The 126,915-nt window shown below is 45.0% G+C and overlaps 10 protein-coding genes across 32 annotated transcripts; 4 read left to right on the top strand and 6 right to left on the bottom strand.

Moving 5' to 3' along the window:
- The first annotated feature begins 40,723 nt into the window (after window positions 1-40,723).
- Window positions 40,724-42,443, top strand: LOC100282122 (uncharacterized). Of its 2 annotated transcripts, none has more exons than XM_008663690.2 (5): window positions 40,724-40,838; window positions 40,926-41,172; window positions 41,260-41,340; window positions 41,536-41,730; window positions 41,843-42,443. In XM_008663690.2, exons 1-5 carry the CDS (start codon window positions 40,804-40,806, stop codon window positions 42,221-42,223), a joined length of 939 nt encoding a protein of 312 aa, XP_008661912.1. In that variant the 5' UTR covers window positions 40,724-40,803; the 3' UTR covers window positions 42,224-42,443. The 2 variants fall into 2 exon arrangements, with proteins under 2 accessions (XP_008661912.1, NP_001278579.1); NM_001291650.1 differs by having other exon boundaries at window positions 40,782-40,838; window positions 40,929-41,172.
- A 4,153-nt stretch (window positions 42,444-46,596) lies between these two features.
- LOC100282055 (uncharacterized) lies at window positions 46,597-49,332 on the bottom strand. The gene is made up of 5 exons (NM_001371818.1): window positions 49,167-49,332; window positions 48,830-49,076; window positions 48,299-48,364; window positions 47,744-47,938; window positions 46,597-47,266 (listed from the first exon to the last, which is right to left on the bottom strand). Exons 1-5 carry the CDS (start codon window positions 49,214-49,216, stop codon window positions 46,883-46,885), a joined length of 942 nt encoding a protein of 313 aa, NP_001358747.1. The 5' UTR covers window positions 49,217-49,332; the 3' UTR covers window positions 46,597-46,882.
- A 2,927-nt stretch (window positions 49,333-52,259) lies between these two features.
- LOC103641871 (uncharacterized) lies at window positions 52,260-54,773 on the bottom strand. Its single transcript, NM_001346723.1, has one exon. The coding sequence runs from the start codon at window positions 54,475-54,477 to the stop codon at window positions 52,441-52,443; it is 2,037 nt and encodes a 678-aa protein (NP_001333652.1). The 5' UTR covers window positions 54,478-54,773; the 3' UTR covers window positions 52,260-52,440.
- A 2,173-nt stretch (window positions 54,774-56,946) lies between these two features.
- On the top strand, window positions 56,947-59,438 carry LOC103641872 (L-type lectin-domain containing receptor kinase SIT2). Its single transcript, XM_008665188.4, has one exon. It carries the CDS (start codon window positions 57,148-57,150, stop codon window positions 59,155-59,157), a length of 2,010 nt encoding a protein of 669 aa, XP_008663410.1. The 5' UTR covers window positions 56,947-57,147; the 3' UTR covers window positions 59,158-59,438.
- An 84-nt stretch (window positions 59,439-59,522) lies between these two features.
- LOC100193915 (uncharacterized) lies at window positions 59,523-67,774 on the bottom strand. Of its 17 annotated transcripts, none has more exons than XM_035962917.1 (13): window positions 67,456-67,714; window positions 66,629-66,734; window positions 66,040-66,178; window positions 65,765-65,873; window positions 65,555-65,691; window positions 65,227-65,363; window positions 64,789-64,895; window positions 64,337-64,464; window positions 63,774-63,864; window positions 62,698-63,454; window positions 62,531-62,599; window positions 61,131-61,263; window positions 59,523-59,998 (listed from the first exon to the last, which is right to left on the bottom strand). In XM_035962917.1, the coding sequence occupies exons 1-9, from the start codon at window positions 67,498-67,500 to the stop codon at window positions 63,810-63,812; spliced, it is 963 nt and encodes a 320-aa protein (XP_035818810.1). In that variant the 5' UTR covers window positions 67,501-67,714; the 3' UTR covers window positions 59,523-59,998; window positions 61,131-61,263; window positions 62,531-62,599; window positions 62,698-63,454; window positions 63,774-63,809. The 17 variants fall into 17 exon arrangements, with proteins under 17 accessions (XP_035818810.1, XP_035818809.1, XP_035818819.1 ...); XM_035962919.1 differs by lacking the exon at window positions 59,523-59,998 and having other exon boundaries at window positions 60,973-61,263; window positions 62,698-63,318; window positions 63,385-63,454; XM_035962921.1 differs by lacking the exon at window positions 59,523-59,998 and having other exon boundaries at window positions 60,973-61,263; window positions 62,698-62,873; window positions 63,385-63,454.
- Window positions 67,775-68,547: 773 nt separating this feature from the next.
- On the top strand, window positions 68,548-69,309 carry LOC109943111 (uncharacterized). The gene has a single exon (XM_020545941.3). It carries the CDS (start codon window positions 68,657-68,659, stop codon window positions 68,972-68,974), a length of 318 nt encoding a protein of 105 aa, XP_020401530.1. The 5' UTR covers window positions 68,548-68,656; the 3' UTR covers window positions 68,975-69,309.
- Window positions 69,310-74,895: 5,586 nt separating this feature from the next.
- On the bottom strand, window positions 74,896-77,191 carry LOC103641870 (probable galacturonosyltransferase-like 3). The gene has a single exon (XM_008665186.3). The coding sequence runs from the start codon at window positions 76,553-76,555 to the stop codon at window positions 75,524-75,526; it is 1,032 nt and encodes a 343-aa protein (XP_008663408.1). The 5' UTR covers window positions 76,556-77,191; the 3' UTR covers window positions 74,896-75,523.
- A 9,502-nt stretch (window positions 77,192-86,693) lies between these two features.
- Window positions 86,694-90,333, top strand: LOC100286356 (uncharacterized). Of its 4 annotated transcripts, none has more exons than XM_020545119.3 (3): window positions 86,694-87,002; window positions 88,362-88,451; window positions 89,146-90,333. In XM_020545119.3, exons 2-3 carry the CDS (start codon window positions 88,435-88,437, stop codon window positions 89,981-89,983), a joined length of 855 nt encoding a protein of 284 aa, XP_020400708.1. In that variant the 5' UTR covers window positions 86,694-87,002; window positions 88,362-88,434; the 3' UTR covers window positions 89,984-90,333. The 4 variants fall into 4 exon arrangements, with proteins under 4 accessions (XP_020400708.1, XP_008662077.1, NP_001152715.1 ...); XM_008663855.4 differs by having other exon boundaries at window positions 88,342-88,451; NM_001159243.1 differs by lacking the exon at window positions 88,362-88,451 and having other exon boundaries at window positions 86,748-87,002; window positions 89,146-90,123.
- A 601-nt stretch (window positions 90,334-90,934) lies between these two features.
- Window positions 90,935-94,174, bottom strand: LOC100280225 (Syntaxin 81). The gene is made up of 7 exons (NM_001153155.2): window positions 93,817-94,174; window positions 93,643-93,726; window positions 93,359-93,463; window positions 92,580-92,729; window positions 91,720-91,974; window positions 91,491-91,622; window positions 90,935-91,249 (listed from the first exon to the last, which is right to left on the bottom strand). The coding sequence occupies exons 1-7, from the start codon at window positions 93,892-93,894 to the stop codon at window positions 91,103-91,105; spliced, it is 951 nt and encodes a 316-aa protein (NP_001146627.1). The 5' UTR covers window positions 93,895-94,174; the 3' UTR covers window positions 90,935-91,102.
- Window positions 94,175-94,679: 505 nt separating this feature from the next.
- LOC118473601 (protein LURP-one-related 6) lies at window positions 94,680-98,339 on the bottom strand. 3 transcript variants are annotated; one of them, XM_035963507.1, is made up of 6 exons: window positions 97,696-98,338; window positions 97,325-97,442; window positions 97,204-97,250; window positions 95,831-96,872; window positions 95,346-95,384; window positions 94,680-95,266 (listed from the first exon to the last, which is right to left on the bottom strand). In XM_035963507.1, exons 1-4 carry the CDS (start codon window positions 97,768-97,770, stop codon window positions 96,666-96,668), a joined length of 447 nt encoding a protein of 148 aa, XP_035819400.1. In that variant the 5' UTR covers window positions 97,771-98,338; the 3' UTR covers window positions 94,680-95,266; window positions 95,346-95,384; window positions 95,831-96,665. The 3 variants fall into 3 exon arrangements, with proteins under 3 accessions (XP_035819400.1, XP_035819402.1, XP_035819401.1); XM_035963509.1 differs by having other exon boundaries at window positions 94,683-95,960; window positions 96,287-96,322; window positions 96,618-96,872; window positions 97,696-98,339; XM_035963508.1 differs by having other exon boundaries at window positions 94,683-95,960; window positions 96,287-96,363; window positions 96,618-96,872.
- Window positions 98,340-126,915: the final 28,576 nt, after the last annotated feature.

Genomic DNA, 126,915 nt, shown 5'->3' with positions numbered 1-126,915 from the left:
CCTAGCGCCGACACATTCTTCGTGCGTGGCATCCTGACCTGACGACTGCAAATGAGAGAGAGAAGCTAAGCACAAGAAGATAACAGTCGATAGAATGACAAAAGAGCGAAGAGCTACCTGGAAATCTCACACGAGAGGGAGAGAATCCAGGCAAGACAGGAGATGGCTCACAGGCAGGCAAGATCACTGAAATGATAGAAGAGGTGAGCACGTATTAGTCACATAGTCATAAGTATATGAAATGTGAATAAATACATACACAGAGTGTTGTGGCACAGAAATCGAGAATTATGGCGATCGAGAGGTCAAACGACGCGAAAACGGCGTTTGAACGTGAAATTGTGCCATAGGAGGTTTGAAATTCGAATTGAGGCATGAAATGATTTGGAATTGAGCCGATACTTCATGAATAGGTTTATATGGGTAAATATGAGTGAAGTGTGTGCTTGGTTTGATTTTAGGCGAAGAAAATGGAATTTGGGCACTCGGCTCGGAATTGATCGCTAGAAACGGGGAATTGTGTGAAATTGAAGCCTAGTATATCGGATTGGCGTGAAATTTGGTGAATATGTTACTGGAGGTATTGTGAAGGTGCCTGAAAAGTTTTGGGTTCAATCGGAGCAATTTTGACTGGTTTGGGCATTTCGCCGAGCACGTGGCGTGCGGTGTTTTAGGGTTGCGGGGAAATGGTTGATTTAAGAATTGAAGCCCTCCCAAAGGGAGCTAGGAACCTGCAGGGGATTCAATGGGACACAAAGGAACCTACCATGCACTGGGATTCACACATTTTGACAAGAATTGGAAATGAGAGCAATCAGAGGGTGAAGAGGAGGTGAGGCTTCACTGGGCTTAGAACTGAGAGAGAAGAAGAGAGAGAGTAGATGAGGAGCTCACCAGAGAGGAGTGAAGAGCTCAATCGAGGGAGATCACTGGAGGATCGCCGGAGGGGAGCTGCTATCGCCGGCGGTGAGAAGGAGACGCTAGAGGAGCAGAGACAGTGCCAGAGCAGAGGAGTAAATGAGGCCTGGCCGCGGGCTCGGGTAGGAGAAGCTTTTTTAAAAACCGATTATGAGCGCACTAGACAGTCTACAGTGCCTGTCCGGTGCACACCGGACAGCGCACAGTAGCTGTCCGGTGAACCACCAGACAGCACATAGGAGAAGAGGATCTACGCGCGCGGCTGCCGGTCTATGCACTGTCCGGTGCACACCGGACTGTTCGGTGAGCCCAGACAGAGGGAATTTTGATTTTTTTTTTCAAATTTTCTATCTAGTTTTCAACCAAACCAAATCCCAACTTATAATCACACAAAATAACACTTGTTGGGACAGGTATTGGCACCCTCATATATTTTCTCATAATTTTCAAAAATATTTTGCCATAAGCTAGATAATTTTTAGAGAAAATATGCAAATGGTGAGATTTGCATTTTGGCCTTGCATTAGGGATTTTCATGAATGTTTTGAGTTCTGAATACTCCCCCTAAGTGTAGTACCTCATGCATATCTCAAGAATCAACAATTGCATAGTAAGTAAGAATTTAAGTACTAAAAGCTTAAAACTAAGACTTGTCACGTTTGAGCCCGAGTTAAGCTTTTTCACTCGCTTTGTTGGCAGTTATCTTAACTAGGTTAGACAAGCCCTAGATGCAATACAAGAAATTTAAATATGCAATGCAAGCTTGACAACACCATTTAACATCTTAAATAAAATTTCTGAGATCAAGTATATTTAATTCATTCCTCAACATGCAAAAGCGGGTTTTATCAAGTGGCTGAGTGAAAATATCCGCTAATTGATCTTCTGACCTCACTCCTTCTAAAATGATATCTCCTTTTGCAACATTATCTCTAAGGAAGTGATGACGGATATCAATGTGCTTGGTGCGAGAGTGTTGAACAGGGTTATTAGCAATTTTAACAACACTCTCATTGTCACACAACAAAGGTACCTTTTCTAGAACTACGACATAGTCTAGAAGAGTTTGTTTCATATATAAAATTTGTGTGCAACAAGCACCCGCGGCAATGTATTTCGCTTCGGCAGTTGACAAGGCAACACTATTTTGCTTTTTGGATGTCCATGATACTAGTGATCTCCCAAGCAAATGGCACCCCCCAGAAGTACTTTTTCTATCAATTTTGCAACCAGCATAATCCAAATCGGAATAGCCAATTAAGTCAAAAGTAGCTCCTTTGGGATACCACAGACCAATGCTTGGGGTGTGCCTGAGATACCTAAGAATTCTTTTAACAGCGTGAAGATGAGCTTCCTTAGGATTAGATTGAAATCTAGCACACATGCAGACACTAAACATGATATCGGGCCTAGATGCGGTAAGATATAATAAACTACCAATCATAGAACGGTAGAGAGTTTGATTAACCGGGTTACCTCCCTCATCTAGATCAAGATGTTCATTTGTTGGCATAGGTGTCTTGATTGGTTTGCACTTCTCCTTGTTGAACCTTTTCAACAAGTCTTTGGTATACTTCTCTTGTGAGAGGAAGTTACCATCTTTCATTTGCTTGACTTGAAAGCCGAGGAAGTACGTCAGCTCACCAATCATTGACATCTCGAACTCCTTTGACATCAACTCACCAAATTCCTTGCAATGATAGTCATTTGTCGAGCCAAAGATTATGTCATCAACATATACTTGACAAATGAAAATATCACCGTTATATTTCTTTGTGAATAGAGTTGTGTCGACGGTCCCGATCTTGAAGCCCTTTTCGATGACGAAGTCGCGAAGACGCTCATACCAAGCCCTTGGAGCTTGCTTTAGCCCATATAGCGCCTTGGACAACCTGTAAGCATGGTTAGGATATCTAGGGTCTTCAAATCCAGGTGGTTGCTCAACATATACAAGTTCATTTATGAAGCCATTTAAAAATGCACTTTTTACATCCATTTGATAAAGCTTTATATCATAGCATGATGCATATGCGAGTAGGATACAGATGGCTTCCAGTCGAGCAACCGGTGCAAAGGTCTCTCCAAAATCTAAGCCTTCAACTTGAGAGAATCCCTTTGCAACAAGTCTTGCCTTGTTCCTTACAATCACGTCTTGATCATCTTGTTTGTTTCTTAACACCCACTTTGTTCCAATGATTCTTGCATCTTGTGGGGGCTTCTCCAGGGTCCAAACTTAGTTACGGGTGAAGTTGTTAAGTTCTTCATGCATGGCGTTCACCCAGTCCGGATCCTGTAGTGCCTCATCTATACATGTAGGCTCAACACAAGAAACAAAGGAGTGATGTTCAATAAAAGAAGCATGTCTATGTGATCGAGTAATAACCCCTTGTGAAGGACTCCCAATGATTTGGTTTTGAGGGTGTGCTTGAAGTAGTGATGAGTTTCTCCTGTCAACCACTTGGGAAGAAGATCATGGAGCATCAACATCTTCGGCTTGTACCCTTGCTTGTTCATGAGAGACAAATGTATCTTCATTTGCATGCCTCTCATCTTTTTCATCATCTTGTGGTACATTTGATGAAGAAGGCCTGTCAATGTTTTGCACCTCTTCTTCATCTTATTTTGGTTTGATAGCTCCAATTGGCATGTTCTTCATTGCTTCCCTAAGTGGCTCATCACCTACATCATCAAGATTTTCAAGTGCTCCTTGGGAGCCATTAGTCTCATCAAATTCCACATCATATGTTTCTTCTACCACGCTAGTGGCATGATTGAGTACTCGATATGCTTTGGACTTTAATGAATAACCCAATAGAAAACCAATATCACAACGTCTTTGAAACTTCCCTAGGTGATGGCATTTCTTGTAAATGTAGCATTTGCATCCAAACACCCGGAAGAAGGAGACGTCTGGCTTTTTCCCATTTAGCAGTTCATAGGGAGTCTTCGCAAGTAGCCAGTGAGGGAATAGCCTGTTTGATGCATAACATGCAGTTTTGACAGCTTCGGCCCAAAACCTCTCCGGTGTGTTATACTCATCAATCATTATTCTTGCAAGTGTGATCGAGGTCCTATTTTTCCTTTCAACAACTCTATTTTGTTGAGGTGCATAGGTTGCAGATACTTCATGCTTGATCCCAATCTCATCACAGTATTCATGAATGTTGGTGTTCTCAAATTCTTTACCATTATCACTTCTAATCTTCTTGATCTTGCAATCAAATTCATTTTGAGCTTTCTTGGCAAACTTCTTGAATATAGATGCAACTTCAGATTTGTCATGGAGAAAGAACACCCAAGTGTATCTTGAGAAATCATCAACTATCACTAGACAGTAGAGGTTGCCACCAGCACTTACATAATTTGTTGGTCCAAATAAATCCATATGAAGTAGTTCCAGTGGCCTTGATGTTGACATGAAAGCTTTTGTAGGATGTGTGTTAGAAACTTGCTTCCCAGCTTGACATGCACTACAAGGCTTGTTCTTCTCAAATACAACATCCTTTAATCCTATAACAATGTCCTTCTTTAATACCTTCTTGAGTGTGCTCATCCCAACATGTGCAAGCCTCCTATGCCAAAGCCATCCAAGTGATGCTTTGGTGAAGAGGCAAGTTCTTAAGTCTGCATCTTCTGAGGTGAAATCCACTAAGTAGAGATTGTTGTATCTAAATCCTTTGAACACCATTGATTCATCATCCATTTTTGATACAATAACCTCTGTTGGAGTGAATAAGCATTGAACTCCAAGATCACAGAGTTGACCCACTAATAATAAGTTGAAGCTCAAAGGTGCAACCAAGAGAACATTTGAAATTGCCACCTTGCCAAGTCCTTGAACTTTCCCTTTTGAATTATCCCCAAATGTGATTTTGTCTTATCCATCAATATTCTCATCAAGTGAGGTGAACATCCGTGGGTTGCCTATCATATGTTGTGTGCATCCACTGTCAATAACCCAATGGCTCCCACCGGTCTTGTAGTTCACCTACATCCATAGACAAATCAAGCTTGAGTTTTGAGGGCCCTATATTGCATAGGACTAGTGACTCTCTCAATCAAGGACTTTGCAACCCAAATTTGTCTAGGTCTACTCTTGCTTGGTAGACCTAGGAATGTAACTTTGACCTTTCCATTTGCTACTTTTCTTAGAACATAATGAGCATTGAAAGCAAATGGTCTTGAGTGCTTAGGCAAGAGAGTTGGTGGTTTGACTTTGCAATTGTGGGCAAAATGACCTTCTTTTCCACACTCAAAGCATTTGATAGGCTTATGAGTCTGCTTTAGCTTGTATTGAGTAGTAGCTTTCTTTTGCACAAAAGCATTGTATCCAATACCACTCTTGTTGTTTTTCATGACAGTGTTCATGAGCAATTCATTTTGGAGGTATTGGCCCTTGTTGAACTTTTGCACACTTGTTGCAAGATGTTCATTTTCACTCTTAAGTTTCTTGACCTCATTTTTAAGCCTTTCATTATCCACTGCCAACTCATTGTTGAAATCATTGTTCTCAATGGCAACCTTTCCTCTAGTAGTTGCATCAGTCAAGTATCTCTTCAATTTTTGGTTGTCTAAAGTCAAGACTTCAACTTTTTCGGTCAATTTATCATGTAGACTAGTTTGATCTCCTTGACTCAAATCATCACATGAGGTTGCTACATCAATCTTAACAACAGGGTTAATAGCCTCATGTGTATTGCAAGATAAAAGTTCATTTTCAACAAGAAGATTATCATGATCAAATTTAATCTTAGTATAGTCTTCCTTGATTTTCACTAGTCTATCTTTCAACTCCCTATTAGCTTCATTTAACCTATCACATTTATCCTTAGCATCTTTTAGGGAGGATGTAAGCTCATTTACAGTGAATGACATAGTTTTGTTTTCTTCTTGTATTTCATCACTAGCTTTCATAACTATGTCATATTTGGCTTTCAAAGATCCATTTTCATTTTTCAACTTATCACATTTAGCTTTTGACTTCCTAATGATTTGAGTGTATTCTTTAAGCAAGTCAGCTAGTTCATCATAGGAAGGTGAAGCAAATTCCTCATCACTATCACTATCACTATCATCAGTAATATCATTATCATTTTGTACCTTCCGTTCACCTCTAGCCATGAGGCATAGGTGATAAGTCGATGATGGCGATGGTGGTGGTGAAGAGAAGTCCCCAGCGATGGCGGCAACTTTTTCATCATTTTCTTCTTCACTTGAAGAAGATCCACTTGACGACTCAATGTCAGTGAGCCAGTCACCAACAATATATGCCTTTCCATTTTTCTTTGTATGGAACCTCTTGTGCTTCCCATCCTTCCTCTTGAAGAATCTCTTTTCCTTTTTCTCATCGTCGCTGTCATCTTCTTTCTTGCCCTTGAACTTGTTCTTCTTGGGCTTGTTACATTGATGAGCAAGATGACCAAGCTCTCCATAGTTGTAGCAATCCATTTCAGAAATGGGCTTTCTTTTGCTGGAAAAGAATTTCTTCTTTCTTGAATCAAATTTGATGCCTTCTCTGTTGAGCTTCTTTAACATCTTGGTGGTCTTCCTCACCATCAAGGCAATGTTAGTATCAAGATCATCATCACTTGAGGATTCTTCCTCAATTTGTACTTTAGCTTTTCCTTTTCTTTCTTGATTTGCCTTGAGAGCCAAATCCTTCCTCTTGGAGGATGACTCATCCTTGTCATTGATGTGCATGTACATCTCATGAGCATTGATCTTCCCTAATATCTGTGTAGGTGTGGTAACTGAAAGATCCATTTGATGCAACACAGTGACAATGTGTCCATATTTATCAATTGGGAGGACACTGAGAATCTTCCTCACAACATCCGGTTATGAGATTTGTGTAAGCCCCAAGCCATTTACTTCCTCTACAAGAATATTAAGACATGGGTACATAGCATTGGCATTTTCATTAGCAAGCATTTCAAAAGAATTTAATTTTCTCATAGCAATGTGATATCTCTCCTCATGCTCACTTCTAGTTCCTTCATGTAGAGCACAAATGTCCATCGATAAATCATGAGCATTTTTATGATTTCTAACTCTATTAAACACATCTTTGCAAAGGCTTCTAAAAAGGGTGTTTTTGGCCTTAGCATTCCATTTCTCATAATTAAACTCTTCACCTACAAGATTTGTGGGATCTCTAGGTTTGGGGAATCCTTATGTGGCGGCTTTGTAGACACCAATGTCTATAGCCTCTAAATATGCTTCCATACGAATTTCCCAATATGGAAAAACATCACCATCAAAAACGGGAGGAGGTTCATCCCCACCAGACATCGTTACTCTAGCGGTTAAGCTAATCTAAGAGCAACAAGGCTCTGATACCAATTGAAAGGATCACGATGCCCAAGAGGGGGAGTGAATTGGGCTTTTCAATAAATCAACACTAATTAAAAACCTAAGCAAGAGCCCAACTTCACCCCAACAACTAGCACTAAGAGAATAATACTAGAAATACAACAATGCTAAGACAATACTTCAAATACTTGCTAAACAAATACACAATGTAAAATGCTTAAATTAAGTGCGGAATGTAAAGCAAGGTTTAGAAGACTCCTCCAATTTTTCCCGAGGTATCGAAGAGTCGGCACTCTCCACTAGTCCTCGTTGGAGCACCCGCGCAAGGGTATCGCTCCCCCTTGGTCCTCGCAAGAACCAAGTGCTCACTACGAGATGATCCTTTGCCACTCGGGCGTGGTGGATCCCTCACGACCACTTACAAACTTGAGTCGAGTTACCAACAAGATCTCCACGGTGATCACCGAGCTCCCAACGCCACCAAGCCGTCTAGGTGATGCCGATCACCAAGAGTAACAAGCCGTAGACTTTCGCTTGACCAAGAGAAGCCTAATGCAAGTGGTGTGTGCTCTAGGTGGCTCTTGCTAGCGCTAATGACGTCCAAATGCGGGATTAAGATTCTCTAATCACCTCACTAGGCTTTTGGTGCTTGCAATGCTATACCAATGTGCAGGAATTAATGTGGGCAGCAAGACATTGAATATGGTGGGTGGAGGGGGTATAAATAGCCCTCACCCACCAACTAGCCGTTATGAGCACTGTTCTGCGCATGGACGCACCGGACAGTCCAGTGCGCCAACGGTGCACCACCAGTGCGCCAACGGTCGACTCCAACGGCTAGTTCTGACAGCTAGCCGTTGGGCAGATGGCACACCGGATAGTGAACAGTCACTGTTCGGTGCACACCGAATGGTCCGGTGCGATGTCCGGTGCGCCACTAAAATTCATCTTGTGAACTTTGCACTCTCGGGTTTCTGCGCGCTGGGAAACCCTTCCCCGGGCCATCTGGCCCCACCTGGTAGAGGGCGCACCGGATAGTCCGGTGCCCCAAAGTCAGAACCCCTATTTTCTATTTTCTTTTGTTTTTCAAATCAGTTTTCGTTCTTACTTGTGAGTATGTTCTAGAGTGACACCTAGCACTATATGTGAGTGTGAATATGCACCAACACTACACTAGAACTCTCTTGGTCAAACTGCTCATCGACAACCCCTCTTTATAGTACGACTAAAGTAAAATAAAAGACCTAACTAAATCACGAGTGTCCGCAACTCCTTGACACTCGGACTACGTAGACCTTCACCTTTTGTTTCGTCGCTTAAGCCGTCGCTTCGAGTTCTCATTGCCGGGATTGTTTTCATCGTTGTAGTACTTCTACCTGTAATGCGACCTAACTTATCATTTGTCTCTGCAAAACATACGTTAGTCACATATAACATTACGTTGTCATTAATCACTAAAACCAACCAGGGGCCTAGATGCTTTCAAAGACATCATACGAACTCCTCACCGGTAAAAAGCCCAATGTTTCATATTTTAGAGTCTTTGGTAGCAAATGCTTTATTCTTATTAAAAGAGGTAGAAAATCTAAATTTGCTCCTAAGGCTGTAGAAGGCTTTTTTCTAGGATATGACTCAAACACCAGGGTATATAGAGTCTTCAATAAATCCACTGGATTAGTTGAGGTTTCTTGTGACATTGTGTTTGATGAGACTAATGGATCCCAAGTGGAGCAAGTTGATCTTGATGAACTAGATGATAAAGAGGCTCCGTGCGTCACGCTAAGGAACATGTCCATTGGGGATGTGTGTCCTAAGGAATTCGAAGAGCCCACATAAGCACAAGATCAATCGTCATCTTCCATACAAGCATCTCCACCAACTCAAGATGAAGAACAGGCTCAAAGATGATGAGCCACCTCAAGAAGAAGACAATGATCAAGGGGGAGATGAAGAAAATGAAGACAAGGAAGATGATCAAGAAATTTAGGGTCAAAGATAGCCACACCCAAGAGTCCACCAAGCAATTCAACGAGATCACCCTGTGAACTCCATTCTCGGTGACATTCATAAGGGGGTAACTACTAGATCTCGAGTTGCACATTTCTGTGAACATTACTCCTTTGTGTCCTCTATTGAGCCATACAAGGTGGAGGATGCACTAAGAGATTCGGATTGGGTGCTGGCTATGCAAGAGGAGCTCAACAACTTCACGAGGAATGAGGTATGTCATTTAGTTCCACGTCCTAACCAAAATGTTGTAGGTACCAAGTGGGTATTCCGCAACAAGCAAGATGAGCATGGTGTGGTGACAAGAAACAAAGCCCGACTTGTGGCCAAGGGTTATTCACAAGTCGAAGGTTTGGATTTTGATGAAACTTATGCACCCATAGCTAGGATTGAGTCAATTCGCATATTACTTGCCTATGCTACCTACCATGGCTTTAAGCTTTATCAAATGGACGTGAAAAGTGCCTTTCTCAATGGACCAATCAAGGAAGAGGTCTATGTTGAGCAACCTCCCAGCTTTAAAGATAGCGAGTACCCTAACCATGTTTATAAACTCTCAAAGGCGCTTTATGGGCTCAAGCAAGCCCCAAGAGCATGGTATGAATGCCTGTGAGATTTCCTTATCACTAATGGCTTCAAAGTCGGAAAAGCCGATCCTACACTCTTTACTAAAACTATTGCAAAAGATTTGTTTGTATGCCAAATTTTATGTTGATGATATCATATTTGGGTCTACTAACAAATCTACTTGTGAAGAGTTTAGTAGGATCATGATACAAAAATTCGAGATGTCTATGATGGTGGAGTTGAAGTATTTCCTAGGATTTCAAGTCAAGCAACTCCAAGAGGGCACCTTCATCAGCCAAACAAAGTACATTCAAGACATACTTAACAAGTTTGGAATGAAGGATGTCAAGCCCATCAAGACACCCATGGGAACCAATGGGCATCTCGACCTCGACACGCGAGGTAAGTCCGTAGATCAAAAGGTATACCGGTCGATGATAGGATCTTTACTCTACTTATGTGCATCTCGACTGGATATTATGCTTTCTGTAAGCATGTGTGCAAGGTTCCAAGCCGATCCTAAGGAAGTTCACCTTAGGACCGTGAAAGGAATCATGAGATATTTAATTTACACTCCTAAGTTTGGACTTTGGTACCCCAAGGGATCCACTTTTGATCTATTAGGTTATTCCGATGCCGATTGGGCAGGGTGTAAAGTTGATAGGAAGAGCACATCAGGGACTTGTTAGTTTCTGGGGAGATCCCTGGTGTCTTGGGCTTCAAAGAAACAAAACTCAGTAACTCTTTCCACCGCCGAAGCCGAGTATATTGTCGCAAGCCATTGTTGTGCACAATTACTTTGGATGAGGCAAACCCTTAGGGATTATGGCTACAAATTGAGCAAAGTCCCTCTCCTATCTGATAATGAGAGTGCAATCCCCATGGTGGATAATCCCATTGAACACAGCCGCACTAAGCACATAGACATTCGGTATCACTTTCTGAGGGATCACCAACAAAGGGGGATATCCAAATTGCTTATGTTAGCATCAAAGAACAATTAGCCGATATCTTTACCAAGCCTTTAGACGAGAAAACCTTTAGCAAACTTAGGAATGAGCTAAACATTCTTGTTTCTTAGAATTTTGATTGAAACTTTGCACACATAGCTCATTTATATACCTTTGATCATATCTCTTTCATGACTACGACTAATGTGTTTTCAAGTGTATTTCTATGCTAAGTCATAGATTGAAAGGGAAATGGAGTACTCGACAAAGAAAAGGCATCCACTTCACTCTACCGGTATCTTTTATCCTTCGTCGTCACTCCACCCCACTCGTCGATTGGTATAACCTTTTCACTCATATTTACTTGTACCAATGGGGGAGAAAGTAAAAAGGGCTCTCAACGTCTCCGTTTTTTGCAATTAATGCCAAAAGGGGAGAAGATATTAAGCCCAAAGCAAAAGGACCGCACCACCAACTTCAAAAAAATTTGAAATGAAGATTTATTTGGTTATCACAAAAGTTTGTTTTTCAATTGGTATCTTGTGATAAGAAATTTCTTCAATTAGGTATATTTTCAAAATTTGTATCTATTAAAACCCTCTTGAAAATTAAGAGAAGAATTTCATTCAGGGGGAGTTTTGTTTAAGTCAAAGGAAAAGCATTTGAAATAGGGGGAGAAATTTCAAATCTTGAAAATGCTTCTTGCAATCTTATTCATATACCTTTGACTATTTGCAAAAGACCTTGAAAAGATTTTCCAAACGAATTTGCAAAAACAAAACAAGTGGTGCAAATGTGGTCCAAAATGTTTAATATAAGAAAGCAATCCATGCATATCTAGTGAAATTATTAATTGGTTTAATTCCAAGTAACCTATGCACTTACATTATGCAAACTAGTTCATTTCTGCACTTATATATTTGCTTTGGTTTGTGTTGGCATCAATCGACAAAAAGGGGGAGATTGAAAGGGAAATAGGGTTAACCTTTTCTCAATATTAATTTTGGTGGTTGAATGCCCAACACAAAATATTGGACTAACTAGTTTGCTCTAGGTTAAATGTTCTATAGGTGCATAAAGGTTCAACACAAACCAATAAAAGATTGAAGTTAGGGTTCAAATACAAAGGAGCAAAGAAACCAAGTGTGCTCTGGTCTGGCGCACCGGACTGTCCGGTGTGCCACCGGACTGTTCGGTGCACCAGCGGAGTAACGGCTATCCAGCGCAACGGTCGACTGCAATGGCTCACTGTAGCGCTACAGTGCGCAACAGTTCGCGGCAGAGCCAGAGCGAACCGGACAATGAACAGTACCTGTCCGATGCCACTAGAAGACAAAGCCTCCAACGGTGAAAAGCTCCAAAACTCTAACTGTTGGGTGACGTGGCTGGCGCACCGGACAGTGTCCAGTGGCGCACCGGACTGTCCGGTGCGCCCATCGACAGCAGCCACCCCCAACGACTTGTTGGTGGTTGAGGGCTATAAATACCCCCCAACAACCACCACTCCAAGCACCCAAGCATACTGAATAGTGCATTCAATACAAGAGCAATACACTTCACTCCAAAGACATAATTGTTGGAACTTGCTCTCCTGTGCAAGTTGATCCAACGGGAGAGTGGAAAGAGTGCTAGCAAAGTTTGACGCGGGATGGCAAAAGCTCTGTTAATCTGGCCTCTCAAGGGCACTGTACGGGGGTATTTATAGGCACCCGAGTGACCACCGTCCTTTGGCAAGGACGTTTATGCCCTCAAGTACCAGGACTATCCCTAGATTATTCTCACAAGAGGAGGTTACAGTCCGTCATTACAGAAAAGGCATAATACAGACGCGGCCCGTAATATGCTTATCCGCGCAGGGCCCTTTACAGTGGGCCGAATCCCACTTGGGCCTCCCGACGCGATGAGGACACGGGACTAGCAGACTTAGACGGAGCCTTCGTCTTGCAACGGAGAGGACGAAGGGCGACCACGCCGGTCCTCATCCAACCGGCGCCCTCGACTCACTTGGGCGTGCTCCGTGGGCGTGGTCTTCATTGGTGAGCGATGCGATGAAGGCATCGAGCGAAGGGTAGCGTCTTCGCCTTCGCCCCAACATTTGCCCTCCGAGGGACTAGTTCGACTAAGTCATATGGTGCCGAAGACGTCGCTAGATGGTGGAGACGCTGCCCTCGCTCGAAGTGGTCCCACGGGGGTTTTTAAGATGTGACCGTTGATGGACGTGGAACTGTTGGACTGCGTGTTTCCTGAAGCGCCGCGTCCTATCTATAAAAAGGCAGGCGTGGCCAGGGCTGTTTCTTACCCTTGCGTGCGCCGGAAAACCCTAACTTTTTCAAACCGCTCGCCCGCTCGCCTGCCCTCCTTGTTCTTCTGCTTCGGAGATCTGGCCCGCGTCAAGCAGACCACGCGCCGCCGCCGACGGTACATAGTAATGTCTTCTTCCTCATCTGCTGCGAGTGCTTCATCGGCCAATCCGTCGTCCGAGGATACCTTGAGTGATTTGGTGGCGACAAAGTTACAGCCGGGCCACACGGTGGAGTTCGGCACCTTGAGGATTTCCTCGGTTCACGTGCAGGAGATGCAGCAGCTTGGGTACTTTGGTGACGGTGACGGGCGCATTCCGGGCGCTGAGGAGATTCCTGAGCCTGAGGGCGAAATGGTTGTGTTCGAGGCATTTTTCATCAAACTTGTGTGAGGATCCCTTGTGTTCCTAGTTGTTCTTGTTTGCTTGGCTTGGCTTGGCTTTCTTTTCTTTTCATTTGTCACTCTCAAGTGCTTTGTAAGCAAGGCAAGAGACACCAATTGTGTGGTGGTCCTTGCAGGGTCTAAGTGTTCCATGAGAAGTAAGAAGAAAGCTTACTCAGTCTAGGTGACCGTTTGAGAGAGGGAAAGGGTTGAAAGAGACCCAGTCTTTGTGACCACCTCAACGAGGACTAGGTTCTTTAGAACCGAACCTCGGTAAAACAAATCACCGTGTTCATCCACTTTATTTCTTGGTTGATTTGTTTTTCCCCTCTCTCTCGGACTTGATATTTGTTCTAACGCTAACCCCGACTTGTCGTGTGTGTTTAAAGTTGTAAATTTCAGATTCTGCCTATTCACCCCCTCTAGGCGACTTTCAGACTGGCGTCGAGTCTTGACTAAGGGACTAAATAAGTCGTGTGACGAACCGTGATGGCACGTACCTGAGGATGCTGACACACGCGGGCGAGGACGTGACAGAGCGGATCATATCGCTGCGGTTGTGGACCGGCGGGACACGTGTTTTTGTGACACATAAGGAGTACGATATCCATAGTGGTTTTGGTGGTTGAGCCTCAAAACCACCAAGTGCGACAGTTCGCGGGTTTCGTGGGGTTTAGACCTCAAAATCTAGCGGCACAGTTCTAAAGGGAATCAGAGGCGTCTCGTGGTGTCATTGCGACGGATGTGTCAAGGCGAAACTACTTTTGTGAAGAGGGTGTGGCTGTCAAATCACCATATCAAGAGTTGGTCCATTTTGCCCCCGACTAAGTGAATATGCTCTATGTATTTGGAGGTAGTTTAGGAAAAAGGAATAACCCTCTATAAATAGGAGGGATAGCTGAATCATTCGGTCAACTCTTTTAGTATTCTATTTCCCTCTTTAGCTTGTAGTCTTTATTTCACTTTATATTTTATTAGGAAATCCTTAGATGCTTTGAACCTTGACATGTAACTTAATGTGATTTTGAGGAACCACACGTTGTCCTTTGGGTTTGATATTTGCTTTTGAGTTGTTTCTTCTACTCCCAACCCCGCTTCTTTTAGTTCTTTGAGTTGATCTTTGCCTTCACAAGTTTGGAGAGTATTTTAGGGTTTATCTTTGGTTTAAAAATTGTTTTGGATTCATTGCAACCTCGGGTATGAGTTGATCAAGCTCATGGACGTGTTTTCTAATAGATTTACTCTTTTGACAAAACCCCAAGTCAAGTTTGAGTTTCCTGATCTGCTATTGAAATTTAGATCCATTTGAGCTCAAGTTTTGTGGACACCTTAGTAAATCACTTATAAAGTTATGTGCATAATTTCAGCTCAATCAGAATCTGTTTAGATCATTTTTTTGCATTCAAAAACTGTAATTCAAGATGCTAAGAACAGCTTGAGATAGTGACACGGTTTTGGATCGTTTTGGATTTTTAGGGGAAAATTGTAGGGTGGTCCTCTATAGTATAATTTTATTTAAGATATGTAAACGATTGTACAAAAACAGAAAAGGGGTAAACAAGAAAGGAAGGAAAAATGAAAGAAAAGGGATAAGGGAAAAAAAGGGAAAGACAATCCATATTACAAAGCCAAGAACCAACTAGATATAAGGAGATTAAGATCCGGGCTCAATCTAATCAGATACAATTTCAGCGTGTCATTGAAGCAAGCCTTCCAAGAAGGGCAATGACTGTTATGCAAGCAGTCCTTCTGTGCAAGCGTGCAAGCAAACCATCTGATCCATTAGATTACGATCCAACCACAGATACAACCATGGTTTGTTAGGGGTTTTTTTTATAAAGATTATTGAGCTGGTGGTGGAAGGGTTTAAGTGTTAAATGTGACCTACGGTTGGATCATGATCTAATGGATCAGATGGTTTGCTTGCACGCTTGCACAGAAGGACTGCTTGCATAGCAGTCGTTGCCTCCAAGAAGATAGAGATGGGTCATCATTCCCGAATAATGCAAAGTTTCGTTGTTTCCATATTTCCCACGCCGTGATTGCCAAAATCTTCATGAAGAATTTCTTTCTAAATGAATGATCCCAATGAATCCAGACATAGTCTCGGCCATCAGACAATACTAAAAGAGTAGTCAAACAGTAGATGATAGGTGGTCTCTTCACTATTAAGATCACATATCACACAATTGTAGTCATTTGTTATGGACTATACACCTTTTTAAGCAGGTTTCGGGTGTTGATTTTGTTTGTTAAGACAAGCCAAATGAATACTTTGATTTTCTTGAGAACCTTTGGTTTCCAAATCCACTTGAACGAGGCAGGTGAGCAGATGAGCTGAAAGTTTAAAGAGTAGACTTTGCTCGAACAAAAATTGTTATTGCCCCAAGAGTAGATCCATTTGTCCTTTCCCTAGACTGTCCCCTGAACTGCAATGATTGTGTGTTGAAAGGTGTTGTATTCCATATAAGCTTCACTAGACATCAAAATATGAAAATTGTCTAGGAAATTAGTGCATTGCAGGAATTGGGCAAGAGAGCCATTCTTCCTTTTTGCAAAATAATAAAGACATGGAAACCATGTTTTAAGTAGCATGTTGCCCAAAAAACCTTACCAGATAGCAAAAGAAATATCATCCCCGGCCGTTGGCATAGCAATGCCCTTATAATAAATAAATAGGCTTAGGAAATCTTTCCACCAAAAGGACCCTTGTTCGGAGGAGCAGTGAGCAATCTTTCTAGAACTGTAATGGGTCTTCCAAACTAGTTACACCCATGGGGTGTCAATTCTGCCATTGGATTTCTGCAAATGTTTCATGAGTAGTGCTTGATTGTGCATTTTGAGATTTATAACCCCAAGACCACATCTTTCTTTGGGGTGTAATTACCTTGTCCCATGAGATCATTGGTTTACGATTTGCATTAACATCATTGTCGTTCCATAGACAATTTCTCCTTGCCTGATCGATGGAGTTGATAATAGATATAGGAAGCTTCACCGTACAAATGGTATAAGTTGGTAATGGAGATAGAGTGGAATTCATAAGAGTCAGCCTTCTGGCCATTGAGAACCAAACACTAAACATACTTGGCCTTCTTTCAATTTTGTTCATAAGGGAAAGAAATCTCTAACTTTAGGTTTAGTGAGCCCCATAGGTATACCAAGGTAAGTGAAGGGAAATGAGTCAGCCTGACAACCGAATACTCTAACAAGCTGAGTAGCTTTGGAAGCATCCAAATTGATTGGAAGGAGGCAAGATTTTTTGTAATTCACCTTCAGCCCAATGGAAGTAGTGAAAGAGTGAAGAATTCCTAAGGCAAAACAAGTCATGTTGTGATGCTCTTATGACCAAAAGTGTGCCATCTGCATATTGAACTATTGAAAATTGTATTTGCCAATCATGGTCTAGAGGTTATGAAATCACCCCGATTTGAGCAGTTTTGTTGACAATGTATTGTAGCAGCTCGTCTGCAAGCACAAAAGGCAGGGGACAGAGGATACCCTTGACGGACACCCCTTTAACACAAGAACAACTTCCTAGGAACTCTATTTAAGAGAACATTATATGACCCAGAGTTGAGGACGAGGATGACACACATGATTCATTTGTCAAGGAAACCAAGTTAGGTTAACATTGCAAGAATGACATGTTGCTCCAACATATCAAATGTTTTCTCAAAATCAAGCTTAAGTACCACAACTTCCTTTTTTGAGTGATGACATTGATGCAGATACTCAAATGACCAAACTATACAATCTTGAATGGACTTGTTTTTTATGAAACCATACTGGTTCTTGTGAACAATACATTGAATGAATAGTTACATCCTATTTTCCATCAATTTAGTTATCAACTTAATTGGTGTGTTTAGCAACGAAATGGGTCTAAAATCATTTACCTTGACAGGGTTATTGACTTTGGGGATCAGTGCTATGAAGGTGTTAATGATTACATCAAGAACAATGTCGCCCTCGTGAAAATCATGACAAAGCCTATGTAAGTCATGTTTGCTAATATGCCATCATGTCTTAAGAAATTAGCCATTGAAATCATTAGATCGATTTAGGTGCTTTATTGAGAGGCAGACTATAGACAAAATTATCAATTTCTTCACGAATGAAAGGTTCGATCAAACATTCCAAATTCTATACTGGTTGAATAAGATATGCCAGGTCAAAGAGCATTTGTGGCTCATTGGAAATCCCCATTCTGTGCTTGAAATTGTTCCCGACATGACAGCAGCCATTTCATCATGTCCAGATAAAGAAACCCCTTCATCATTGGAAAGGAGAGTAATGTTATTGTGCCTATATCTGTTAGTTGTTGGTACATGAAAAATTTTTGTGCACTTGTCACCCAATCTAGTCCAACATTCAGTTCACATCTACCTCCAAAAAAGTGTTTTTATATTTAGCAATCTACCAATCTAGGTTTAATTATGTCCCTCAAATTTTTTTCCTGGATGAATAAGGACATTTTCTCTTCCAACATATCTAAGATTTCCTTAATTTGGCAACAATAGTGGCAGGGCTAGAGTACTGGTTCACTTCCATATCTTAGGTATCCATTTTATGATCCGTTTGTTTTGTTGGACTCGTGCATCCTAAAAACTTTTCCACATCTCTTGTGTGCTATTTGGAGTTTTGGAGGTTAGGATGTGACATTAAAAAGCAAGACAAAACTAACTGAGCGTAAAGATTTTTATTGGTTCTTATTGATCGCTCGATTGGATCCTTCATTTCGTATGCTAATGATAAAATAAAAAAAATCTAAAGTTGAAAGGTAACTAATTTCTGTAGTGCTTGAACTTTTCACTGTCTTTTTCATTGCGTCCGTACACATGGATAGTCATCAACCATTCCAATCATGCATGCCGTGCCAAACCAAGTACCAATTTTTACTATTCCAAGCAGTGACGTGACGTCGTGCCGCAAACGGTACCCAATTCATTTCCCATTACGACAAGAAACGCTTGAATTGGTTGGCAATTAGATAAACCTGTTTTTTAATGTGCTTAGTTTTTCTAATGTCCTTAATTTTACCCTTAGTAGTGTTTTTCTCGGTTTTGCAGTTATGCTCTATGGTACTGGAATGACAAAACTGAGCAAAAAACACGATTAAGGTTAAAATAAGGACACCAGAAAAACTAAGGCACCACATTAAAAAACTGATTAAACATTTAGGCTAGTTTGGGAGTCCAAAAATCGGAGGGGGTTGGAGGGGCTAAAATCCACTCCTTATTTAGTTTTGAATAAGGAAGGAGATTTTAGCCCCTCCAATCCTAAGGAGTGGATTTTAGCCCGTCTAATCCCCTCCGGTTTTATGACTCTCTGAAAGTCGCCTAAAGGGGGTGAATAGGCAAATCTGAAATTTATAAACTTTAGGCACAATCTACAAGCCGAGTTAGCGTTAGAAATAAAAGCGAGTCTGAAAGAGAGGGCAAAAATAAATCACAAGCAAATGAAGAGTGTGACACGGTGATTTATTTTACCGAGGTTCGGTTCTTGCAAACCTACTCCCCGTTGAGGTGGTCAGAAAGACCGGGTCTCTTTTTTCAACCCTTTCCCTCTCTCAAACGGTCACCTAGACCGAGTGAGCTTTTCTCCTCAATCAAATGGGTCAATTAAACCACACAAGGACCACCACAACTTGGTGTCTCTTGCTTTGATTACAAAGGTGTTGAGAACAAGAAATGGGGAAGAAGAAAAGCGATCCAAGAACAAGAGCTCAAAGAACACGAGCAAAAACTCTCTCTCTAGTCACTATTTGCTTAGAGTGGAAATGAGACTTGGAGAGGCTTTGATTCTATTTGATTTGTGTCTTGTATTGATTGCACTAGCTCTTGTATTGAATGTGAAGTCTGAAAACTTGGATGCCTTGAAGTGTGGTGGTTGGGGGGTATTTATAGCCCCAACCACCAAAGTGGCCGTTGGGGAGGCTGTCTGTCGATGGGCGCACCGGACAGTCCGGTGCGCCACCAGACACTGTCCGGTGCACCAGCCACGTCACCCAACCGTTTGGGTTTGATCGTTGGAGCTCTGACAGATGGGGCCACCGGACAGTCCGGTGGTGCACCGGACAGGTACTGTTCACTGTCCGGTGCGCCTTCTGGCTCCTGCTTTGACTCTGCGCGCACTGTAGCGCTTTTACAGGTTTCCGTTGGAGTCGACCGTTGCGCTGTAGCCGTTGTTCCGCTGGCACACCGGATAGTCCGGTGCCACACCGGACAGTCCGATGAATTATACCAGAGTGGCTTTCCAAAAACCCGAAGCTGAGCAGTTCAGAGTTGATCTCCCTGGTGCACCGGACACTGTCCGGTGCGCCAGACCATGGGAGCGTTCACTTGGTTTTGCTCCTTTCTTTTTGAACCATATCTTGGACTTTTTATTGGTTTGTGTTGAACCTTTGGCACTTGTAGAACTTATAATCTAGAGCAAACTAGTTAGTCCAATTATTTGTGTTGGGCAATTCAACCACCAAAATCATTTAGGAAAAGGTTTGACCCTATTTCCCTTTCAATCTCCCCCTTATTGGTGATTGATGCCAACACAAACCAAAGCAAATATATAAGTGCAGAATTGAACTAGTTTGCATATGGTAAGTGCAAAGGTTGTTTGGAATTAAACCAATTTAAACTTTCATAAGATATGCATGGATTGCTTTCTTTCTTTTAACATTTTGGACCACGCTTGCACCACTTGTTTTGTTTTCGCAAATTCTTTTGGAAAATCTTTTTAAAGTTCTTTTGCAAATAGTCAAAGGTATATGAATAAGATTTTGAGAAGCATTTTCAAGATTTGAAATTTTCTCCCCATGTTTCAAATGCTTTTCCTTTGACTAAACAAAACTCCCCCTTTATGAAATTCTCCTCTTAGTGTTCAAGAGGGTTTTTACAAATTGAAAGAATGTAAAATATTTTAGATACCAAATTTTGAAAAACTCCTCTTTAAAAATATAGATATCAAATGAGATAGAACTTCTTAGAGGAATACCAATTGAAGAACATTTTAAAAAAAACTTAAACTTGTTTCGAAAAATTTTGAAATTGGCATGGTGGTGCGGTCCTTTGCTTTGGACTAATACTCTCTCCCCCTTTGGCATGAATCGCCAAAAATGGAGTCTTTAGAGCCCTTTTTAAATTCTCTCCCCCTTTGGCAAACAAAATATGAGTGAAGGTTTATACCAATGTGGAGAGCGATGCGGAGTGACGGCGAAGGGGTAAATGATACCGATAGAGTGGAGTGGAAGCCTTGTCTTCGCCGAAGACTCCATTTCCCTTTCAATCTATGACTTAGCATGAAATACACTTGAACAACACATTAGTCATATCACATGAAGGAAATATGATCAAAGGTACATAAATGAGCTATGTGTGCAAAATATCAATCAAAATTCCGAGAATCAAGAATGTTTAGTTCATTCCTAAGTTTGGTAAAGGTTTTCTTATCTAGTGGTTTGGTAAAGATATCGGCTAATTATTCTTTGGTGCGAACATAGGTAATCTCGATATCCCCCCTTTGTTGGTGATCCCTCAAAAAGTGATACCGAATGGTTATGTGCTTAGTGCGGCTGTGCTCAACGGGATTATCCGCCATGCGGATTGCACTCTCATTATCACATAGGAGAGGGACTTTGGTTAATTTGTAACCATAGTCCCTAAGGGTTTGCCTCATCCAAAGAAATTGCGCGCAACAATGGACGGTGGCAATGTACTCGGCTTCGGCGGTAGAAAGAGCTACTGAATTTTGTTTCTTTGAAGCCCAAGACACCAGGGATCTTCCCAAGAACTGACAAGTCCCTGATGTGCTCTTTCTATCAATTTTACACCCTGCCCAATCAGCATCTGAATATCCTATCAAATCAAAAGTGGATCCCTTGGGGTACCAAAGACCAAACTTAGGTGTATGAACTAAATATCTAAAGATTCTTTTTACGGCCCTAGGGTGAACTTCCTTAGGATCGGCTTGGAATCTTGCACACATGCATACGGAAAGCAAAATATCCAATCGAGATGCACATAAATAGAGTAGAGATCCTATCATCGACCGGTATATCTTTTGATCTACGAATTTACCTCCCATGTCGAGGTCAAGATGCCCATTGGTTCCCATGGGTGTCTTGATTGGCTTGACATCCTTCATTCCAAACTTGGTGAGTATGTGAGAGCACCTAGAGGGGGGTGAATAGGTGATCCTGTAAAATTCAACACTAATAGTCACAAAACTTTGTTATGTAAGTTAGAACGGCTAAGTAGCTTGAAACGAGAGTTCTTGTGAACACAGATAATCAAGGTAAAGCACACAAGAGACACGTGACTTTTATCCCGTGGTTCGGCCAAGTAACACTTGCCTACTTCCACGTTGTGGCGTCCCAATGGACGAGGGTTGCACTCAACCCCTTTCAAGTGATCAGATGATCAACTTGAATACCACGGTTTTTCCTTTCTTTGTCTTTCTCCCGTTTGCGAGGAATCTCCACAACTTGGAGCCTCTCGCCCTTAAAATGAAGATCACAAAAGATGTACGGAAGTAAGGGAGGGGAGAGCAACACGCACAAGACTCGAAACACAGCACAATTACGCACACAAGTCACAACTTGAGCTCAAAACACAACTCTCGGAGTTCACAACTCAAATGGAGCTCAAGTCACTATCTCAAAGAATCAAATGCGCGAAGTTGGAGTCTTGGAGGCTTAGAATGTTTCTTGAATGCTTGGTGACTCCTCCATGCGCCTAGGGGTCCCTTTTATAGCCCCAAGGCAGCTAGGAGTCGTTGGAGGCCAACAAGGAAGGCTATCTCGTCTTTTGTTGGGTGGCGCACCGGACAGTCCGGTGCACCACCGGACAGCCACTGTTCATGTCCGGTGTGCGATCTCCTTCCTATTCTGGCGCAGACGACAGTTGTAGATTCGTGGCGGTTGGCGCACCGGACACTGTCCGGTGCACACCAGACAGTCTGGTGCCCCCTGCCGACCGTTGGCGCGGGCCACGCGTCGCCCGTGGATTGCGCGGTCGTTGGCTCACTGGACAGTCCGGTGCACCACCGGACAGTCCGATGAATTATAGTCGTACGCCGCCAAATTCTTCCGAGAGCGGCCTGTTCACCGGAGTTCAGCTTGGCGCACCGGACAGTCCGGTGTGCCAAGCCGAGCTGGACTTTGGCTGTAACAAGCCAAGTCTTTTGCATCTCTTTTCTTTTCTTCGTTTCTCTATTTCTAGCACTTAGACAATATGTGTTAGTACTCAAAACAATGTACTAAGTCTAGAAACTTACCTTGTTACATGATTTGCACCTTTTGCTTGTTTGGCACAATAATATCTCACTCACTATGTGTTGGACACTTAATCACCAAAATATTGTAGAAATGGCCCAAGGGCACATTTCCCTTTCAATCTCCCCCTTTTTGGTGATTTATGCCAACACATCAAAAAGCAACGCAAAACATGCAACATCGATTGAAATTGAAGACCAAATTGTTTTTTATTCTAATTTGGCATATTTGGATCATTCTTTGCCACCACTTGATTTGTTTTTGCAAATCAAACTTATTTTCCTATCTCTAAGTCAAACACATTTGTTTAGGCACAAAGAGAGATATTCCAATGAAAAAATTGATCAAGATCCAAAAACTCCCCCTTTTTCCCATAATCATAAATTCTCCCCACAAGAGACCAAATTTTGCAATAAGAGTATTTTGGCAAACCAAAAATTCTAACTCTACTATTTTCAAAATTCTCAATTGGTAGCTGATCCATTTTCTTTGGCCTTAATTTCTCCCCCTTTGGCATTAAGCACCAAAACGGGATCATTTGTGGCCCTTTAACCCCATTGCCTCACCAAAATTGTCAATTAAGAGCAAAAGGCAATAAGAGCACAAGAACGAACTTGGAGGTGAGTATACTAATACCGGAGTGCAGTGGAAGTCTTTGCATGGTCCAAGTTCACCTTTCCCTTTCAAGTCACCTTTGAGACTACATCAAATACACTCAAACACAAAGGTTAGTCTCAAAGGATCAAGTTGTAGCACTTCTCCCCCTAAATATGTGCATCATTCACACATGGACTTGTGAGGTCCTGGGATCCCTTGCATAACTTGAGCACCGTAAATAAGCAATAAATTTCATAAATGCATAAAGTAACTTGATCAAAGGCATAAAACACATGTATGCTATAAATCAATCCAAGTTACGCGAATCTAAGACATTTTGCTCACTATGCAGCCTGCAAAAGGTTTTCTCATCTAATGGCTTGGTAAAGATATCGGCTAGCTGGTTCTCGATGCTAATATGAAAAATCTCGATATCTCCCTTTTGCTGGTGGTCTCTCAGAAAGTGATGCTAGATGTCTATGTGCTTAGTGCGGCTGTGTTCAACAGGATTATCGCCATGCGGATTGCACTCTCATTGTCACATAGGAGTGGGACTTTGCTCAGATTGTAGCCAAAGTCTCGGAGGGTTTGCCTCATCCAAAGTAGTTGCGCGCAACACTGTCCTGCGGCAACATACTCGGCCTCAGCGGTGGATAGGGCAACGGAGGTTTGTTTCTTTGAACTCCAAGACACCAGGGACCTTCCTAGGAATTGGCACGTCACTGATGTACTCTTCCTATCAACCTTGCACCCAGCATAATCGGAGTCTGAATATCCAATTAAGTCAAAGGTAGACCCCTTTGGATACCAGATCCCGAAGCAAGGCGTAGAAACTAAATATCTAAGAATCCGCTTAACGGACACAAGGTGACATTTCCTTGGGTCGGATTGAAATCTAGCACACATGCATACGCTTAGCATAATATCCAGTCTACTAGCACATAAATAAAGTAATGACCCTATCATAGACCGGTATACCTTTTGATCAACGGACTTACCTCCTTTGTTGAGGTCGACATGTCCGTCGGTTCCCATAGGTGTTTTTGCGGGCTTGGCGTCTTTCATCCCAAACCGCTTGAGAAGATCTTGAGTGTACTTTGTTTGGGAGATGAAGGTGCCGTCCTTGAGTTGCTTCACTTGGAACCCAAGGAAGTAGTTCAACTTGCCCATCATTGACATCTCAAACTTTTGAGTCATCACCCTGCTAAACTCCTCACAAGACTTTTGGTTAGTAGAACCAAATATTATGTCATCGACATAAATTTGGCACACAAAAAGATCACCGTTACAAGTCTTAGTGAAAAGATGGGATCGGCTTTCCCAACCTTGAAAGAATTAGCAATTAAGAAATCTCTAAGGCATTCATACCATGCTCTTGGGGCTTGCTTAAGTCCATAGAGCGCCTTAGAGAGCTTACACACATGGTCGGAGTACCTGTCATCCTCAAAGCCAGGGGGTTGTTCCATGTACACCTCCTCCTTTATTGGCCCATTGAGGAAAGCGCTCTTCACATCCATTTGAAACAACCTGAAAGAGTGGTGAGCGGCATAGGCTAATAATATTCTAATAGACTCTAGCCTAGCTACAGGAGCAAAAGTCTCCTCGAAATCCAAACCTGTGACTTGGGCATAACCTTTTGCCACAAGTCGAGCCTTGTTTCTTGTCACCACCTCGTGCTCGTCTTGCTTGTTGCGGAACACCCACTTGGTTCCCACAACATTTTACTTTGGACGTGGCACCAGGCTCCAAACTTCATTCCTTTTGAAGTTGTTGAGCTCTTCCTGCATGGCCAACACCCAATCCGGATCTTGCAAGGCCTCTTCTACCCTAAAAGGCTCAATAGAAGAGACAAACGAGTAATGCTCACAGAAATTGGCTAATCTTGAGCGAGTAGTTACTCCCTTGCTTATGTCACCCAGAATCTGTTCGATGGGGTGATTTCTTTGAATCGTCGCTCAGACTTGAGTTGGAGGGGCCGGTGGTGCTTCTTCCTCCATAGCTTGTTCTTCTTGTGCTCCCCCTTGATCACACGCCTCTTCTTGATGAACCTGTTCATCATCTTGAGTTGGGGATGCACCATTGTTGAGGAAGAAGGTTGATCTTGCTCTTGTTGTTCCTGTGGTTTCACATCTCCAATTGCCATGGTGCGTATTGCGGCCGTCGGATCATCATCTTCATCTATATCATCAAGATCAACTTGCTCTCTTGGAGAGCCATTAGTCTCATCAAATACAACATCGCTAGAGACTTCAACCAAACCCAATGATTTGTTGAAGACTCTTTATGCCTTTGTATTTGAGTCATATCCTAGTAAAAACCCTTCTACAGCTTTGGGAGCAAATTTGGAATGTCTACCTTTCTTCACCAGAATGTAGCATTTGCTCCCAAATACACGAAAGTAAGATATATTGGGTTTGTTACCGGTAAGGAGTTCGTAGGAGGTCTTCTTGAGGAGACGATGTAGATAGAGCCGGTTTATGGCATGGCAAGCTGTGTTCATAGCTTCCGACCAAAACCGCTCGGGCGTCTTGAACTCTCCAAGCATCGTCCTCGCCGTGTCGATAAGCGTCCTGTTCTTCCTCTCTACCACACCATTTTGCTATGGTGTGTAGGGAGCGGAGAACTCATGCTTGACACCTTCCTCCTCAAGATACTCCTCAACTTGTAAGTTCTTGAACTCGGACCCGTTGTCGCTCCTTATCTTTTTCACCTTGAGCTCAAATTCATTTTGAGCCCTCCTTAGAAAGCGCTTTAGGGTCCCTTGGGTTTCTGATTTATTCTGCAAAAAGAACACCCAAGTGAAGCGGGAAAAGTCATCTACAATTACAAGACCATACTTACTTCCCCTGATGCTAAGGTAGGCGACGGGTCCGAAGAGGTCCATGTGGAGAAGCTCCAGTGGTCTTGAAGTTGTCATCACATTCTTGCTGTGATGAGTGCTTCCCACCTATTTCCCTGCCTGACAAGCTGCACAAGGTCTGTCTTTCTCGAAACAAACATTTGTTGGTCCTAACACATGTTCTCCCTTTAGAAGTTTATGAAGGTTCTTCATCCCAACATGTGCTAGACGGCGATGCCACAACCAGCCCATACTAGTCTTAGCTATTAAGCATGCATCTAGATCGGCCCCCTCTTTTGAAAAGTCAACTAAGTAGAGTTTGCCGTCTAATACACCCTTAAAAGCTAATGAACCATCACTCCTTCTAAAGACAGAAACATCAACATTTGTAAACAAACAATTGTAGCCCATGTGGCACAATTGACTTACAGACAGGAGATTATACCCTAATGACTCTACTAAGAATACATTTGAAATAGAGTGCTCGCTTGTGATGGCTATCTTTCCCAAACCTTTAACCTTGCCTTGGTTCCCATCTCCAAAAATAATCGTATCGTCGGAATCCTTGTTCTTGACGTAGGAGGTGAACATCTTCTTCTCCCCCGTCATGTGGTTTGTGCATCCGCTATCGATAATCCAGCTTGAGCCCCTGGATGCATAAACCTGCAAGGCAATTTACACTTGGGTTTTAGGTACCCAACTCTTGTTGGGTCCTACAAGGTTAGTCACAATGGCCTTTGGAACCCAAATGCATGTCTTGTCTCCCTTGCATTTGGATCCCAATTTCCTAGTCACTACTTTTGCATTCTTACACAAAAACACAAATGAAGTATTGCAAGCATGATAAATGGTAGAAGGTTCATTACATACTCTCCTAGGCACATAATGCACAACATTACTTTTCCTATGCCTACCATGCACAAAAGTAGAGCTAGAGGCAAACATAGCATGTGAATCACGATCATAACTCCTATGAGCATTCTTGTAATATCTTCTATCATTATAAATGAAAGCATGATTCCTTTGAGTACTACTAGCCATAGGAGCCTTCCCTTTCTCCTTGTTGAGAACGGGAGCCTTTTGGATTGTTAAGTTCTTGGTTTCCTTTTGAAAACCAAGTCCATCCTTAATAGGGGGTGTCTACCCACGGTGTAGGCATTCCTAGCAAATTTTAATTGATCAAAATTAATTTTGCAAGTCTTAAGTTGAGCATTAAGACTTGCCACCTCATCATTTAATTTGGTAATAGACATAAGGTGTTCATCACAAGCATTAACATCAAAATCCTTACATCTATTACAAATACTAACATGCTCTACACATGAACTAGATTTGTTTGCTTCTTCTAGCTTAGCATTTAAATCATCATTAATACTCTTTAAACTAGACACAGTTTCATGGCAAGCAGATAATTCAGAAGATAGCATTTCATTTCTCTTAATTTCTAGAGCAAGAGATTTTTGAACACTAATAAACTTATCATGCTCTTCATACAAAATATCCTCTTGCTTTTCTAAAAGTCTATCATTTTCATTTAAAGCATCAATTAGTTCATTAATCTTCTATACTTTAGCTCTATCTAATCCTTTAAATAAGCTAGAGTAATATACTTCATCATCACTAGAATCATCATCGCTAGAAGAAGTGTATTTGGGGGATTCACGAACACTTACCTTCTTTTCCTTGGCCATGAGGCAGGTGTGTCGTTCGTTGGGGAAGAGCGAAGACTTGTTGAAGGCCGAGGCTGCCAGTCCTTCATCGTCGGAGTCGGATGAAGAGCTGTCTGAATCCCACTCTTTGCTAAGGTGTGCCTCGCCCTTCGCCTTCTTGTAAACCTTCTTCTTCTCCCTCTTCCCATGCTTTTCTTGTTCCTGGTCATCATCATTATCGGGGCATTGTGCTATGAAATGACCAATCTTACCGCATTTGAAGTAGGAGCGCTTTCCCCTTGCTTTGTTCTTGTTGGGGTACTCCTTGCGTCCTTTCAATGCGGTCTTGAAGCGCTTGATGATAAGCGTTATCTCATCTTCGTTGAGGCCAGCGGCCTCCACTTGTGCCACCTTGCTTGGCAGCGTCTACCTGCTGCTGGTTGCTTTCAGGGCAACGGTTTGAGGCTCGTGGACGGGTAGTGGACCGTTTAGAGCATCGTCCACATATCGAGCCTCCTTCACCATCATGCGCCCGCTCACGAACTTCCCAAGAATCTCCTCGGCCGTCATCTTGGTGTACCTGGGATTCTCACGAATAAGGTTGACAAGATGGGGGTCAATTACCGTGAATGACCTTAGCATAATCGGACGACGTCATGGTCCATCCATCTTGTGCTTCCATAGCTCCTAATCTTGTTGACCAGAGTTTTGAGCCTGTTGTATGTTTGTGTTGGCTCCTCTCCCTTGATCATCACGAACCTTCCCAGCTCGCCTTCCACCAACTCCATTTTGGTTATCATGGTGGCGTCGTTTCTCTCATGTGATATCTTAAGGGTATCCCAAATTTGCTTGGCATTGTCCAAGCCGCTCACCTTGTTGTATTCATCCCTGCACAAAGATGCTAACAGAACAGTGCTAGCTTGTGCATTTTTATGAATTTGCTCATTAATAAACACCGGGTTATCCGTACTATCGAAATGCATTCCATTTTCAACTATCTCCCAAATACTAGGATGGAGAGAGAATAAGTGACTACGCATTTTGTGACTCCAAAAAGAGTAGTTCTCTCCATCAAAGTGTGGAGGTTTACCAAGTGAAATTGAAAGCAAATGAGCATTGGAATTGAACGGGATACGAGAATAATCAAATGAATAATTTTGATTAACCGTTTTCTTCTTTGAAGAGGAGTCGTCATCGTTGTGTGGTGAAGAAGACGAGGCATCACTGTCGTAGTAGATGATCTTCTTGATGCGCCTCTTCTTCTTTCCATCTCTTTTCTTATGACTCGAGCCTGAGTTGGTTGGCTTGTCATCTCTAGGCTTGTTGAGGAAACACTCCTCCTTGCCGTTGACCACCATCCCCTTTCCCTTAGGATCCATCTCTTCAGGCGATTAGTCCCTTACGTGAAGAGAACGGCTCTGATACCAATTAAGAGCACCTAGAGGGGGGTGAATAGGTGATCCTGTAAAATTCAACAATAATAGCCACAAAACTTTGTTATGTAAGTTAGAATGGCTAAGTAGCTTGAAACGAGAGTTCTTGTGAACACAGATAATCAAGGTAAAGCACACAAGAGACACGCGATTTTTATCCCATGGTTCGGCCAAGTAACACTTGCCTACTTCCACATTGTGGCGTCCCAATGGACGAGGGTTGCACTCAACCCCTTTCAAGTGATCCGATGATCAACTTGAATACCACGGTTTTTCCTTTCTTTGTCTTTCTCCCATTTGCGAGGAATCTCCACAACTTGGAGCCTCTCGCCCTTACAATGAAGATCACAAAAGATGTACGGAAGTAAGGGAGGGGAGAGAAACACACACAAGACTCGAAACACAGCACAATCACGCACACAAGTCACAACTTGAGCTCAAAACACAACTCTCGGAGTTCACAACTCAAATGGAGCTCAAGTCACTATCTCAAAGAATCAAATGCGCGAAGTTGGAGTCTTGGAGGCTTAGAATGTTTCTTGAATGCTTGGGTGACTCCTCCATACGGCTAGGGGCCCCTTTTATAGCCCTAAGGCAGCTAGGAGTCGTTGGAGGCCAACAAGGAAGGCTATCCTTGCCTTCTGTCGAATGACGCACTGGACAGTCCGGTGCACCACCGGACAACCACTGTTCATGTCCGGTGCGTGATCTCCTTCCTATTCTGGCACAGACGACCGTTGCTGATTCGTGGCGCTTGGCGCACCAGACACTATCCGGTGCACACCGGACAGTCCGGTGCCCCCTGCCGACCGTTGGCGCGGGCCACGCGTCGCCCACGGATTGCACGGCCGACCGTTGCGCTGGCGGCCGTTGGCTCACTGAACAGTCCGGTGCACCACCGGACAGTCCGGTGAATTATAGTCGTACGCCGCCAAATTCTCCCGAGAGCGGCCTGTTCACCTGAGTTCAGCCTGGCGCACCGGACACTGTCCGGTGCACCACCGGACAGTCCGGTGTGCCAAGCCGAGCTGGACTTTGGTTGTACCAAGCCAAGTCTTTTGCATCTCTTTTCTTTTCTTCGTTTCTCTGTTTCTAGCACTTAGACAATATGTGTTAGTACTCAAAACAATGTACTAAGTCTAGAAACGTACCTTGTTACATGATTTGCACCTTTTGCTTGTTTGGCACAATAATATCTCACTCACTATGTGTTGGACACTTAATCACCAAAATATTGTAGAAATGGCCCAGGGGCACATCTCCCTTTCAGTATGTCTTGAATATACTTCGTTTGGCTGATGAAGGTGCCCTCTTGGAGTTGCCTGACTTGAAATCCTAAGAAATACTTCAACTCCTCCATCATAGACATCTCGAATTTTTGAATCATAATTCTACTAAACTCTTCACAAGTAGATTTGTTAGTAGACCCAAATATGATATCATCAACATAAATTTGGCATACAAACAAATCATTTGCAATAGTTTTAGTAAAGAGAGTAGGATCGGCTTTGCCGACTTTGAAGCCATTAGTGATAAGAAAATCTCTTAGGCATTCATACCATGCTCTTGGGGCTTGCTTGAGCCCATAAAGCGCCTTAGAGAGTTTATACACATGGTTCGGGTACTCACTATCTTCAAAGCCAGGAGGTTGCTCAACATAGACCTCTTCCTAGATTGGTCCATTGAGGAAGGCACTTTTCACGTCCATTTGGTAAAGCTTAAAGCCATGGTAAGTAGCATAGGCAAGTAATATACGAATTGATTCAAGCCTAGCTACGGGTGCATAGGTTTCACCGAAATCCAAACCTTCGACTTGTGAATATCCCTTGGCCACAAGTCGGGCTTTGTTCCTTGTCACCACACCATGCTCATCTTGCTTGTTGCGGAAGACCCACTTGGTTCCTACAACATTTTGATTAGGACGTGGAACTAAATGCCATACCTCATTCCTTGTGAAGTTGTTGAGTTCCTCTTGCATTGCCAATACCCAATCCGAATCCCTTAATGCGTCTTCCACCCTGTATGGCTTAATAGAAGACACAAAGGAGTAATGTTCACAAAAATGAGCGACACGAGATCGAGTGGTTACCCCCTTATGAATATCGCCGAGGATGGAGTTTACTGGGTGATCTCGTTGTATCGCTTGGTGGACTCTTGGGTGAGGCGGTCTTGGACCCTCATCATCTTCCTTGTCTTGATCATTGGCATCTCCCCATTGATCATTGTCCTCCTCTTGAGGTGGCTCTTCTTGATCTTCATCTTCATCATGTTGAGCTTGATCCTCATCTTGGGTTGGTGGAGATGCTTGCATGGAATATGACGGTTGATCTTGTGCTTGTGGAGGCTCTTCGGATTCCTTAGGACACACATCCCTAATGGACATGTTCCTTAGCGCGACGCATGGAGCCTCTTCATCATCTAGCTCATCAAGATCAACTTGCTCTACTTGAGAGCCATTAGTCTCATCAAACACAATGTCACAAGAAACTTCAACTAGTCCGGTGGAATTGTTTAAGACTCTATATGCCCTTGTGTTTGAATCATATCCTAGTAAAAAGCCTTCTACAGTCTTAGGAGCAAATTTAGATTTTCTACCTCTTTTAACAAGAATAAAACATTTGCTACCAAAGACTCTAAAATATGAAACATTGGGCTTTTTACCGGTGAGGAGTTCATAGGATGTCTTGAGGATTCGGTGAAGGTAGAGACGGTTGATGGCATAGAAAGCGGTGTTGATTGCTTCCGCCCAAACCTGTCCAAAGTCTTGTACTCATCAAGCATGGTCCTCGCCATGTCAAGTAGAGTTCTATTCTTCCTCTCCACTACACCATTTTGTTGTGGTGTGTAGGGAGAAGAGAACTCATGCTTGATGTCCTCGTCCTCAAGAAAGCCTTCTATTTTAGAGTTCTTGAACTCCGTCCCATTGTCACTTCTTATCTTCTTGATCCTCAAGCCGAACTCATTTTGAGCCCGTCTCAAGAATCCCTTTAAGGTCTCTTGGGTTTGTGATTTTCCCTGCAAAAAGAACACCCAAGTGAAGCGAGAATAATAATCCACAATAACTAGACAGTACTTACTCCCACCGATGCTTATGTAAGCTATCGGGCCGAATAGGTCCATGGGGAGTAGCTCAAGTGGCCTATAGGTCGTCATGATGTTCTTGTGTGGATGATGAACACCAACTTGCTTACCTGCTTGACATGCGCTACAAACCCTGTCTTTCTCAAAATGAACATTGGTTAGTCCCAAAATGTGCTCTCCCTTTAGAAGCTTGTGAAGATTCTTCATCCCAACATGGGCTAGTCGGCGATGCCAGAGCCAACCCATATTAGTCTTAGCGATTAAACAAGTATCGAGTTCATCTCTATTAAAATCAACTAAGTATAGTTGACCCTCTAATACTCCCTTAAATGCTACTAAATCATCACTTCTTCTAAAGATAGTAACACCTATATCCATAAAAAGACAGTTGTAACCCATTTTACATAATTGCGAAACTAAAAGCAAGTTGTAATCTAAAGAATCTACAAGAAAAACATTGGAAATAGAATGGTCAGGTGATATAGCAATTTTACCAAGTCCTTTGACCAAACCTTGATTTCCATCCCCGAATGTGATAGCTCTTTGGGGATCTTCATTTTTCTCGTAGGAGGAGAACATCCTTTTCTCCCCAGTCATGTGGTTTGTGCACCCGCTATCAATTATCCAACTTGAGCCCCCGGATGCATAAACCTACAAAACAAGTTTAGGCCTTGTTCTTAGGTACCCAAACGGTTTTGGGTCCTTTGACATTAGAAACAAGCACCTTGGGTACCCAAACACAAGTCTTTGACCCCTTGTGTTTGCCCCCAACATATTTGGCAACTACTTTGCCTAATTTGTTAGTCAAAACATAAGAAGCATCAAAAGTATTAAATGAAACATTAGGTTCATTTGATGCAATAGGAGATTTCTTTTTAGGCAATTTAACATGAGTGGATTGCCTAGAACTAGATGCCTCACTCTTATACATAAAAGCATGATGAGAGCCAGAGTGAGACTTCCTAGAATGAATTCTCCTAATCTTATGTTCGGGATAACCAGCAGGATATAAAATATAGCCCTCGTTATCCTGAATCATGGGAGCTTTGCCCTTAACAAAGTTAGACAATTTCTTAGGGGCATTAAGCTTGACATTGTCTCCTTGTTGGAAGCCAATGCCATCCTTAATGCCAGGGCGTCTCCCACTATAGAGCATACTTCTAGCAAATTTAAATTTTTCATTTTCTAAGCCATGCTCATTAATTTTAGCACTAAGTTGAGCTATGTGATCATTTTGTTGTTTAATTAAGGCTAGGTGATCATGGATAGCATCAACATTAATGTCTCTACATCTAGTACAAATGGAAACATGATCAACAGTAGATGTAGAGGGTTTGCATGCATTTAATTCATTAATCTTAGCATGTAAAATAGTATTCTCATTTCTAAGATTGGAAATAGAAACATTGCAAACATTTAAATCTTTAGCCTTAGACATTAATTTATCATTCTCAATCTTAAGGCTAGAAAGTGATCCATTCAACTTGTCAATTTTAGCAATCAAACTAGCATTATCATTTTTAAGTTTGACAAGAGAATCATCACACACATTTAATTTCTCAACCTTAGCAATTAACTTAGCATTCTCATTTCTAAGGTTGGAGATAGTGTCATGGCAAATGCTAAGCTCACTAGTCAATTTTTCACATTTTTCTACCTCCTGAGCATAAGCATTTTTAACCTTAACATGCTTCTTGTTTTCTTTAATAAGGAAGTCCTCTTGGCTATCCAAGAGTTCATCCTTCTCATGAATAGCACTAATTAATTCATTCAATTTTTCCTTTTGTTGCATGTTTAGGTTTGCCAAAAGAGTGAGCAAGTCATCCTCATCATCACTAGAGCTAGCCTCATCACTAGATGTTGCATATTTAGTGGAAGCTCTAGATTTTATCTTCTTCTTTTTGCCGTCCTTTGCCATGAGGCACTTGTGGCTGACGTTGGGGAAGAGAAGACCCTTGTTGACGGCGATGTTTGCGGCATCCTCGTCGCAGGAGGAGTCGGTGGAGCTCTCATCAGAGTCCCACTCCCGACATACATGGGCATCGCCGCCCTTCTTCTTGTAGTTTCTCTTCTTCTCCTTCTTCTTTCCCCTCTTGTCGTCGCCCCTGTCACTATCACTTGATAATGGACATTTATCAATAAAGTGACCGGGCTTACCACACTTGTAGCAAACCTTCTTGGAACGGGGTTTGTAGTCTCTCCCCTTCCTTTGCTTGAGGATTTGGTGAAAGCTTTTGATGATTAGCGCCATCTCCTCATTGTCGAGCTTGGAGGCATCGATGGGGAGCCTACTTGACGTAGACTCTTCTTTCTTCTCCTCCGTTGCTTTGAAGGCAATGGGTTGCACCTCGGGTGTGGAGGTGGTGCCTCGCTCGATGATTTGTTTGGAGCCTTTGATCATCAATTCAAAGCTCACAAACTTTCCTATCACTTCCTCAGGAGACATTAGCTTATATCTAGTATCACCACGAATTAATTGAACTTGTGTAGGGTTAAGAAAAATGAGTGATCTTAGAATAACCTTGACCATTTCATGGTCATCCCATTTTGTGCTCCCGAGGTTGTGCACTTGGTTCACCAAGGTCTTGAGCCAGTTGTACATGGCTTGTGGCTCCTCTCCTTGGTTGAGCATAAATCGACCGAGCTCCCCTTCGATTGTTTCTCGCTTGGTGATCTTGGTCACTTCGTCTCCTTCGTGCGCGGTCTTGAGCATGTCCCAAATCTCTTTGACACTTTTGAGAGCACCTAGAGGGGGGGGTGAATAGGTGATCCTGTGAAACTTGAAAACTTAAGCCACAAAACACAGTTAATCGTTAGCACAATAATTGCCAAGTGGCTAAAGAGATGTCTTAGCAAAACACAATAACCACAAGAGAACAATCACAGAGATGACACAGTGGTTTATCCCGTGGTTCGGCCAAGACCAATGCTTGCCTACTCCACGTTGTGGCGTCCCAACGGACGAGAGTTGCACTCAACTCCTCTCAAGTGATCCAATGATCAACTTGAATACCACGGTGTTTTGCTTTCCTTTTCTTATCCCGTTCGCGAGGAATCTCCACAACTTGGAGCCTCTCGCCCTTACACTTTTGATGTTCACAAAGAATCACGGAGTAAGGGAGGGATGAGCAACTCACACAAGACTCACAAATCAGAGCAACAACACGCACACAAGTCGCAACAAGAGCTCGCAACACAACCCAATGAGTTCACAACTCCACAAGAGCTCTATATGCTATCACAAAGAAACAAATGCGCGGAATCGATGACTTGGTGCTTAGGAATGTTGTAAGTATGCTTGGTGTACTCCTCCATGCGCCTAGGGGTCCCTTTTATAGCCCCAAGGCAGCTAGGAGCCGTTGAGAGCAATCTAGGAAGGCTGATCTTGCCTTCTGTCGACTGGCGCACCGGACAGTCCGGTGCCCGATTTCTTTCCATAACTGGCGCAGTCGACCGTTGACAGCCAGAGAGCCGTTGGCGCACCGGACATGTCCGGTGCACACCGGACAGTCCGGTGCCTTCTTCTAGCCGTTGGCTCGGCCACGTGTCCCGCGCAGATTGCGCGGCCGACCGTTGGCCCGGCCGACCGTTGGCTTACCGGACAGTCCGGTGCACACCGGACAGTCCGGTGAATTATAGTCGTACGTCGCCGGTGGATTCCCGAGAGCGGCCAGTTCGCTCAAGCCAGCCTGGCGCACCGGACAGTCCGGTGCTCCAGACTGAGCTGAAACTTGTCTGCTCGAGCCAAGGCATTTTCAATTGGCTTTTTCCTGTTTCCAACACTTAGACACAATACATTAGTCACTAAAACAATGTACTAAGTCTGAGAAACATACCTTTGACCTTGGTTTGTACTTTGTCCACCATTTTACATTTAAGCACTTGTGTTAGACACTAAATCACCAAAATACTTAGAAATGGCCCAAGGGCACATTTCCCTTTCAACTTTTCAACCCTTGCACCTTATTATACTCCTCTCGACTTAGAGAGGCGAGGAGTATAGTAGTGGCTTGAGAGTTGAAGTGCCGGATTTGGTCAACCTCCTCTGAATCATAGTCTTTGTCCCCTTTCTTCGGTACCTGCGCTCCATACTCAACAATATCCCATATGCTTTTGTGGAGTGAGGTTAGGTGATGCCTCATTTTATCACTCCACATAGAATAGTCTTCACCTTCAAAAACTGGTGGTTTGCCTAATGGGACGAAAAGTAATGGAGTGTGTTTTGAAATACGAGGATAGCAAAGGGGCATCTTACTATACTTTTTGCGCTCATGGCGCTTAGAAGTGGCGAATGTCGATTCCGAACCGGAGGTGGAGGGTGACGAAGAGTCGGTCTCGTATTAGACCACCTTCTTCATCTTCTTCTTCTTGTCACCTCTCCGTTGTGACTTGATGGAGGAAGAGGATTCCTCCTTGTGCTTGTGGGCGGACTCCCTCGAATGGGTTCTCCCCGAGCTTGCGGACTTGTCGTCGCCGGTCCCGATCTCCCTCTTGGCGGATGCTCCCGACATCACTTCGAGTGGTTAGACTCTAATGAAGCATCGGGCTCTGATACCAATTGAAAGTCTCCTAGAGGGGGGTGAATAGGCAAATCTGAAATTTATAAACTTTAGGCACAATCTACAAGCCGAGTTAGCGTTAGAAATAAAAGCGAGTCCAAAAGAGAGGGCGAAAACAAATCACAAGCAAATGAAGAGTGTGACACGGTGATTTGTTTTACCGAGGTTCGGTTCTTGCAAACCTACTCCCCGTTGAGGTGGTCACAAAGACCGGGTCTCTTTCAACCCTTTCCCTCTCTCAAACGGTCACCTAAACCGAGTGAGCTTTTCTCCTCAATCAAATGGGTCACTTAGACCACACAAGGACCACCACAACTTGGTGTCTCTTGCTTTGATTACAAAGGTGTTGAGAACAAGAAATGGGGAAGAAGAAAAGCGATCCAAGAACAAGAGCTCAAAGAACACGAGCAAAAACTCTCTCTCTAGTCACTATTTGCTTAGAGTGGAAATGGGACTTGGAGAGGCTTTGATTCTATTTGATTTATGTCTTGTATTGATTGCACTAGCTCTTATATTGAATGTGAAGTCTGAAAACTTGGATGCCTTGAAGTGTGGTGGTTGGGGGGTATTTATAGCCCCAACCACCAAAGTGGCCGTTGGAGAGGCTGTCTGTCGATGGGCGCACCGGACAGTCCGGTGCGCCAGCCACGTCACCCAACCGTTAGGGTTCGACCGTTGGAGCTCTGACAGATGGGGCCACTGGACAGTCCTGTGGTGCACCGGACAGGTACTGTTCACTGTTCGGTGCGCCTTCTGGCGCCTGCTCTGACTCTGCGCGCACTGTCCGTGCATTGTAGCGCTTTTACAGGTTTCTGTTAGAGTCGACCGTTGCGCTGTAGCCGTTGCTCCGCTGGCACACCGGACAGTCCGGTGAATTATAGCGGAGTGGCTTTCCAAAAACCCAAAGCTGAGCAGTTTAGAGTTGATCACCTTGGTGCACCGGACACTGTCCGGTGGCACACCGGACAGTCCGGTGCGCCAGACCAGGGGAGCCTTCGGTTGATTTTGCTCCTTTCTTTTTGAACCCTATCTTGGACTTTTTATTGGTTTGTGTTGAACCTTTGGCACCTGTAGAATTTATAATCTAGAGCAAACTAGTTAGTCCAATTATTTGTGTTGGGCAATTCAACAACCAAAATCATTTAGGAAAAGGTTTGACCTTATTTCCCTTTCACTCCTAAACTAGCCTTTACAGGGAAAAGGCGCTGAACCAAACGTCATCAATTCTTATTATTTTCCTTGACGTTACTTGATATGTTGTTGCCTCTTTATTTTGGATGGTTGTCTCGATGTCCTACCTGTGTGAATGTGGGCGTGTGGCGGCTACAATCTACTTCGGAGCATTGCCTTTGTTTTAAAACTTCTTTAGGGGTGAAGATGAATATGTTCACAAGAGGAAAATGGGTGAGAAGTTAGGTTATGACCAGTAGATCATGCAAAACAATGTGTTGCACTGTTTATATAATAGAGTTTGAAATAAAATATGAGATGGGTCAGTGCTTACTTCTTGTTGGCCTCTAGAAATTAGTTGAAACTGGTGCATTGCTTCTTAGTTATTGAATACACTCAAGCAAGCTGATGGGTAATGTTTAGATACAACATTGTAAAAACTTCTTGTTGGCCCCTAAGCATTACCTTGATGGAGAGAAATGATAGCCGCTAGCAGATCAAACTTAATGATATGCCAGCATGACTTAGGGTGTGTTTGGTTGGAGAGTCAATTAGAATGAAGCGGTTCCATTCTAGTTTTTTAGAATAGAGCCGTTCTATTCGCCGTTTGGCAAGCAGAACGTAGCCACTTTATTTTTTTTTGTTTGGTTAAAGAATAGAATAGAGCGGATCTGCTCTATTTTTTGTTTGGTTAGAGAGTCATATTAGTGTAGAGAGGATAAGAGGGAGAAGAGCGCTCGCTCTGACCATTTTAGTGGAGCGGGAGCACTCCAAATATTTATGATAAATTTTCGTATGGAGACTATAAGAGTCGCTCCTCTCCTCTTTTGTTGGAAACCAAACATTCAAAAAATTAAATTAGAGTCGCTTCATTCTTCTTCACTTCTCAACTAAACACACTTTTATAGAATCTTTCGGTAATCCCAGTATGACTTACCTTTACCTGGACTAAACGTTACTAGTATGTCTACCTTTTTTGTTATTGGTTCTGAATGATGCCTTTGTAGGACCGGTAAGGTGATCAAAGGGGGGTGAATGGGAGCCAATCGAATTTTGATTCCAAACGCTGAAAATGAACACTTCACTTCAATTAAGATGAAGCAAGTGCTCAATCCATGAACACATTAGCGAACGAGTGATCTCATTATTATAAACGTTCCTAATACTCACATGCGACTAGCAAAACAAACGGATCGTAAATCGACACCAAAAAGTCCAAAACGGTCAAATACAGTATCGTCAACAAGTGTTGTTTTCAGCAGTACGAAATTCTGTTCTTAAATTCAAAACTGAACCAAACAAACTCCGATTGAGATGAAATTTTATACACACCTGAGCAAATACGTTTCCAAGATCTCCCCAAGTTTTGAGTTTAATTGGACTTGTGAATCACCCGCAGATTTAAAAATACAGCCAGAAATTAGGGTTTTGTTGGGGTTTTCTAGAACGAGTTTAAACTGAGTTTTTCTTAAATCGTGACCAAAATTTGCAACAACTAGTTGTATGCAGTGGTCCGAAGAGTGCAACTCACCACCAATCAATCCCTAAACCAAATCCTCTCAAAGGAATCAAAGGTTTTTCACCAACAACATAAGATCGGGGAAAGAAAAAAACAAGACTATAAAACTTCAGAAATTCCAGCAAGGGTACAAACTGAGATTTGAAGCCAAAGAGCCATATGGGCCGGACCGACGACTCTTCCTCTGATTAAACTTGAAAATCAAGAACACAGTCTAAGTACAAAATCGCTGCGGAACCTTCGGCTCAACTGGTGTCTACCTAGAGAGAAAACTAGGAGCTGTAGAATGAGTGGTCAAAACAAATGGCAGACAAGAGATGTTGAACTAACCAGCCCTCCCCTCTATTTATAGTGGGTTATTCTCACTTCCTAAACTAACCCTATTTACATAGAGTCTTTCCACTCCACCGGGGGCAAAATGGACCAACTTCTAGGTTTTTTATCTGACGGTCACGTCCTTCACACGGAGTTACTTTGCCTTGACGCACCCTCCGCGATCACGCCGTGTGCCGCCACCGGTTCCATCCGGAACCGCCGCCGCCGAGTTTTGAGGCCCAAACTCAGCAAAACCAGTCATCCCTAGCGCTGGGTGGTTTTGAGACCCAAATCACCAAACCTGTCGTGAGCACCGCAACTCGTGCACGTCCTTCAGACGCGTGTCCCGCTAGTCCTCGACCACGCCGGCAACACGGTCCACTCCACCACGTCCTCGCACAAGTGTGTGTCACATGTGTCAGCCACCGCGATTGGTCATCTGGCTGCTCTGATCCGTCAGTCAAGACCCAGCACTTGCCCTTCACCGCTCCCGATCCATCAGCACGGGCCCACATCACCTTCACATCAGCCATCGACCACCGTTCCTATGCTCCACACCTGCACATCACAAGTCGACCGACATAGTTGCACAAACATAGTCTCACACTCTGGTCAGTTCACTGATTACCCCAGAGTATTACCCGTTGACAATCACTCGTCATCAACACGAACCACAAAGGACAAATCAAAACGGTGTTCGCAGCCTTCCTTCAGGCTTCGTTCGCTTTATTTATATTTTTAGATGCGATCTGATGATGCCGCCTTGATTTGCCAAATGTGAACCTGCAATCTGAACTTGACCACTCGTGGTTCGGCTGTCACAATATTAAAGAGTATAAAGTTGAGAGGTACTCATATATTCATATAAATACGCATACACTACAGCACCAGCCACCAGGTTGACCAGAAGAAGCAGAGCTCGTGGCGCACGCTCATGGAAGGAGCCATCTCTACTTCCCCAGGCGCAAGGTACGCCCTTCACTCTTGGCGTATACTAGTCTCGCTAGCAATCTGATCGGTGATACAGTCATCGCGGCTGCATATATAATCTGCTAGCAGGATCGCCGTGGTCACCGGCGGGAACAAAGGTATTGGGCTAGAGGTGTGCCGGCAGCTGGCCGGGAACGGCATCACCGTCGTCTTAACAGCCAGGGACGAGACGAGGGGCGCAGCTGCCTTGGAGGAGCTCAGAGCGCTGGGTCTTTCCGACGTCGTTTTCCATCTGCTGGACATCACGGACGCGTCGAGCATCGCTAGGCTAGCCGGTTTCTTGAAGGCCCGTTTCGGGAGGCTAGACATTCTGGTAAGCCTTCTTGAAGGTTTTGCTGTGGCAGGTTTGGCGATGCTGCGTGATTTGTTGACGACGAAGGTGCTCTGTATGTGTACGTAGATAAATAATGCCGCGTTTGGCGGCGTCGAATACGCCCGGGGTCCTGCTGCTGCTGCTGGGTCAGTGACAAGTGAAGAAGAAGTGAGCTCTCTACATCTTTAGCTAATCGGAGGTTTTTTACTTGTTCGCGTGCTCTGCTCGATCGACCCCTCGATGCGGTAGGGCAGGCAGCAACCAGTAGTACATCTGGAGCAGCGTAGATGAATCTATACGTGTGCTTTCTCTGTTTGTGCTCTTCACATATATTTTGTTTGCTTGTTGATGCGCGTGTGGTAGTTGAGCGGCATGGATAGGGATCAGAGGCTTGAATGGCTGTGGAGGAATACCCGGGAGACTTACGACGCTGCAAAGAAAGGCCTGCTGACGAACTACTACGGCACCAAGCATGTGATCGAAGCGTTGCTGCCTCTGCTCCGAGCCTCCTCTGACGGAAGAATCGTTAACGTCTCCTCCGACTTTGGGCTGCTTAGGGTAACTTGTTCTGATCACACGCTGGGCTCCAAACTCTGATCCAAGGATAAACTTAAAATTTTGCCATCTCGTTGACAAGCTACATGTACTGCGATCGCAAATGCAAACGCAGTTCTTCCGAAACGAGGAGCTGAAGCAAGAGCTGCACAACGTCGAGAAGCTGACCGAGGGGAGGCTGGACGAGCTGCTGGACGCGTTCCTGGAGGACTTCGAGGCCGGCGAGGCCGACGCGCGCGGGTGGCCGGCGGCGTTCGCGGCGTACAAGGTGGGCAAGGCGGCCATGAACGCGTACTCGAGGATCCTGGCGGCGGAGCAGCCGACGCTGCGCGTCAACTGCGTGCATCCTGGCTACATCAAGACCGACATAACCTTGCGCTCGGGGCTCCTGACGCCCGAGGAAGGCGCGGGTAACGTGGTCAAGGTGGCGCTGCTGCCGGGAGGCGGGGTCACCGGCGCCTTCTTTGAAGACGGCCAGGAGGCGTCGTTCGTGTGACGTCATCTGTTGGACACTTGGACCGGCATTCAGAAAGGAGAGCTGGAGTTGGCGATGGTGTGGCGTGCACATGGGATATTTAAATTTATACCCTTAGTTTTGTCACCTTCCTCATTTTTATCTTTAGTTGAATTTTTTACTCAGTTTTATCTTTCTGCTCTATAACATTGGATTAAATAGCTCAATGATTAATAGTGGCATCACTTATTGTTAGATCATTTATTCCAGTTCTACGGTTTGGGTTGGACTGTGGGCCAACTTCTGCGTGTCTATGGCGCAGCCTAGGTGTTGCGCCACCTGTGTCTAGCCTAGAGATGGCAATGGGTACCCGAAACCCGAAACCCGGTGGGTTTTTACCCTATTAGGGCACGGGTACGGGCTAATATCCAAACCCACGGGTTTCTTAATGGGTGATAAGCTAAACCCAGCGGGTACACGGGTACGGGTATGGGATCCTAGTACCCATACCCGCAAACCCATGGGTTTCTAAAACCCGGCATAATATTATTAAACAAACCAAAAGTTCATTTTATGGCCTAGTAAACATGGTTGGCAGCCCAGCCCATTAGCTATCTATGAAATCTAGAGCCTCAGTGCAGGAACGATTGGCTAGCATCCGAATGAGCCCAGCCTAGTAAACATGGTTGGCAGCCCAGCCCATTAGCTTTCTTGTCGGGCACGGGTAGCCCGCGGGTACCCGGTACCCGGGTGGGCACGGGTACGGGCAAAAACTTGTACCCGGCTGCGGGCATGGGTTTCTTAGCGGGTATATTTTAATTTCGCGGGTACGGGTTTGGGAACATAGTACCCAGCGGGTACGCGCCCGTTGCCATCTCTAGTCTAGCCCGTGCCGCACCATATGTGCACCGGCCCTAGGGAAGGCTTTCCCTTGCGCCTCCAGGGCCATCTGCCTATATATGTGTGATGTTTTCCTTAAGGTGTGTTTGGTTAGATGTATAAGAAGGGATGGAAGAAGGCGGTCACAGTTTTACCGTGTTTGGATGAGAGTTAAGTAGGGGCGAGATAAATACCGGAGTAATTTTTCACTACCGGAACCGACGGCTTTGCCGAGTGACTGAAGCACTTGGCAAAGCCTTTAAAACACTCGGCAAACGCTTTGCCGAGTGTCGCACTCGGCAAAGAGGGCTCGGCATAAAGTGCATCGGCAAAGCCGTCTTTGCCAAGTACTTTTTCTCGGGCACTCGGCAAAATGGTTTGCCGAGTGCCAGAGAGCACTCGGCAAAGAAAAACAGCCGTTACGGCGACGGGTGACGGAGACAGAGTCTTTGTCGAGTGTCCCAGGCGACAGTCGGCAAAGGAGTTACCTTTGCCGAGTGTCTGCCTGACATCACTCGGCAAAGAATCCGCCAGAGGGGTCCCATGTCAGGTACTTTGCCAAGTGCCTGGGATGGCACTCGGCAAAGCGTGCTTCTTTGTCGAGTGCCAGAGCCACTACACTCGGCAAAAAACCTATACCGGTGCCCAGGTCTTGGTTCTTTGCCGAGTGCTATGGTTCTGACACTCGGCAAAGCACCTTACACTCGTCAAAGTGACCAGTACACACCTTTTTTTATTTGTTTTCCCTATTCCATCCAAACAAACAAAAGATATTTCACAGATATCACATATATACATCACAGATCATCACAGACATATATAGCCAACACAAACAGTATTAACACAAATTCTGACATAAGTATTCAACATAAGTTGAGAGGTTCTCAACACAAACAGTATTAACAGAAGTTCAGAAGTATCAACACAAGTTCACAAGCTCTGACAAGTATCCAACATAAGTTTTGTGTTCGAAACACTAAAAACATAACTCTCATGGAGGTGGGTGGTTGGACTGGTCTCAAAAGCCCATATATATGTATGACTAGGGAATGGTGGAACAAATAGCACCATATTAATAGTTCTAGTGGAGTGAAGCTAGTTTAAATATGGAAGCCACACTCACTCACCAAGTCATGGATGAGAGGAGAGAGTGTGGAGAGCCACACGCGCGCGCTCGCCTGGGTTGGGCTGGGCTGGGCGAAGGGCGCGGGCGCACGACATGCGCGTGAATGGCCCGCCGAAATCCAGCCCCTCGCTTTGCGGGGGCGCGACTTCCTTTTGCCGTTTGAATTTTTTAGTTGCTTGGCTGTTAAGTTCAGAATACTAACCGATCGCTATAAAATCTAAACTGAACGCGAGATTTTCGCGGGCGGATAGGATCGAAGATAGCTATCTGTTCGCGGACTCGGCCCTATAAAAGACGCCTGACAGCCAACATCCAGATCATCCCAGTTTTCGCTTTCGCCTCTCTTTACAATTGAACCGCCTTCAGTTCTCTTCATCCCGACCGCAGACGTGCATCTGCGATCAGGAGAGCAGTTCTCCGGAACCCTTCAACTTCGACTGCTCGTGATCTTCTGACCTCGTCGACCCTGCTGATTTCGCTGCTTCGACGTCGTCGACCCTGCTGATTCCGATCTGCGTCATCTATCAGTATGTTTGATCAGTACGCATCATCTGATTTGACTATTTACTTCAGCTGATTTGATCATGATTTATATTTGGAATTTATTCTGGAAATTGTCTAATTGCTCAACACCGGAAGTCGCGGCTGCACCTTCATCGGCTCCGGCAGCCGTCACGACTCTTCCCTGGCCGCTGCTCGTCTACGAGCGACGCCCTCGACCTCTAGCGTCAACTTCTTCGCCTGACACCACCACAACATTGACACCTTCGCTGCCAAAGGGGGGCGTACCAATTCCTGCCGTGATCAACTTTCACCCCATGACCACTCGCGGGAAGCATAGTTTTCGCATTCCTCCTACGCCGGCACTCACCACCGCAGTCGTCTCGTCGGTTCCCACTTCTGTGCGTGATGCCCTCGCTGATCTCAATTGGCGGCACGCCATGGAAGAGGAATTTAGCGCTCTTTAGTCTAACCACGCCATGGAAGAGGAATTTAGCGCTCTTTAGTCTAACCAGACATAGGACTAGGGATGTTTCTAAAACATCCCAATTATATGACAAATCTAATATTTTAATATAGATATATATAGAATTTAAAACTAATTTTTAGCAATGTTATTGAAAATATTATGAAGTATTTTAAATAAATTTTTGTATAATTTTTTATGTATATTATTTACTCTCTACAACAAAAAGCTGAAAAAACATCTGAATCCGTATTCGAATAGACATTAGAATTTTATATCAATTATTTAAAAAGATATAGAATAAATGTAATGTTTGCTTTTTGTGAAGATTAATGATCTCAATACTAAAAATAAGAATATAAATTTACATAAAAAAATTCTATATGCTATTTGTTCACAATTGAATAAAGAAGACCAAAAATTTGATATCTAAATAAGTATCTGGATCCATCCCTACAACAGACTTGGTCCCCCGGCCCTCTAGTTCAAATGTGATCACTAGAAAATGGATCTTCAAACATGAGTTGAATTTCGATGGTTCTCTGGAGCGATATAAGGCTCGTTGGGTCCTTCGCGGATTCACTCAATGGCCTGGTGTGGACTATGATGAGACTTTCAGTCCAGTTGTCAAACCAACCACCGTCCGCACAGTCCTCAGCCTGGCGCTCTCCCACAACTAGCCTATTCATCAACTCGACGTCAAGAATGTTTTTCTTCATAGCACCCTTTCTGGGATAGTCTATTACGCTCGACCCACTGAATTTATGGATTCTTCACAGCAACACTACTATGTCGCCTCAACAAGTATCTCTATGGCCTGAAGCAGACACCACGTGCTTGGTACAGTCGGTTTGCTACCTACATCTTGTCACTTGGTTTTGTTGAGGCACGCTCTGACACATCACTATTTATCCTTCGTCGAGGTTCGGAGATGGCATACTTTTTTATGTTGATATCGTGCTCACAGCCTCGAGTGCAGATCTCCTATGTTGGATTATTTATTCTCTATAGAAGGAATTTTCCATGAAGGACCAAGGGACACTACATCATTTTTGGGCATCTCAATGCAACCACTCTTCTGGTCTGTTTCTGAACCAGGCCACATATGCTAAAGATATCATTGAGAGAGCCAGCATGCTCAATTACAAGCTATGTACGACATCTACAGATACTCAGGCCAAAGTCTCAGCTTGCTACGATGCTCACAATATTAGTTGTTTTAATTAGTGGGTTTATACAATTCTTGATATGTGTCTAGATTTATTATCATCTATTTGAATATAGATATAATAATAAAAATCAAGAGCTCAAACGACTACTATTTTAGAACAAACGTAGTATTATTAACACGGATTCCAAACCCGATGCGAGCCTTATTGCCGCTATCCTTCGGCCGTTAAATGATTACGCGCCATTGCTTTGTCCAACCAAATAAAATCATGTAAACGAACCCCACCATCGTTCCCCTCGCAGTCCATTTTCATTCCTGTTGCCATTACCATTGTGCCAACCAAACACTACCTTGGCGCGACCAAATCTGCATGGTTCATTGCAAATATACAATCATCACCAGAGATATTATACAGAAGACGAGGAAATCCCTGGTGTTGAGCTCTACGGTTTGCTCAACGTGCTAGTTTAAGTATTCAAGTCGAACTACAATACTGATTGGCACTAACTACTTCATAGCTCTTTCTTTTATTCTGAAGCTGAAAAGGGAGAAATACCATCACACAAAGGACGCCTCGCCATTCAGATCAAAATAAGCACCAGTCGGTCCGTCGTCAGGCAAGAGAGCAACCTTCACGGGGTTGCGAGCGCCTTCCTCAAGTGTCAGTACCCCCATGTGCATAGACATGTCGGTCTTGACATAACCAGGCGTCAAACAATTGATACGCAGCGTAGGATACTTCTTGGCAAGAATCCTCGTGTACGCATTGAGCGCCGCTTTGACGACTTTGTAGGCTGAAGATCCACCTGTCGGCCACCCATGCGCCTCTACTAAGTTGGCCTTAAAATCCTCTAGAAACTTATCCATCAGTTCCTCCAGTCTACTTTCAGTAAGATTGTCGATGTCTTCAAACTCCTTCCTAAGGTCTTCGCTGTTGAAATTCTGCTCAGAAAGAACGAATGGCAGGCTTAAGTAATTACAGGTGCACAAGAGCAAGTCGAGTGAACTGAAACTGGGCACTTCATTGCATGCAATCCCTAGAAGAAATAAAAAGAGCAGACTCAAATAGGCAATACCAATTAACATTATCATCACCATTTGAAAAATGAACATTAAACAAGCTCAGTGGACAGTGGCTACATATGTGTGTTCGCTTTGCTTTATTCCGTACCGGCTTCTACTGCTTCTATAATGTTTTTGTCTCTATAGATTGCAGCAGCAGCAGTCCAAACAGCTGGCTTAATCCGAAGCGAATGACGTAAACAAGAATTTTTTTTTCTCGAATGCGCAAAAGAGTTGTGCAATTTTATATATTAGAGAGAATAAACAAGAATAATATTTTCCCCCAAAAAATATGTTGATGAGATGCGGTAATCATTTACTTTTCTATCTATTTTTGTTGAGATTCACAAAACTTACTCTCAGTAGTCCAAAGCCTGACGAAACGTTGACAATTCTTCCAGAGGAGGATAACTGAAGAAGAGGAAGTAGTGCCTCTGTGACAAGTTTGGCACCATAATAGTTTGTTTTCATACATTGTACAGCCTCCTCGTATGTTTCTTTCGAATTTTCTTTCATCCATTCGACTCTCTGATTTACATCCATGCCATCGACCTATGTATTTTTCATGGACATGTTAATTCTTCTAGAACTATACATATCCATTTTTTCTGGTACAATATGAGCATATGACTATGCAATTCAGTGCACGGTTAGTTCGGTCAGACAAGAACTTACCAATCAAATAGCTTTAGTAACATGGTACCTGAGTTGCATAACTTAAGATTATCAACGTGCAATGAGAATGCTAATATCCTAACCACTATTCTTCAAGCTATTGTGTTAGCCTTGTGAAATGTGAGAGGCAGTTGTGTTAGCCTGTAATGTGCCTCATTGAAACTGTGGTGCGTGAGAATCGCTCACAAACTGCACAAACGCAGTACTTTGTATTCTTTTGCTTTAGATTAAGGGTACCTTATCCTTGACCGCAGCAGACAAAACTGGATCACGGTGAACGCCTGAAATTCCTGCATTGTTGATCTGCAGACAACAATGGCCAAAACATGACGGTGCCATGGTGGTGAATTGCAAACAATCAGTCGAACCAAAGATTGAAGTGTGCTACTTAGGAAATGTTCTTAGGTGTAAAAACTAAGCAACAATTTGATTCCATGCTTTGTTTTCTCGAATTGTGAAGCGAAACAGGCACGCATAGTTGTATTAGGAACAGAGTTGTAAAGTAGTGGTCATCATCATAAGATTTTCTTTTTCATTTTTAGTTAGTAAGCCAAAAATAACCCTACGGCCTACGGGTACATCCATGTTCGGAACTCAAAAGGAATCATCTGGTTTTCCTGCTGGCTCAGAATGTCCAAAACATATGATAAGCTAGCTCCATCAGTTCCACCCAAAAATATTAGCGGAACATTATCACTTTTCCAATACCCAAATTCACTAAGCCGCCGGCAGAGAGAGAGATAAGCGAGCGAGAAGGGGTTGCCATACCAGGATGTCCAGCCTACCGAACTGATCCCTGACGAAATCCGCGAGCCGGGCGGCGCTGCAGGGGTCGGTGACGTCGAGCTGGTGGAAGTAAACCTCGGCGTCGCCGCGGGCGCACCTGACGCGCTCGACCGCTTCCAAACCCCTCGCCTCGTTCCTCGCCGTCAGGACGACCCTGACGCCCCTGGACGCCAGCTGCCGGCACGTCTCGAGCCCGATGCCCTTGTTCCCTCCCGTCACCAGCGCGATCCTGGTTGCGCCGGCAAGAATGCCACGGGGTTACACGCTCAATGTGGCATATAGACCAAAAGGGACGGGGAGGGAGATTCGTCCGGCGCACCTCTTGCTCGTGGGGCTCGCAGCCGCAGCCGCCGCCGCCGCCGCGTCCATGACTCCTCTGTCCTCTCCGATTCGGGGCTTCGCGGGCGTGCGAATGCGGTGCCGGAGTTGGAGAGGATTCAGGCGTCCGCACCTTTCCCCCGCGGAACGGCGTCTGCCTGTGTGTGTAGCTGTCAGACTGCTCGCAGCCTGCCAAAGTGCCAATGCAATGCAAGCGCGTGCGTGCTCATGCTCTCCCCCGTCCTGTTCTCACGAGAGCTTTGGGCTATGCGGTCCGAAAGTGACCCGGTTCTGGAGGCCCAATACTTCTTCTTGGGTTGGGCTGGCTGCTTTCCGACAGCAGCGCAACAGATGACCCGACCGGCCGATCTGATCCCTATCTCGCCCCAAAGAAACAAGAAAAGGCGATCCAAAGACCACCATGTGGACGCAGGAATTTTTAACGCAACCATGTGCAGTATCCAACAGATCTTTGCGGCACGCGGGACTTTTATTTTTATTATATATCTGCTCGTCGCTTGCGTTGCAGATTCGGTGTCAAGGAGTAAACTCCAGTCCTGAACTACGGCCCCCGGTCCAGGATTTCGGGGTCACCAGCTCGCGTACGCAGGAAATCTTGCGCCCGCGCACGCTTCTGTAGTTCTGTTAGTACTGACGCGGAGAAAAACTGCGAAACCGTACGAGCTCTGGGACACAAAAGGCAAACCATACATCTCAGCAGTAAGCACGAGGATGATGCCAAAGTTTGGACATCTTCGCACCTTGTACATGTCCTGGTGACTTAATTCTCCGTGCAACCATACCGATTTTTTTTTTTTAGGACTAGATTGACCTCTCTACTTTTCTTAGTGATTTTCATTTTTTTCAAGAAAATTAACTAATTTTTCATGAAAATAGAAATTCTTTTGAAAAAATAGGGTTTTCAAACTAGCCATTAGCTTCTTTTTTAAAAAAAAAATCACATTTAGACCGTAGTCGACTTAATGTCATTTTTTTATCCTTTGTTCGGCGTCATAAACCGTGGCGTCGTCTTGACGGCATAGCCATGGCGCCAAGTTACGCGCTATGCTGGTGTTGACGCCGCACTATGTGGCAATTGAATTAGTGAGACAGCATATCTTGGTCTTCAAGCTATACAAATCAAATCGAAATTTTCAAACTTGAATACTAAGATTGGAGCAGCTCTATGAGGTATGGGAGAAAAGGAAAACGAGGGGACAAATGGTCGGACGTAGCTTCAACCATTGAAGGGAAAATTGATAACACTGTCTAGCTCGGTATCATAGATCTTAGCGCTGAGCTCGACGTCAGGATTTATGGTGCCGTGTTAAATGCCACATGGATTGCCGCCTTACTACGACGAGCCAGCAGAGGAGGCACCTCGGCGGCACAGACCATGACACCGAGACGTGTTATTTCAGTGTCACAGCTCATGACACCGAACAAAGGGTTTAAAAACGATATTAAGTTTTTGATAGAACTAAACAAAACGTGAAAATTTATAAAAGAAAACTGAAATACAAAAAAAAAATCTGTGCAGCCGTACCCACACCAAATCTGCAAATCAGCCCGCGGCGCACCGGCGGCTTTCTTTCGATTCGATCATATTTTTTACGTATAGAAAGCAAATTATGGCAGACGTTTTTCTTAAAGTGACGTTCGGTGAGAAAACAAACAAAAACAACCCATCAACTCTCGGCCAAAAGCAATCACACAGATCAAGATCAACTCATTTTTTTCAAAAAAAAATACATCCATGAATAAATGTGCTGAAAACATAAAGTATAGATAGAAAAACTATGGGCTCGCCAGCCTGGGGCCGCGGGCGGCGTGCTCTATGCCTCTCTATCTATCCCTTCGCGCAGCCCCACGCCAGAAGAAAACAACAGCCGTCGTCATATCTCCTGGCCGTGACCGGTGACGAGCACACGAGTATTCATGATTATAGATAGCCAGACGAACCGCCCAGTAGGTACACTAAGTATTATTAAGCACTATTACTAATTATATTGTGTCGTGTCGGCACTAGTGTAGATCTAGACACTACACTATAATATTTAATTGTATCATACCGGCACTATATAACATTAACAACTAATAGTATTTGTGTCAGTCTAGAATTATAGAAAATCTTTAAAATTATATATACAGTTTTAGAATTTAAACATTTATACCATTATAAAGTAAATTGATTATACTTAAAACCATAATAAATCACAATTCACAATCACATATACATATCACAATCACATCTACATACTACTAGCTGGTTTAAGCCGTGCTTAATCGTGTCGACCACCTAATCATGTCGTGCTTATGCCAATCATCATGCCGGATGGAGGCCTAAACACGACATTAGACCCGTGTGGTACCGGCACTAATACTATATAAATTATGTCTGTGTCATGTCCAAGCCCTATAAGACATTGTTCGGTTAATCCCGTTACCCATGGATTGAATGGGATTGGAAAAAATTAAGAACAAGTTTGACTTGCTTGGAATTTAAACCCACCCAGTCTCACTCAATCTAATACTATATAAATTATGTCTGTGTCATGTCCAAGCCCTATAAGACATTGTTCGGTTAATCCCGTTACCCATGGATTGAATGGGATTGGAAAAAATTAAGAACAAGTTTGACTTGCTTGGAATTTAAACCCACCCAGTCTCACTCAATCTAATACTATATAAATTATGTCTGTGTCATGTCCAAGCCCTATAAGGACTTGTTCGGTTAATCCCGTTAAACATGAATTGGATGGGATTAAAAAAATTAAGAACAAGTTTGACTTGCTTGGAATTTAAATCCACCTAATCTCACTCAATCCACATGGATTGAGATTTAACCGAACAAGTCCTAATCTGTATTATATTTAGTGTCGACTTATTTAGAACGAATCACTTGTTATTTATACTCCTGATAACATATTCAAGTACCACCGTCGGCCACCGCGGCCACGCGTGCCGAGGTGCGATGGCAATTGCCAAGGGCGCGCCGCCGTGATAAGGTCAAAAGAGACGATGGAGAAGTCTGCTATTCCCTTCTCTCTGTCAGAGGTCGAATGACTGCTCCAGCGTCGCGGTCTGGCAAAATCGCATGTCACAGTCGCACTCGGAGAATAGTTTACATACAGCACCAGTACAAAATCAGTACGGCGAGAAATTTACCACTCGCGGGGGTTACAGACTTACAGTACAACTACGTACGTCAGGAAAGACCTAGCAAGGCAAGACGTCCAAGAAGCTACTGACAGCGACCGTCTTCTTAATCTTATTCACCTTCCGCCGGAGAGGCCGGACACGGAAGAAGAGAAGCCGCCGGAGACAGGGCTGACGCTCGACGTGACCGTGGACGGGAACGACACGTTGGCGAAGGAGTCGAACCCGTCGTTCTGCATCAGCGCCAGCATGCTGTAGCTGACGTACGAGGGCGCCACATCGGGCATCGGGGCGTCGCCCTCCAGGTACTGCACGACCTGGCGCATGCCCGGCCGCGCCTCGGGCGAGGGGTGCGCGCACATGAGCCCCAGCTTGACGGCCAGCCGGGCCTCGTCGGCGTCGTACTTGCCGCACAGCCGCGCGTCCAGCGTGTCGAGGGCGGCCCCCCTGCGCTGGTGCTCCTGCACCCAGTCCAGCAGCACGGTCTGGTCGACACCGGGCGCGACGCGCCCGAGCGGGCGGCGGCCGCAAGCCACCTCCAGCACGAACACGCCGAAGGCGAACACGTCCGTGGCCGGGGTCGCCCTCCCCGTGCGCACCAGCTCCGGGGCGAGGTAGCCCATGGTGCCCACCACGTGCGTCGTCTGCGGGTCCACGCCGTGGTCGTACAGCCGCGCCAGGCCGAAGTCGCCCAGCCTGCCGTTCATGTCGCCGTCCAGGAGCACATTGCTGGCCTTGACGTCCCGGTGGATCACCACCTTCTCCCAGTCCTCGTGCAGGTACAGCAGGCCGGCGGCGACGCCCCTGACGATCTGGAACCTCTGCCCCCAGTCCAGGACGGGCCTGGCGGTCCTGTCGTCGTAGAGGTACTTGTCCAGGCTGCCGTTGGACATGTAGTCGTACACCAGCAGCAGCTCGCCCTTCCGCCGGCAATAGCCCAGCAGCTGCACCAGGTTCCGGTGGCGGAGGTGGCCGATGCTCACCACCTCCGCGATGAACTCCTTCATCCCCTGCTTCGAGTCGTGCGACACCCTCTTCACGGCGACCTCGAGCTTGGACCCGGAGAGCACGCCCTTGTACACCCTCCCGAAGCCGCCGGTGCCGAGCAGCATCTTGTTCTTGAACCCCTTGGTCGCCTGGTAGAGCTCCTTGTACGAGAAGCGGTGGGGGCCGAACTCCGCCTCCCAGTCCTCGCGCACCTCGGCGTACCTCACCCGCCGCCGCACGAACAGGAAGGCGCCCACGACCAGCGCGAGGACGAGCGCCGCGGTGGCGACCGGGAGCACGGTCTCCAGCACCTTGGACCGGGGCTTGGGCCCGAACCGCGGCAGCGCGGGAAGCCTGGAGATGTCCAGCGGCGGGGCCGCGGCGCCCGTGGCGAAGCTCCAGCCCAGGACGTAGTGGCGCGTGTAGATGACGCCCGTGGCCGCCGAGAAGCCGACGTAGGCGGTGCCGTCGTCCGCGCCGACCGCCGAGAGGTTGAGCGGCGTGGAGATGAGCGGCTTCCGCGGCCTGGGCACGCCGGCGGGCGCCATGGCCACGTCCAGCCGCGCGGCGGCGCCGTCGTAGTCGACCCAGACCTGCATGGGCCGGCGGCTGATGAGGCTGAGGTTGGTGAACGCCCCCGTGGCGTCGTCGTAGTAGCCGGCGCTGTGGTTCCGCAGCGACCTCATGCTGTTGACGTTGACGCCGACGTGGTTGCTGTTCATGTCCTGGAACTCCGGGTTGAGCATGGTGTCCAGCTCGACGAAGAAGACGCGGTTGCCGTCCCTGCCGTTGTCGGTGACGTTGAGGACGCCCAGGTACTGCCCCGCGTTGAAGGCGGAGAGCCTGGTGCTCGGCGCGACCACCAGCGCCATGCCGTTGTCGCTGAGCACGGTGTAGTTGGACACGATGGCGAAGACGAAGGCCGCCGAGAAGGACCTGGCGGCGGCGGCGGCGCCGTCACGCAGGCGGAACGGCGCCGGGTGGAACGCGTGGCCGGCCATCTGGCTGGTGCCGTTGCTGAGCGCCAGCAGGCCGTTCGGCGCCACCGCGGCCATGCCGTCGAGCAACAGGTCGCTGCCTCCGAAGCCGTTGTAGGTGAACTCGTCGGCGGCGGCGAGCGCGACCGCGTGGAGGAGGAGGAGGAGGAGCGGACGGGGGCAACCCATCGCGTTTCGCGTCCAGTAGCCGCAACCGCAACGCTCCCAACACAGGATCCGGACAGGGGCAACTGGACTGGACTGAACACTGAAGTACAGCGTGAGGTCTGAAGTCTGAACGACCCGATGCTTTGAGTTTGTCTTTGACCCCGACGGCGACTTGCTGTTCAAAGCCGCCGCCCAAGATCACAAGAATTCAATAGGGCCGGACCCGTCGCTATGCCAACCGCGTCCCATTGAATTTCCAGTGCACTACTGATCGAAGTCAAGGAAATACCGATAGAATATCCTAGCAGCAGCCAGCGATGACAGGAGTGGGTGGTAAGGTAACTACTAGTTTTGAGAGTAATCAAGTTGGCTTGGTGTCGTCAGGCGGGCTGCCCCCTTTTGACTCTAGGCCGCCGCCTTTTCATACACTTTCCGTGGGCAGGTTGTTTAAAGTTGGTATCGAGCAATATTTTATTTGTGACACTGCGTAGGACCAGACTTGAGATTTAGATAGACTTAAGATTTGGATAGAGATGAAAACGGTCGTAAAATATTAAATTAATTTTGTTGTATATTTTCAACGGGAGGAAGGAAAACGAAAAACTAACGGTTGAAATACGAGATCAAAATTATCGTTTATTAAAAAACTAAATAAATTGTTCTCGTACCATTTTTAATGGATTCCAGAAAATTCAAAAAAAACGAACGGGAAAAACAATATTTCGTTTTCACCTCTAGTCTTAGACAGTCCGGTCTTGGCGTATTCACCCCTAGTCCTGGACGGTCCGGTATGGATGGATCGTCCATAGATGCGGACAGTCCGTGATATGATTAGATCAGGCAAATTAAGCTCCTTTTTCCACGCGTGTTTATCCCTCTAAACTCGTGAGACTTGTTGGAGAACGTCTATGAACACATCCAGACCTCCCCAATCCCCCTTATATATTTGAAGGCGACCGATTGAACAATGAACAATCAAACTAATCAATATATTTATCGTTCTTCTGCTTTTTTTAATGCCCTAGGAGTAACAGTAACTTGGTATTATCATCTCTGATTTCACTCCTCTCCATCTCTACGTCGTCTAGAGACGTTTTGAGTGGCCTACTAATTTCAAGATAAATCTTAGGATCTTGGGTCCCTCATGGAAGGTCAGATCTAGATGTTGTCGCTGCCTATGCACACACGCGGACCATCAGACCACCTGGCACGGGTCGTCCGACTTCGACACCTGCTCTTGTCATAGGTCGTGGACCATGTGACCATAAACCACGAACCAAAAGTACCATCGTCGGTACATCTTTTAATGATCGGTGACTGGATCAATGCCAACAGTTGGTCGGCATCATCCAGAATCGCAGGTACTAGTCAAAAGGACTGACTTATTATACTGGCGCTAAAATCTGGTGGTAGATGAGTGTGAATCTCTTTGGTGGCTCAGTGGCTGCCCTGCGTTTCCTTCCTAGAGCTCCAACCACCGCAGAAAATGAAGCCACTGGAAACGGACAAGCGGCAGCCCGTGTCCTGCGACCTGTGGGTGGGCTGGTATCGCGTTGTCCTCCTCTCCAACCTCCAATCCGTGCAAAAAATTTTGTTACAGTCCGGCTGTAAATCAGACTCTTTATAGCCCCTCACAAAAATAAGGATAGGTCCTACCCGCAGATCAATAACACAACTAAAACGTTATCTGGTGGACCTGCAGGTGGAGTCTATCCTCATTTTTGTGAGGGCTGCAAACAGCCAGCCGAACTGCAGCAAATTTTTTTCGCAATCCGTGGGTACGCGCCGTTCAAGGAAAAGGGGCCGGAAACGTTGACGCTGTGGCTGACAATTGACCTATCACGAATGTTATCGATAGAAAAAAAAAACAGCAATAATCTTCTGGATACACATGACCACGAACGCCAATGATTTCATGGTTTCTGAAATGGCGACCACGAACCATAGTATCTGAAACACCGGAGGGTGCTTGGTAATGTGACCACTAAGGCCCTGTTCGGTTGTTCCGGATTAATTCCTAGCCCTTGTTAGTACAGCAATAATCCAGTACTAACACGGTTGCTACTGAAGACTAAACAGCCCGTTTTGCGGATTGGATCAGCGGCTGGGAGCGGAGACCGAGGGACAAGAGCACAAGCATCCGCATGAGGGCAGGGGGGCACACGGGGTGCCGGGCGCAGGCGTCGCGGGTCATACCGATTACCGAGTAATACCGACCCATGACAATCGCGGTATGATTTCGCGAGGCAATTCAGGCTGCGGGTGGGAGAGGGCTGCGCGTGGGAGCAGTTTGGAGCCAGAAATTTGGGCTCCGGCTCCGTGGGCTGTTTTGGCTCCTGCTCTTTGATGAGAGCCGTTTCATCAAGATGCGTTTGGGAGAGCTCCGGGTAGGAGCTGGAGCCGGAGCCGTGGGAGAGCCCTCCCAAACGGGGGCTCAGACAGCGACGGCTCTAGCTGAAATCTAGGGACGCTACTCCGCTCACCATCCGGCATCCACGCGTAAGCCAGTCGCATCGCAAGATGAGGATTCACGATCAAGGCTTGCTTACGCTCTGATGACGTGAGAATCCGGTCAGCTTCACACCGCCAGAGCCAAAAGGGAAGTGAAAGACGCATCCGGCGGCCGCGTTAAGCACCGGGAGCCAAATCATTCGCCACTCCCCAACCGTCCCAGGCTCAGCACTAGCAGCCATGCCGCACCTCGTCCTGCTTCTCTTCCTCGGCCTCGGCGGGCTCCTGCCCGCGGCGTCGGCCGCCGACGAGCAGTTCGTGTTCGACGGCTTCAAGGGCGCGAACCTCAGCCTCGACGGGATGGCCACGGTCACGCCGGACGGGCTGCTCATGCTCACCAACGGCACCAGCCAGCTCAAGGGCCACGCCTTCTACCCGGCGCCGCTGCGGTTCCACGGGGCGCCCGACGGCACGGCGGCAGCGATGGAGTCCTTCTCCACGGCCTTCGTCATCGGCATCATCGGCGCGTTCGAGGACCTCAGCAGCCACGGCATGGCGTTCGTGGTCGCCAAGAGCACCAACTTCACCTCCGCGCTTCCGGGCCAGTTCATGGGCCTCGTCAGCTCCGCCACCAACGGCAACGCCACCAACCACCTGTTCGCCGTCGAGTTCGACACCATCCTCAACTCCGAGTTCGACGACATGAGCGGCAACCACGTCGGGATCGACGTCGACGGCCTCAACTCCCTCGACGCCGACAACGCCGGCTACTACGACGACGCCACGTTCAGGAACATGAGCCTGGTGAGCCGCAAGCCGATGCAGGTGTGGGTGGACTTCGACGGCCGGACCATGCAGGTCAACGTCACCATGGCGCCCCTGGAGGCTGCCCGCCGCCGGCCCAGGAGGCCCCTGCTCTCCACCACCGTCAACCTCTCCTCCGTCATCGACGACGGCACCGCCTACGTCGGCTTCTCGTCGGCCACCGGCATCCTCTTCTGCCGCCACTACGTGCTGGGCTGGAGCTTCAGGATGAACGGCGCCGCCCCGCCGCTCAACGTCTCCTCCCTGCCCACCCTGCCAGTCACGGCACCCAGGCCGAGGTCCAGGGCGCTGGAGATCGTGCTGCCGATAGCGTCCGCGGCGCTCGTCTTCGCGGCGGCCGCCGCCGTCTTCGCGTTCCTGCGCAGGCGGCGCATGTACGCGGAGGTCAGGGAGGATTGGGAGGCCTCGTTCGGGCCGCACAGGTTCTCGTACAAGGACCTGCTCCACGCCACCGACGGGTTCAGCGACAAGCGGCTGCTGGGCATCGGCGGCTTCGGCAGGGTGTACCGGGGCGTGCTGGCGTCCAAGACGGAGGTCGCGGTGAAGAAGGTGGCGCACGGGTCCAGGCAGGGGATGAGGGAGTTCGTGGCCGAGGTCGTCAGCATCGGCCGCCTCCGGCACCGCAACCTCGTGCAGCTGCTCGGCTACTGCCGGCGCAAGGGCGAGCTGCTGCTGGTCTACGACTACATGCCCAACGGCAGCCTCGACAGGTACCTCTACGACCGGAGCAGGACCGCGCTGAGCTGGGGGCAGAGGTTCCGCATCATCAAGGGCGTCGCGTCCGGCCTGCTGTACCTCCACGAGGACTGGGAGAAGGTGGTGGTGCACCGGGACATCAAGGCCAGCAACGTGCTGCTCGACAAGGAGATGAACGCGCGGCTGGGTGACTTCGGGCTGGCGCGGCTGTACGACCACGGCACCGACCCGCACACCACGCATGTGGTGGGCACCATGGGGTACATGGCGCCGGAGCTGGGCCACACGGGCAAGGCGTCCAAGGCGTCCGACGTCTTCTCCTTCGGCGCCTTCATGCTGGAGGTGGCCTGCGGGAGGAAGCCCGTGGTGCAGGACGAGCGCGACAACCGCCTGGTGCTGGTGGACTGGGTGCTGGACCGCTGGCGCGCTGGCTGCGTCACGGACACCGTGGACCCGCGCCTGCAGGGCGACTTCCTCGAGCGCGAGGCCAGCCTCGTGCTGAGGCTCGGCTTGCTGTGCTCACACCCGCTGCCCGGCGCGCGCCCGGCCATGCGCCAGATCGTCCAGTACCTCGACGGCGATGCGCCGCTGCCGGAGCTGTCGCCGACGTACCAGGGCTTCAACATGCTGTCGCTCATGCAGGACCAGGGTTTCGACCCCTACATCATGTCGTTCCCGATGTCGTCGACGGGGATCAGCACCATATCTGATCTGTCCGGAGGAAGATGAAGTTTTGTTGATCGTCCATCATCGTGTCAGTTTAGTTACCGTACTCAGTGTCTAACTGGAGTTCACTCTTGTTCTGCACTTAGCAATTCAGAATTCAGACGTTTTTTCTCTCCTTTTTTTTAGAACGCAAAGTTCAGAAATGCAAAAGTGACTAGTCAACCTGATTGTAGTGTGGATGACTTGAATGTAAAGTTATGGTCGGGCAACTTAATGTTCGGATTATAAATTTCTAATCACACCTGGAGATTGGGGTTTGATATCCCAAATCCCAAACCACTGCACATGACTGAGTGACCGACTGATTGAACTTGCATTGAGGTCTCAAGGGAGCGTGCAGAGTTCATCCACTCGCTGAAGCCTCGAAGTTGAAAGCAAACTTTTTAAATAGCTTAGTACACGTTCCAGAGGTATCAAAAAAAAATCTGGCCCGCATTTTCTGGCAGTGACAGACTGACAGTTTAAGACACGATTTTTGGGTCCTAGAGAATTGAAGACTAGGTTTGGCTTACCAACAAAGCTAGGTCTCGACTGTTCTTCGGTGCCTTTGGTTTGCACGACATTTCTGCATCTTGGTATGGTAGCTCCAAGATGGCGTCTTTATTAAATATAAAAAGAATCGAAGATGGCCTATGCGCAGAGATTATGGAGTATGAATGAGAATGAGATATTACGGTTTTGTGTAAGGGGAATACCATGCATGCATATCAGCATAACCGTCTCTGATGTCATGGACTCATGGCTGATGCAGCTTTGCGCCTTTGCCCACCAAGATACAGATACAGAGCATTTGTGAAGTAGAGGTAGAGCCCCACCAAAGATAAACGATGTGCTGTGAGACCAACTGCATTGGATTAATTTTTACATTATGAGCACAAAATTTGCTTGTTGGGACTGGATGTGCCAAAGCACTTACCCGCCAAAGTCAGTTAAGCCAAGACAAACAGAAAAAAAAAACATCTATAATACGATACCAGTAAGCAAAAATAGACATTGTTTTGTCATAGGCTTGGGCTTTCCTGGTCTTGGTCGTTTTTTTACTTGCTTCCTGTGAAGCGGGTTAACCTAGTTATGCGTTTTTCACTTTTCTTCTTGCCACCTAGCGGCTTTGTATGGGACTGTTCTTAATACAGTGATATGTAGCAATTCATCGAGACAAAGCATAAAGACAAACATATTGCATGAGGTCAATTGCAAATATTAAGGGCCTATCTGGAAACACTATTTTCTTAGATGTTGTTTGGTCCATATATTTGTAACGTGAACAGTAACCAATAACGTTAAAACATGTTTGTTTAATTCTAACCATAATCAGATACCACACTAAAAATTTATATCGTCATATTCAAACTTATCGTTGGTAATCAAATGTGAATCACTACCATTGTCATTTATATTACATTTCGTAAACCAAACGTCACCTTAGTTCCAAGACAATATTGTGGTATTCGAACATACCATGGTATTTTAGACCAAAAGATGTTTGAGAGCACATCTACAAATTCTATATTTTAAACCGTGGTTTTACCAATACCATGGTATTTTTAGGTTTAAAAAAACTTTGGTCTAGACCAAAGATTTTGCGTGCACGCAGCTACAGTCTCCTATACTACGATACTACAGCTGAAATACTGTCACCAACTGGTGTTGGATTGAAATGATGTTAAATATACCCATGGCATGCAGTAAATTGTGGTATTATAAACTGTAGTTTTAAGATACATAGTTCCCAAACAGGCCCTAAGTATTAGGCTAAATGCCAATCAAGGTCATATCATGAAAACATTTAATATTTCTTAGACCATAGGGCCATAATAGTAGTCAACATATCAAAGTCTTTCAATTCCTTCAAAAGCGCAATAGTATTTCCACCAACAATACATGACAAAATTTCCATAGTATAGAAAGCAAATAAATTAGTATTTGTTACAAAAAAATGGTGTTTGATTAATTTCAGGTATAAACCTAACTATTACCAGTACAAGAGAAAGATCAGCAGCTTCAGTGTTAAGTCCAGACAGCGCCAAAATGGCAAATCCCGTTGTCCTTGGTGGCAGGAATTCCTCCTAATCCCATCAATAAAGGGTGAGATAGGAATCCAAGCAGAAGCTGCAAAAAGAAACTGTTAGCTTAGAAAAATGGCAAATAAAAAGACCATTAATAATTTAACAGGCCAACAACTATGCACTTTCAAGGCCAAGACTGCAAGTACAAGTAATGCTGGGAATATTTGGACTTATCACATTAAGCTCAGGCTTTTTTTTAGCAAGCATTGAGCTCAGACATTACTTTACAATATGATTCTCTTGGTAACATTTTTTTCTTATATAATCAGATTGATAAGGCATATATGCAATTCTTTTAAAAGCAATTACAAGAGCTCTGCCTTTCAATTATCCGGAGGTGACACAAAAGCCAAGACGAATTTTCAACAGCGAGTCTTCAGAAAGGGGATTGACGCCGATAGCGCCATCGTCGTTCATGCCTAGGTCTTCACCCTTAGAAGACAATGCTAGAGGGAATGAACACAACCCCAAAAGGGAAAGCAGCTCCCACAAACGACCATCATCAAGGCTTTTATCCAAGATGCCCCCCCACCCCCACCCCCCCTAGCACCGACGTCGGGCTATGATGCTGGACCCTCTTTGACTGCCATTATGTTGATAAGCCATTGCTTAAGTTGATAAGTTTGAAGATTTCATGACTATGTTGAAACAAGATACACCAGAACTAACTGAAGAGTGGCCTTTGACATAACATCAAACACCCAACTCAGGCCTCTCCATCCATAGTCCCTGACTGATGCGTACTGGCAGGCCAAAGACATGGAATGCAGTGCCCCACCTAAGAAACGTTTTCTTCATATCAGAAACAAAGCACCGCTGCTCCATACAGACCTTTTGTACAGGACCTACTACCAGCCTACCACCACACAAGACAAAACTAAAGAACAACCTGTGGCTCCCCATGTGCAACAGCAGAAAGCTAGAAAAGCTGGTGAATGCTGGAGATGTGGTGAGAAATGTGTCCCTGGTCACAAATGCAAGTTAATCCCTACTATCAATGTCATGCAGGAAACTTGCACACTAAATGATGCCACAGACGAGACTGCAGCACAAAAAGAAGAAATGAAATCCTACAGGATCAGGACTCCCATCCAAATGAGTATCTCATGGATATTTCAGCTCATGCAGTTTCAGGGATGGTCACTGCTAGAACATTCTCAGTCAAGGTCACTGTCGGTGAACAAACAGGCATTATCCTTATTGATACTGGCAGTAAGTGCATTCATTGTTTTGTCTTACACAGTTAAAACCACTTGCCATATCCAAAAAAAATCAGCAAAAATAGCTGTGGCTGGGGGAGGGCAACTTACATCTGGGGCAATCATAACAGGCACTGCATTCTCTATTCAGGAACATGCCTTGAACAACACCCTTGACTCCTGGAATTGAAAGAATTCATTGTCATCTTAGGGTGTGATTGGCTCCATAATATAGCATGTTTGCCCTCAGTTTTGCAGACCAGAGAATTTCTCGTTACCTTAGAAGATGATACTCTCCTCTCATTAAAGGATTGTACATCTCAGGATGCGTACACTGAACAACTGAAAAGGATAATGAACAAGCTTCTCAACAAAGGCATTTCTAGTTTCATTCTGCATCTCAACAGCTTGTCTCTGCAGGCACCACACTCTTCGTCTGGCTATTCAAGCCTTACTGCAACAATACTCTGAATTCTGTCAGGAGTACACAAAAGTCCCTCCTCAACGTGATATTGACCATGTCATTCCATTGAAAGAGGGAGCAGCCCCACCCAACATTCGTCCTTATCGTGCCGTGTGCCTCACACGCACAAAGATGAAATGAAACATCTAGGCAGCGGCGGCGAAGGGGGAGGGGGGGGGGGGGCGAAGGCAGCTCAGCGTCACGGGCAGGTGAGGAGAGGTGTCATTGTATGTAGATATGCAGGTTCTTGGTAGTACATTTTTCAGAGAAAGAGAGAGGTCTAGCCTGTTTGCTTGACTTTAATCCGTAGGCTTCTATTGCTTCTACAGTGTTTTATCTCTATGGATTGCAGCTACAGCAGTCCAAACAGCTGGCTTTAATCGAAGCGAATAATCAATCATGAAGTTGAGAGTTCTGCTCCATTACCCATTGATCACTGAATTATTGCAATTTTTTATTATGATGAAAAAACCTTTCGAAATTACATTGTGGCCATGGGTACCTCTGATTTGCAATTTAATCATGCAAGTGAACATCTTTCTTCAAGTTCCAGGCAAGTTTCACCGGTTTTGCTGGGTCCAGGTAAAATACCATTTAGTTTAGCCAGTTCTTGACTTCTTGATCAGTATCATACATTTACAAACTCTAATCGCTAGTTTACAGACTACCAGCATGCAAGCCCCTATTAAGAGTGGCTACCTGGCCAAGGAACTGGAACCAATTTTAGTTTTGAAACCCATGTCAACAAACATGCTTATTTTGCAAGTAATTGTTATTTGCAAGGAAAAAGTACCGCATGTAGACTACATGAAACTATCAACTTCATCAGTTTCACATAATATTATTTCCTTTTTCACTAGCTCTAGACCCAATGTATTCGGAAATAGATACCTGGTACACATGAGAGCTCACAACATCAAATTGTATTCATTTCCTATTTGCAACAACAAAATTATAGTAGTCCTCTTCCCCGTATAGTCTCCTGAAACATCAGAAGAAATTGGTCATTCAGATGAACCGGCAAGGAAGGATATGTGGAAAGTACATGTTGCAGAACAAGTGATGTATAGTTAAGAAAATAAGATCTGCTGAATTTTCATAAGGCTATGTGGACAGCAACAGCAGGCTTTACCATGTGGATAAAGATCAACAGATCGAGGTGATATGAATCCAGTATTTTCAAAGAGTATGGGTGGGTTGGAGTATCAGAAACATGACATGAACGAATAGCTAGCATAGTCGGCCTATCCTGAACTAAGGTTGATATGGTATCGACCATAACACGTATTCTAGTAACACATGTGGACACAACAATTTGTGGATACCATTATCCACGAGTAAACTAGTAAGTTGCAAACCTCCAAGTAACATCAATGGACATATAATGTGAAAACATACAGCTTAGTGAACATTTCATGTGCAAAATAAAACAAATAACTGTTGTCTGAACTTACGCTAAATCTTCAGATGTATCACACTTTATAACGCCTTTCCCCTCAGGAAGTTCAAGGCAAGAATAGTGCATTATCATTTCTTTCAAGGTATGTTTCGTGCTCTTCACATCGTTGTCCCACAATATGCTCTGTCATATAGTTATAATGCAAACTGATGTCAGTGTCGATTGTCAAATGTATGCAGCTGTGATCGCTTGTGCTACTTGGGCTACAGGCTGCAGCTGCATACATTCCAACTGTTGCTGCTAATACAATCAAATTAAATGTGTGGATGTGTGCAGTTGCAGCCTAAGTAGTGCAGCCCATCAGACTGAAACAGAAGAGGGGGGAGGGGAGAGGGAGCACATAACTACTAAGTTTTGATAGACACTCATAGAAGTTTCAGTATGTTTTGAACCCATACAAAAATGAATAATACATCCTCTAACAAACACGACGGTAAAATTAAATACCTTTCTTACATACTCTCTTTTGACATCCTCCCAAGGTGTTTTTCCTTTGGCACAAAAGATGGAGGCATTCCACATAGCACCTCTAGCAACCATAACAGACGCGGCACCTAACAGTTATAGGGATATATCAACTACAATTGAAAATAACAGGCGAAGCTCTATCTACCAATTCATGTTAGGAAACACGTAGCAAGGATGAAAGTATCTCAGAGTCATTTCTTCAGAAACCATTTTTATATGCGTTCATCATTAAAAAAAATGATGTGATAGCTCCTTTTTTCTGTTTAATGGCATACAACGTTCAAGAAACAGTTGAAGTTTTCTAGCAGTCCGAATAGATGCATATTAAAAAGCAGTTTCAAGATTGCTAACTGATAGAGGTGAAAACTCAAATTAAACAGAGCAAACTATGAAATGACAGTATAAATAAACAAAAACCTGTTGCATCTTTAATTCTCTTAAAATCCTCATACTCAAAGACATCTCCATTAGCTATAACTGGAATTGACAGCGCTGACACAACATCAGCTATCTCATCCCACTTGGCAAGATCTCTCGGTCTATCTTTAATCTTTCTGCGATTTCAAAGAGGAGCAACATAAGCAAAACTAATTATAAAAGGGCGTACTCAAAAAAAATGAGGGAGATATTGACATAATTGAAAAATGCAGATAGCTAATTGCATGCTTCTAAAGCTAGAGTAAGAATGGTTTCAATTATCTACCAGACTATCACAACTCAAAAATACAATTCTATGTGTCATTACCTTCCATGGACAGCAAGAGCAGGAACACCAGTTTTCTCAATCCGGCGTGCCAACTCCACAGTGTCTTTAGGTGTGTTCAGAAGACGGATTTTACATGTCACAGTTGTGTCCAAGTTCCTCCGCAGTGTTGTCAGAATCTATAGTGTATACTAGTAAGAGCAATGGATATATGGTATACAAAAGGCAAAAAGAAACAATTAAGAAAAGTACATCGTGTATAAGCTCAGGTTTGGAGAGTAATGCAGCACCCATCCCTCCACTAAGTGAAAAAGACTTTGGACAACCCATGTTGATATCTATAGCAGAAACATCACGGCACCTATGAGGACAAAACAATATGGTTAAATAAATACGCAAAGCAAAACTATATGGTCTAATCTAATGCTACCAATTGGAAAATTTTCGGTACCAAACCTGGTATAAACACAATTTATATTACCGACTTCAGGACTTATATCCTAAAAGGTCTCAGAAGTAGAGCTTACACGATCTGAGCAGCTTTAAGTGCCCTCACAGCATTTGATGTGCCCATTTGGAATACAACCCTGCCCCTTTCTTGTGGGCATGTACGGAAAACTACACTGTCAGTCCCTTTCTCCACAAAATCAGTAGTCCCAAGAGATTCTGGTAAACAATGCGTAGCATGATAAGGATGTGTCAAATCATATAGCCCCAGAGCAAATGCAATCAATCTGAACAACTGATGGAGCAAATAGGTAAGATAATGGAAGTGCTTTGAAGGCGCCCTAGCTTCACAAGTAAAATAGCTTTCTCTTCACTTCATAAAGCATTCATAAACTTATTCTAGCATTCATCCAATCATTCCCCAAACCCCAATTACAGGAACTTCATCATCCAGGAGTCAATTAAGAAGAATATATCCAATTAATTAATTATCAACTTCAGATGCAACATATTAGGGTAAAGTTATTTGCAATCCTATGGTACTCAACTTATTAGATCTTAAAAAGCAGTTGGATACTTGGATGAGTAAACTAAAACACTGATGCAGTGGAGACAGTTGTAGGACCAATAGACCACATCAGATGCCAAATATCAATTGAACTACAATACCATTTGTAACACGCTCACACTTCAAGAATTTGTGATCAATAATTTCTTCTCCATAAGTAATATCAGCACCATATTCAGCAGCCAGTAGCCTAAATGGCAAGGTGCCCTGCAAAAAACAATTAACAAGATAAGGCAGATCTACATTTGAGAGTAATTTTGCAAAGGAAAAATTCAGACACGCAAACTAGAACTAGATCGATCGAAAACTTCATATCCATGAGATGAACAACATGACACAAGCTAAAGGGGGTGATGATTCTCTTGAGCTGTTCATCAACACCTTTGAACTTGTGATTGGTTACTAAAGTTTATTGGTAGAAGGGAAACGGTGCGTGTTCATTTACTAAGTGATACTGTGTATTCATAAAATTCAACAGAATACCGAAGAACCTAAAGTCAAAAAATAGCTAACTCCCTAAGGTCTAGAGTTTATTTGGTCAATTTAGTACTTGTTTCCACCAATGATTCATAATCGCGTTCCTTCACTGAAAGCAGAAAACGCGAAAGCATGAGCCACTATCTACATGCTTGCTACGGTCATCTATCGGACAGCATCCATATTAAGTCGCAACCTAGTCGCGTACTTGCTCCACTTTCTGAGTTCTGAGTTCCGACATAAAACGAAACGCGTAGAGCTTCCATTTCTAGAATCTAGATCGAGAGGAATGAGACTAGGTTCATATAAAAGAGAGCATAAGCCCAAATCCAGGGATCCAGGCGCTTCGAACTAGCTCAAATCCAAAGTCATATATGCCCCGGAGGGGAAGCGGCTAAGAGAATCCAGCCAGCGGATTCGTGGAAAAGGGGCTCGGGACGAGAGGAGTTACCACGCGGACCATGGGCGCCAGCACGAGCTTGTCGCGGTACTCCATCCCCACCTCGTCGCCGTGCCGCAGCGCAGACCGCGACTGCTCCGGCAGAAACCTTGGCCCCCGCGAAACCTGGAGACGAAGACGAGACGAGGGAGGGAGGGAGTACGCGGTGGAAGTTGCTGTAGAGGCGACTTGACGGCGCGCACGCGCTTGCTTGTGGTGCGGGAGCGCCGGGAGCACAGCTGACGGCACCGTGTCTTCTGGCTTTGGTTGGGTCGGGCTGATGAAACGCGTGGCAACTGGCTGGCATCTGCTGGACCGTGAGGCCCAAACCCAGCAACCTGGTGCCTGGTGGGGCATTTGAGGTCGGTCTGGCCGCTGCCGCACTGTGAATTTGTTACTTGGGTGAAAGCTCTGCTGTGGATCTGTCATGTAATTATGCGGTGATCACTTAGATAAAAAACAGATAGAGTTTATGTGACTTTTGAAGCTTCTGTGTGTAAAATGCAAGCAAGGTCCTCCATCCTCATCACAACTGCAGCCGAATAGTTAGTGTTTTTAGAAAACTTAAATTTCATCCGGGCCGAATAATTAGTGTCGACTACTACATAGACAGCCATCTCGGAAATAAATTGTCTGTTACTGTACCACCACTGAGGCACACACAGACACAGGGACATGATACACATCGCACAGAAACGTAGGCAAGATTAGACGCAACGACCAACCACCGCGGTCCGGCACGTCGGCAAGCTTGTCTCGCGATCCGGCATCAGGCACACAGCCCACATGAGAGTGAGATTTGCGCGACACGGACAAGGGTTAGGTCGGCGCTCGGCGGCCGGCAGTTGTTTCAGCAGCGAGCCAAGTGACCACCTCTCCATCGGACAAGAGCACCCATTATTTCTATCACACTGACTCCAGAGTCAGACTACGGTGACCGCCTAGCCGGCCCCAACTTTTCTTTATTAGCAGCGAGCGGCGGCGCTGGCCGGCACCTACCAGAGCAAACACACTTGCCTACGACTACGACACACGACACGCAGATGCGCAACACAGGCACACGCATATAAAAATCTATCTCTCTCCTCCGGTACAAGAGCAGAGCCCTTGGCTGGCGTCTCACCCGATCACACACAGTCACAGCAGCTGAGCAGCCCCGCTCTCCAGTCTCCACACCTCCTGCGGCCGGCCCGACGGCCCCCCGACACCGAACATGAAGAGGGAGAGACGTCACGGCATGAGCGCACGGCTACCGACCATGCTGCTGGCAATGCTTCTGCTGCTGGCGACCGAGCTCGCCTCCTTCGGCTGCTGCGGCCACGGGATTCCCAGAGCGGACGTGGCGGCGTGGAGGCATAGACGGGTGGCCGTGCCGGCGGCGGCGGCGGCGGCGGCGGCGGCGGCGACGACGACGGCAGGCGCGCGCGCTACTACGTCGCCCTCCCCCACGGCAGCCCGGGACGACGCCGAGGCGGCGCTCGGCGAGTCCAAGAGGCTGGTGCCGCAGGGCTCCAACCCGCTGCACAACTAGGAGCGTGAGCGTGAGAGCGAGGAAGCAAAGCAGGCGCGTGCAGGTTCTTCGTTCGGCTAGCTTTCATGTATTTTTTTTTACTCCCTCGCTAGGTCACACACAGGCACACGGCCATTGATGTGCGCCTGTAACTGTAATTAGCTAGCGACGCAACACACGGCAGCAGTAGGGCTAGCTATGGAGTCTGGATCCAATCCAGCAACACACGACAAGAGTGTACAGTACATGCATGCATGCATGCATGCATGCATGATTCTTTTGCCATGCATGGTCTTTCCGATCAAGGATTTGATTCATCAGTAGATAGCGAGCAACGAATTGAGAGTTGGGACTTTGGTTGCGGAGCAACTGGCATGCTGGGTCTGTGTTTTTTTTTTCTTTCTTCTTCTTCTGGAGTTCCGGCCAGCAGTCAGTCTAGGGTGTTTAGCGTCATTTCCGCTCGCCGCGCGCGCGGCGACGTCGGAGCGAGCAAGCGGACATGGGAGGCCGGTCAAGCTGGCGCTTTGTCGCGCCTCGCTGAAGCTATGATTTCGAGTTACTAGCCTTTTTGTTCGCTTGCGAGCAGAGCATGCGCGCCATCCTCAGCGGCATCTCTACATATCTTATCAGCCAGAGTCCAGAGACCCCGTGGCAAGGATCCTCGTCGATGACCAGGACTAGCATAAAAAAAATCGCTATTGTCACTTGGGTTCGTCTATTGGCTTTGGCTCAGCGGAAAGATAGGGAGGCAGAGAGATACGGCCGTGAAGGGCAATGCAGGCGCAGCAAGTAGCCGGAGCCCGGGAGGGAGGTCAAACAAGACCGGACCGGGGTCCGGAGCCGGGACCGCTCTACCTTAGACCAACTTCAGCAACGCTCCCCATCCCACTCCGCATCCGCATTTTGCACGGTCTGAGGCACTATTGCGCTCTCCAGCAGGCTCTGCATCCCTCTCCGCAAAATAGACGCCGTGTCCCTGCACTCCCCATTTTCACGCTTTCTCTCTCCTCTCCGCAGCTCTCTGCGTGCGCGCGCGCCTGCTGGCGGGCCCCAGGTGTCATAGACTGCATGTGGAGTGGGATGTGGAGTGTTGCTGGAAACGGAGACGGATACGGAGAGGAGAGAGAATCTGTTGGCCGCGCGTTTTAGGGATACGGAGAGGGAGTCTGCTGGAGTTGGTCTTAGGGCTTAGGCTATGTGCACTGTACTCTATACCACTATTTATTTATAGTCTAGTTATCAAGATTTCTAACTTTTTTATAACCATCATCATCACTCATACCCCCTCTATATATTCTATCTATATCACTACTTACAGATCTATTCATTTTAATTCAATTACTATATTATTTTGTCCCTCTATATAACCGATGATTTTGGTACCGTCAACAGTAGTAGAGGAATGTTTTGCTTATGTGTGTTTTAACGGAAGTTATGTCGAAGCGCAGTGCAGATAGTCTCATGCATGCGGTTGAGTGAACGCTAAGGCTGGCTCCAACAGGCCAGGTATTTGGCCAGGCAAAGCCAATTTAGCTGGCCGGTTTGTACTGTAGCGGCTCCAAAGAGCCAGCAATCCAGCCCAGGCAAATTAGATGGAAGGAAAGAGAACTGGTAAACTAGCCGGTCTCGGCACGCCAGCCATTTCAGTTGGACTAATAGGATGCGTTGGTTTTTTGGCGCCAAAACGAACTGAACTAAGGCCACAGCCAGTTTGCCTGCTTCGTTGGAAACAGAAGGTTATTGCTAGCCAGGTATAATACTGAGGGCATGTAAACTGTGAAATGGCTGGGCAATATAGCTGCTCGTTGTTGGAGTTAGCCTAAGCCATAGTCCAGTGAGTCTCATCATCCAAGCCGAGACATAGATGTCAGAGGAAGGCATGCACGGTGCTGATTACCAAGCTCCACGTCCCGTAGTGCGTTCTCTCTCGCTACTGCAACATGATTTCATGGATCCTGCAATCCTGTCCCCATTCCGTTGCGCATGTAGTGTGGAGACTTCGTTTCTCCTAAATTCTTCTCCTATACTTTTCTGCCACCATAGCTAGATTTCATCTCTTTATTTTTTTATCTCCCACGACGATTACCTTATATTTTCCTCTTATACCCTACTACAACCATAAAATATCATTACCCAACCTTATTCATCATATATTACCATTTTTCTTTAACTATTAAAAAATTAACGCACATGGAAAGGGGAGTTGATGTCCTCACGCTGGCTGTGGCGGAATCTTGTTCACTTATGTTGGCTGGGGTGGCTGTTGGGGGCTCCTGTAGCCGCAATATCGAGGGGAGGGGAGGGCCTAGCGGGAACGGATGCAGTCGGCCTCATGGGATTGGAGTAATAAGTTACAGGCTCACTGATAAACAACACCAATAATGTAATACATCAGGGGATCTGCTTCCAGCCACGCCAGGTAAACCTTAGAGACAAAAATATAATACATCTCGTGATGTTGTTCGCTTCAGATTAAAGTCGGTTGTTTAGACTGCTGCAGCTGCAATACATAAAAGAAAAGAAAACATTATAAAAATAGTATAAGTCGATATAGATTAATGACAAGTGAACGGTAGAATCCTGCTCGTAGAAGAGACATTTTCAGCAGGTAAGAGTAAGATAAACACAACAAACGTTAAAATTTAAATCCCAAAACATCATCTCCGAAAGTGCACTAGAACTAACTACCGCCGTTCTAATTCTCCTTTTGACTTTTGCGGATAACTGACTACAATGTAACATAAACAGCAATTTCAACGAATGAAAGTGTCTAATATGATCATGGGAGCGACACTGCACAAGCGTGTATGTTATGATTGTCTCCAGCGGACTATCTCATCTTCTATCATATGAGAGTGTGACAAAAACAATATAATAATTGTTTAGAATAGGTTTGTTGAGTTTATATAACTTTTTATATTTGTTCGATATTTGTGCAATACGATCAAATTTGAATTATGAATTTTTTTGCATTCGTTTTAGTTTTCTAGAATATTAGTACAAGATATCGCATTATGTTGCTAAATATGGCTTAAAACAAAGAAAATAGAGTCAAGGGTATTAAGGACAATTAGATCATCCGAACAACCAATTAGCTTTAAGTTTATAACACCCCAGTTAATAATTAGACAACTAATAGTTAGTTAGCTAATTCAGCTAAAAACTTATTAATTGGCTAACAAAACGTCATGACACGATTGTGTATCGTCACAAGTCACACGATAAATTCGCGAAACGCGAGTGAGCACGTGTGTGGTAAGTTCATAACAATCTGAAAGTCGCCTAGAGGGGGGTGAATAGGGCGAAACTGAAATTCTCAAAAATAATCACAACTACAAGTCGGGTTAGCGTTAGAAATATAAGCGAGTCCGCGAGAGAGGGTGGAAAACAAATCGCAAGCGAATAAGGAGCGTGACACGTGGATTTGTTTTACCGAGGTTCGGTTCTTGCAAACCTACTCCCCGTTGAGGTGGTCACAAAGACCGGGTCTCTTTCAACCCTTTCCCTCTCTCAAACGATCCCTCGGACCGAGTGAGCTTTCTCTTCTCAATCACTTGGAACACAAAGTTCCTACAAGGACCACCACAAGATTGGTGTCTCTTGTCTCAATTACAAGTGAGTTTGATCGCAATAAAGAATCAAGAAGGAAGAAAGCAATCCAAGCGCAAGAGCTCGAAAGAACACAAGCAAATCTCTCTCTAAGCACTAGGGCGTTGTGTGGAATTTGGGAGAGGATTTGATCTCTTGAGTGTGTCTAGAATTGAATGCCTAGCTCTTGTAAGTGGTTGAAAGTGTGAAAACTTGGATGCAATGAATGGTGGGTGGTTGGGGGTATTTATAGCCCCAACCACCAAACTAGCCGTTTGGCGGGGCTGACTGTCGTATGGTGCACCGGACAGTCCGGTGCACACCGGACATGTCCGGTGCGCCAGCCACGTCACCAAAGCCGTTGGGATTCGACCGTTGGAGCACTGTCTTCTGGGCCCGCCTGGATGTCCGGTGGCGCACCGGACATGTACTGTAGAGTGTCCGGTGCGCCAGTATGGGCGTGCCTGATTTCTGCGCGCGCTGGCGCGCATTTAATGCACTGCAGGTAGCCGTTGGCGCTGAAGTATCCGTTGCTTCGATGGCACACCGGACAGTCCGGTGAATTATAGTGGACTAGCCGTTGCGAATTCCCGAAGCTGGCGAGTTCCTGAGGCGCCATTCGTTGGAGCACCGGACACTGTCCGGTGTACACCGGACAGTCCGGTGAATTATAGCGGAGTCGCCTCTGGATTTTCCCGAAGGTGACGAGTTTGGAGTCCTCTGGTGACGAAGGTGACGAGTTTGGATTATTGTTGGAGTCCTCTGGTGCACCGGACACTGTCCGGTGGCACACCGGACAGTCCGGTGCGCCAGACCAGAGGTGCTTTCGGTTGTCCCTTTGCTCTTTTGTTGAACCCAATACTTGGTCTTTTTATTGGCTAAGCGTGAACCTTTGGCACCTGTATAACTTATACACTAGAGCAAACTAGTTAGTCCAATTATTTGTGTTGGGCAATTCAACCACCAAAATTATTTAGGAACTAGGTGTAAGCCTAATTCCCTTTCACAATCTCTATAGCTCTTTTGCTTGTCTCAAATTCCAATATAGGACACCTAGTTAACTTTCCCTATCAAAGAGGTGGCCTAGTGGCTATGAGTGATGGTCCACTCGACTTTGAGATGTACAAACGAACCGTTCAACCCGACACCTCGATACGGCATGGGCCTGGTCCTCCAGGCACGGCTAGGAAACTGAACCCGATCTTCAAAACGTGTGGGCTCATTTCTCTGTAGAGGCCTAGCGGGGACGGACCGGACCAGTCCAATGGCCTCACTCCTCTGCCTAAGCCCGAGCTGCCTTTTCGTGTCGGGCTGGCACAGACCTATAGAAAATGGGCCAGGCCAAGATAGTAACTGAGCGGGCTTTCAGACCACTCGTCACAATGATGCAACCCGTACTCGGTGGTCGGTGAGCTTGACGAACCAGCGAGTCCTAGCTCTCAACTTGAGAAATCGCCTGACTCCACTCCTTTTTTGGCGCCAATGCCTTCGAGGAGATCGACATTCGACAAATCACACACGGTTTTGATTCGGTTATTAAAAAATTAGCGATAAGTTTGATTCTTTTGTCCATGGAGTTTTTCTTCATTGAACTTGTATCATGTATTCATATAGAATTTGAATTCTATGCATATTAGTTTTTTATGATCTTGTTTGATTTTATCGTATGGTGTTGTTTGCCACATGAATTATCATCCTGCGTGAGTCCATGAGTAAAATGCCCAGACTGTCGGTGCCGCTTGTGTCAGTTCTCCTACAGGCTACAGCACCAGCACCGAGCCGCAGGGAGTAGGGGAGGCGGAGCGTGTGTGCCCAGTTGGGCAGATCAAGGCACGCAGCCCAACACAAGTGCACAACTGGATGTGGTCAGTTTTGAAAGACTTTAAGCACCTTTGGAAGGCCTGTCACCGCTGCAGTAATCCTGAACGAAGCCGCATTCCCGTCGACAACATCACGCTCGCTGCTCGCACGCTACCGCAATCGTGAGATCATCCCCTTCTGGAAACCTGATGCTAACTGAGGAGAAAAGGCAGAAAGCAACCGCACCGTTTTCTTCCCTGTCGCGCTCGCGCACGGGAGAAGCAAATAATTTGCTACCCTTTATTTTTTACAAAGATCCCCTCGAGCACTTGGCCAGCGCCCATTCGATTCACAAGGCACCAAACTCCACTGAAATCATGGGTGGATTAGGCTTTAAACAAAAGCTAGAAAGTCAGATTCAGATGCCTGAATTTTGGAGACGCGGGATTGAGATCTGTGCCACCAGGCGACATCCAGTTAACCTTTTACTTTTGTTCCTAATATGAAAGTTTAGATTAGCAATATTCTTCCTTCATTCTGAGAGCAAAAGGACACGTCAAATCTGGCTGACTGCACTGCGATCAACGAACTATAAATAGCAGCATGGTACTTAGTACAAAAAAAAATAAGACTACACCAAGCGACATTTCCCAAGAACAACACTCCTTGTTTCCGCAAACTAAACTCTAACCAACGACGATCATGGACTTATACTATACATGTACAGTTGTACACACACAACACTAACTCCAAATATACCCAGTTTTATCCCATGGTGATAAAACCTGTGTCTGCACTACTTTTGCCTATTATGAAAGTAAGAATTTGAACAAAATAAAGAATATATAGGATCTATGGTCCCAACAGGCCAAAAAAACAGCTGTACACAGCCCATGTCTGCATTTCACCTCGGCCCCCACCACAAAACCCCCATCCGCCACCAACGTGTGGGCCCGACGAATTTCAGTACCGACAGCGCCACTCCAACCAACGCCATAACGACTGACAGCATGGACCCATAATGGGACCCATGCGGAGTGTCCAGGTGGGACTAATGTATCAGTGACTCGGCGGACCGACGCCGACATCGACCCGTGGGACGGCGGAGTGAGCGGAGCAGCCAAGCGCCGTGGGCCGTGGCATATGAATCGATCGCGCTCCAGCAATGCGGGGACAGCATTGTCAGGCGACGGCATCGAGGAGATCGTCCCGGGCACCGCGGCGGCGAAGGAGGTCGTAGGGCGCCCAGAGCGCGTCGAGTGGGCACGGCCGGCCGGCGTCCAGCCGCAGCCACGGCTTCCCCTTCCCGCTCCAGTGCAGCAGGCTGACCGGACCGGGGTGCAGCTCCCGGCACTGGCCCGCCACGTTGTCGCCGCCGAGCCCGTGCTGGTTCCACCGGTGCCCCACGGCCTTGACCTCGCCGGCGAACACCAGGAGGAACGGCGGGAGGGAGCCCAGCTCGTAAATCCTGGCCTCCTGCTTCTGCACCTCCATCCAGTATTCCAGCTTCGCGGTGTACCCGCCGGAGCGCCACCTGTCCAGGTCGATGACCATTACCCCGGTGTTGAAGTAGCAGGGGGCGCGCGTCCGGTTGGCGAAGACGGCGGCGTACTCGGGGTGGCGCCAGAACGCGTCGGTGAAGTAGGAGGTGAAGTTGGCGTGGCAGTACTCGGGGGCAGCGAGGGCGGCGTCGGGGCCGAGGTCGGTGGCCCAGAGGCGGGCGACGTCGTCGACCACGAGGAGGTCGGAGTCGAGGTAGAGCACGCGGGGGACGGAGCGCGGCAGGAGGTCCGCGAGGTAGATGCGAGCGTAGTTGAGGGGCTGGTCGAGCGCGCGCCGGACGGAGGAGGAGATCTTGCCCCGGACGAGGCGCGCGTCGAAGCGGTGCACGGTGGCCGGGAGCGTGGGGAAGGCGGCCGCCAGCGCGCGGCGGAGCGAGGCGAGGCGGCGCGCCGGGGACGCCGAGGAGGCCACGAAGTGGAAGGCGATGGACTCCGGGCACGCGGCGTGGCGGAGCACGGAGAGGACGCCGGCGAGGGAGCCCCGCAGGTAGGTGGCGTCCAGCGTCATCGCGATGTGGATCGTCGGCGCGCCCGCGCAGGCCGCGCCGTTGCGGAACGCAGGAGCCTCCCGGAACTCCGGAAGCTCCCCGCCGCCTCCGGCCGCCGCCGCCGCGCACGCTGCGGCGAGGAGGACCACGGCGAGGACGCGCATTGCGCCCACTGGGTGCCCTTCAGCTACCCTCCCCCTCCCGGAGAATCTGATGGGTACGGGTGTGGGGAAGACGAGATTGGAAGGGTTTGATGACGGGGGACCGGAGGACAGGGTGGACGGAGGAGGATGTGTAACGGTGTGAGCTTGAGGTTTCCCTGTGGTTTTAGTTGGGTTTCTTCGGATGTTTGGTTGGTAGTTCAGTTGTGCAGAGAAGCATCCCCGTGGAGTGTGGCCGTGCGGGAGGCCCAAGCCCAAACGTTTGCCTCGAAGACTGGAAAACCCCGCGACTATGCGGGAGGCCTGCTACGTTTTTAAAATCAGTTTTGTGAACCCAAGCCAAGCCTTGCCGCCTTGCCGGTGTCCTGAAGCCCAAACCTCGCCGCGCCGGCGCCCGACCACTGCCCATTATCGGCGAGCACTCCTAGCAGCTGCATGGCGACGGGTCCACTCCACATGCGACTAATGCAAGTTGCGACGCTTGCTTCAACCGGGTGTGCGCAAGTGCGCCCGTGCTCGCCATGCCGAATATTCAACAGCAATGGTTCTTAAGGCCGCTTATTAGTAACCTCAAGCCTTCTTAGGCTGTCTTCAGCAACGTCCCCTAAATTTCGTCCCCTAAGGGCTAGTTTGGGAACACTAATTTCTCATGGGATTTTCATTTTCCCAAAGGAAATTAGTTCATTTTCCCTTGGGAAATTAGTGTTCCCAAATTAGCCCTAAAAGAATATTCTCTGTACTTTACAGAACACTCTAAAAGATTCTGTCCTCAGACTTTATTTTGTCCATTTATTTGGTTTATATTTCATTTCTTTTCATTACACGCTAATTGAAATAAAACATGCAAGACAATAGTTTTTTAAAATTTATTAACAATTTTTATTATCTGAACTTAAACATGTGTAGCATAATTCCTTCTCATTGTTTATTATATTACGGGAGATGGTGCTCAGATGACGTCGGAGATGTCCTTTGCATGTTCGTTCCGAGGTCCTTTGAATGGAAAGCGCGTTCAGACCTGCAGCAGCACGGGAACAGTATATAGCGCGCGCTCGTATGCCCGGCAAATGTAGCGGCTGAGGAAGAGTCGCTAAATTTTAGCGGACAGTATAGCGCACCTTGCTGGACGCTTACCGGACGTTTGTGTCTGCTATATTTGGCGGACAGGAGGCTTTACCGACCCTTGTTGGAGAGAGTCTTATCTCTTGTACAGAGAAACGTGCGAGTTCTTAGAACATCATCTACCATCTAACAATTTAAGTCTTGGATCTATCTGCTAATCTTAGAATTACTCTCTTTTTTTTCAAAGGAATGGATATCAACTGTGACTCTTTCCTAGTTCGGCATACTACTGAAGCAGCCCAAAGATGTTTTCTGTGTTGTAGTTGTAGTTGCTGGCTTGAATCCGACAGAAGAGCGTGAAACTTGGATAGGGGTGAGCCTTCTCCTTGCAGGCAAGCATATGTATGGGCCTCATACATTCCATTGCTACTGTAGCGAAGAAGCCCCTTGTGTTGGTTGTCGCTTCGCTTGGGTGGTGGTCCTGTTTTGATGTTTCATTTCCAAAGCAAGACTCACGAATTGGGAGCATTCTTTGGCTTTGATATATAATTTGTATCATTAGATAGAACGTCGAATATATTTTTATAACAATCTTTTTTACAATAGACTTGTTCGAAGATATTTAATATTGCTATTATTTTTTTATAGATTCGATCGTACTTAATCAACATTAATTCCATAACGACAGATGGATTATTGCATCTGTTTCGTCTGGCTATTATCTATCATACGTACGTGGGCCGAAGTCGGGGCTGTGTTGCATTCAGGATTCAGGATGGCCTCTGTTAGTACGACATAATTTCTTCGTTACGGACAAAGCTTTAGATCCTACAGCAAATCAATTGGGGCGTGTCAATTGTCAAAGCCTGAGCCCTGAAACTCTGCGGACCACACAGAGGGAAGGAAGAACCGTCGACCGGTGGATCCATTCATTCGGTGGTCCGGCGGCGTGTAAACCACGGACATACGCTTCAAACAGCGGGCAGTCCGTATCGTCTGGATCTGCGATCGAATAGTCCCCTATGTTTTCAATGCAGACAGGTCTAATCTCTGATCCCATCGTCTTACAACATGTACAATCTTAACACCGTTTCATGGTACTTTAAACATAAGACACAGCTAAAACACAATGTAATACAATAGGTATGTCTAAAACATGTATCTTATTATATTCATTACACAAATCAAAATATTTAATAAATTAATTTCATCAATTAGCTAGTATATTGTCTCGAGCATAGAGCAAAGATACATTGTTTTTGTCAAAATATATGTCTTGAGTTTTTTTATATATTTACCCACTTAAATACTCTACTAGGGCGTTTGGATCCCTTCATTTTAGAGGAATTGGAATACATTCAATAAAGTAAGTTATTTAGTTTGGAATTTGATATTCCACCACTTTTCAAAGTTTAGATATAAACCTATCTCAAATTCATGAGATGAGGAATGAGAAATGATTTTATGTATTAGTAGGATTTGTTTATACTCTATAATTTACATGACACTCTTTGTCTCACTTTTTTATACTAAAAATATAGCACATAAATATCTCTGATATCTTGTTAATAATAATATATAAATATATTTTACATAAAACGAATTAGTTTATTAATATATACCTAAATTATTATTATTAAAATTAAATTTAATTCTAATGATCCAAACGAAGCCTTCGCCAATCCGACTGGTACGGTGCGTACTGCACCGGTAGCGCCATCCAACCTGCAACGGTCGTCGCCGTATAAATGCACGCACCTGTGGAATGGAGCGATCAAACAAGAAAGAGCCTCACTCGGTGGGTGCTAAACGTGCGTCGGTGCCAGGATCAGGGCAAAGCCGGCAGAACGGTTTGTAGCGTCGGCGTGGCGGAAGCGGAACGCGGCAGGTCTCTTGTGTTAAGAATTAATTCTACGGTGATCTCATCTTTATGAAAAGACACCCGTTCAGGAAAAGGTACAACCATTCGTCGCCAGGATGCATGAAGCAAAGGACTCCGGAAAATAGAAATAGTTAGTGATTAGGTGTCTGTTAGAAAAGGTGTCTGTTAGTGAAAAGTTATAACTCTTTCTATCTCTGTAATCCACGAAGGGGTACAAAGACACACCTTCACTGTGTATAAATATGTACTAGATCAATGGAAAGGGACTACGAGTTCTCATTCTCTGTTCACACAACCGTTTACTTTTAACACGTTATCAGCACGATTTTAAATCTGTAACTGATTACAATCATACAGTTCATAACATATGCACAAGGTTGAAATTTTGTGAAAAAGAACCAACGGATGCAGAAAAGATACAAAAAACTTTATCTACTATGCACCCGTCAGACAGGGTATTGTGTAATCAATATCGTAAAGAGAACCACCAAGTTTATTCCCAGCTTATTCACTCACTAATTCAAGCCGAGAAGAATGATGAGTTACTTATGAAGAACCATCATTTACGTCCAGTTGGTGCTGCACCTCTACCCGAGGTCCACCATGCACAGAATAAAGCTCTGAATAAAAGGAAATTTAATGGATCTCCACTTAGAAATCCAAAATTTCCTCCTGCTCATCGTGGTCGCAACTATAAAAAGAACCTTAGGCATAAAGAAAACAAGAGAGCTCGTGGAAATGAAAAAATTGCAAATGACAAACCACGTCTTTGTCACAAGTGTGGTTGTAACACGCATTTCGCGGCCACTTGCCGTACTCCTAAGCATTTGGTAGACCATTATTTAAGGTCACTCCGAGATGGCAATAAAAGATCAAGATATGAAGCCCACTTCAATCAAGCTACTGAGAAAGATAAGGAGATTGGTTGTTCCAACAACAAGGCATCCGCTCAGCAGATGGACGACATGATGATTGAATACAACTCGGGCGACATATGTGGAGATCTAGTTTAGATATCTACTTTTGAAATTTGATACCCAAATCATTTAAGTGTTGTAATATAATTCATAGTTAGAAGTCATATTATATAGAGTTTGCTTAGGATTTGAATATAGTTATTACAATAAGAGTTGTACTAATGATAGTACAAAAACTCATATATACCATAATATTATTATTGTAATATTGATATCAGATACCATATGTATGTATAAATAAATATTTAATAAAATAAAGAATTAATCACATAATTCTTGTTATTAATATAGATGTCTACCGGAAATGGTTCATTGGAGGAGGAATTATGCCTTGTGGATAGCTGTACCACAAACTCTATATTAACTGAGATAAAATATTTCCAGACTTTAAAGAAAAGGGAAGGAAATGTTTTAACAATTGCTGGAAGAGATGCATTGATAGTCGGTTCTGGCAGAGCCATTATCACTCTTCCAATGGGTACTCAAATTGTGATCGAGAATGCTTTATTATATCCCGATTCAACTCGTACCTTATTAAGTTATAGAGATATTCGTAAGAATGGGATCCATGTGGAAACATATGAAGAAAATAAAGAAGAATATCTACTTCTTACCAAACCTACTAAATATGGCAAACAGATATGTGAAAAAATTCCAACTCTAGAATCCGGATTATATTATACATACATCAAGCCCATTGAACATGTTACATACAAGGTAATTTTTCAGAATGTCGATGCATTTCAAATTTGGCATGATCGACTAGGGCACCCAGGTATCGGGATGATGAGAAAAATTATCACCAATTCGATTGGTCATGATTTGACTGAAGCAAAATTTCCCAAATCTTCAGATTACATATGCACTGCATGTGCTACAGGGAAATTGATTTTAAGACCTTCACCTCTTAAAATCCGAGCGGAACCACTTAGATTTCTTGAAAGAATTCAAGGCGATATTTGTGGCCCAATTGAGCCATCTTCTGGACCGTTCAGATATTTTATGGTTTTAATCGATGCATCTACAAGATGGTCACATGTGTGTTTACTGTCAACTAGAAACCATGCTTTTGCTAAAATAATGTCACAAATTATAAAGCTAAAGGCACATTATCCTGAACATCGGATCCAATCGATCCGAATGGACAATGCTGCTGAATTCTCCTCCCATGCCTTTAATGATTATTGTATGGCTTTAGGAATTCAGGTTCAGCACTCAGTCCCATATGTCCACACTCAAAATGGTTTGGCTGAATCTTTAATCAAAAGAATAAAGCTCGTTGCGCGTCCATTACTAATGAATTGCTCTTTGCCTACGTCATGTTGGGGTCATGCAGTTTTACACTCTGCCGACCTACTACAACTAAGACCAACTGCATATCATGACTCCTCTCCCTTGGAGTTAGTACGAGGGGACCCTCCTAGGATTTCCCATTTGCGTAAATTCGGGTGTGCCGTTTATATACCGATATCACCACCACAGCGTACCTCTATGGGCCCCCATAGAAAGTTAGGGATTTATGTGGGTTACCAATCTCCGTCAATAATAAAGTATTTAGAACCCCTAACGGGTGATCTATTTACGGCCCGGTTCGCTGATTGTATTTTTAATGAGGAGCATTTCCCGGCATTAGGGGGAGATTTCAAGTACCAGAAAGGAGAATGCCGAGAAATTGATTGGGATGCGAAGAGTATCTCCTCCTCAGATCCCCGTACTAAAGAAAATGAACTCCAAGTTCAGAAAATTATTGGTTTGCAAAATATTGCAAATAACCTGCCTGATGCATTCACTAATTACAAAGGTGTAATAAAGTCTTTCATTCCTGCTAGGAACGCGCCTGAAAGAGTGGAGGTACCAAACAAAACCACTCAAAATCCTACTAATAAAAGGGGGAGAAGTAAGGCAACCAATAAGGATTCGCCTCCTTTAAAGAAAAGAAAGACGGTAAATGCACATCAACAACAAATTGATGAAACACAATGTGGAATTGATACACAACCCTCTTCGAATGCGCACATAGTCGAAGAAGTAATATCGGAAAACCCGAGGACCATGGATATGGGAAATCCTGATGTGTCCTTAAGGGTAGATGAACTTGCTACCAATTATATTGAAACTGGTGAAACCTTTGACCGCAAGGCTACTGTAGTCGACTCTTATTTCTCTGAACAAGTTGCTGACATCCTTAATGATCTAGATCCTAAATCCATGGTAGAGTGTAGAAAACGCTCAGACTGGAATCAGTGGAAAGAAGCTATTGAAAAAGAGATTGCCTCGCTTTATAAAAGAGAAGTATTCTCGGAAGTGATGTTAACACCTAAAGGCACCTTCCCAGTAGGATACAAGTGGGTTTTCGTTCGTAAGCGAAACGAAAACAACGAAGTGGTGAGATATAAAGCAAGGTTAGTAGCACAAGGCTTTACGCAAAAGCCCGGCATTGATTATAATGAAACATATTCTCCAGTAATGAGTGGCATAACATTTCGATACTTAATTTCACTGGCAGTACAAAATCGTCTATCTTTGCAGTTGATGGACGTAGTAACCGCATATTTATATGGGTCACTGGATTCGGAAATTTATATGAAAGTTCCAGATGGAATAAATATACCGAATCCATCGGCAAATCGTAACATGTATTGTGTAAAGTTGAAAAAGTCACTGTATGGCTTAAAACAATCAGGGCGAATGTGGTACAATCGCTTAAGTGAATTCCTTTCTCTTAAAGGATACACTAATAATGATGATTGTCCATGTGTGTTCATTAAGAAGTCCTCCACTGGATTTTGTATCATTTCAGTATATGTTGATGACCTCAATATTATTGGAAGCGAAAAAGATATAAATGAAGCACGTCATCATTTAAAGACGGAATTTGAGATGAAGGATTTGGGTCAAACCAAATCTTTTCTATAGTAGAAGTCAAGACCCTACTTTAATTGGATATACTGATGCTGGCTATTTATCTGATCCCCATAATGCCAGATCTCAAACCGGTTTTGTATTTTTACAGGGTGGAACTGCTATCTCTTGGAAATCATCCAAACAAACTTTGGTAGCTACCTCCACTAATCATTCTGAAATTATTGCATTATATGAAGCCTCTAAGGAGTGTACTTGGCTTCGCAGAATGATAAACCACATAACGCAGTCATGTGGCATTGGTTCAATTAACTCACCAACCATTATCTATGAAGATAATGCTGCCTGTGTTGTTCAGATGGAGACTGGTTATATAAAAAGTAATATTACAAAACATATTGCACCAAAATTGTTTTACCCTCATGAGTTACAAAAGGATGGGGAAATAAACATTTTGCAAACTAAGTCATGTGATAATCTTGGTGACTTATTTACAAAGTCATTACCATATTCCACATTTTCGAAATATGTTAAAGGAATAGGTATGAGACGACTTAGAGATTTGCAGGAATCAGGGGGAGTATCACTCTCCAAAATATAATCTAGTTGACATTATATTATACTCTTTTCTTTCTATGGATTTTTCCCTCGATGAGGTTTTACCATATAAAGTTTTTAATGAGGTAATATCAATATAGGACATATGTCATATCATCTATTTTTCCCACAGGGTTTTTACAAGATAATAATAGACATAATAGATTAGAGATTGTTAGTTTATATATTCCAAGTTGATCTCAATAAAATGGATTCGATCAAGGGGGAGTGTTAAGAATTAATTCTACGGTGATCTCATCTTTATGAAAAGACACCCGTTCAGGAAAAGGTACAACCGTTCGTCGCCAGGATGCATGAAGCAAAGGACTCCGGAAAATAGAAATAGTTAGTGATTAGGTGTCTGTTAGAAAAGGTGTCTGTTAGTGAAAAGTTGTAACTCTTTCTCTCTCTCTGTAATCCACGAAGGGGTACAAAGACACCCCTTCACTGTGTATAAATATGTACTAGATCAATGGAAAGGGACTACGAGTTCTCATTCTCTGTTCACACAACCGTTTACTTTTAACATCTTGTTTGCTCTCCGCGACGACCGGACGGACTCAGGCCATAGGCCAATGATTGCTCGTGCCGTCGTGCGCGGAGCGGGTCGGAGCCCGTCAGCCCGGAGGGCAGCGCGCCCCATATAACTTATCGCGTCACGTAGTACGCCCGACCAGATGAGAACGCGACAGGCGCAAGGGCCGCCGTACCAACTCAGGCCTTGTTCGGTTACATGGGATATAATCCCACCATGGATTTAATCCGGGTATGGATTGGGTGAATCCATATCTCACACCCAATCCTATGGTGGGATTAAATCCATCAACAAATCCATGTGACTTTCAAAGCTAGTTATTCTTTTGATCCATGAATTCTAATGTAAACTTGTGCAATATCTCATGGATTTGTTCCATACCTAATGGGCTATGGATAGAATCCATGTCTTCCATAGTTTAAAAAATTCTCAAACCTTTGGGTTATATTCCATGATGGGTTTAACCGAATAAAAAAAATTACGTAGTCATGGATTATTTTGGGGCATGGATTGAGCCATGGATTTAATTCCAATCCATGCTAATCCAGAGCGGGATTGGTGTAAACGAACAAAGCCTCAACGGCGCTGTGGCCACTGCCCGCACCAGATGAGAACGCAACAGACGCTCGCAGTGAATGAATGCCACGTGAATCTGCCTTGCTCGAATGGTCAAACGGCCACCTATCCGGATGGCAGGACACGGTTTTAGCTGGACTGGTTTGGTTTTAGCTGGACCCCCCTAGTTTTCACTTTGGCGGTTCTGCTTGCGTTTTTCCGTCGCCCGTGTGGTGCCAGTGGCACACTGGTTTTGTGGAAAACGGTGGCTGATTGGTCAGGGGAGGCGCCGCCATTTAACCCCTGCAGCTGCTAGCGACGGCCCATGGATGGATGGCACCCACCATATGCTCGATGAAATGACTACAAGGTCTAGCTCTCTCAAGAGGGAAAGTTATTTGTATGCGCAAATATTCTTTCTCTGGTGAAAAAACTTTGGTCTCTAATTCGTTAGAGCATACTAAAATATACTGAAGTTTTTAGTATGCGGTTACGTTGAGCGAAGCACCTATCAACTATCATGCTGGCCGTGGAAATTTTTTATATGCCATAACTTGAATCTTCCTCTCCGGCATACCCTGTTCTTGATAAAAAAAGGAAAACTTTCGCTGCTGAAATTTGCAGAAAGAAATAAAAAAAAATGTTCTGTGTTTCGGTACACTGAGTCAAATATCCGCATTCATTAGATGATGGTTTTATGAACACTTGCGAAGTTTGTTGCATTTACTAGCACTAGATGATGATTTTAGGAGTAATTGACAAGTTTGTTGCAATTGTTAAAGGTTGTCTGCGGTTGGACATATAACCAGAGACTCTCGAACAGTTGAATTTTTGTTGTTGTCCTACAGACTAAGGCATTTTTTTATTTATATGTTAATATGTGTGTACACCTTTTGGCTACCTTGGCTGTTGGCCCACCAGGAGTATGCCCCTCCATTTGCAATATTCTGCATACGTGTTTTCAACGCTTTAATAAATCTTGAGATGAGCAGATATATCTTAACAACGATCTAGGTGATGTTTGGTTCGTATATTTATAACGTGATAGATAACTTGGTAACATTAAACCACGTTTGTTTAAATCCACCGTAATTGTAGAAATTGACGATCTATTCAAACTTATTACCACTAATAGTCGAGTATGGATCATTACTATTGTTATTTAATTTATATTTCGTGAACCAAACAACATCCTAGATCTTTAGGTACGACTGGTTCAGTTCGGTGTGTATGTTTTTATATCAGTTCGGTGTGCCTTGTGGGAACACGACTCATGGTATATATCTTAACTCTATTTGGTTTTTTTAGTCCTGAAATAGTCTTAGAAGAGACTAAAAGTATCCAGAACACATTAAATTACTCATAAGATGACTAAGATGCCCTTATTATTCTTGAATCCTTACCATTTTTGGAACGCAACTGAAATAAATAAGGAGCAATATGTGGAATTAATATGGTTTAGTTTATATTTTAGTTCTAATGTTTAGCAATTTAGATACTAAACGAGAGTAAAAAGAGACTGATCTTTAGTAACCAGACATGACCTTAATCAAGAACGCCGAAGCCAATGGTTTTATCCAATGGTTTAAGATAACTATTGTTTTAATATTTTTTTATTTTTAAGATGCTTTTAAAGACGTTATTGGCTTCTTGCGAGCCAAGCGGGGCTGTTGTTTTCTCCCTCCCCCATCGTTATATACCCCTACGGAGCCTCTTCTCATCAGCCTGCTCCTTATCGCCGGCTGCCGTGCCGCCGCGTCCTGCTCCCCGCTCCCGTGTTCGTCGTCCGAAGCACCGCCGAGCGCCGCGGCCTCGCGCCAGCGCCACCGCCCAGAAACCATCTTTCCCTCCCGCGCCGCTGAGCCCATAGCCCATATCGGGGCCTCGTTCGACTTCGACCGAAGCGCGCTGTGTCAAATTTCTGCGACCTTGCCGCCGCCTTCATCATTCTGGAGCTCGGATTGATTTCTTCCTTTGCTGGTAAGGAACTCGTTATCTTTGCTTGCACGGCTTGTTGTTTCCTTGTTCGGTAATCGGATGGATTGCTCCGAGAGTCTGTTCTGTCTGGTCTCCGCTTCCGTTGTGCTTGATAAAAGCCAAATCTGGGCCTCTCTCCCTGAGACGGATTCTCCAACCCGTCCATTATTTCTTTGCTGTGCTGGATTCGTGTGCAGCTACCAGTTTAGTTTATGTTCCAAAAGGTTTCATTCGACCCTTCTCCCTGGGGCTACAGATTGCGTCGATTTGCATATCTATTTCAACCTAGCCTTCAATACCTGGTTCTGAAGAAATTTCTCTTGTATGGGTGCGTTTGCTTGGTACCCATGTGGCCATTTTTTTTTTCTTTTTTGAAACCTACTAGTACTTGTGCGAATCGTGGCGCACGTTCTGTGTTATTTGAAGATGGTGCTTTGTTCTTGGTCCTGAAGTCCTGATATAGCTTTAGTGTGTATAGTTAAATGCATCACGGAACATGTGGAATATATGATAGAGGCCGCCAAATTCACTGGCACGCCTAAATTTAGATCAAACTATTGTGGAAACGCGCTCAAAACCATAGTATGGTAGCTCGTACACGTGCAACCTTGCGGCTTGTTTATTTCTGGAGTTTTACAGCTTCTGTTGGTCAAACACGACCTTCACCTTCAGTACCAAATCTGACTGCATATCTAATTATCTATTAGGGCAGTCATTAACCGCAAAGCAAAACATGAACGGTAGGGAAATGGTCTCTTTGAGCTTCATTTGTAGGTACTTGATGTAATTAAGATGCTAACTTAGAAAAGACACACCGAAGCTTTACTTGTATATAAAAACGTGGTCATGGCACATATGGGACCAGAGCGAATTAGAAATTCTCACGAAGCTGGTGGACAAACTATTCATTGTTTCCTGATCAGAGTACACAGCACAGTAGGTGCAATTATCACTGGGTTATTCTAGTTGTAAGTTGTTGCTGATAACCAAATGTTTAAATGATGATCTTTTCAGTGTTTTTGGTTCCATTGAACATGCCAAGTGTTGTAGCTAGTCTAGCATTGTTGCAGTCCACATCAGTACCCCCACCTATTGTTGTTTTTCAATGATGCTCCTTTGGAAGAAGCTCCACAACCACAAAAAAATATCAACATGTCACCCAAGCGTATGTTGGAGATAAGGACGGACACCTTTAGCCTATCTCATACTTCGTTGTTTATTCATATATGCTCTTTTGGTCTTCTCCAGCCGTTTATTTTGTTAGAATATGTGGTAATCTGTTCAGGACCTGCCAGCCTTTGTCAAAAGTCCACGTTTGCGACCTTTTTTAAAACTTGAATAGTTTTCTATTTTCTTCCCGAGGCAATTTCGAGCTGGCAATGATAGTTCTTACCTTGACCAAGGAGCCAAGTCTTGGAGTCAATATTATGCTGCCATGCACATTGCAATAAAGTGAGTGGTTTCGTTTCCTTGCTGACATAAGTTACCTAATCTCTGATAGATAGATTCTTGGGTAACTTGTCAATGGCACAAAAAGTAGCATGCGGATAACTATAAAAAAGGGAATGGAAACAAAGCGCAACAGCTGTAGTCACCAGTACTAAATTATTCGAGAATCCATGACTGCTGACTCACACTACTAGGTACTAAAAATATTGGAGAATCTATCACTGCACTCGGGCTACTATAGGAAAGGCGATGGATTCTTGGGTAGAAGCGCAGCCAGCATAGACTCTCAAGGACATTTGCCTCTTAACACGATTTGGAGGACCTAACATTTGCTTCAGTTGTCACACTTGTTCAATGTATTCGGATAGAGTCCCCAGGACAGGACAGGATGATGTGGTGGTGGTCCTTATTTATTTCAATTGATTTTCTGTTGTCTGTACGCTTAGCTCCGCCTCTGCCTCAGAATCCAGCATGTATTAAAAACTAGAAACGTGGTTTGCGGTTTGCTTCGTTGCTTCCGGTCTTCTTTCTTGCACTTCTTTAGTCCTCCCACACGGTTAGTTAGGTGTCCGAATATCATGAACATCTTCGAATGCTTAGACTCCCTTATCATTTTGTGCAATGAGTTCTGGCGTGTTGCTTTATCAAAATTGTATGTGTTCCTACTGACCACCTCTGGTTTCTCCGTCTACTGCAGTGCTGTCATTACCGAACTAAAGCAGTTTCTGAGAGCAAGCGTCACAATCGCCATGGAAGCTGGGAGAATGGATCAGCCTTGCATGGCTTCTATCAATAGCCAGCCTTTCGTGGCTGATACTGAGCCAGTGAAGAAAGCCAGTGGGGACATGCCTGCGGCGCCGACAGGAAGCGGGTGCTTCGACTGCAACATCTGCCTTGATTTTGCAGCAGAACCAGTGGTTACCCTCTGTGGTCATCTCTACTGCTGGCCTTGCATCTACGAGTGGCTGCGCCCTGGGGTGGAGTCAACCGCCAGCGACAACGGCAGTTCGGCAAGGCGGCAATGCCCTGTATGCAAGGCAACACTCTCACCGGACACCCTTGTGCCGCTATACGGCCGCGGAGGGAGCTCAAAGAAGTCACTGGATGGCATGGCCATCCCGCGCCGCCCCATGGTACACCGGGAGGCTGTCGAGCAACAGAATGCACGGAGCCATGTCAATGACCAGCACTACCACCAGAGCACGGGAGACAGCCCTCAGCACCAGCCATTGATGCAGGCGCACCACCATCCCGTCCCCCCTGGGTTCGACTTCATATACCCTCCAGCGCCGGTAGGGCGTGGTTTGATCCACTCGACTGCCGGAGGGGTGCTCGGAGGGATGGCAGAGGTTGTGCTCCCGTGGGTGCTCCGTGGCCAGCTGCCAGCCAGCTTGCACTACACGAGCCCATACCATGTTGCGGCACAGAACGTGAACCCCAGGCTGAGGCGGCAACAGATGGAAATAGAGAGGTCCCTGCACCAGATCTGGTTCTTCCTCTTTGTGTTTGTGCTGCTGTGCCTGCTCTTGTTCTGAGACAGAGGACTGTTCTATATGCCTCTCTGTAGATATTGAAGAGGGGGAGAGAGGGATACTAATGGATGATGCGTATAGTAGACAGGGTAATGGTCTGTATCGACAAGCATGCTGATATAGAGTTGTAATATGATGAGACATGGGAGGTGAAATGTATATTTCATTCTTCTCGTCATAACGTCAGCGGTTTCCTGATCTATCGCTGTTGGCCTGTTAGGTAGGTTGCCTACCTGACATGTCTTCATGTCAGGGCCTTCGATTTGCTCATTTGCATATGTAAATCGAAAATGATGTTTTGGCTACCAATGTCTGCGTCCTCTTCAATCCCTGTTCCGAAATTGATACGGCAATTTTGTAGCCAGGACCTCAGGTGCACAACAGCACAAGTGCATTTTCCTTCTATATGTGATTACATGCATCTGACGCTGATCCGGGCCATTATATGTATGTGGTATATTGATCGGAGCCAATATAGATTGGCGTGAAAGCTAACAGGGAAGAGAAAAAAAAACTCGCAGGTCAAGGGGTAAGACAGCCTCCCGGCATTATATTAAGAAAAAGACCTTCTCACACAGGTCGAGAAAACCCTCGAACCCCTGCTCCACTCATACACAGCGGCATCGAAGCCCATGTGAGAACGACCACGACCGGGGCTGAGCCTTAGACCTGTGCTTTGGCATGGGACAGACGAGGAGATTTTTTTAACCACAGCCTGAAATTCGCTCCCACAGGGAGTCGAACCCAGAACGAGTGCTACTCAGACCACCTAACCAACTCAGCTAGACCACCTAACCAACTCAGCTAGAGGCCCTTTCGCAAGAGCAAAGAAAATATCGACTTCAATGCTTAAGGTACTCTGGATGACGACGACGCTGTTGACAACTGACTGGAAATGGCCTGATGCCCTGACCACTGTCTGTCCTCTCTACAATCCCATCGCTTCTGTAGCTTGCACGTCAGAAATGAAATGACAAATCCCGGCGTATTCAGATGAACAGCAGCTTGATCACTACTCTTAGAAAGTAACAGACTACCTAAAAGGTTTGGACTTCAAGACAGACCAGCTTTCATAATTTAACCATTTCCCATGAACAGCATACAATGTCTTCATATGCTAACTCAGTTGTTGTACCAGTCAAGAAAAAGAACCGAGAAAGTGAGAACAAAGAAGAAGAGGAGGAGAAAGGTTCTACTGCTGCTGTTGCGCTGGATCGCCTGGGATAGCTCCTTGTTCCCACGCTCCACGTTATTCGTAGCTTCAACAGCCTGCGTCGAGATAACAACCAGGTTTCATATAGCGCATATCCAAATTATGCGTTCTTTCAGTTAACGGAAGGAAAAAAACTGACCATGGAGGAAATTATTATAATTCTAGACTGTGTTACAAAGCTCTTTCATGGGACCATTATACTTTTCTGGTACATTCTAACATTCCACATTTTATGTTCACATAGGAAAACACAAGTAACATATAAACTGGTAGAATAGGATCAAACAAATCCTATACCTGGTCATACAAATACTGGATTTGTTGAGCTTGTTGTAGAACATGTGTTGACATAAGATGGTTAAGTGCTGACATTTCTATCATCTTTGTCTCCGTTTCTTGGACAGCATCAAGAAGACTTGTCAACTCCACCTGAGAAGAGTTTCAGCATACACATGTCGCATAGTAGTTTAAGTAAAATAACCAAGTTTTTCACTAAAGAATAGTTTATATACCATCCACGTATTACCTGGAGGGCTTTTGTTTCATCATCCAGTAGTTGTTCTTGAACTCTCATAGGTGCTGTGGACGCTTCCTGATCTACAATCTTTGATACATCAGATTTTAGAACAAGACTGGACTTGGACGGTTCAGCAGGTTTTTTTTCTGGTCTCTTCTGATTCTTCCTTGGCATAGCTCTGTTAATAGCATCTTGAAAACGCATGGACCGAAGACGATCGAATTGAGCAGTTACCGAGTGGAGACGCTCACTTAAAATTAGAACCTGGTAAAGTTCAACACAGAATAAACAGCTTACTGGAGCTGGGCACAAGAAAATTCCTAAGACTACTGCAAAAAAATTGTAGTTCAGACTTAGAACTGATGATTGACTGCTACTAAGATTTGGATATTAGAGAAAAATGAACAACAAAGAAAAATAGAGGTAGGTACTCGCCTGTACATGCTCTTACCTATGCAGCCCTGAACAAGAAAATGAAAGTAGATATTATTCAAGTTCACCTGTTTTGACTAGGCAATCTGTCCTCTAAAAATCACACTGTATAATTTTTATCCTACCAAATGAAATCAACCAATCAAAGTCTGATATCCTACTACCAGCTAGTGAAATATGCATCCAGCTCAAAAATTTGGAAAGGAAATGTTGAAAACAATCAATCCTCAACAGGATGACCTGCTCAATTGGCTCTAATAAAAAGAAATCTTGGATCATAAATTCATAATACATGTAGAAACCGTAACAGGTATCTAAGGAATTACTTTGCGTCATCTCTAAATGGAATGCATTCAGGTCAGTTCTACTGCTAAATACCTCAAAGAACAAATTAACCTTTTAACTTATAACAGCAATGGTAAGGAGAATAACCATACCACACCATGCTGATGAGCTATCAAGTCCAACCGGGAACTCCCATCCCTAGTGCCAAGCCATGTCTTTCCACTTCCATTCTTCTCTTCTTCTTGGATCCTGTTCTTTAGGATATCAATCTGTTCCTTGCATGCTTTTACAAAAACACCAATCTAATATGCATTGAGTAGTTAGAAATAAGTACTAGGTTGATAACAGAAAGCAGGTTATATGAATCAATGTGCAGCGTGCCAGTATGAATATAGGTTGTCAAGCCAATAGTCTATACAAGAGGAACATTCCACTATATCCAAACGTAGATTAATAGTGTGCAGAGAGAAGCACAGCCTACATTAACTGACTGTTTGAACATCAAGGAGGATACTGATCGTGCATATATATACAGGCTCTTAAGCAATTTTTTAGGGCTTGCAGTCTTCGATAATTGTAATCCAAGATTAGATTTGTACAGTTGTGAAAAAAACTTGGCAGCCAAGTATATAATTTACAAAAAGGTACATGACATGGTACAGCTACAACAATAGGTATCTTTTGTGCAATTGAGCTTCAGCCTCCAGGCATAAAAGCTTCCATTGAAGTTTTCAAACATTGAAGGCTTCAAGCATATTACAATGCTAGAGAATTGTAATGCAGTGCCAAACAGGCAAACAGCACACTAGACAATTCTTTTATGAACATTAAGCACATGGGTTGAGTAATACACACATTTAAGATTTCATGCAGGCGCCATCACAGGAAAAGTGATAGCAAATCAAAACAAACGACACAGTATACAACTTACTTCATGCTCAATGTTATCCCTCTCTTGCTCGGTAATGCGATGCAGGTCCACATAATCCCTCCTATGCTTCACTATGAACCTCTCGAGCTCCCTGATGCTCTCAAGCTACACATCAACAAAACCCATCAAACAACTATACTGGCAACCTGTCACCACATGCAAAACAGGAAAACAATCCGCTACACATCAACAAAATCCATCGAACAATTACACTGGCAACCTTCTCACCACATGCAAAACAGCAAAACACTGAAACAGGAAGGCAACACATTACAGACTCCTACCGTCTTGATGGCGGCATTAGTGAACGGCGATTTGGGCGACGGCTTCCGGATGATGAAAGACGACATCAGCGCAGCCAGTTGGGCCTACATAGCATACACAAACCAACACAATGAGTCAATGACTCACTGCGCTAAGGAAGGGGTGCGGATGGAGAGGACGTGGCCGCAACTCACCTCCGTGTATCCATGGGAGAGCGCGGCAACTCGGACGGCCTCCTTGAAGTCCTCCGTCCTGTCCCGAACCCTCGACATCGCCGAGAGAGCAGTAGCAGTAGCAGCCGCGGCCTCCTCCGGTCAGATCCACGGATGCTCTTGAGCCGGTGAGATGCGCTGGTCGTGCTATTATGGAACGCAAACGCAGGGGATCGGCAGGAAGAGCCTACAGCTGCACTTCGTATCGACAACGGTCGGTCGCCGGCGATCCAGCCCGTCGGATCGGGCGGCGAGGTGGGAGCGAGGTCGAAGACGGGTCGTCAAGATGGGAGACGCTTTTCTGTGTAGGCGTGTACAGAGGCGCCACATCGCGGCCTACGACCAGTGGGACCCACACCTTCGGGCTATATCCAGGAGATGGTGTAATATCCCGCGTATTATAATCTCAAACAAACGCTAGTAGGTGCCCGTGCGTTGCGACGTGACATAAGTTGTTGAAAGAGATTTATGGTTGCTCGTCCAATTCAATGATAGGCTATCGTTGTTGCTAGACACCATCATTTCAGTAAAGATATAAGTATCTGGGATAGGAAGGAGCGTGAAGTTCTACACAAAACCGAACAGGTGCTTGGCGGCTCCTAACTTGCGAAACACGATAGAGATCCTCTTGCATGGACGAAATCAATATGATAAAATACATTTATATAAAAAACACAAATAGTAGTAGAAATGCTGCTGTGATAGTGGAAATGTCAGCAAGAGTACTATATGAACAAATATGCTAGCATATGCAGTGTAGTTGTAACGAAAAATAGAGCGAGTGAAATGAGAAACATAAAAAACGTTGACGGAAGTTTAGTACCATTTTTCATGAATTAGTAACATAATACAAAGTTTAATTTGCTTTATGCATTCCATTTCCTTTCAAAACAATCTAGTTTAAATCATTACAATAACTTGTTTACTTATCACTTATCAGTACAATGCCAACTTCTCAAGCCTTGCATAGACACAAAACCTGTACAGACTTTCCTTTTTCTAGCACTACAAAAGTATGAAAACTCCCATGAGAAAAGTCAGTTTACATGGGAACGAGCAAACCTCAACAAGCGCCACTTTTACGGTCACTAACAACCAAAAAAAGTTTAAAATTCCAAGAAAGGTGATCATGCACACTGCAGGTCAAGAAGCACTCATGGCACGACACCTACTTTCATAGCTGGAGCAGCAGCAGGCTTGCTGGTTTCCTGCAGCGAGATGACGCTCTGTCAGTCTCAAAGGCGTCGACGAGTGCCTTCACCTTACTCTTCCTCGCCTCAGCGACTCGGTCACGTTGTTGAACAACCCTGGCTCCTGCTTTTTCGTTTCCTTCCTGTCCTGCCACCACCGCAGCACAACGACCTCGGCACCCATGTCTCTCGCTACAGCATCGTCGCAGCTCCTCCTACTTGTGATCCTGTCGCATCTGCTCCTGGATGTCGCAAATCAAAGGCACCCCGGGATTAAGGGGTAGCAGTGACATGTAACTCGAGTAAAATGCAGATGCTTACCTTTGCATCAAAATGGTGGTTCCTTGTTACTGTAACCAGCTGAAAGAGAGAAAAAATATGCAAGATGCAGTGAAGGAGATGAACTGCAATGAACTCTCTGACATCTATAAATTTCTGACATGTAAAACTCTCTATCATGCACAAATTAAAATCCTATGGAAGGATAGACTGAAGGATTGATTTTCAGTATTTCTCTTAGTTGTGTTAGCAGCCAAGTAATATATGTTTAACTAAATAGATGCAGTACTGTCTTGGTTTTCAGTCCAGAAGGTGAATGAGTGTCAAGTTAACAATTCCAATAATAAAATTGACATTGCCCGCATCTGATCAGCAACCACATATCTCGAAATGACTTGTAGGATAAAAATAAGACAGAGAACATCGCATTAATAGATCTAACAACATTGGATGTCCCTGATTCATGCTGCAAACTCTAATGCAATAACAAAACATGACCGTAAGAGTGAATTTCAGTGTTGACGCACCTAATGAGTTGAACAAAATGTCAGCCTGATGCCATTAAGATTCCTAGAAAAACAGGCACGATAGATGATGTAGCAGTAGCCGCAGCAGTAGAGGAAGTAGGGAGGCAGAGCTGGTGGAGCCACATCCAACCTACCAAGAAATGAGCAAGACTTTTAAGCATCCATACTTTTTTACCATCAACACTGATATTCTTTTTTTTCACAAGTGATGAATACCTAGGCTGGTCTGTAGGCAAGGGGAAAAATCAAACATACAGACTAAATGAAACTTAAACAAAAAACTAATTACCCAGACATAGCAATTGACCTGAGTGTTTAGCCTTGCAATATTTTTTTTGCTTCAGTCGTAATTGGACGACATCTATGTTGAGGCATGTTAAAAAAATTTAACTTGCTCCACACAGGAGCGAAGCCGCAACACAGATCAGAGGTGGAGGGCAGGCATTCGGAGCTCACCTCGGCAGGCGGGCAGTTGGGAGACTTGAGTGTTCTCTGGTATACAAAAATCTGATCATAAACCTTGCTTCCATGTACTGCATTTAAGAGAGACTAATAGCATAGTATCCCTGTTTTATGAGTTCTAGTGTGTGTCTGGTGATATGCTCTTGTTCCATGTTGTCTATTTAAATACAATGTCCAATTCAGTATTTATTTAGGCCATGTTTGGATATTTGGAATTAAAATTTATTCTAATAATCATAATTTATACATAGATCAATTAAGCTAATATGGTTATATGTGGAATATATTTGTAAACTACTGTTAGACATATAAAGGAAATACTTACATGTTGCATTTCTATGTATACTACTGTTATTTGATTGTCTGAAGTGATCTATGCATCGATCATATGACCAGAGAGTAGATATCCTCTGGAGGCATCTGCCTTGGAAAGCTTTAGATGTCTTCTATTTGTCCCATGTCTTTCTCCATGTATGCTGTCAAGAATTGCCATCACCCCAATGATGAAAGCTTGGTCATATCCTGACTGTACTTCCACATGGTAGAAGTCCTTGCCTCCCATCAGCTCTTTCTTACCCATCTGCAGAACATATACTATGTCTTTAGATCTCAACCCCTCTGACACTCAAATGCTGGTGGCATGAGTGTAATGCTGCCCTTAAACTTCTACACTTTCATACAAGTACTTGCAAACACATGTACATCACAGGGTAGCACTATTTCTAGAGACGGTTATACATTTTTCTTAGCCAAAAAAATGCACCATGTCTATAGACATCTAGATGTAGACATATTATTTTCTGCTCTCATGGGATATGCCTTTAATCTGTGACAACAAAAGGAATCTGCAAAGATAACGCACTACAAAAGCAGAGCTGTAGGGGATTTAGGATTAAAAAGGCGCGGCATACCTGGGCTACTATTTTTCTGGTGCAATCAACTATCGTACAGTCTCTACCTGCAAAAGATCCCCCAATTTCGAAATCCCAGTTTTTACATTGCCTCTTGGGTGCAATCAACATGAACTCTAACCTTGTGCTGTGCATGATTTCGGATCAGTTAGGCTAAAAACCAGCTTGTTTTTTCCTTGGTAATCCATGGAGTACCCATTCCATCTGTTCCTTGTGCTTAGTGCCTGGACGATTCCTCCCTGCGGTGTAGATTATTAACAGAAAGGAATTCACACATCTCCACAAAATTTTAGAGCTAGCTTGCCCAAGCAAAGTACGGAATAATGTAAAAAAAGCTCATAGGGATTAGATCAACTTGATAGAGCTACACTTGTCGACCTATCAATTAACTTCTGTTCAAGTGAAACACTCAAAATCATGGAAAAAAACAAGGAATCATGCACATCGATCTGTTCAAGGTTTGCTATTTTGCAGATGGGTACCTCTGGCTACCTGGGGCGGCGGTGGAGTGTCGACGGCGAGGCGACGATGAAGGTCGGCATTGACGCGGTCCGGAGTGGCAGCCATGGGCGGTGGCTGCGAAAACCCTAGAGATGCTGGTTGAGGAGGTTTGGGAACGGAGGAGCCGAAGCGAGCAGACGCGGATCGAGGAATCGCCTTCCAGGGAGACTACGGACGCAGAGAGAGCCGGGCGCAGCGGACGCGGATTCCTCGATCTCCTTCCATGGAGAGCTTGGGCGAGGACCGAGAGCCGGGGCGGCGATTTGGGGCGAGGCCGTGGGATTGCGGGAGAGAGAGTTGGGCGAGGAGAGCCGGGCGGGAGAGAGAGTGAGGGGTGCTGGTTCGCGGACGCGGCGCTGGGCACGAGGGGAGCAGAGGCGGTGGTCGCGGAGCGGAGGATGGCACGGCGGGACACGACGGGATGATGGAGCTAGGGGCGAAGACACGGCGGCAGTCACGGGATCTGGGGTCGCGGACGGGAGCGTGTGGAGGGGGCTCACGGACGGGGACGGGATGCAGGGAAGGGACGGCGCGGGCGAGGGCGAGATTGAAGGGAAAGGACGACGCGCGGGCGGTGGCGGGATTGCAGGGAGGAAGACGGCGCGGGCGGGGCTGGAGCGGGGGCACGGTAAGGGTGGTGGACGCCCTCGCTCCAGTCTTAAGGTGTAGTACAGATTTTCTAAATGATAAAATGGATATAACCTATAAAATACAGGTTGTGTTGTTTTACTTTTATACTATAACTAGGGTCATGCCCGTACGTTGCAACGGTTTTCATATATCTCATGGTAGACTTTTAATAATGATGAATGCATAAATTCGAAGGACTTGCATTGCTCAAATCTCCCAGAAATTGCACTAAAGCAAAAATAGGTAGAACTTGTTTAAACAGGACAGGTAGAAAAACAGAGTTGCACAAACAGCATAGTCGGAGCAAATAAATCATTTTTATATGTTTCTTGTTTCTATAATAATTGGATTGGTTTGATTTTCAGGAAACCGAGGCCAAAGCTGACACTTGAGATCTTCGTGTACATCTTGGTCAGTGTGGCCTTGGGTATGTCTCGTCTTCGTGAAGAAGCTTCTTCGAATCTTCCGAGAGCACCAAAGAGCTAGAACGAAGCTCGTCTCACCTCATGGAGCTAGCACATTGATGTCCAACCTGCGCCCTCGCATGGCAGCTCTCCATCAGTACATGATCTTCGTATACATCAATTGAGGTTGATTGGAAAAGCTGCGTCACTTTTTTCTAAGAAAAACAATCCCATTTACACATGGACAGTTTCAAGATCAAGAGTCAAAGAAATGGCAGATGAAGAAGCTAAACTATCCATCCATAGTCAAAGAAATGATAGTTTCAAGATCAAGAGTCAATGTAATGATATCAGAAGTTCAGAACTTAATTAATATTTAATACAATTATACGAACCGTGGCTGAGAAGAAAACAAAATTAGTGTTATCTTACCACTCCTTTGGGGTTCCTTTTTAGTTCCACCATAAAGGCAAACTGATTTTATCCCACATGGTGCACCAGCCTCACTAAGTACATTTGCAATCTAGCACAACACAAAAATGTGTAAATCATTCTTGTATGCTCGCATTCAACCAATTTTTTTCACTCACCCTCGCGCACCAGGACACAGGCTTGGGCACAAGCTCACCCTCATGGAGCTTCCTGAGGTCTATACGCATGTTCCTCTTTTTTCTCCTCCTCGGCCTAGAAACCACAACATCGTCAAGTATTCAACAACAACTCTGGTGGCTGGACCCTACACACATCATGTCATGGCAATTGACAACCACCGCCGGCGAGCGTCCTCGGCGGTGCGGAAGTACGGGCGACGAGAGCAAGGACCATCCTGCATGACAATGAATGTTTTTTTGGAATTTTGGAAACTGTAGAATGATCTATGTTAAAAAAAATCATCCATATGATAAAACAAAAAAGAAACCAATATTTATGAAGATAAACTACCAATGGTCATGTAAGACTTCGCAGCATGTTTGGTTTTTATATCTTATGATTAATAGATCACATCATATCAGGAAGCATGTCAGTTTTTTGGTGAGTGTGGAGGGGTGCAATAGATCATATAAATAAAACAAATGAAAACTTTCCTAACTGTTATGTTACTATTTTTGTTGAAGCAACATACCTGCATTATCTTCCCTGTTAAAGTAAAATGTATGTACCATGTCCAATAAGCATGCCCGATACACACACCAACCACATAGCCTAAAACTGCCACCATCACCCAAGGGAGTGCAATGAACCAAGCAACTCAGCAAAAAACATCCAAAGAAACCTAGGTGGTTATCAATTCTAGGATCAAATACTTGGAGCCGAGGGATGACAGATGACAGAAAAGCAAAACTCAAATAGTCCAAGCACGCAAGGGCTCCCTCACCTGCAAGAGAAGAAGACCGGATGAATCCCCACTCCACACAAATGCAGAAGGAAGAGTCGGAAGGGCGTTTGGATCTGGATCGATGAATGCTACAACTTATGATGTAGTTCACTATACTCCACTACAGAGAAACAAGAGAGTGTACTTTTAGTAGCTCAATTCATGGAATAGATAATCTTCATAACCAAAACAAATGAAAGAATCAATTTTTTTCTTTAAAAAATGAAAGGATAAGAAGAGACACTTGCTCGATCATGTCTGTATCAGTCCACATCAAGCGAGTGGCGAGGGACTAAAATCCCTTTCACACCAGATTCCAGGGCCAAAAGGTTCGAGCGCAATTTGTCAAGCCTATAATCTCGGGTTGGTGACACTAACACTAGTGTTTGAGCTTTGTGACAATGGAACTAACATGTTCAAGATTCAGCGCAATTAGTCGACTCAAATATGAAAGCATTGAAGATCTTGACACTCAAAATCATCGGGACGTTTCATAAAGCATGCCAATCTTGCCCAATGAACAAATCTAGAGCCTCTTTGACATAATCAAACTATTCATGAATAAAAAATAGAGGAGCTAAAAGGCATGAAATTCATGCCACTATACTCCTCTGAATGACCGAGACCAGATGAGATGCGCTTGAACTAAGCTGACCGAACGAGCAAGCACTAAATCACAATACTCAAATAGTTCACTTATGCTTCCATCTACGAATGTATGCCTTAATGAATGTGGAGCGCTCTTGCCTGCCTTATAACACAAATAGAAGCAATGAAAATGAAAGCGAAGAAGAACCATCTAGTGGTCCTGCTCATAGTAATGAGGTTAATTCGTCATCAATTACATCAACTCATAAATGTGAAGCTTTAAAATAATTGTTAGATTATGATTTGAGTAAAGCGAAACCTGTGAATTATTCACGATCTTTACAATGGAAAAAGGGTTCTATCTCAATCGACAAATGAAACTAAATTGTTGTGATTCAAAATAATCCAGTGTGATCTATTTTCTAGAGGTTGTCCCAACACAAATGAATCAGGTCGGCACCATGAGAGTTCAAGTTTCTGAAAATCAATATACATGAGGAATTATTTAAAAATGACAGAAAGGTAAGGATCAAGGCGATACCTTGAGACCTGCAAAAATGCCACGGAGTCCATGTCCACACTAGATTATTTTGTAGCAAACATAAGTAACTTGCTTATAATACATGGTTTTCCTACTTTACTACTGATTCATTGAATAACTTTGTAGAAAAACTCGGTCACTTCAACATTCTACTGCAAGATTATCTATGAAGATTTATTTGTTGACAAGTATATATAAACTACAGGATACAAGGCTTGTCTGTGAGCCCGCAAATGTGAGAGCACCTAGAGGGGGGTGAATAGGTGATCTTGTAAAATTCAACTAATAGCCACAAAACTTAGTTACGAAAGTTAGAACGGCTAAGTAGCTTGAAACGAGCTCTTGTGAGCACAGACAATCAAAGAGAAAGCACACAAGAGACACGCGATTTTATCCCGTGGTTCAGCCAAGTAACACTTGCCTACTTCCAAGTTGTGGTGTCCTTTCAAGTGATCCGATGATCAACTTGAATACCATGGTTTTTCCTTTCTTAGTCTTTCTCCCGTTTGCGAGGAATCTCCACAACTTGGAGCCTCTCGCCCTTACAATGATGATCACAAAAGAAGCACAAAAGTAAGGGAGGGGAGAGCAACACACACAAGACTCAAATCCACAGCACAATCACGCACACAAGTCACAACTCGAGCTCAAAACACAACGCATGGAGTTCACAACTCAAATGGAGCTCAAGTCCCTACCTCAAGGAATCAAATGCGTGAATGAAAGTCGCCTAGAGGGGGGTGAATAGGGCGAAACTGAAATTCTCAAAAATAAACACAACTACAAGCCGGGTTAGCGTTAGAAATATAATCGAGTCCGCGAGAGAGTGCGCAAAACAAATCGCAAGCGAATAATGAAGTGAGACACGCGGATTTGTTTTACCGAGGTTCGGTTCTCTCAAACCTACTCCCCGTTGAGGAGGCCACAAAGGCCGGGTCTCTTTCAACCCTTACCCTCTCTCAAACGGTCCCTCGGACCGAGTGAGCTTTCTCTTCTCAATCACTTGGAACACAAAGTTCCCACAAGGACCACCACAAGATTGGTGTCTCTTGCCTCAATTACAAGTGAGTTTTGATCGCAAGAAAGAATCAAGAAAGAAGAAAGCAATCCAAGCGCAAGAGCTCGAAAGAACACAAGCAAATCACTCTCTCTAATCACTAGGGCGTTGTGTGGAATTTGGAGAGGATTTGATCTCTTTGGTGTGTCTAGAATTGAATGCTAGAGCTCTTGTAAGTAGTTGGGAAGTGGAAAACTTGGATGCAATGAATGGTGGGTGGTTGGGGGTATTTATAGCCCCAACCACCAAACTAGCCGTTTGGTGAGGCTGTCTGTTCGATGGCGCACCGGACAGTCCGGTGCACACCGGACATGTCCGGTGCGACAGCCACGTCACCAATGCTGTTGGGTTCCGACCGTTGGAGCTCTGACTTCTGAGCCCGCCTGGATGTCCGGTGGCGCACCGGACATGTACTGTAGATTGTCCGGTGCGTCAGCATGGGCGTGCCTGACCTCTGCGCGCGCAGCGCGCACATTTAATGCGTCGTAGGTAGCCGTTGGCGCCGAAATAGCCGTTGCCCCGCTGTTACACCGGACAGTCCAGTGTACACCGGACAGTCCAGTGAATTATAGTGGACCAGCTTCAATGAATTCCCGAGGCTGGCGAGTTCCGGAGGCCGCTCTTCCTTGGAGCACCGGACATGTCCGGTGTACACCGGAAAGTCCGGTGAATTATAGCGGAGACGCCTCTGGAATTTCCCGAAGGTGACGAGTTTGAAGTCGGAGTCCTCTGGTGCACTGGACATGTCCGGTGGCACACCGGACAGTCCGGTGCGCCAGACCAGAGGTGCCTTCGGTTGTCCCTTTGCTCTTTTGTCGAACCCAATACTTGATCTTTTTATTGGCTAAGTGTGAACCTTTGGCACCTGTATAACTAATACACTAGAGCAAACTAGTTAGTCCAAATATTTGTGTTGGGCAATTCAACCACCAAAATTAATTAGGGACTAGGTGAAAGCCTAATTCCCTTTCAATCTCCCCCTTTTTGGTGATTGATGCCAACACAAACCAAAGCAAATATAAAAGTGCATAATTGAACTAGTTTGCATAATGTAAGTGCAAAGGTTGCTTGGAATTGAGCCAATATAAATACTTACATGATGTGCATGGATTGTTTCTTTGTTTTTAACATATTGGACCACATTTGCACCACATGTTTTGTTTTGCAAATTCTTTTGTAAATTCTTTTCAAAATCCTTTTGCAAGATAGTCAAAGGTAAATGAATAAGATTTTTGCAAAGCATTTTCAAGTTTTGAAATTTTCTCCCTTTGATCCAAATGCTTTTCCTTTGACTAACCAAAAAAACTCCCCCTCAAATAAATTCTCCTCTTAGTGTTCAAGAGGGTTTTAAGATATCAAGTTTTGAAAATACTACTTGCCCCCCCTTTAGAACACAAAGAGATACCAATTTGAAATTTTCCAATTGAAAATCATTAATTTTGAAAATTAGGGTGGCGGTGCGGTCCTTTTGCTTTGGGCTCATACTTTCTCCCCCTTTGGCATGAATCGCCAAAAACGGAATCATTAGAGCCCTTTTTGTAACTATTTTCTCCCCTTTGGCAAATAAAACATATGAGTGAAGATTATACCAAAGATGGAGAGTGATGCGGAGCGACGGCGAAGGATGAGTAGTAGAGTGGAGTGGAAGCCTTTGTCTTCGCCGAAGACTCCAATTCCCTTTCAATATACCTATGACTTGGTTTGACATACACTTGAAAACACATTAGTCATAGCATATATAAAAGAGACATGATCAAAGGTATACTTATGAGCTATGTGTGCAAGTTTAGCAAAAGAAGTTCCTAGAATCAAGAATATTGAGCTCATGCCTAAGTTTGGTAAAAGTTTGTTCATCAAGAGGCTTGGTAAAGATATCGGCTAATTGATCTTTAGTGTTAATGTATGAAATCTCGATATCCCCCTTTTGTTGGTGATCCCGAAGAAAATGATACCGAATGGCTATGTGTTTAGTGCGGCTATGCTCAACGGGGTTATCCGCCATGCGGATTGCACTCTCATTATCACATAGAAGAGGAACTTTGGTTAGTTTGTAACCATAGTCCCGCAGGGTTTGCCTCATCCAAAGCAATTGCGCGCAACAATGGCCTGCGGCAATATACTCGGCTTCGGCGGTAGAAAGAGCGACCGAATTTTGCTTCTTTGAAGCCCAAGACACCAAGGATCTTCCCAAGAACTGGCAAGTCCCCGATGTGCTCTTCCTATTAATCTTACACCCCACCCAATCGGCATCCGAATAACCAATCAAATCGAATGTGGATCCCCGAGGGTACCAAAGCCCAAACTTAGGTGTATAAGCCAAATATCTCAAGATTCGTTTTACGGTCGTAAGGTGTGATTCCTTAGGGTCGGCTTGGAATCTTGCACACATGCAAACGGAAAGCATAATGTCCGGTCGAGATGCACATAAATAAAGCAATGAGCCAATCATCGACCGGTATACCTTTTGATCCACGGACTTACCTCCCGTGTCGAGGTCGAGATGCCCATTTGTTCCCATGGGAGTCTTGATGGGCTTGGCATCCTTCATTCCAAACTTGCTTAGAATGTCTTGAGTATACTTGGTTTGGCTAATGAAGGTGCCCTCTTGGAGTTGCTTGACATGGAATCCTAGAAAATACTTCAACTCTCCCATCATAGACATCTCGAACTTTTGTGTCATGATCCTACTAAATTCTTCACATGTAGATTCGTTAGTAGACCCAAATATAATATCTGTTGGAACCGGACCGCCGACACACGGCGTGTCCGTCGGGGCTGCCCGCACACACGGCGCGCCCACCCAGGCTGTCGGGCCGCGACACACGCGCCCGCACGTATAGCAGCGGGCTTTAGGTCTCTTGGGCCAACACTCCCCCAAAAAGCTAGCCTAATAGGGGGTTGCACCCTCAACCATATAAACCATGCTTTTCCACTCTCACCAGACAATGTGGGACTATTCCCAACAATCTCCCCCTCACACATTGTGAGCCGAGATTTGTCTTGAGAATGCACTGGGCCAACCTGGCTCTGATACCAATTGTTGGAACCGGACCGCCGACACACGGCGTTTCCGTCGGGGCTGCCCGCACACACGGCGCGCCCACCCAGGCTGTCAGGCCGCGACACACGCGCCCGCACGTATAGCAGCGGGCTTTAGGTCTCTTGGGCCAACACTCCCCCAAAAAGCTAGCCTAATAGGGGGTTGCACCCTCAACCATATAAACCATGCTTTTCCACTCTCACCAGACAATGTGGGACTATTCCCAACAATATCATCAACGTAAATTTGGCATACAAACAAATCATTGTCAAAAGTTTTAGTAAATAAAGTAGGATCGGCCTTGCCGACTTTGAAGCCATTCGCAATAAGGAAATCTCTAAGGCATTCATACCATGCTCTTGGGGCTTGCTTGAGCCCATAAAGCGCCTTAGAGAGCCTATAGACATGGTTAGGGTACTCACTATCTTCAAAGCCGGGAGGTTGCTCAACATAGACCTCCTCCTTGATTGGTCCGTTGAGGAAGGCACTCTTCACGTCCATTTGGTAGAGCTTGAAGCCATGGTAAGTAGCATAGGCTAATAATATACGAATTGACTCAAGCCTAGCTACGGGTGCATAGGTTTCACCAAAATGCAAACCTTCGACTTGTGAATACCCCTTGGCCACGAGTCGAGCTTTGTTCCTTGTCACCACACCATGCTCGTCTTGCTTGTTGCGGAAGACCCACTTGGTTCCTACAACATTTTGACTAGGACGTGGAACCAAATGCCATACCTCGTTCCTTGTGAAATTGTTGAGCTCCTCTTGCATCGCCATCACCCAATCCGAATCTTGTAGTGCTTCCTCTACCCTGTGTGGCTCAATAGAGGAAACAAAAGAGTAATGCTCACAAAAATGTGCAACCCGAGATCGAGTAGTTACCCCCTTATGAATGTCGCCGAGGATGGTGTCGACGGGGTGATCTCGTTGGATTGCTTGGTGGACTCTTGGGTGTGGTGGCCTTGGTTGTTCATCCTCCTTGTCTTCATTATTTGCGTCTCCCCCTTGATCATTGCCGTCGTCTTGAGGTGGCTCATCATTGTGTTCTTCATCTTTATCAACTTGAGCCTCGTCCTCATTTTGGGTTGGTGGAGACGCTTGCGTGGAGGAGGATGGTTGATCTTGTGCATGTGGAGGCTCTTCGGATTCCTTAGGACACACATCCCCAATGGACATGTTCCTTAGCGCTATGCATGGAGACTGTTCTTCACCTATCTCATCAAGATCAACTTGCTCTACTTGAGAGCCGTCAGTCTCATCAAACACAACGTCACAAGAAACTTCAACAAGTCCTGAGGACTTGTTAAAGACTCTATATGCCCTTGTGTTTGAGTCATATCCTAGTAAAAAGCCTTCTACAGTTTTAGGAGCAAATTTAGATTTTTTACCTCTTTTGACAAGAATAAAACATTTGCTACCAAAAACTCTAAAATATGAAATATTTGGCTTTTTACCGGTTAGGAGTTCATAGGATGTCTTCTTGAGGATTCGGTGTAGATATAACCGGTTGATGGCGTAGCAGGCGGTGTTGACCACCTCGGCCCAAAACCGATCCGGTGTCTTGTACTCATCAAGCATGGTTCTTGCCATGTCCAATAGAGTTCAATTCTTCCTCTCCACTACACCATTTTGTTGTGGAGTGTAGGGAGAAGAGAACTCATGCTTGATGCCCTCCTCCTCAAGGAAGCCTTCAATTTGAGAGTTCTTGAACTCCGTCCCGTTGTCGCTTCTAATTTTCTTGATCTTTAAGTCGAACTCATTTTGAGCCCGTCTCAAGAATCCCTTTAAGGTCTCTTGGGTATGAGATTTTTCCTGCAAAAAGAACACCCAAGTGAAGCGAGAATAATCATCCACAATAACTAGACAGTACTTACTCCTGCCGATGCTTATGTAAGCGATCGGGCCAAATAAATCCATGTGTAGGAGCTCCAGTGGTCTGTCACTTGTCATGATGTTCTTGTGTGGATGATGAGTCCCAACTTGCTTTCCTGCTTGGCATGCGCTACAAATCCTGTCTTTCTCAAAATGAACATTTGTTAGTCCTAAAATGTGTTCTCCCTTTAGAAGCTTATGAAGATTCTTCATCCCAACGTGGGCTAGTCGGCGATGCCAGAGCCAACCCATGTTAGTCTTAGCAATTAAGCATGTGTCGAGTTCAGCTCTATCAAAATCTACCAAGTATAGCTGACCCTCTAACACACCCTTAAATGCTATCGAATCATCACTTCTTCTAAAGACAGTGACACCTACATCAGTAAAGAGACAGTTGTAGCCTATTTGACATAGTTGCGAAACAGAAAGCAAATTGTAATCTAAAGAATCTACAAGAAAAACATTAGAAATAGTATGGTCAGGTGATATAGCAATTTTACCCAATCCTTTGACCAAACCTTGATTTCCATCCCCGAATGTGATAGCTCGTTGGGGATCTTGGTTTTTCTCATATGAGGAGAACATCTTCTTCTCCCCTGTCATGTGGTTTGTGCACCCACTGTCGAGTATCCAACTTGAGCCCCCGGATGCATAAACCTACAAAACAATTTTAGTTCTTGATTTTAGGTACCCAAACGGTCTTGAGTCCTTTGGCATTAGAAACAAGAACTTTGGGTACCCAAACACAAGTTTTGGAGCCCTTGTGTTTGCCCCCAACAAACTTGGCAACTATCTTGCCGGATTTGTTAGTTAAAACATAAGATGCATCAACAGTTTTAAATGAAACAGCATGATCATTTGATGCATTAGGAGTTTTCTTTCTAGGCAACTTGGCACGGGTTGGTTGCCTAGAGCTAGATGTCTCACCCTTATACATAAAAGCATGATTAGGGCTAGAGTGAGACTTCCTAGAATGAGTTCTCCTAATTTTGCTCTCAGGATAACCGGCAGGGTACAAAATGTAACCCTCGTTATCCTGAGGCATGGGAGCCTTGCCCTTAACAAAGTTAGACAAGTTCTTAGGAGGGACATTAAGTTTGACATTGTCTCCCCTTTGGAAGCCAATGCCATCCTTGATGCCAGGGCGTCTCCCATTATAGAGCATACTTCTAGCAAATTTAAACTTTTCATTTTCTAAGTTATGCTCGGCAATTTTAGCATCTAATATTGCTATATGATCATTTTGTTGTTTAATTAAAGCCATGTGATCATGAATAGCATTGATATCAACATCTCTACATCTAGTACAAATAGAAGTGTGCTCAACGGTAGATGTAGAGGGTTTGCAAGATTTTAATTCTACAACCTTAGCATGCAACATATCATTCTTAGTTCTAAGGTCGGAAATAATAGTATTGCAAACATCAAAATCTTTAGCCTTAGCAAATAATTTCTCATTCTCATCTCTAAGGCTAGCAAGAGAATCATTCAATTCCTTAATCTTAGCAAGCAAATCAACATTATCATTTCTAAGATTAGAAGTTGAATCAATACAAACATGAGAATCAACCTTAGCAATTAATTTAGCATTTTCATTTCTAAGGTTGTTAATGGTCTCATGGCAAGTGCTTAGCTCACTAGACAATTTTTCACATTTTTCAACTTCTAGAGCATAAGCATTTTTAACCTTAACATGCTTTTTGTTTTCCTTAATAAGGAGGTCCTCTTGAGAGTCCAAGAGATCATCCTTCTCATGAATAGCACTAATCAATTCATTTAATTTTTCCTTTTGTTGCATGTTAAGGTCGGCAAAAAGGGTACGCAAATTATTCTCCTCATCACTAGCATTATCATCACTAGAGGATTCATATTTAGTGGAGGATTTAGATTTAACCTTCTTCCTTTTGCTGTCCTTTGCCATGAGGCACTTGTGGCCGACGTTGGGGAAGAGGAGGCCCTTGGTGACGGCGATGTTGGCGGCGTCCTCGTCGGAGGAGGACTCGGTGGAGCTCTCGTCGGAGTCCCACTCCCGGCAAACATGGGCATCGCCGCCCTTCTTCTTGTAGTACCTCTTCTTTTCTCTCCTCTTTCCCTTCTTGTCGTCGCCCCTGTCACTGTCACTAGATATAGGACATTTTGCAATAAAATGATCGGGCTTACCACATTTGTAGCACACTTTCTTGGAGCGGGGTTTGTAGTCCTTCCCCCTCCGTTGCTTGAGGATTTGGCGAAAGCTTTTGATGATTAAAGCCATCTCCTCATTGTTGAGCTTGGAGGCGTCAATTGGTTGTCTACTTGGTGTAGACTCCTCCTTCTTCTCCTTCGTCGCCTTAAAAGCCACCGGTTGTGCTTCGGACGTGGAGGGTTCGTCAAGCTCGTTGATCTTCTTTGATCCTTTAATCATGCATTCAAAGCTCACAAAATTCCCGATTACTTCCTCGGGAGTCATTAGTGTATACCTTGGATTACCACAAATTAATTGTACTTGAGTAGGGTTAAGGAAAATAAGTGATCTTAGAATAACCTTAACCACCTCGTGGTCGTCCCACTTCTTGCTCCCGAGGTTGCGCACTTGGTTCACCAAGGTTTTGAGCCGGTTGTACATATCCTGTGGCTCCTCCCCTTGGCGAAGACGGAAGTGACCGAGCTCCCCCTCGATCGTTTCCCGCTTGGTGATCTTGGTGAGTTCATCACCCTCGTGCGCGGTCTTGAGAAGGTCCCAAATCTCTTTTGCATTCTTCAACCCTTGCACCTTGTTGTATTCCTTCTTGCTTAGAGAGGCGAGGAGTATGGTTGTAGCTTGAGAGTTGAAGTGCTCGATTTGGGCCACTTCGTCCGTATCATAGTCTTTATCCCCTACGGATGGTACCTGTGCTCCAAACTCAACAACATTCCATATACTTTTGTGGAGTGAGGTTAGATGAAATTTCATTAAATCACTCCACCTAGCATAATCTTCGCCATCAAAGGTTGGCGGTTTGCCTAATGGAACGGAAAGTAATGGAGTAGGTCTAGATGTACGAGGATAGTGTAAGGGGATCTTACTAAACTTCTTGCGCTCTTGGCGCTTAGAAGTTACGGACGGTGCATCGGAGTCGGAGGTTGATGTTGATGAAGTGTCGGTCTCGTAGTAGACCACCTTCCTCATCCTCTTGTGCTTGTCGCCTTTCCGATGCGACTTGTGGGAAGAAGATTTCTCCTTCTTCTCTTTGTGGTGAGAAGAAGAAGATCTTTTCTCCTTCCGTTTGGAGGAGTCCTTCTTCTTCTCCTTCCTCTTGGTGCGGGACTCTTCCGATGAAGTGCTCCCTTGGCTCGTAGTGGGCTTGTCGCCGGTCTCCATCTCCCTCTTGGTGTGATCTCCCGACATCACTTCGAGCGGTTAGGCTCTAATGAAGCACCGGGCTCCGATACCAATTGAAAGTCGCCTAGAGGGGGGGTGAATAGGGCGAAACTGAAATTCTCAAAAATAATCACAACTACAAGCCGGGTTAGCGTTAGAAATATAATCGAGTCCGAGAGAGAGGGCGCAAAACAAATCGCAAGCGAATAATGAAGTGAGACACGCGGATTTGTTTTACTGAGGTTCGGTTCTCTCAAACCTACTCCCCGTTGAGGAGGCCACAAAGGCCGGGTCTCTTTCAACCCTTACCCTCTCTCAAACGGTCCCTCGGACCGAGTGAGCTTTCTCTTCTCAATCACTTGGAACACAAAGTTCCCACAAGGACCACCACAAGATTGGTGTCTCTTGCCTCAATTACAAGTGAGTTTTGATCGCAAGAAAGAATCAAGAAAGAAGAAAGCAATCCAAGCGCAAGAGCTCGAAAGAACACAAGCAAATCACTCTCTCTAATCACTAGGGCGTTGTGTGGAATTTGGAGAGGATTTGATCTCTTTGGTGTGTCTAGAATTGAATGCTAGAGCTCTTGTAAGTAGTTGGGAAGTGGAAAACTTGGATGCAATGAATGGTGGGTGGTTGGGGGTATTTATAGCCCCAACCACCAAACTAGCCGTTTGGTGAGGCTGTCTGTTCGATGGCGCACCGGACAGTCCGGTGCACACCGGACATGTCCGGTGCGACAGCCACGTCACCAATGCCGTTGGGTTCCGACCGTTGGAGCTCTGACTTCTGGGCCCGCCTGGATGTCCGGTGGCGCACCGGACATGTACTGTAGATTGTCCGGTGCGTCAGCATGGGCGTGCCTGGCCTCTGCGCGCGCAGCGCGCGCATTTAATGCGTCGCAGGTAGCCGTTGGCGCCGAAATAGTCGTTGCCCCGCTGTTACACCGGACAGTCCGGTGTACACCGGACAGTCCGGTGAATTATAGCGGAGCAGCTTCAATGAATTCCCGAGGCTAGCGAGTTCCGGAGGCCGCTCTTCCTTGGAGCACCGGACATGTCCGGTGTACACCGGACAGTCCGGTGAATTATAGCGGAGACACCTCTGGAATTTCCCGAACGTGACGAGTTTGAAGTCGGAGTCCTCTGGTGCACCGGACATGTCCGGTGGCACACCGGACAGTCCGGTGCGCCAGACCAGAGGTGCCTTCGGTTGTCCCTTTGCTCTTTTGTCGAACCCAATACTTGATCTTTTTATTGGCTAAGTGTGAACCTTTGGCACCTGTATAACTAATACACTAGAGCAAACTAGTTAGTCCAAATATTTGTGTTGGGCAATTCAACCACCAAAATTAATTAGGGACTAGGTGAAAGCCTAATTCCCTTTCAGTGAAGTTGGAGTGTTGGAGTCTTAGAATGTTTCTTGTAAGCTTATGTCACTCCTCCATGCGCCTAGGGGTCCCTTTTATAGCCCCAAGGCAGCTTGGAGTCGTTGAAGATCAACAAGGAAGGTTATCCTTGCCTTCTGTCGAGTGGCGCACCAGACAGTCCAGTGCGCCACCGGACAGTCACTTTAGACGATCCGGTGCCGATCTCCTTCCTTTTTTGGCGCAGACGACCGTTGCAGCTCCAGGCCGGTTGGCGCACCGGATACTGTTCGGTGTACACCAGACAGTCCGGTGCCCCCTCGCCGACCGTTGGTGCGGGCCATGCGTCGCCCACGGATTGCGCGACCGACCGTTGCACTGGCGACCGTTGGCTCACCAGATAGTCCGGTGCACCACCGGACGGTCCGATGAATTATAGTCGTACGCCGCCAAACATTCCCGAGAGCGGCCTATTCACCGGAAACCAGTCTGGCGCACTGGAAACTGTTCGGTGCACCATCGGACAGTCCGGTGTGCCAGGCCAAGCTAGACTTTGGCTGCACTCAGCCAAGTCATTTGCAATTCTTTATTTTCCTGTTTCTAGCACTTAGACAAAATATGTTAGTACTCAAAACAATGTACTGAGTCTAGAAACATACCTCATGTCTTGATTTGCACTTTTCTCTTCATTTAGCACATAAGAACTTAATTAAATGTGTTGGGCACTTAATCACCAAAACATAATAGAAATTGCCCAAGGGCACATTTCCCTTTCAATCTCCCCTTTTTTGGTGATTTATGCCAACACATCCAAAAGCAACCAAAAGAAGTGCAACATCAATGCAATTGATAACAAAATTGTCTTTGCACAAGTTTTGACATATTTGGATCATTCTTTGCCACCACTTGGTTTGTTTTTGCAAATCAAATTCATTTTCCTATCTCTAAGTCAAACACACTTGTTTGGACACAAAGAGAGATAATGCAAGAGTGAAATTGATCAAGTGCCAAAAACTCCCCCTTTTCTCATAATCAAAATTCTCCCCCACAAGAGACCAAATTTTGCAATAAGAGTATTTTGAATAAATCAAAAGTTCTAACTCAATTATTTTCAAAATTCACAAGTGGTAGCTAATCCATTTGCTTTGGCCTTAATTTCTCCTCCTTTGGCATTAAGCACCAAAACGGGATTATTTTTGGCCCTTTAACCCCATTGCCTCACCAAAATTGTCAATTAAGAGCAAAAAGGCAATAAGAGCATAGGTATGAACTTGGAGTTAATTACACTAATACCGGAGTGCAGTGGAAGTCTTTGCATGGTCCAAGTTCACCTTTCCCTTTCAATGCACCTTTGAGACTACGTCAAGTATACTCAAACACAAATGTTAGTCTCAAAGGGTCAAGTTGTAGCACATCTCCCCCTAAATATGTGCATCATTTACACATGGACTTGTGAGGTCCGGGGATCCTTTGTACAACTTGAGCACCATAAATAAACAACAAATCACATAAATGCTTGAAGTAACATGATCAAAGGCATATAACACATGTATGTTATAGATCAATCCAAGTTACGCGAATCTAAGACATTTAGCTCACTACGCAACCTGCAAAACCTTTTCTCATCTAAAGGCTTGGTGAAGATATTGGCTAGCTGGTTTTCGGTGTTAATATGGTACACCTCGATATCTCCCTTTTGTTGGTGGTCTCTCAGGAAGTGATACCGGATGTCTATGTGCTTAGTGCGGCTATGTTCAACAGGATTATCCGCCATGCGGATTGCACTCTCATTGTCACGTAGGAGTGGGACTTTGCTCAGATTGTAGCCAAAGTCCCAGAGGGTTTGCCTCATCCAAAGTAGTTGCGCGCAACACTGACCTGCGGCAACATACTCGGCCTCAGCGGTGGATAGGGCAACAGAGGTTTGTTTCTTTGAACTCCAAGACACCAGGGACCTTCATAGGAATTGACATGTCCCTGATGTACTCTTCCTATCAACATTGCACCCAGCATAATCGGAGTCTGAATATCCAATCAAGTCAAAGGTAGACCCCTTTGGATACCAGATCCCGAAGCAAGGCGTAGCAACTAAATATCTAAGAATTCGCTTAACGACCACAAGGTGACATTCCTTGGGGTTGGATTGAAATCTAGCACACATGCATACACTAAGCATAATGTCCGGTCTACTAGCACATAAATAAAGCAAGGAACCTATCATAGACCGGTATGCCTTTTGATCAATGGACTTACCTCCTTTGTTGAGGTCGACATGTCCATCGGTTCCCATTGGTGTCTTCGCGGGCTTGGCGTCCTTCATCCCAAACCTCTTGAGAAGATCTTGAGTGTACTTCGTTTGGGAGAGGAAAGTGCCATTCTTGAGTTGCTTCACTTGGAACCTAAGGAAGTAGGTCAACTCGCCCATCATAGACATCTCAAACTTTTGAGTCATCGCCCTGTTAAACTCCTCACAAGACTTTTGATTAGTAGAACCAAATATTATGTCATCGACATAAATTTGGCACACAAAAATATCATCATCACAAGTCTTAGTGAAAAGAGTGGGATCAACTTTCCCAACCTTGAAAGCATTAGCAATTAAGAAATTTCTAAGGCATTCATACCATGCTCTTGGGGCTTGCTTAAGTCCATAGAGCGCCTTAGAGAACTTACACACATGGTCGGGGTACCTGTCATCCTCAAAGCCAGGGGGTTGTTCCACATACACCTCCTCCTTGATTGGCCCGTTGAGGAAAGCGCTCTTCATATCCATTTGAAACAACCTGAAAGCATGGTGAGCGGCATAGGCTAATAATATTCGAATAGACTCTAGCCTAGCCACAGGAGCAAAAGTCTCCTCGAAATCCAAACCTGTGACTTGGGCATAACATTTTGCCACAAGTTGGGCCTTGTTTCTTGTCACCACCCCGTGCTCGTCTTGCTTGTTGCGGAACACCCACTTGGTTCCCACAACATTTTGCTTGGGACATGGCACCAGGCTCCAAACTTCGTTCCTCTTGAAGTTGTTGAGCTCTTCCTGCATGGCCAACACCCAGTCCGGATCTTGCAAAGCCTCTTCTAGCCTGAAAGGCTCAATTGAAGAAACAAACGAGTAATGCTCACAAAAATTAGCTAAACGTGAGCGAGTTGTTACTCCCTTGCTTACGTCACCCAGAATCTGATCGACGAGGTGATTTCTTTGGATCATCGCTCGGACTTGAGTTGGAGGGGCCAGTGGTGCTTCTTCCTCCACAACTTGTTCTTCTTGTGCTCCCCATTGATCACGCGCTTCTTCTTGAGGAACCTGTTCATCATCTCGAGTTGGGGAATGCACCATTGTTGAGGAAGAAGGCTGATCTTGCTCTTGTTGTTCCTGTGGTCGCACATCTTCAATCGCCATCGTGCGCATTGCAGCCGTCAGAACATCATCTTCATCTGTGTCATCAAGATCAACTTGCTCTCTTGGAGAGCCATTAGTCTCATCAAATACAACATCGCTATAGACTTCAACCAAACCCGATGATTTGTTGAAGACTCTATACGCCTTTGTATTTGAGTCATACCCTAGTAAAAACCCTTCTACTGCTTTGGGAGCAAATTTAGAATGTCTACCTTTCTTCACCAAAACGTAGCATTTGCTCCCAAATACACGAAAGTAAGAAACGTTAGGTTTGTTATCGGTAAGGAGTTCATATGAGGTCTTCTTGAGAAGGCAATGTGAAAGGGAAATGTGCCTTTGGGCCATTTCTAAGTATTTTGGTGATTGAGTGCAAACACAAGTGCTTAAATGTGGAAAGATGCCCATGGATGAACAAAGTGCAAATCACAAGTTAAGGTATGTTTCTAAGCCTTAGTACATTGGTTTTGTGTACTAATATATTTGTCTAAGTGTTAGAAACAGATAAAAGAAGATAAGAGAAGACTTGGCTGTGTACAGCCAAGGGACTGTTTCGGTCTGGGGCACCGGACTGTCCGGTGGTGCACCGGACTGTGTCCGGTGGTGCACCGGACAGTGTCCGGTGCACCAGGCTGCCTCGGCTGAACAGGCCGCTCTCGGGTTTTTTCTCCGGCGACTTCGGCTAAAATTCACCGGACTGTCCGGTGTGCACCGGACTGTCCGGTGAGCCAACGGTCGGCCGGGCCAACGGTCGGCCGCGTGATCGGCGCGCGACACGTGGCCGAGCCAACGGTCGGAAGGAAGCACCGGACTGTCCGGTGTGCACCGGACTGTCCGGTGCGCCAGATCTGCAACGGTCGGCAACGGTCGGCTTCGCCATTTAAGGAAAGGAATCGGGCACCGGACACTGTCCGGTGTGCACCGGACTGTCCGGTGCGCCCGACGACAGAAGGCAAGAATAGCCTTCCAGATGTGCTCTCAACGGCTCCTAGCTGCCTTGGGGCTATAAAAGGGACCCCTTGGCGCATGGAGGAGAACAACCAAGCATTCCTTGAGCACTCTTGATCACTCACACATCAATCTCGCGCACTTGTTCGACATTCTAGTGATTTGAGCTCCGTTCTAGTGTGCTAGTCTTTTGAGCTCAAGTCTGGGTCTTGTGTGTGCGTATTCGCTGTGATCTTTGTGTCGTGTGTGAGTTGCTAATCCCTCCCTTGCTCCGTGATTCTCTGTGAACATCTTTTGTAAGGGCGAGAGGCTCCAAGTTGTGGAGATTCCTCGCAAACGGGATTGAGAAAAGAAAAGCAAGAACACCGTGGTATTCAAGTTGATCATTGGATCACTTGAGAGGAGTTGAGTGCAACTCTCGTCCGTTGGGACGCCACAACGTGGAGTAGGCAAGTTTTGTACTTGGCCGAACCACGGGATAACCATTGCGTCATCTCTGTGATTGGATTCTTGTGGTTATTGTTTTGACTCCTCTCTAGCCACTTGGCATAAACTGCGCTAACGCCTAATCAAGTTTTGTGGCTATAAGTTTAAGTTTTTACAGGATCACCTATTCACCCCCCCCCCCTCTAGGTGCTCTCAATTGGTATCAGAGCCATTCTCTTCAAGAAAGGGACTAACCGCCCGAAGAGATGGATCCTAAGGGGAAGGGAATTGTGATCAACGACAAGGAGAAGGAGTCCTTCGTCAACGAGCCAAGGGATGACAAGTCCAATGACTCGGGCTCGGGCCACAAGCAAAGAGATGGGAAGAAGAAGAAGACAAGACGCATCAAGGAGATCGTCTACTACGACAGCGATGAGTCCTCTTCTTCCCAAAAGGACGACGACCACGACAAACAAAGGAAACCGGTTAATTCTAACTTTTCTTTTGACTACTCTCGTATTCCGCAAAGTTCAAATTCACATTTGCTTTCTATTCCACTCGGCAAGCCCCCACACTTTGATGGGGAGGACTACGGATTTTGGAGCCACAAAATGCGTAGTCACCTATTCTCTCTCCATCCTAGCATATGGGAGATTGTAGATAGTGGAATGCACTTTAATAGTTCGGATAGTCCTATATTCATTAATGAGCAAATCCATAAGAATGCACAAGCTACTACTGTTCTTCTAGCCTCATTGTGCAGGGATGAATATAATAAAGTGGGTGGCTTGGATAACGCCAAGCAAATCTGGGATACCCTCAAGATCTCTCATGAGGGAAATGACGCTACCTTGCTCACCAAAATGGAGTTGGTGGAGGGCGAGCTTGGACGGTTCGCGATGATAAGGGGCGAGGAGCCAACTCAGACATACAACCGGCTCAAGACCCTTATCAACAAAATAAGGAGCTACGGAAGCACGCGATGGACGGACCACGACGTCGTCCGACTAATGCTCAGGTCCTTTACCGTTCTTGATCCTCATTTGGTGAATAATATTCGTGAGAATCCTAGGTACACCAAAATGTCGCCCGAAGAAGTCCTAGGAAAATTCGTCAGCGGGCGAATGATGATCAAGGAGGCAAGGTATGTGGACGACGCCTTGAATGGACCGATCAACGAGCCGCAACCTTTTGCTCTCAAAGCCACAGGGAACAAGGAGGCGCTACCCAGCAAGGTGGCGCAAATTGAGGCGGCCGGTCTTAATGAAGAAGAAATGGCCCTCATTATCAAAAGATTCAAGACGGTGCTAAAGGGTCGCAATGGACAGCCGAGCAAGACTAAGACCAAGGGGAAGCGATCATGCTTCAAATGCGGTAAGCTTGGTCATTTTATTGCTAACTGTCCCGATAATGATAGTGACCAGGAAAAGGGAAACAAGAGGGAAAAGAAGAAGCATTACAAGAAGGCAAAGGGCGAGGCGCATCTAGGCAAGGAGTGGGACTCGGATTGCTCCTCGGCCGACTCTGACAATGAAGGACTCGCCGCCACCGCCTTCAACAAATCAACCCTCTTCCCCCAACGAGCGTCACACATGCCTTATGGCAAGGGAGAAGAAGGTATGTACTCGCAACTCTACCTACGCTTCTTCAAGTGAGGACGAATCTAGTGATGAGGATGAAGTAGATTATTCATGTTTGTTCAAGGGCTTAGATAGATCTAAGATAGACAAAATTAATGAATTAATTGATGCCTTGAATGAAAAGAATATACTTTTAGAAAAGCAAGAGGATTTGTTGTATGAAGAGCATGATAAATTTGTTGAGGCACAAAAATCCTATACTTTAGAAGTTAAAAGAAATGAAATGCTTTCTTTTGAACTATCTACTTGTCATGAAACCATTTCTACTTTGAAAGGTGTCAACAATGATTTAAATGCTAAATTAGAAGTAGCAAATAAATCCAATTCTTGTGTAGAACATGTTGAAATTTGTACTAGGTGTAAAGATTTTGACGTTGATGCTTGTAGTGAATACCTAGTTTCAATTTCCAAGCTTAATGATGAACTGGCTAGTCTTAATGCTCAACTTAAGACTAGCAAGAATGATTTCGATAAGCTAAAATTTTCAAGGGATGCCTACACAATTGGTAGACACCCCTCAATTAAGGATGGACTTGGCTTCAAGAGAGAAGCTAAGAACTTAACAAGCCATAAGGCTCCCATTCCCGCCAAGGAGAAAGGGAAGGCCCCTATGGCTAGTAATGTGCAAAAGAACCATGCTTTTATGTATCATGATAGGAGACAAACTAGAAATGCTTATAGGTGTTATAATGCTTTTGATGATCTTGATTCTCATGCCATGGTTGCTTCTAGTTCTTCCTATATGCATGGTAGAAATATGTCTAGGAGAAATGCCATTCATCATGTGCCTAGAAAGAATGTTATTCATGCTCCTAGGAAAGTAGTGAATGAACCTTCCACAATTTATTATGCTTTAAATGCTTCCTTTGCTATTTGTAGAAAGGATAAGAAAATTGTTGCTAGGAAGTTAGGGGCAAAATGCAAGGGAGACAAAACTTGCATTTGGGTCCCTAAGGATATTTGCACTAACCTTGTAGGACCCAACATGAGTTGGGTACCTAAGTCCCAAGCCTAAATTTGCCTTGCAGGTTTATGCATCCGGGGGTTCAAGCTGGATTATCGACAGCGGATGCACAAACCATATGACGGGGGAGAAGAAGATGTTCACCTCCTACGTCAAGAATAAAGATTCCCAAGATTCAATTATATTCGGTGATGGGAATCAAGGCAAGGTAAAAGGTTTAGGTAAAATTGCAATTTCTAATGAGCACTCCATATCTAATGTGTTTTTAGTTGAGTCTCTTGGATATAATCTGCTATCTGTGAGTCAATTATGCAATATGGGATATAACTGTCTATTTACAAATGTAGATGTGTCTGTCTTTAGAAGAAGTGATGGTTCACTAGCTTTTAAGGGTGTATTAGACGGCAAACTTTATTTAGTAGATTTTGCAAAAGAAGAGGTCGGTCTAGATACATGCTTAATGGCTAAGACTTGCATGGGCTGGCTGTGGCATCGCCGCTTAGCACATGTGGGGATGAAGAACCTCCACAAGCTTCTAAAGGGAGAACATGTGATAGGTCTAACCAATGTTCATTTCGAAAAAGATAGACCTTGTGCAGCTTGTCAAGCAGGGAAACAGGTGGGAGGAGCGCATCACAGCAAGAATGTGATGACCACTTCAAGACCCCTGGAGCAGCTGCATATGGACCTCTTCGGACCCATCGCCTATCTAAGCATAGGAGGGAGTAAGTATGGTTTAGTTATTGTTGATGATTTTTCCCGCTTCACTTGGGTGTTCTTTTTGCAGGATAAGTCTGAAACCCAAGGGACCCTCAAGCGCTTCCTCAGGAGAGCTCAAAATGAGTTTGAGCTCAAAGTGAAGAAGATAAGGAGCGACAACGGATCCGAGTTCAAGAACCTTCAAGTGGAGGAGTTCCTTGAAGAGGAAGGGATCAAGCATGAGTTCTCCGCTCCCTACACACCACAGCAAAATGGTGTGGTAGAGAGGAAGAACAGGACGCTCATCGATATGGCGAGGACGATGCTAGGAGAGTTCAAGACCCCCGAGTGCTTTTGGACGGAAGCCGTTAACACTGCTTGCCACGCCATCAACAGGGTCTACCTTCATCGCCTCCTCAAGAAGACGTCGTATGAGCTACTAACCGGTAACAAACCCAATGTATCGTACTTTCGTGTATTTGGGAGTAAATGCTACATTCTAGTAAAGAAGGGTAGAAATTCTAAGTTTGCTCCCAAAGCTGTAGAAGGGTTTTTGTTAGGTTATGACTCAAATACAAAGGCGTATAGAGTCTTCAACAAATCATCGGGTTTGGTTGAAGTCTCTAGCGACGTTGTATTTGATGAGACTAATGGCTCTCCAAGAGAGCAAGTGGTTGATTGTGATGATGTAGATGAAGAAGATGTTCCGACGGCTGCTATACGAACCATGGCAATTGGAGAAGTGCGGCCACAGGAACAAGATGAACGAGATCAATCATCTTCCTCAACTATGGTGCATCCCCCAACCAAAGATGACGAACAGGTACCTCAAGTGGAGGCGCTTGATCAAGGGGGAGCACAAGATGATCAAGTGATGGAGGAAGAAGCGCAACCGGCACCTCCAACCCAAGTTCGAGCGATGATTCAAAGGGATCATCCCGTCGATCAAATTCTGGGAGACATTAGCAAGGGAGTAACTACTCGTTCTCGATTAGTTAATTTTTGTGAGCATTACTCCTTTGTCTCTTCTATTGAGCCTTTCAGGGTAGAGGAGGCCTTGCTAGATCCGGACTGGGTGCTGGCCATGCAGGAGGAGCTCAACAACTTCAAGAGAAATGAAGTTTGGACGCTGGTGCCTCGTCCGAAGCAAAATGTTGTGGGAACCAAGTGGGTGTTCCGCAACAAACAGGACGAGCACGGGGTGGTGACGAGGAACAAGGCTCGACTTGTGGCAAAAGGTTATGCCCAAGTCGCAGGTTTGGACTTTGAGGAGACTTTTGCTCCTGTGGCTAGGCTAGAGTCCATTCGTATCTTGCTAGCATATGCCGCTCACCATTCTTTCAGGTTGTACCAAATGGATGTGAAGAGCGTTTTCCTCAACGGGCCAATCAAGGAGGAGGTGTACGTGGAGCAACCCCCTGGCTTCGAGGATGAACGGTACCCCGACCACGTGTGTAAGCTCTCTAAGGCGCTCTATGGACTTAAGCAAGCCCCAAGAGCATGGTATGAATGCCTTAGAGACTTTTTAATTGCTAATGCTTTCAAGGTTGGGAAAGCCGATCCAACTCTTTTTACAAAGACATGTGATGGTGATTTGTTTGTGTGCCAAATTTATGTCGATGACATAATATTTGGTTCTACTAACCAAAAGTCTTGTGAAGAGTTTAGCAGGGTGATGACGCAGAAATTCGAGATGTCGATGATGGGCGAGTTGAACTACTTCCTTGGGTTCCAAGTGAAGCAACTCAAGGACGGCACCTTCATCTCCCAAACGAAGTACACGCAAGATCTGCTAAAGCGGTTTGGGATGAAGGACGCCAAGCCCGCAAAGACTCCGATGGGGACCGACGGACACACCGACCTCAACAAAGGAGGTAAGTCCGTTGATCAAAAAGCATACCGGTCAATGATAGGTTCTTTGCTTTACTTATGTGCTAGTAGACCGGATATTATGCTTAGCGTGTGCATGTGTGCTAGATTTCAATCCGATCCTAAGGAATGTCACTTAGTGGCGGTGAAGCGAATTCTTAGATATTTAGTTGCTACGCCTTGCTTCGGGCTCTGGTATCCACAGGGGTCTACCTTTGACTTAGTTGGATACTCAGACTCTGACTATGCTGGATGTAAGATCGATAGGAAGAGTACATCGGGGACGTGCCAATTCTTAGGAAGGTCCCTGGTGTCATGGAACTCTAAGAAACAAACATCCGTTGCCCTATCCACCGCTGAGGCCGAGTACGTTGCCGCAGGTCAGTGTTGCGCGCAACTACTTTGGATGAGGCAAACCCTCCGGGACTTTGGCTACAATCTGAGCAAAGTCCCACTCCTATGTGACAATGAGAGTGCTATCCGCATGGCGGAGAATCCTGTTGAGCACAGCCGCACAAAGCACATAGACATCCGGCATCACTTTTTGAGAGACCACCAGCAAAAGGGAGATATCGAAGTGTTTCATGTTAGCACCGAGAACCAGCTAGCCGATATCTTTAACAAGCCTCTAGATGAGAAGACCTTTTGCAGGCTGCGTAGTGAGCTAAATGTCTTAGATTCGCGGAACTTGGATTGAATTGTAGCTTACATGTACTTATGCTTTTGATCATGTTCCTTTTTGCATTTTGTTGCTTATTATGGTGCTCAAGTTGTACCAACACTCCCTGGACCTCACAAGTCCGTTGCAAAGTGATGCACATGTTTAGGGGGAGATGTGTTACAACTTGACCCTTTGAGACTAACCATTTGCTTGAGTTTGCTTGATTGAGTCTCGAAGGAGGATTGAAAGGGAAAAGGTGGACTTGGACCATGAAAGACTTCCACTGCACTCCGATGAGAGGGTAACTAATTCCAAGCTCATCTCATGAAATCTTATTGCCATTTGCTCTTAATTGAAGACTTTGGTGAGGCAATGGGGTTAAAAGGGCCAAGATTGATCCCGTTTTGGTGCTTGATGCCAAAGGGGGAGAAAATAAAGGCCAAAGTAATAAATGGATCAGCTACCACTTGAGAGACTTTGAAAATAGTAGAATAGAGTTTTTGTGAGTTTTTGTTTTGTCAAAAGCTTTTATTGTCTCTTATTGTCTCTATTGTCAAAAGTTGACTTCTTGTGGGGAGAAGTGGTGATTATGGGAAATAGGGGGAGTTTTTGAAATCCTTGATCAATCTCTTTTGGAATGACTCTCTTTATGCTTCAACATGTGTGTTTGACTTAGAGATAGAGATTTGAGTTTGATTTGCAAAAACAAACCAAGTGGTGGCAAAAGATGATCCATATATGCCAAAATTGAATAAAACTCAAAGTCAGTTTTTATTTGAAGTGATTTTGCACTTGTTCTAGTTGCTTTATGTTGTGTTGGCATAAATCACCAAAAAGGGGGAGATTGAAAGGGAAATGTGCCTTTGGGCCATTTCTAAGTATTTTGGTGATTGAGTGCAAACACAAGTGCTTAAATGTGGAAAGATGCCCATGGATGAACAAAGTGCAAATCACAAGTTAAGGTATGTTTCTAAGCCTTAGTACATTGGTTTTGTGTACTAATATATTTGTCTAAGTGTTAGAAACAGATAAAAGAAGATAAGAGAAGACTTGGCTGTGTACAGCCAAGGGACTGTTTCGGTCTGGGGCACCGGACTGTCCGGTGGTGCACCGGACAGTGTCCGGTGGTGCACCGGACAGTGTCCGGTGCACCAGGCTGCCTCGGCTGAACAGGCCGCTCTCGGGTTTTTTCTCCGGCGACTTCGGCTAAAATTCACCGGACTGTCCGGTGTGCACCGGACTGTCCGGTGAGCCAACGGTCGGCCGGGCCAACGGTCGGCCGCGTGATCGGCGCGCGACACGTGGCCGAGCCAACGGTCGGAAGGAAGCACCGGACTGTCCGGTGCGCCAGATCTGCAACGGTCGACAACGGTCGGCTTCGCCATTTAAGGAAAGGAATCGGGCACCGGACACTGTCCGGTGTGCACCGGACTGTCCGGTGCGCCCGACGACAGAAGGCAAGAATAGCCTTCCAGATGTGCTCTCAACGGCTCCTAGCTGCCTTGGGGCTATAAAAGGGACCCCTTGGCGCATGGAGGAGAACAACCAAGCATTCCTTGAGCACTCTTGATCACTCACACATCAATCTCGCGCACTTGTTCGACATTCTAGTGATTTGAGCTCCGTTCTAGTGTTCTAGTCTTTTGAGCTCAAGTCTGGGTCTTGTGTGTGCGTATTCGCTGTGATCTTTGTGTCGTGTGTGAGTTGCTAATCCCTCCCTTGCTCCGTGATTCTCTGTGAACATCTTTTGTAAGGGCGAGAGGCTCCAAGTTGTGGAGATTCCTCGCAAACGGGATTGAGAAAAGAAAAGCAAGAACACCGTGGTATTCAAGTTGATCATTGGATCACTTGAGAGGAGTTGAGTGCAACTCTCGTCCGTTGGGACGCCACAACGTGGAGTAGGCAAGTTTTGTACTTGGCCGAACCACGGGATAACCACCGCGTCATCTCTGTGATTGGATTCTTGTGGTTATTGTTTTGACTCCTCTCTAGCCACTTGGCATAAACTGCGCTAATGCCTAATCAAGTTTTGTGGCTATAAGTTTAAGTTTTTACAGGATCACCTATTCACCCCCCCCCCCTCTAGGTGCTCTCACAATGTAGGTAGAGCCAGTTTATGGCGTGGCAAGCTGTATTCACAGCTTCCGACCAAAACCGCTCGGGCGTCTTGAACTCTCCAAGCATCGTCCTCGCCATGTCGATAAGCATCCTGTTCTTCCTCTCTACCACACCGTTTTGTTGTGGTGTGTAGGGAGCGGAGAACTCATGCTTGACGCCTTCCTCCTCAAGATACTCCTCCACTTGCAGATTCTTGAACTCGGACCCATTGTCGCTTCTTATTTTTTTCACCTCGAGCTCAAATTCGTTTTGAGCCCTCCTTAGAAAGTGCTTTAGGGTCCCTTGGGTTTCTGATTTATCCTGCAAAAAGAACATCCAAGTGAAGCGGGAAAATCATCAACAATTACTAGACCATACTTACTTCCCCCGATGCTAAGGTAGGCGACGGGTCCGAAGAGGTCCATGTGAAGAAGCTCCACCAGTCTTGATGTTGTCATCACATTCTTGCTGTGATGAGTGCTTCCCACCTGTTTCCCTGCCTGACAAGTTGCACAAGGTCTATCTTTCTCGAAGCAGACATTGGTTAGTCCTAACACATGTTCTCCCTTTAGAAGTTTACGAAGGTTCTTTATCCCAACATGTGCTAGACGGCGATGCCACAGCCAGCCCATACTAGTCTTAGCTATTAAGCATGCATCTAGATCGGCCTCCTCTTTCGAAAAATCAACTAAGTAGAGTTTGTCGTCTAATACACCCTTAAACGCTAATGAACCATCACTCCTTCTAAAGACAAATACGTCTATATTGGTAAATAGACAATTATAACCCATGTTACATAATTGACTCACAGACAATAAGTTGTACCCGAGTGATTCAACTAAGAACACATTGGATATAGAATGCTCGGATGAAATGGCTATATTGCCCAAGCCTTTGACCTTGCCTTGGTTCCCATCTCCAAAGATGATCGTATCCTAGGAATCCTTGTTCTTGACGTAGGAGGTGAACATCTTCTTCTCCCCCGTCATGTGGTTTGTGCATCCGCTGTCGATAATCCAGCTTGAGCCCCCGGATGCATAAACCTGCAAGACAATTTACGCTTGGGTTTTAGGTACCCAACTCTTGTTGGGTCCTACAAGGTTAGTTACAATATCCTTTGAAACCCAAATACAAGTCTTGTCTCCCTTGCATTTGGATCCCAACTTTCTAGCAACTACTTTTTCATTCTTACATACAAGCGCAAATGAAGTATTGCAAGCATGGTAAATAGTGGAAGGTTCATTACACACTCTCCTAGTCACATGATGCATAACATGATTTCTTCTAGGCCTACTTCTACCATGCACAAAAGTAGAGCTAGTGGCAAACATAGCATGTGAATCAAAAGCATTATTATCATAACTCCTATGAGCATTCCTAGAATATTTTCTATCATAAATGTAGGCATGACACTTTTGAGAACTACTAGCCATAGAAGCCTTCCCTTTCTCTTTGTTGAGAACGGGAGCCTTTTGGCTTGTTAAGTTCTTGGTTTCCTTTTGAAAACCAAGTCCATCCTTAATAGAGGGGTGTCTACCAATTGTGTAGGCATCCCTAGCAAATTTTAATTTATCAATATCATTTTTGCAAGTCTTAAGTTGAGCATTAAGACTTGCCACTTCATCATTCAATTTTTAATAGCAATAAGATGTTCATTACAAGCATTAACATCAAAGTCCTTACATCTATTACAAATACTAACATGCTCTACACATGAACTAGATTTATTAGCTTCCTCTAGCTTAGCATTTAAATCATCATTTAAACTCTTTAAACTAGACACAGATTCATGGCAAGCAGATAACTTAGAAGATAGCATTTCGTTCCTTTTAATCTCTAAAGCAAGAGATTTTTGCACGCTAACAAATTTATCATGCTCCTCATATAAAATATCCTCTTGTTTTTCTAACAATCTATCCTTTTCATTTAGAGCATCAATTAATTCATTGATCTTTTCTACCTTCGCTCTATCTAAACATTTGAATAAGCTAGAGTAATCTACTTCATCATCAGAAGAATCATCATCGCTAGAAGTAGTGTACTTAGGGGTATCTCGAACACTTACCTTCTTTTCCTTGGCCATGAGGCAAGTGTGGCGTTCGTTGGGGAAGAGTGAAGATTTGTTGAAGGCCGAGGCTGCCAGTCCTTCATCGTCGGAGTCGGATGAAGAGCAGTCCGAGTCCCATTCTTTGCCAAGGTGTGCCTCGCCCTTTGCCTTCTTGTAAACCTTCTTCTTCTCCCTCTTCCCATGCTTTTCTTGTTCCTGGTCATCATCATTATCGGGGCATTGTGCTATGAAA

The sequence above is a fragment of the Zea mays genome, chromosome 10, assembly GCF_902167145.1.
Source record: "Zea mays cultivar B73 chromosome 10, Zm-B73-REFERENCE-NAM-5.0, whole genome shotgun sequence".
Classification (NCBI taxonomy): Eukaryota; Viridiplantae; Streptophyta; class Magnoliopsida; order Poales; family Poaceae; genus Zea; species Zea mays.
The sequence above is the reverse complement of the archived record's forward strand: the minus strand, read 5'-3'. Positions and strand labels throughout refer to the sequence as shown.

Excerpts from the sequence above, each read along its gene's own strand:
- LOC100286356 (XM_020545118.3), top strand. The coding sequence starts at position 87,212 with ATGTTCCAAAAGGTTTCATTCGACCCTTCTCCCTGGGGCTACAGATTG. Across the intron at positions 87,328-89,145 it reads AAGAAATTTCTCTTGTATGG|TGCTGTCATTACCGAACTAA; the intron begins GTGCGTTTGCTT and ends CGTCTACTGCAG.
- LOC109943111 (XM_020545941.3), top strand. The coding sequence starts at position 68,657 with ATGAAGAGGGAGAGACGTCACGGCATGAGCGCACGGCTACCGACCATG.
- LOC103641871 (NM_001346723.1), bottom strand. The coding sequence starts at position 54,477 with ATGGGTTGCCCCCGTCCGCTCCTCCTCCTCCTCCTCCACGCGGTCGCG.
- LOC118473601 (XM_035963509.1), bottom strand. The coding sequence starts at position 97,770 with ATGGCTGCCACTCCGGACCGCGTCAATGCCGACCTTCATCGTCGCCTC. Across the intron at positions 97,251-97,324 it reads GAAATCATGCACAGCACAAG|GTAGAGACTGTACGATAGTT; the intron begins GTTAGAGTTCAT and ends GATCTTTTGCAG. Across the intron at positions 96,873-97,203 it reads CCAGAAAAATAGTAGCCCAG|ATGGGTAAGAAAGAGCTGAT; the intron begins GTATGCCGCGCC and ends TATGTTCTGCAG.
- LOC103641872 (XM_008665188.4), top strand. The coding sequence starts at position 57,148 with ATGCCGCACCTCGTCCTGCTTCTCTTCCTCGGCCTCGGCGGGCTCCTG.
- LOC100193915 (XM_035962926.1), bottom strand. The coding sequence starts at position 67,500 with ATGGAGTACCGCGACAAGCTCGTGCTGGCGCCCATGGTCCGCGTG. Across the intron at positions 66,735-67,455 it reads TGGCGCCCATGGTCCGCGTG|GGCACCTTGCCATTTAGGCT; the intron begins GTAACTCCTCTC and ends TGTTTTTTGCAG. Across the intron at positions 65,364-65,554 it reads GCTCTTGCTGTCCATGGAAG|AAAGATTAAAGATAGACCGA; the intron begins GTAATGACACAT and ends TTGAAATCGCAG.
- LOC103641870 (XM_008665186.3), bottom strand. The coding sequence starts at position 76,555 with ATGCGCGTCCTCGCCGTGGTCCTCCTCGCCGCAGCGTGCGCGGCGGCG.
- LOC100282055 (NM_001371818.1), bottom strand. The coding sequence starts at position 49,216 with ATGGACGCGGCGGCGGCGGCGGCTGCGGCTGCGAGCCCCACGAGCAAG. Across the intron at positions 48,365-48,829 it reads TCGGTAGGCTGGACATCCTG|ATCAACAATGCAGGAATTTC; the intron begins GTATGGCAACCC and ends TGTTGTCTGCAG. Across the intron at positions 47,267-47,743 it reads CAGGCTTTGGACTACTGAGA|AATTTCAACAGCGAAGACCT; the intron begins GTAAGTTTTGTG and ends CTTTCTGAGCAG.
- LOC100280225 (NM_001153155.2), bottom strand. The coding sequence starts at position 93,894 with ATGTCGAGGGTTCGGGACAGGACGGAGGACTTCAAGGAGGCCGTCCGA. Across the intron at positions 93,727-93,816 it reads TCTCCCATGGATACACGGAG|GCCCAACTGGCTGCGCTGAT; the intron begins GTGAGTTGCGGC and ends TATGCTATGTAG. Across the intron at positions 91,975-92,579 it reads TAGCTCATCAGCATGGTGTG|GTTCTAATTTTAAGTGAGCG; the intron begins GTATGGTTATTC and ends GAACTTTACCAG.
- LOC100282122 (XM_008663690.2), top strand. The coding sequence starts at position 40,804 with ATGGAAGGAGCCATCTCTACTTCCCCAGGCGCAAG. Across the intron at positions 40,839-40,925 it reads TCTACTTCCCCAGGCGCAAG|CAGGATCGCCGTGGTCACCG; the intron begins GTACGCCCTTCA and ends ATAATCTGCTAG. Across the intron at positions 41,731-41,842 it reads CCGACTTTGGGCTGCTTAGG|TTCTTCCGAAACGAGGAGCT; the intron begins GTAACTTGTTCT and ends ATGCAAACGCAG.